The 144,179-nt window shown below is 43.0% G+C and overlaps 2 protein-coding genes across 6 annotated transcripts; one reads left to right on the top strand and one right to left on the bottom strand.

The window, feature by feature from the left end:
• Window positions 1-32,208: 32,208 nt before the first annotated feature.
• LOC147449903 (AT-hook motif nuclear-localized protein 1-like) lies at window positions 32,209-37,977 on the top strand. 3 transcript variants are annotated; one of them, XR_015189486.1, is made up of 7 exons: window positions 32,209-32,693; window positions 33,426-33,928; window positions 34,714-34,781; window positions 35,403-35,534; window positions 36,735-36,896; window positions 37,018-37,104; window positions 37,298-37,436. XR_015189486.1 is itself a non-coding variant. In XM_086522251.1 (7 exons), the coding sequence occupies exons 2-7, from the start codon at window positions 33,442-33,444 to the stop codon at window positions 37,299-37,301; spliced, it is 885 nt and encodes a 294-aa protein (XP_086378377.1). In that variant the 5' UTR covers window positions 32,210-32,693; window positions 33,426-33,441; the 3' UTR covers window positions 37,302-37,436. The 3 variants fall into 3 exon arrangements, 2 of the variants coding, with proteins under 2 accessions (XP_086378377.1, XP_086378376.1); XM_086522251.1 differs by having other exon boundaries at window positions 32,210-32,693; window positions 37,018-37,049; XM_086522250.1 differs by lacking the exon at window positions 37,018-37,104 and having other exon boundaries at window positions 32,223-32,693; window positions 37,298-37,977.
• Window positions 37,978-38,456: 479 nt separating this feature from the next.
• LOC147449902 (uncharacterized) lies at window positions 38,457-122,631 on the bottom strand. 3 transcript variants are annotated; one of them, XM_086522248.1, is made up of 4 exons: window positions 120,848-122,628; window positions 76,162-76,479; window positions 75,651-76,049; window positions 38,457-38,969 (listed from the first exon to the last, which is right to left on the bottom strand). In XM_086522248.1, exons 1-4 carry the CDS (start codon window positions 122,267-122,269, stop codon window positions 38,880-38,882), a joined length of 2,229 nt encoding a protein of 742 aa, XP_086378374.1. In that variant the 5' UTR covers window positions 122,270-122,628; the 3' UTR covers window positions 38,457-38,879. The 3 variants fall into 3 exon arrangements, with proteins under 3 accessions (XP_086378374.1, XP_086378373.1, XP_086378375.1); XM_086522247.1 differs by lacking the exon at window positions 38,457-38,969 and adding an exon at window positions 39,088-40,741 and having other exon boundaries at window positions 120,848-122,631; XM_086522249.1 differs by lacking the exon at window positions 38,457-38,969 and having other exon boundaries at window positions 75,606-76,049; window positions 120,848-122,629.
• Window positions 122,632-144,179: the final 21,548 nt, after the last annotated feature.

Raw genomic sequence — 144,179 nt, 5'->3', positions numbered from 1 at the left:
CTATTGTGTTTGGAGTCCACCCAAACATGTGTCTCATGTCTTCCTCTCTCTTCTTTATTGATACACACACACACACACACGCGCGCGCACTTCAAGTGTTATCAGAGCTCTGGGATTGGGAGCACCATTGGAGCTCAGCGGGGAAGCAAACGAAGAAGCAACAAAAACTGCAACACGTATTTTCATATCTATTTTGGCCTATTAAAACGTTTTTAGTCAAGCAGATTCCCTCAATTCTTGACCATTTTTTTGTCCTCTTCAACTATGTAGAAGAAAGTTTTCTCAAAATCTTCACCAATTTTGAGAAACATCACTTAAACGCCCGTAGGTCATGAAGTACAAGCTAAAGATTTTTATAAATTTGTTTTGACTTGTAAAAACAACTTATTTCATGTCCACTCCCATGATTTCCAATTGTTTTTGCATGGTCTACAACTTTGCAGAAGGAAGTTTTAGCAGACTTTGCACGGTTTGAGAGATATTTAGTTCAAACAGCAGGGTAGTCTACCTTCGTCGGTTTTCTGCGTACAGGTTTTCGTTGTAGACTCTTTCTACAATCTCTGTCACATGCATATTTGATGTAAGATCTTGAGGGTCTATTAAATCAGACAAACCGCCAGAACGGTTACAAAAAAGGGTTTCTGTGGTTGATGTAAGATCTTATGCGGTTTATGTATTGTGATGGAAATATGCAAAGCCTATTGTTGAGGGTTGTGGTAAGGTTCTATTGAGCAGGGGGATTCTCAAATGTGGAGATCCTTTTGGTGATACAGGTTTTTGAGTGAGACCCTGACATCCTCATAGTTTGGCATCGACATAGGATGTATGTTTATGCAGCTAGTGTAGTATTGGTGTGCATCTGTTGACCCACCATTGTTTGCATTGTTGTCATCTTTATGCGTATGTGTTTTAATAGCGTTCAGTTGGTTACAGACACTCTTCTAGAGTTGGAGACGCTGACAGTGACAGTACTTTGAGATTCTATCTTGCCAGTTTAGCCATTTTGATTAGTGTTTCAGTCATTGTACACATTTGTTTTGGGTTCAGAAGTCAGTTTTGCAAGGGAGAATCTGCCGAAATTTTTTAGGTTTTCTATCATCTTCTTTAGTGCAGCAAATCTATCACTTTTGTTCCTTATCGAGTGATGGCTTCATCATCGAAGAACTCTTTGTTCAACATTGAGAAGTTAGATGGCACTAACTTCCCATTTTGGAAGGAACAAATTTATAATGTCTTAGTACAGAAGAAGCAGATCTGGCCGATAAAGATGAAGGGGATAAAGCCTAAGGATATGGATGAATATAATTGGCAGCAGTTGGATGAGCTTGCCAGGTCCACCATCATGCTGACTTTGTCAAAGAATGTATACTTCATTGTGAACATGGAAAAGACTAGCTATGAGCTGTAAAGAAGTTATATGACCTGTATGAGAATCAAAGTGCAGCATCACAGGTTTATTGGCTAAAAAAGTTAGTTGATTTGAAGATGGATGAGGGAACACCCATGTGAAACCATCTCAAAGAGTTCAACACAATTTTCAGTCAGCTTTCTACACAAGGAGTCAATTTCAACGATTCGGTCAAAGCAATGTTCTTGCTAGTTACATTGCCAGAAAGTTGGGATACTTTTCGCACAGCCATAAGTAACTCAACACCTCCTAATGGTTTAACATGTGCTAATGTTGAGGCCAGTTTGCTTACTGAAGAGGTTAGCAGGAAGAATCTTGATGCTTCTCGTGGTACTAGCAATGCTCTCCTTCTTCATGGTCGATCACAGGAAAAGGGCAAGCAGGATCAGAGAGGAAAATCTTGTAGCAAATCTTGTGGCCAAAAAGACATTGAGTGCGATCATTGTCACAAAAAGGGTCATATGAAGAAAGATTGTCAAAAGTGGAAACAAGAGAAAGGTAAAGACAAGAAGCAGGAAGAAGGCAAGACGAAGGAAAGCAGTATAAAGATTGAAGAGATCAACAATATTTTGGTTGAAGATTTTGATGGAGACATTTATCTCACATATGCCATGGATTCAGCATTTTTGGTTGCCACTGATGACTATGCTTTACAGGAGTGGGTTCTTGACTCGGGTGCATCATTTCATGTGACTCCTCACAGAGAGTGGTTCAATACATATGATGCAGCCCGTAAAGGTCATGTTCGTCTTGGCAATGATTTTGCTTGTGACATAGTTGGTGTCAGTGATTTGCAGCTGAAATTTCAGAATGGTTCTTCATTCATGCTCAAGAATGTGATACATGTGCCAAAGCTTACCAAAAGCTTGATTAGTACAGGACAATTGGATGACGCAGGATAATACTACACATTTGGTGATAGTTCATAGAAGATCACCAAAGGTTCTTTAGTGGTAGCACATGGTTCAAAGTCTGGGACATTGTACATGCTACATGTATCCAATGTTAAAAACCATGTAATTTGTGTAACCAAGCATCCAAGTGTTTCTTTGTGGCATCGCCGGTTAGGACGTATGTCTCAAAAAGGAATGAAAATATTGTCTCGTTTTGGTTATGTTCCTGACTTCAATTTCTCAGACTTTTAGTTTGTGAGCATTGTCTTTATGGTAAACAAACACAGTCACCACACAAAAGGGGAAGCACTTAGAAAAGTGAGCTATTAGAGTTAGCGCATAGTGATGTGTGTGAATTATGCCTAACATATCTATAGGAGGTTTATTATACTTTGTTACAGTCATCGATGACTTCTCACAAAAAGTGTGGGTATATCCTCTCAGGAAGAAGGATGAAGTTCTTTCAAAATTTCAGAATTTGTAGCATTAGTGGAGAATCAGTTTGGCAAGAAATTCAAGTGCTTAAGGTCAGACAATGGTGGTGAGTATGTCACTAAAGCCATTCAAAAATTTTGTGGTTTCAAAGGCATCAAAAGAGAGTTGACTGCTCCATATAACCCTCCACAAAATGGTGTTGCTGAGAGAATGAACCGTACCATACAAGAGAAGTTACATAGCATGTTGTCTAATGCAAAGTTGCCGAAATGGATTTTGGGTGGAAGCATTAGCAACTGTTGTCCATCTTATTAATAGATCTCCTAACAAGCCTTTAGATGAGAAGGTACCTGAAGAGATTTGGTCTGGGAAGTCACCTTCTTACAAGCATCTTAGAGTCTTTGGCTATGAAGCATATTTCCATTTTCTAAAGGAGTTTTGAAGCAAGTTGGCTCCTAAGTCAAATAAATACATATTTCTTGTCTATGGCAATCCTGGCGAGATGGGATTTTTGTCATAGGATTTTAAAGCTAAAAAGATAGTTCGCAGCAATGACGTATACTTCAATGAAGAAAAGATGCATACGAAGCCTGTGCATACAGTGGAGGTCAGGAGAGTTATCTAAGATGGTGTTGTTCACAATAGGGCTGAAGTACCTAATGTCAGACAACAAGGACAACGTTCTCCTCTAGTACAAGATGTTGTTGAGGGACAACCGGCTCAAGCATGAACTAGAAGGTCTACAAGAGTTTCAAGGCATTCTAATAGATTTACTCCCTCATTGGACTACATTATGTTGACAAATTGCAGAGAGCCTTCTTGCTATAAGGAAGCCATGTCAATGGATGACAAGGTAAAGTGGGAGAAACCTATGCAATCAGAAATGGACTCGTTGCATAAGAATCAAACTTGGAAGTTGGTTCAATTGCCTAAAGGTAAAAAGGCATTACCATGCAAATGGGTGTATAAGCAGAAAATTACACGTCATGATAATAAACCCAAGTACAAGGCACGACTTGTTGCTAAAGGAGTTAAGCAGCAGTAGGTTATTGACTTTGATGAGATCTTTTCTTCGGTTGTCAAGATGACGACTCTACGGTGTGTACTGTGTTGGTTGCGAAAGAAGACATGGAACCTGACCAAATGGATGTCAAGACGGTGTTCTTGCATGGTGATCTTCAAGGAGAAGTTTATATGCAGCAGCCAGAAGGCTCTGTTGAGAAGGGCAATGAAGACTTGGTGTGTCAGTTAGAAAAGACTCTTTATGGTCTAAAATAGTCATCAAGGGAGTGTTATCATAAATTCTACTCGTTCATGCTTTCTAAAGGCTACAAACGTAGCGACATGGACCATTGCCTCTACACTAATTGAGCTAAAGATGGTAGTTTGCTGATTTTGATCCTTTATGTGGATGATAAGTTAACTGCCGGGAAATGCAGGGATGAGATTTCAGTCTTGAAGTCATAGTTACATGCAAACTTTGAAATAAAATACATGGGTGAAGCAAGCCATATCCTTATCATGCGCATTAGGCGAGACAGATGCAAGAAATTGGTTTATTTGTCTCAATTTGAGTACATTGCTAAAGTTCTCAAGCGTTTCAATATGGAGAGGGGGAACACATTGAGTACTCCATTGCCTCCATATGTGAAACTTTCTAAAAATGATTGCCCTAAGTCTAAAGAGGAAAAGGCTAAAATGGCACAAGTGCCATATCATCTGCAGTTGGGAGTTTGATGTATGCTATGATTGCTACATTTCATGATATTGCTTTTGCAGTGGGAGTTGTTAGCAAATATATGTCAAATCCAGGCAAAAAATTTTGGGAGGCAATGAAAGGGGTTATGCGATATTTGAATGGTACAAAAGACATGTGCATTTGATTTTGAAGAAAGGAAGCATGTGTAATGGGTTACACGGATGTAGATTATGCAGGAGACTTGGACAAGAGAAGCTCCACTTCAGGCTATGTATTTGAATTCATTGGAGGTGCAGTTTCATGGCGTTCTTGTTTGCAAGATTGTGTTACCTTGTCTACTACAGAGGCTGAATATGTTGCAGCTTCAGAAGCTTGCAAGGAAGCTATATGGCTTGGTTGTCTAGTGGGAGACTTGGGAATCAATGTTGAGATGTCTGTGCTACATTGTGATAGCCAAAGTGCTATACAATTGGCAAAGAATCCAGTGTTTCATGCAAAGACAAAGCATGTGGATGTGAAGTATCACTTCATTCGTGAGGTGCTTGAGGACAAGCGATTGTAGCTTGCCAAGATTCACACCACGGGCACACGACTGAGAATCTTGTTGATCTTCTAACAAAGGGCTTACCTTCAGAGCGGTTTGGACATTGTCGAGCACTCATGGGCATTGGGTAGATGGTCATGGTCACTGTCTACCTGTATTGTATGTATATGTACATTATCGCCCCATCTTAAAGGCACATTGTCCTTTTAAGTGGGATAAGGACTCATAACCCTAACACTATTGTGTTTGGAGTCCACCCAAACCTGTGTCTCCTCTCTTCTTCTCTCTTCTCCATTGCTGCGCACACACACAAGCTCTTGCACATGCACTTCATTCAGCATACGTATCGACCAAAGCATTGCCAAGCACAACAATTTCTTGCAACAAGCCTTGACTAACAAAATTAAAGTGAATTTTTAAGCCCATATCAACATCTTGCGTAGAGCCACATGCCTTCAAGATGCCTCCGTAGGTGATTGCATCTATGGCTACAAAGGTGATTGCATCTGTTGACCTGCATGTCTTCAAGATACCTGCATAGGTGATTGCATCTACTAACCCACATGCATTATAGATACCTGCGTAGGCATAGTTCATTTCATCTAGGGAGAGACCTTGCTTGCAATTGCATCTACTAACCCACATGCCTTTGAGATGCCTGTGTAGGCATAAGTGATTGCATCTAGAGAGACCCTGACCTCCATTGAGACTTGAATCTCCTCAGGTACGTTCAGTGCTTTTTGATGTGCACCACATTTAGCATACATATCAAGTATGGCATTGCCAAGCACGAGAATTTTTTGCAACAGGCCTTGACTAACAATATCAGAGCGAATTTTTAAGTAGTCAAGAGCTTTCTGGCCTTGCTCTTGTTGTGCATATCTTGCTATCAATGCACTCCAAGGGACAACATTCAGGATAGGAAGCTCCTTAGGCAGGTTTTGTGCTTTTTGAAGTAAACCACAATTAGCATATGCATCAACCAAGGCATTGCCAAGCACGACATTTTCTTGCAACAACCCTTGACATACAATATCAGAGTGGCTATTTAAGCTCATATCAACGTCTTGCGTAGAGCTACATGCCTTCAAGATGCCTACGTCACTGATTGCATCTATGGTTGTGTAGGTGATTGCATCTGCTAACCCGCATGCCTTCAAGATGGCTACGTAGGTGATTGCATCTGGAGAGAGGCCCTGCCAACTGCATCTGCTGACCCACATGCCTTCGAGATGCCTCAGTTGGTGTAAGCGATTGTATCTAGAGAGACCTTGCCTACCATCAAGACAGGAAGCTCTTCAGGAATGTTTTGTGCTTTTTGAAGTGCACCACATTGAGCATACGTATGGACCAAAGCGTTGCCAAGCACAATATTTTTTGGCACAACAACCCTTGACTAGCAATATCATAGCAAATTCTAAGCCCATATCAACATCTTGCATAGAGCCACATGCCTTCAAGATGCACACGTAGGTGATTGCATCTGGACAAAGGCTCTCACTTTGCATTCGTGGAAAACAGTCGAGAGCTTTGTGTCACTACTCCTGTTGTGTGTATCATGCAATCAATGTACTCTAAGAGATGACATTCAAGACAAGAAGCTCCTCAGGCACGTTTTGTGCTCTTTGAAGTGCACCTCATATAGCATACATTTTAACCAAGGCATTACCAAGCACGAAAATTTCTTGCAATAGCCCTTGACTAACAATATGAGAGTGAATTTTTAAGCCCATATCAACAACCCATAGCTCCCGAGGTGGCCCTTTGTCGGACATATCCTGCAATCATAGCATTCTAAGAGACAACATCCCACACCACTTCTGGCATTACATATTGAGCCAAACACGACAATTTTTTTCAATAGCCCCTATTAAAGTGAATTTTCAAGCCCATATGGCATCTTCTGTAAAGCCACATGCCTTCAAGATGCATGCATATGTGATTGCATCTAGAGAGAGGCCCTTGCTTTACATCTGTTGAAAATAGCCAAGATCTTTTTGGCCCTCCTCTTATTGCACATATCCCGCAATCAGTTGACGCTGTTCCGAATAGTAAGCTCCTCAAGTATTTGCAAAAAATAGCACACAGCTCCCGGCATGGCCCTTGTCGGGAATATCCTGCAACCATATCGTTCCAAAAGACAACATCCAACACCACATTTGGCATACATATCCACCAAGGAATTTCCAAGAACGGCTATTTTTTGCAACATCTCCTATTCAAGAGAATTTTCAATCCCATATCGGTATCTTGCGTACAGCCACATGCCTTCAAGATGCACGCATAGGTGATTGCATCTGGAGAGAGACCCCCGTTTTACATGCGTTGAAAATAGCCGAGAGCTTTTTGGCCCTACTTCGCAAAATTCTAAAGACTAAAGATCCACATGGAGTTGATATGGGGCTAGGATTTGCCGCTACTCAAGTGCACAAACACTCTCACCAGTAGGAATGCTACCCGGATCAGTCTCGCGGTCGAGGCTCTAGCCCTCTTTGGAGTGATCCTCTCCTCCATCTAGTAGCTCATACGCATCCTATCCCTTTCTAAAAAAATATTGAGCCTTTAGATAAAGTCTGAAAACTTGTAGAATTTGCAATGAGATTTCTCACAATTAATTTTTTCTAGTTCATATGATCCATTTTTTCAAGAATCTATATCTTTTATTTTAGTATATTGAACCTCTCTGGGCCCCTTTGGGGTCCAGATTTCTCCTAATGCAATATGGGTTCATCTGAAATTTTTGGGAGCTCCATAGGCTCTTGCTGAGCGTTGACTCTAAAGTCACTTGGACTCGAGTCTGTAGTTTGGCCCTGTGCCTGCTCTACTTCTTTCCTTAGGTTTGCTAGCTCCTGATGCACCTTTTTGTCTCTTCTTGTTGCATCTTTTGCATTGTTGACTAGCAGGTCCTACAACATCTCCAATTGTTGTTTTAGCTCGCCGTTCTCTTTTTGGAGCTCTTGTTGTTGTTCTTTTACCCTTTCTTCAGCTGTCAATGATCCTTTTGCAATACGGATTCTCTACCTTTGTTCCAACTTTAATTCCCTTTGCAGAGCTCTGACTTGGGCTTCCAAGGTTTGTACAGCCTGATTGTCTGCTCCTGCACTTGCACTAATAGCACTTGGGGTTCCTCTCAATATTTGTATTGTTAGCTCTTGGAGCTCTAACTTATCCTTCAGCTCCATGATTTTTTCTCGAGATGATTTCGGCTCATCTTCAATCTTTTCTATTCCCTTTTTTAGATTTACAATCTCTTTTCACACTTCCGCTATCTAGAGTGTCAGGGTATCCCTCTCAGCTTCAGCTTCTTGTAGGATTTTTCTTTGTGCTTCTTGCTCTCTCTCAATACTTTTTACTCTCTAAATATACCTTTGCAGCTCTCTTTTGAGGTTGTCATGCTCTTTCATTATGTTCTCCTCTCTTGTTCTAAGCATAATGTTCTCTTCTACCATAGTGAGGGATCTGGTCTTGAATTTGTTGGGTAGCCCTCACATCCTCTTCATTGGCTACTACACTTCTCAAGAGCTTTTTGGCCTCTCTCTTGTTGTGTGTATCTTGCTATCAATGCACTCCAAGAGACAACATTTGGGACAGGAAGCTCCTCAAGCAGGTTTTGTGCTTTTTGAAGTAAACCACATTTAGCATACGCACCAACCAAAGCATTGCCAAGCACGACATTTTCTTGCAACAACCCTTGACATACAATATCAGAGTGATTGTTTAAGCTCATATCAACGTCTTGCATAGAGTTGCATGCCTTCAAGATTCCTACGTTGGTGATTGCATCTATGGCTGTGTAGGTGATTGCATCTAGAGAGAGACCCTGCTTGCAATTGCATTTGCTGACTCGCATGCCTTCGAGATGCCTCAGTTGGTGTAAGTGATTGTATCTGGAGAGACCTTGCCTCCTATCGAGATAGGAAGCTCCTCAAGCACGTTTTGTGCTTTTTGAAGTGCACCACATTGAGCATACGTATGGACCAAAGCGTTGCCAAGCACAATAATTTTTGGCAACATCCCTTGACTAGCAATATCATAGCAAATTTTAAGCCCATATCAACATCTTGCGTAGAGCCACATGCCTTCAACATGCACACGTAGGTGATTGCATCTAGACAAAGGCCCTCACTTTGCATCCGTGGAAAATTGCCAAGATCTTTGTGTCACTACTCTTGTTGTGTGTATCATGCAATCAATGTATTCTAAGAGACGACATTCAAGACAGGAAGCTCCTCAGGCACGTTTTGTGCTCTTTGAACTGCACCACATACAGCATACATATTGACCAAGGTATTGCCAAGCATGAAAAATTCTTGCAATAGCCCTTGACTAACAATATGAGAGTGAATTTTTAAGCCCATATCAACAACCCATAGCTCCCGACGCGGCCCTTCGTCGGACATATCCTGCAATCATAGCGTTCTAAGAGACAACATCCCACACCACCTATGGCATTAGATATCGAGCCATATCCTGCAATCATAGCGTTCTAAGAGACAACATCCCATACCACCTATGGCATTAGATATCGAGCCAAACACAATAATTTTTCTCAATAGCCCCTATTAAAGTGAATTTTCAAGCCCTTATTTCATCTTGCATAAAGCCACACACCTTCAAGATGCACGCATATGTGATTGCATCGAGAGAGAGGCCCCCACTTTACATCCGTTGAAAATAGCCAAGAGCTTTTTGGCCCTCCTCTTATTGCACGTATGTCGCAATCAGTTGACACCGTTACGAATAGTAAGCTCCTTAAGCACTCGCAAAAAATAGCACACAACTCCTGGCACGGCCCTTGTCGGGCATATCCTGCAACCATATCGTTCCAAAATACAATAGCCCCCACCACATTTGGCATACATATCCACCAAGGAATTGCCAAGAATAGCAATTTTTTGCAACATCTCCTATTCAAGAGAATTTTCAATCCCATATTGGCATCTTACGTACAGCCACATGCCTTCAAGATGCACGCGTAGGTGATTGCATTTGGAGAGAGGCCCCCGTTTTACATGCATTGAAAATAGCCGAGAGCTTTTTGGCCCTGCTTCGCAAAATTCTAAAGACTAAAGATCCACATGGAGTTGATCTAGGGCTAGGATTTGCCGCTACTCTCACCAATAGGAATGCTACCCAGACCAGCCTCACGGTCAAGGCTCTAGCCCTCTTTGGAGTGATCCTCTCCTCCATCTAGTAGCTCACATGCATCCTTTTTGGGCCATATCTTTTATCCCTTTCTAAAAAATATTGAACCTTTAGATAAAGTATAAAAACTTTTAGAATTTGCAATAAGGTTTCTCACAATAAAAATTTTTCTAGTTCATATGATCCATTTTTTCCAAGAATCTATGCCTTTTATTTTATTATATTGAACCATTAGATGAAGTATGAAAACTTATAGAATTTGCGATGAGATTTCTCACAATTTATTTTTTCTAGCTCATATGATCCATTTTTTTCAAGAATCTATGCCTTTTATTGGATTATAGTTCTATATAAAAATATCATCCCCATGTGATAAATATTTGCTAAAGAAAAATTTTCCCCATGTATGGTTAAAGAGATTGCTTTCTACTCTCTCTATGACATATTAGTCCGCTAATCTAGAGAACAAAACTTCAAATATAAGTATGATCTCTAGTCATGTATGGTTAAAGAGAGTGCTTTGTATTCTCTCTATGCCATATTAGTCTAGTAATCTAGAGGACTTGAAATAAAGAAACTTGAAATAATATCGTAATTAGTGGTTAGTAACGGTGTTAGTTAACAAGAGAAAATTAGTAATCTATCCTTCTAAAAAGAAGAGGAAAGTTTGCTTATGTATACGTGAGAGCTTAAGCATGAATTAATGTAGAATGAAGAGTAACCCAATGTTTAAGGTGTGCACTAGCATGAAGATGACACAAAAACATTATCTTGGTATGTGTATGGTAAGAGTCTTCTCCTTGCTCTAGGTGATTGAAGAAGCTTGTTGATGTAGTCGACTCTCTCCCTCTTCAAGACCACCAATTGCGCTACTTGGAAGGAGAGAATGGAAAGAGGCAAGAGAGACTCAAGCTCTGGAAATCTTAGGGGTTATGAGAGAGTGTAATGGGAAGAAGAAGATCAAGTTATAGGAAACATGGTTATGGTTTTTTGCCATGGCTTGTCTTGGAGAGGAGGTGTGTGTAGGAGATGGGTGTGTAGGAGGGTGTGTGTGTGTGTGTGTGTGTATTGCAAGAGGCTTGGTTATGGCTTCCTCAAGATTCTCTACAACTTACTCTCTAATTGCATCCTACAAATGGAGGAGAGAAGTGAAAAATGAGAAGAGAAGCCCTCTTTTCTTTCTTTGATAACTTATCTTGATAATTTATCTTACTTATCAAAACTTTATCAACAAGTTACTTACTCACCTTATCCTTATCTTCTCTTTTCCTTGTTTATCTTTTTCTTTTTCCTTTTCCCTTATCTTATCTTTTCTTTTATGCTAATTTTCCTCAAAATGAAAAGCTAATTTTCTATGCATTGGCTATGTCCATGTTCCCATGGCATAAGCCGAAAGTGTCCCATGGGTATACTTTGGTGCTTAAATTGAGCCCGATTTTTTCTCGAACATTTTTCTTTCTTTCTATTATTTTCTTTTTCTTTTTCATCTTTTAATTCGGTGGCTTAGATGTGTTGGCCTTGCGTAAGGGCTAGGAGAAGGTCCTTACAAACTCCCCAACAAAAAGAACGAGTTGTCCTCAACTCGAAACGATAAAGGAAGATGGTAAATCTTCAATCGCAAGTTACACCTTTAACTTCTAGGTAGCACTACTTTGTTCTTCTCTAGTGGGTTTGTCCATATAAGGCACAATCTATCCTCATCTCTTACAATATTCTTACCTTCCTCTTTCTCTTTCTTCCCATCTCCTTGTCAAGAACTTCTTAGGATTGTCTCTTATAACCCTTTCCGTTGTCTCTTTGCAGTATAATTAGCATAGCTGCTGACAATAACCAAGAGAGTAGAATGAACATTGATAACTTTGATTTTGCACATGCAGGTGCTAATGATGATGTCCCCATGTTTATCAATTATCTTGCTACTAGGTTGCAACAAGCTATGGGCAACCCTGCTTTGTAAGACGAAGTTACTCAACAACTTCGTGCTTATGGGATTTCCCTTTCTCTCCAAGAGGAGAGAGAGTTAAGGAGGTCTCTTGATGAGACTCCCAAAAGAAGACGCTCTCCCGTACGAGAGGAGGAATCCAAAGAACAAGAAAGTAATGAATCCCTAAGTTCCTCTGAAGATGTGGCTCCACAAAGACGGCGGTCTAGATGATCGCCAACTCCTCCAAGAGGAAACGGTCAACACACAATCCTTATCCTCGTCACTCCAAAAGGGAAGAGAGGAAACAAAGGAAGAAAAAGTCAAGAAAGAGGTCACCCTCTTCTCCTTCTTCTTCACCTTCCTCCTCTTCCGATGAAAGCTATGGCTCTTCTCCTAGAGAATACAAGAGGGGAGGACATCACAAATCATACCCTGCATGGTGAAGGTCACAAAAGCTCAAGAAGTTCAAAGAGGGAGGAAAGAGTATCTCTTTTCTCACCTAATGGCACCTTTTGTACCACTGACAAAGTATTGGCCTTCATCCAGCAATTTGATGCGGCCTTTGGAGACAAGGGTTTCATGGAATCCTCCAAGCTACGCCATGTAGCTATGCGCTTCCAAAAATCGGCTCGTCAATGGTGGGCTAGCCTTTGTGACAACGGCAAAGCCCCAATGACATGAAAAACTCTATAAGTTTCCATCATGAAGTAATTCCTTGCAAGTGATGCAAAGCACAAAGTACTTATAGAATGGCGTAGTTTAAAGCTTATCTCCCATGAGTTTATTCACAAATATGTGGAAAAGTTTTGGGATTTACATCTTAAGGCTATTGTCTTCCAAAAGATAGACTTCACCGAGCAAATCCATCAATTTTGTGTGGGATTACATGAAGAAATGGCCGAGTATGTCAACTCCCAATGGCCTGGTTCTATCACCAAAGTAATCCACCACACCATGGTTGCTTCCGGCATCAATTTCCAACAAGGGGATAGAGAGAATTTCAAGACCATGGAAAACAAAGACAAAAGTGATGCAAAGGGGAAAACCAATGCCCAAAATTCTTCCCAAGGAAATTCCAATAACAACAACAACAATCGGTCCAAGGAGAAGGGAGCTTACAAAGGTTTAAAAAAATCTCTCCTGAAGAGCTTGAAGCTTTTTGCAAGGACCATAAGTGTTTTAAGTGTGGGAGCAAGGACATGGCTATCGTTCTTGCCCCAAGAAAAATGCCCATAGTGAGACTCCTAGAGCTTCCACCATCGAAGCTTCAAAAGAGGATGCTCATTGCAAAGGATCACCTCTCTCCTATGGTTGGGGAAAGGTAAGGGAACATGATTTCTTCATCTTGTTTGACCCTGGCTCTACTCACAACTTCATATCAACAGAGTTGGCCACCAAGTTGGGCATTCAAGCTTTTCAGATGGGAGATACTATAACTATTAACACAGCTTTCAAGGGACATCATGCCTCCATTACTCCCTTAATTGGAAAGTTGAGACTTCATGTCCAAAGCTATGTCGACAAAGAAGAATTTTTCATCTCTCCTCTCCAACATGAGGATGCTATCCTAGGGGCACCATGGTTCAACCGCATGGCTGCCAACATGAAGTTCCCTAAAAGGAGAATCTACTTCACCTACAGTGGAAAGAGCATGTATATAGATGCTAATGAGTCCGGTCATACTATACCACTTGTAAATTCATCGGCTTTTGATAAGTCAATGAAAAGCTCGGTTTTTGCATACATGATTTTTGTCAAAGAATCCACTAATGTTGCTAATGATTTATCAAATGAAAATGGTAGGAATCAAGAAGAGTTAGACTTTTCTACTTTTCTAAATGGATTCCAAGATGTTTTTATCGATGATATCCCTATATCTTAGCTCCAAAATGAGGGGATGATGACCATCAAATTGAGCTCCTATCAGGAATCTCACCACCTAACAAGCCTTCTTATCGAGTTTCCCAAGCTCAACAAGAGGAGATCATGAGGCAAGTACATGAATTTATCTATAGATTTCTCGTGCCTCAGGTAGAAGATCTGTTTGATAAGCTACAAGGCTCTACCTACTTCAGTAGGATTGACCTTAAAAGTGGGTATCATCAAATAAGGATAGTGGATGAGCATATCCTAAAGACCGTGTTTCGTACAACCTTTGGTCTTTACGAATATCTAGTCATACCTTTTGGCTTGACCAATGCACCAGCCACATTCAAGTCATTTGATGGAGAAATTATTTAGACCCTATCGCAAGTTCACTAGAGTTTTCTTTGATGATATCATTATCTACTCCAGGTCCTTGGAGGAACATAAGCAACATCTCCAAGTGATTTTTCAAGCGTTGAGGGAGAACAAGCTTTTTCTCAACCAAAAGAAAAGAGAATTTTATCTTCAAGAGATTCAATTAGGTCATATTATCTCTCAAGATGGTATACGTATGGATCCATCAAAGTCAAAGGTAATAAAAGCATGGACTAATCCAAGGAATTTACATGAGCTAAGAAGATTTTTTGGTATGTGTGCATACTATAGACGCTTCAGAGCAAAATTCTCTCAAATAGCAGGACCATTACATGACTTAACAAAGAAAAAAGTTAAGTATTCATGGACTTCTAAGGAGAAAAATGCTTTTGACAAGCTCAAAGAGAAGCTTACCTCTCAACCAATCCTCATGCTTTCGGATCTCTCAAGCCATTTGAGGTCCAATGTGATGCTTGTGGTGATTGCCTTGGAGCAGTCTTGCTTCAAGAAGAACATTTCATAGCATATGAGAGAGAAGGCTCAATACGCATGAATGGGTCTTGGGCATTTATTAGAAAGAGCTTTTAGCTATTCTACATGCCCTAGACACATGGAAGCACTATTTATTAGGGACTCTATTCATTTTACAAACAGACCACCAAAGTCTCAAGTACTTCATGGCACAAACCAAGCTTTCCAACAAACAAATGGGGTGGAAAATTTTTCTTTCGCAATTTTATTTTCATATTGCTCACAATGTTGGTAAGCACAATCAAGTGGCCGATGCACTTTCACGAAAGACCAAAAGTTAATTCGGTGTCTATAGAAACTCACAATGATCTATCTTCTATGGTAGATGAGTATGCTATTGACCCTGACTTTAAAGATATAATGTCAGCCCTTGCTTTGGGGAAGAAAGAGGAACCATTCACCTTGCAAGATGGTTATCTTTTCCATGGCTATAGGCTATTATGTGTTACCCACTCTCTTCGTGAGGAAGTCAGTATGAATCCCATGCTCCTCCCTATGTGGGACATAGAGGCATTCAACCTTCTCTTCAAGGAATAGAGACGTACTTCTATTGGCCTACCATGAAAGTGGACATACAAGAGTATGTTTCAAAATGTGTGGTATGCCAAAAGACTAAGTATGATAGAGGGAAGAAACCTGGATTACTCCATCCATTGCCAATCCCTAATTCACCATTGGAGAGTATATCCATGGATTTTATCTTTGGATTATCCAAGTCTATCCATGGGAATAGGGGAATATGGACAATAGTCGACAGGTTTAGCAAGCAAGCATGCTTTATTCATGTCGAAAAGACTATTAAGGCACACCAAATGGCAACCCTCTTCATATCTCAGATTTTCAAACACCATGGATTACCAATATTCATAGTGTCATATAGATATCATAGAATGACCATTAATGTTTGGAAAGGTCTCTTTAAAAATCTAGGTATAAGATTGAATTTCTCTTCAACCTATCACCCACAAACGGATGGCCAAAGTGAGATAGCCAATCTTACGATACTCGATCTACTAAAGACTTATGTTATAGAAGTAGAATAATGCTCACAATGGGATAAGTACTTACCCCTTGTAGAGTATGCGTACAATAATAATGTCCATACTACTACGGGAAAAGCACCTTTTGAGATTATAGAAGGAAGACTTAAAAGTCCCTTGCTACTTAAAGTACAAGGGAAGATCTTCGCTGCTGATGAGTATAGTTGTGACCTACAAGAATCTTTTCAAAAGGTTAAGGAGGCTATATCCATCTATCAACAAAGTCAAAAAGCTAATGCTGACAAGCACATAAGGGCCTTAACGTTCAAAGAAAATGATTGGGTCTTACTTAAGTTTCCCAAGGCTCGATTGAGGCAAACGATGGGCAAAAATCCTACGGGCCATCAAAAGTATTATGCTAAACTAGCAAAAAGATACTATGGTCCTTTTCAAATCTTGAAGCCAATCTATGACATGGCTTATCAATTCAAGTCTCCCAACCATTGGGTCATACACAATGCTTTTCATGTGAGCCTATTTATGCCCTACAAAGGAGAGCTACCAAGAGAACCAATTATTGAAGATCCTCCAAAAATCGAAGACCAAGAAGTGGTGCTACAACCCGAAGCTATCCTTCGGCATGAAGACAAGGTACTACGACATGGTAAGATTATCCGCCGATATCTTATTAAGTTCAAGAATTATCTTTTTGAAGATGCTAGATAGATGCAAGGAATATAGCTTAAGGATAGTATGAACCTTGTCAATGCTTACAATGCTACTAGAGTAAGCAAATGTAGATGTTTTCTAAATGAACAATGTTTTTGTCTTATAAGACTAATCCTCTTTTGTACACAAATTTAAATAGTATGCATGCTTAGAACCATGTTTGTGATGACGATGTCACTCAAACACCAAGTAGAATTTGTCACTCTACTTTGGGGGTATAATATGCACTAAAGAGCATATATGCTTGTGGTAGCTATGTCTCCCAAGCACCAAATGGACTAGTCACCATTATGGAATGATGTCGTAGGGTGAAAAGGATCCTCTACCCACTAAGAAACGTAGACTAATGACTAAGACCTTATCTCTTCTTTCCTCATAGTCGAGGACGACTATGATTTCAAGAGAGAGGTATGTCATAATATATAATATCTAACCAACCCAAATGATTTTATCATACTAAAATGATCATTTAATATGGGAGAATAAATGGGAAAAAGGGTTAGAATATAGACATGTTCTTATGGGTCTGTCTGAACATAGCTTCAATAAAAACCTCCAAAAGTTAGTGTTAAAAAGTCCTTTGATCTTAGGCAAGCTAGGGCTAACCTTGAGGTGGGAATCCTACCCAAGCATGAGGTGCTTGTCGTGCTTGCTAATTAACGTGCTCAAAGTGTTTGTGGGAGCCTTGACCAAGCTTGAAGTGCTTCTCATCCTTAAATGACTTAGGTTCTTGAAGTGTTCAATTCAAACATGATCTCTCAAGAGGCATAACAATTTTCATGCTTAAGGTGCTTGAAGTGTTCAATTCAAACATGATATCTTAAGAAGCATAAAAGACACATGTCAAGATCCTCCCCATTTGGCCCTCATGATGTGCTTGAATCCTATTGGATAGGCTTTAAAGGGTCCAATGAGAATTTAGATGCATAAAAATAAATAATTAATTTCTTTCTCTCAAAGAGGAAAAAGAGGACACATGTCCAAATGATATAAACAAATAATACGAGAGAGAGAGAGAGAGAGAGAGAGAGAGAGGTGCACCAAGCATGAGAGAGGGAATACTCTCCCCCCCCCCCCCCCCCTCTCTCTCTCTCTCTCTCTCTCTCATTGTGTGAAGTGCAAAGTGCAAGAGCTCCATCTCCTTCTCCAAGCTTGTTGAGAAGTTGAGAGCCTACACCAACACTCTTGGCTATGGAATGCAAATCCAACCAAGAGCCATGCTTCAATGCTTAAGCTTGCCATCTTCTTCATCTTCATTTCTATGCTATTATGATATGCTAAGCAAGAAGAGTGATAATAAGTGAGGAACTATTTCTTTCTCCAATGAATGATTCTTCTTCCTCTTCCCTACCCTCATTCCCCGCTAGCTCTCTCCACCTTTGAAGGTGTTTGAGTTCTTGGGACTGAGGCTTGGGATAGTTAATGCTTTTTGCAAAGTTTATGTTATGCTCGTGATGCATGAAGCTTTCCATATTCATTGCATCACCTAAATCACAAGGAACACAAATCTTGTATTGTACCAAGTCTCTCTTGATGGGAGAATCTATAATACAAATGCCTTTTGGAGGGAGGTCCGGCTCCAAGTAAGTCCAATCCTCAACTATTGTCATATTCTCTAATACTCTCTCTTGCAAAAGTATTGTTCATGCCAAGTTAATTAAGTACTATGTTTGTGTTGCTACCATCAATTAAGTTCACCCTCTATGCTCTCAAAGTAATCTCACAAAAATGATCACTCTAATTCTCTTAATTCCGCTATTCTCAAAGTTCATAGCCCATTTCAAATACAATTCACACTTGAAAGTAAATTAAGCATAGTAAATTTAGTGATTTAAGCTTGCCATTTGTAGAAAATATTCACACTCGGAAGTGATTTAAGCTAACTTGAATTGGTAGTTACTTGCTTTCTATAGAGCCATGCTCACACTTAGAAGTAACTCAAGTAAATTTATTTAGTGGTTCTTTAAACTCAAGAACGTAGGTTTAAAAATTACAAAATGATAAAAATTTTAATGGTTATGTTTGTAGACACCATAAATTGTTGTTGATTTTCAAATAGGATAGCAATGAGTGGTATAGATTGAAACTAATTGGGCTATAAGGTTGATAGATATTTTTGTTGGTGCTAGAAAATTCCTTTACAATATGGTGAAAGGATACGAGTGGACCTATGTAGATAAATTGCTGGCAAGAAAGACTTCATCAAAGTTGAGGTGCAGATTGTATGGCCATAACTTTAGTGGGAATGCAAACAGGATAAACAACGTGTTCAATTTTTTTTTGGAAATGTGCTAACTTGCAAAAACCCCTCCTAAAGGTATGCAGGAAAATTTTTATGAATATGTGCTCAAGGCAAAGAGAATACTTTTTGAGGGGAAAAGAAAAGCCGCCGGTCCCAAAGTGATGAATTAATCGATTGGGAGGGATGTTGAGATGGCTCTCAAGGACGAGGTAAGCTAGCGGGCATGTGTGCACATGGGGTGAGCAATCCCCCCGAATACTATTGCATACAATCATGAGTGTGGTAGCTCAAACCCCACACCTTCCACTTCTAATATAAAAAGATGGGGTCTAGCATCGTTTGGTGGTCAACATGCACATACTGGTTCTATTTTGCACCAAGAATTTGACAAGCAATGGTTGCTTGAGCTATGTCTCAAGAGGACCCAAGATTTTATCGCATGTGGAATTTCCTTTAATGTCATATGTAATCCTATCATCAAGGATGTTTTGATGAGCACATCAAAGAAAGGATTTGTGGCACTTGATTACAACAAGATGCATATAGAGTATCTAGATAAAATAAAAGCTTCATCAGATTGTATTTTGAAGCATATAGCTCTTGAGTACATGCCACAATATGGATGTACAATTTTACAAATTGCCAAAAAAAACCCTTGATAAATGTGATGTTGATTTGTCCAAGAGGATCCATTTTTGTTGAAGCAATTGATTTATCTTTGAAATAAAAGACAAGTGGTATTTTAGCAAAGCATATATGAGCATGAAATTGGAAAATTTGGTGGCTCAAAATGTCACAGCTACTGTCATAGATAATGCCTCTAACTACAAAGGTTTTGGGCGTGCAATCAAAGGCAAGTATTCTGAGAATACATGGGTTCCATGGCTACCCACACTTTGAATATGATGCTTAAGGACTTTGAAAAGCTTCTTCAGTGAGCAGACTCTCATTGAGGCTAATCATGTCATCAAGTTCATAAGAGATCATGCTTTTACTTATGCTCTATTTAGAACTAAATCAGCTTGCAAGAATTTGCAGATTTTTTGTGTGACATACTTTGTGACTGCATACTATGTTCTCTCTACATTACAGCAGGTTAAACCAGCACTTTGTGAAATAGTTACAGATAGAATATGGGATATTTGGCTTGACAAGTATCATCGCTATAAGATTGTAGCCACCAAGTGCTATCGACTTGTAAACTCTACAATGTTTTGTAAAAATGTAGATAAAATTTTCACTATTACAGAGCGTTTTGTGCATCTAGTACTCTTGGTTGACAAATGTTGGGTAAAGGCCATGTGGTCGACCGCCCGAACACTTTTCCTACACTCACTAACCCTTTTACCTTCTCATATATACAAAATAATAAAGAGACTTATTAGACCTCTTCACAGTGCTATGTGTTCCTCCAAAGTTCCTACTCTCCTCTTCTCCTTCCCCCTTCCTTGCACACACGTGCACGCGATCTCAGCCTCACAATTGGTATCAGAGCCAAGCCCAACTTCTCCTTGAGCCGCTCGTGTGAAGCTCTCCTTGTGCTCAAGCTTGGAGATTCCATGGAAGCTTGAGAAGATCCTGCAGAGTGGAGTGCATAACATCTAGCAAGGCTTGAGAGCGAGCTCGACCAAAGCAGGTGAAATTGGACTTTTTGGACAAGCAAGGAGTCGAAAGCAGTAACTCCTCACTAAGAGCAAGACATTGATTTTTTTTTTTGGCAATTATGGGCTGCATCAAATTATTGTGAGCGGATCGGGAGAGTAGAGAATGGAGGACTAGAGACATTGTGTGTCTGTGGGAATTGACCAAAGAGTCAAAGTAGTTAATGCAAACTTTGGGGGCAACAGTGCATTGACCCAAGCGTTGGGCATACAACAAATCTTGGAATCGAGAAGCCTTGTTGTGGAAATCCAGGAAAATTGTCAACCCAAAATCGGGCAACACTGAGTAAAAATTAGCACTTTGTTGATGATGAGCAACAAACCTCTCGCACTGGGTAGGAGCTAGTGAGCCTAGCCAAAAATAGCCTGCTCATAATCAAGGAGCTCGAGGGGCTCGAGCTTGAATAGGGCATGAACACACCCACACCCACACACACACACACACTCATATTTGAGCATCCGAGGCCAGGTAGCAACAACGGGATCTAGTTAACGAGCATGGCACCATAAGCCTTAGTTCACAAATTGACAAAGAGCTCTATTCGACAAAAAAATAAAAAAATAAAAAATGCAACTTTTGACAGAGTTCAATTTTATAAAAGGTGTGTGTGAGGGTGTGTTCCACGTGCACACACCAATCATTAACACACACACACAAAAGAGGCATCTCATCATCAACACAAGAGTAGTGAGAGAGCACACTATAGGCTCTTCTCCTATGACCGTGGCACAACACCGATGGCTACGACTTTGGCAACACCTTCTTCTTGGTGATTTGGCATCGGCTCGGCATCAACAACTATGACATTGGAGAGCACTTCTGTTCGGTGGGGCAGAAGGCGTCATCGGCCATTTATTCTCAGCTTTGTATTGGTGCCTCAACATTGGCTTGACTGATTTGGTAGCCATTTGGCTAGCGTATTATTGAAAATTGGCATCAACTTTCTAGTCTACACCAACACGCAAGTTTTCAGGGGGGTCTTTGAGCCCACATATACCTAGCTCCTCCAGGTTTTTAGACACGTACAGGTACAATTATTTTCAAGCATTCTTGGTAGTCATTTTGGTGGTAGTTTCTTTACGTATGGCTATGCGTTGATAGATGCATACTTTCTTGAGGACACACAATGCTATTGAAATCTTTTGAGAGCAAATATCCTCGTAAAGATTGTTTACTGCATGTGATAGTTTCTTGGTGCATGTTCGTGCACGATCACTCATGTACATTGAGTTGCAGATATTGCCCACTATATACCATGTGGAGCCATTTTTTGGCGTTTTTGGTAGTTTCTCAACAGTTTCTGAGACTCGCACTAAAAGAGCCCTTTCTGAGACTATGGCTAGTTCTTTGTGTCTGCTTTTAGCCTCTGGAGGGTTGTGCGTGAGGTTTTCTTGAGTTGTGGTATTCTCAAATGTTGAGATACATTGAGTGATACTGGTTGTTGGAGTTCCCTATTACGGTACCCTCGCCGTAGGTTATGTATGGTCAGATATTTTTCTTGATAACAAGTGTGGCGATCATTTGGCGGTGAGATTCGACAATCTATGCCTAGATTCATTATTTTGAGCTGGTTTTTATGCATTTTATGTGTAACGTGGGTTGAGTTTTCACTCCCCGGACAAAGGAGACTCTACCAAAACAAATTTGCGAGCTTGTTTATGCATTTCTTGCGTCTTTGAGCACTCTTTTGGCTTGAGATTTTTACCTCGATTCTATCAAAATCTCACCAAGCTTTCTCGCCATAAATTATGGCCTCATTTACATAGTGCTCGGGTCTTGCAAACGTGGTGTCTTTTACTGAGAAAGAAATCTATAATATGAAAAAATTCAATGGCATGAATTTCTCTATATGGAATAGCAAATCCAAGATGTACTGACTCAAAAAGATCAATTAGAGCGTGCAATGTGGAGTGCTACCATTGCAATAAAAAGAGACATGTAAAGAAATATGACATGTAAAAATCATGTAAAAAGAGTCGCATATGGCAAAAAGAAAAGAAAAAACTTTCAAGAAAATAAAAAGTATAACAATGATAGCAAGGGCAAAGCTAAGATTGAGAAGCTCAATGTGCTAGAGTCTCCCAAAATTGCAGATGTGTTTGAGGTCCATAGTTCCTCAGATGTTCTCATATTTATAGTAGATCTTAGTCCATATGCTCTTTTTGCATGAGATGCTAGCTTTGATTGATATTGGGTTATAGATTCTAGAGCCAGTTTCCATGTAACACCTCATAGAGAATGATTTTTTATGTATGCACATACTAGTGGCAAAGTCAAGTTTGATGATGCCTATGAGCTTGAGATACATGGTGTTGGAGACATCAAGCTAGTCATGCAAAATGGCACAGAATTCATAGTCAAGAATGTCAGACATTTCCCCAAGTTAGCAAAGATTTAATATATGTTGGTCAACTTGATTACTTGAGTTACACGACCGCATTTGGGAATGGTTCATGGTCAATCAAGAAGGAAAATCTTGTGATTCTTAGGGGTCAAAAACATGGAATGCTTTACTCTATGTTTGTTCATGGGTAAAAGAGGATTGTATATCCATAGTCAGTCTACCATCTACTGAGTTGTGGCATAGTCGGCTAGGCCATATAAGTAGAAGAGAATAAAAACACTAGTTTGTTTTGGATACTTGCTTGTGTTGAGTTATTTTGATTTTTGTATGTGTAAACATTGCATCTATGGTAAGCAAACTAGGGCGACCTCATTGCCACTTAATAGGAAGCATTTGTAGCCACTAGAGCTTGCCCATAGCAATGGTTGCGGTCCTATGCCGACCAAGTCTCTAGGGGGAGCTAGCTAGCTAGCTATTTGGTGACTTTTATAGACGAATCCACTAGAAAGGTGTGGTCAATCAAGAAGGAAAATCTTGTGGTTCTTAGGGGTCAAATACATAGAATGCTTTACTCTATGTTTGTTTCATGTGTAAAAGAGGATTGTATATCCATAGTCGATCTACCATCTACTGAGTTGTGACATAGTCGGCTAGGCCATATAAGTAGAAGGGAATAAAAACACTAGTTTGTTTTGGATACTTGCTTGTGTTGAGTTATTTTGATTTTTGTATGTGTAAACATTGCATCTATGGTAAGCAAACTAGGGTGACCTCATTGCCACTTAATAGGAAGCATTTGTAGCCACTAGAGCTTGCCCATAGCAATGTTTGCGGTCCTATGCCGACCAAGTCTCTAGGGGGAGCTAGCTATTTTGTGACTTTTATAGACGAATCCACTAGAAAGGTGTGGGCTTATTCTTTACGATATAAGGATCATGTCTTCTATACTTTCCAAAAATTCTTCGCATTGGTAGAGAATTAGTCTGGCAAGAAGATAAAATGCTTGAGGATTGACGATGGTGAAGAATAGTCTCTAAGGAGTTTGAGAATTTTTGTAATAAGATAGGTATTAAGAGGCAGCTTACTGCACACCAAATCAAAATGGAATTGTAAACAGGATGAATTGAACGATTCAGGAGCGAGTTCATAGCCATGCTTTCTGTGGTGAATCTGACTCAAGGTTTTTGGGCAGAAGCAGTACACATTATCAATAGGTCATTTATCACACCATTGGATTACAAGATTCCAGAGGAGCTATGGTCTAGTAAGAAGCCACATTATGATCACTTGCATGTATTTGGATGTGAGGCATATGCACATGTGCCCAAAGAGCTTCAAAAAAAGCTAGACCCAAAGTCACATAAGTGCATTTTCCTTGGTTACGGTGCAGATGGAGAGATGGGCTATCATCTTTGGCACCTGAAATCACACAAAGTAATTCGCAGTTCACATGTGAAGTTTGATGAATCAAAGATGCATAAGAAACCTATTGAAGAGGTTGAACACAAAAGGGTCACATTTGAGGACATTGCCTCAAAATCTGTGACAACTCAGAAGCCTAGTGATGTACCTCCACCAGAAGTACTCTAATTGATAAGCCAAAGAGTAGTAGTCAGGCTTTGAGATGATCTACTAGATCCTCACATCCACCTGAGTGGTTTCACGTAGGGTTGGACTTTGTCATATTGACTAACTGTGATGAGACATCTTGTTATCAAGAAGCCATGCAAATGGGTGACAAGGTCAAGTGGGAGCAGGCCATGCAAGCTGAGTACAACTCGATTGTGAATAATGAGACCTGGGACTTGGTTGAATTTCCAGAAGGCAAGGAGGCCTTACATTGCAAATGGGTCTACAAAAAGAAGTTCATCTGATGACCCTAAGCCTAAGTACAAGGCTAGATTGGTTGATAAGGGATCCAAGCAACAAAAGAGAGTTGATTTTGATGAAGTCTTCTTGCCAGTGGTCAAGATGACTACATTGCATATAATGCTTGGCCTAGTAGCCATAGAGGACATGGCGCTTGTCCAAATGGATGTGAAGATAGCCTTTCTTCATGGGGGATCTAGAAGAAGATGTTTACATGAAGCAACTTGAAGGTTTTGAACAACCTAGCAGGGAGGAGCTTGTATGCAAACTCAAGAAGGAACTTTATGGCTTTAAGCAGGGTTCAAGGCAATGGTATCAAAAGTTTGACACTTTTATGTGGTCCTAAGGTTTTAGAAGGAGTCAAGAGGATCATTGCTTGTATACAAAGAAACCCAATGATGGTTCTTTGGTCATTCTTATTTTATATATAGATGACATGCTCATTGCAAGAAAGCCCACTGAGGAGATTGCCAAATTGAAGCAAATGTTAAGCAAAAGCTCTGCTATGAAAGATTTGGGCGAAGAAAATCATTTTCTTGGTATGCGTATCAAGAGAGACCAAAAAAGAGGCATTCTTGAGTTATCTCAAGAATCCTATATCCCCAAAGTCTTGCATCGTTTCAATATGTCAGGGAGAAAGGTAGTGAGTACTCCACTACCGTCAATTCTCTCATGTCAGATGTTGAGAGAGAAAAAATGGCAAGTTTGTCATAATCTTTGGTTGTAGGCAGTCTTATGTATGCTATGGTAGCTACAAGGCTAGACATTGCATTTGCAGTGGGAGTGGTTAGTCGTCGATATATGGCTAATCCTGGCAAGCAACATTGGATAGCGGTGAAACACGTCCTCATATATTTCAAGGGTATAGCAAAGAGGTGTTTACACTTCGGTAACATCGATGCATCTATTGTTGTTTACACAGATGCAAATTATGCAGGTTATAGAAATAGTAGGAGATCTACGTCCGGCTACATTTTCATATTTGCAGGCGGAGCCATTTCTTGGAGATCATCTCTCCAAGATTGTACGCCGTCTTCCATCACAGAGGCTGAGTATGTTGCAACATCAGATGCTAGCAAGGAAGCTATATGGTTGGCACGTTTAGAGGGAGACCTAGACATTCAGTAGGTTCTAGTTATTCATTGTGATAGTCAGGGTGACATTGCTTTGGCAAGGGATCCCATGTTTCACTCCAGGTCAAAACACATTGAGGTGAGATATCATCTCATTCGAGATGCATTGATGGACAAGCATTTGGAGCTTGTCAAGGTCCCACACTGATGACAACCCACCAGATGCTCTTACGAAGAGCTTAGCTACGAAGCGGCTTGCACATTGCATTGATTTAATGGGTGTAGGTTGAACACACTTTTACAAAGGTGAAGTTGTGATGCTTCACGATTGTACATACTAGCTTTAGTCACCACTAATAACAACATTGACCTTTATGTGGGAGATTTTTTAGTAAAGGCCATGTGGCCGGCCGCTTGGGCACTTTCCCTACACTCACTAACTCAATAACCCTTTTACATTTTCATATATAAAAAATAATAAAGAGACTCACTAGCCCTCTTGACAATGCTATGTGTTTCCCCCAAAGTACCTACTCTTCTCTTCTCCTTCCCCCTTCCTTACATGCATGCGCACGACGATCTCAGTCTCACAACAAAGATGCATCCATATTTGGGTAGGTCTATTGGAGCATGCATGAGGCTATTTGCAAGCTAGAGAGTACATCCTTTGTAGCATAAGAGAAAACCATGATGGTGTCCTTTGTTGAGAAATGATGGGATCAATTACACACCCCTTTTCATGGGTCAGGCTTTGTGCTATGGATCCAAAGTTTCAAATGCATAATCAATCTACTAATAATGATGTCATCAATAATTTTTTTAAAGTGTGTGCATAACTATCATGTGATGCGGATGGCAAAGTAGCTTATACATAGAAGATGGACTATACCAATAGAGAAGGAATGTTTGGGAATCCATGGCACATAGATGCGACTGTATGCACCTATTTAATGGAAGGAATATGGGGAGGAGGAAAGTGGATCAGCATGGCTATCAGGGTGTTGTGAGTGGCTGCCTCTACTGGAAGTTGTGAGAAAAATTGGTCATCTTTTGCTTTTGTGCACACAAATAAAAGAAATCAATTGAGTCCAAAATGAGCTACAGACTTAGTGTATGTCTTTTGCAACATGTGACTAACACACAAGCCTGCAAGGATAGCCATATAAGTTATAGAGCAAAGATTTAAGTGTTTCCAGATCCACAAAGCAATGCTTTGCAATACATTGTCTTCCAAGGGACCAAACTTCACCTTGTATCTTGCTAGTTTGTGCTTCAATCTAGTAGTCTCAACTTCCAGTGCCTCGCAATGAGTGTGCAATGGATTGTGCGGTCTCTCAATTCTACACCTTGAGTTTTCGATTGCTTAAGTATTTTCGTCTCCCCTCGGGGAGACAAGTAAAGCCCTTTTGCATGGAGGCTCTCCTTGACTTGCCGCTTGAGCGTAAACTCGTTCTATTGGGCATCCCTTGCCCACCCATCTCGTGCTAAGAGAAGCATACCAATCTACTTTTTGCGCCTCAAAATGTAATAATAGTAGCATTTCTGCACAAATTAAATGGCTATTTGGCTATTTTTTGGGTTTTGCATGTAAACCTATAAGAATTTGGCATGCATATGCTTTGCCAAAATCATGTGTTGCAAATCAAATATTTTCAAAGGAGGGAGGGGACCCCCTTGCGCTATCAGTGGCGTTGAAAAGTGTGCGGCACAAAAATTGTTTTGGGCACAATCCTTTGCATTGCTTGTAGCTCAACGACTCTCCATTGTGGTTTGACTCGTCCTCTTGGGACCTTGCCAAAGCTCTCAGATCGCCTCTAACAACCAAAATCTCCTTCTCTTTTTAGATTTGTTGCGCTAGTTCATGGTTGAGATACAAATCCAATGCGCATTTTGATCATATTGAGGTACATCTTTCATTTGCACATAGAAAGAAACGTGCTAGCGTCAATAATGTGTATGCACTTTAAACCTTCAAATACTGCAAAAATCCAACTGGAAACGTTCTTAAAACTAAACTTGAAATATTTTAAAGACACCACTTGAAAGCATTACACAGATGCAACAATGGCACAAGACTTATGATTCGTTGACCATTCAATCATTGGTTGTATGTACGCATAGTAGGTTACAATATTGTAACCAACATTATGGGATCCATTCATACAAAGTGATAAATCCCATGCCTTAGGCCTATTTAAGAGATTTCTTTTTCTTTCTTTGAAAATATGTTGCAGCACATTGCTCAAATGAGCTTGTTTCTCAAATTCAATTGTGGGATACACACACCCAAACGTTTAAGAATCCAATTGAGGTTATATACATCAAAGGCTTTAGTGAAGGGAGGGGGTTTTCTGCTTATGTTTTCAGGGCTGCCCATGGGTGATCTTTCTCTTGTTGTGCTCTCGCCTATAGGGATAGTTGTAACAAGTGGGGAAATGTCTCCTTGGTGTTTGAGGTAGTGCTTGATCCCCAATGAGCAATGCCAGTATATACACTATTTTTCTTCAAGTGTATCAAAATGTTGCAAGCATGCAAATAATTGTGCAGGAAATTGTGGCTATGTAAAAACTTTAGCGTCTATTGCAAGAGGGAATTTGTGATTAGCAAGATTTTCTTGATAAATTTCTCCAAGGTTCTAGAGGTGTATTGGAACTCTCTTATATATGGCTTACTTCCATCATGGTGCATGTACCCACTGCTCCAAGTGGCCACCATTCCACATCCTGGAAATAAACATTGGCTTCATGCTATGGCGTACAATGCCTTTGACCAAGATGAGAGAGAGAGAGAGAGAGAGAGAGAGAGAGAGAGAATATACGGACGTATAAATGCAACTCAGTTGCATATCCTCGAGTTAATGCCAAAAGACTTCCTCTCATTCTTTGTGGTTCTAGTTAAACAAAATCTTACCATTACCATGCCACTATGAAAATGAAATGTTTTTAAGCTTAACGCTAGGTACGAGATTTGTAAAGGAATCTTCAGGCACTAGCCTCTTTACTAGCAAGGCATTATCAAATTCTTTCATTATGCTTTACACCATCAGGTAAAAGAGGTAATCATTTTATGCTTGTGAGAGGGACCCATTTATACACCCATAGAATAGAGGGTCAGATCTTTGCATAATGAATTATAACCATTTAAATGGCCACATAACAAGGTAATCCATTTTCATTTAACATGTTGGAGGTCTCATATAACCCATTGGAAGTAACCTCAAATAAGCATGAGTCAAAGCCCAGTCAGGTAACCTCTAGGCCAAAAAATAATCAAGGTTTCTCTTACAAGTTTTTTGGAAGTCCTATAAGGAAAAGGTTCCTTGCACTCTCCTTTTGTACACAAGGAAGAGCAGCCCAACAATCAGAAAGAGGGCACCACCTCAAAACCCCATTCCCCAGACTCTTATATAAGGAAAACAAGAGTAGTACCATCCTAAAAACACATCGGTCCATAACTTTCCGTTTCTATATGTTAAGATCAATATGAACAATTCATGAGAAGGAAACACAGTCCAATTGAAACCCAACATCTTAAGTAGATCAAATTCCTTTCCTCACTCCAAGGTCGTATCATTGAAGCAATTCTCAATTGCAGCCCAGTTGAAACCCTTCCTTAAAAGCAAAGCAAATTCCTTTACTCACTCTAGTGTTTGTTCCTTTGATTATGAATCGAACATCCATTTAAGTGTAAGCAACCCATGCCAACACCACCTTAAAGATTCATAGAAAATCACTAGAAAATAGTAGTACACGTGTTTCAAGAGCAATATCCACTCAATGCTAATATATTAAGGTGTAGGGAACGGTCCCCTGTTGACCATTCCCTATTTTCAAGGCTACTGCATGGCGACCGACGGGGAGCCGAGAGACATGGCAGGAGCCCTAAAAACAGGGCATGGTTAGCAGGGAACCATTCCCGACCTTCAAGGTCAGGGGGACGAGGGCCAGTTAACACAACAGTGCTGCAGACAACACATACAATCCTCAATTTCGTGAGTTGATGTGGACAACAATGATTGGCTTGTAGCGCTAATATTCATGATGCTTAGCTGTCTGCAATTCACAACATTTTGCGTGCTGACTTGTAGCTGCATGATTGGCTTGCAGCTTACACAAATTACGCGTGCTGACGTGGAGGCCATCCATTTACTGCAAGCTGACATTCCTGCTGAGAAAGTACAACAAATGGAGGGTCAGGATGGACTGCCCTCCTACGCCTAACCTTGAAGGAGAAAGGAATCAAAGCTAGGATACTTTTAACCAAGTTTAATCATTTGTTTGAGCATGGAAATTTCCTTTGGGACAGAGTATTGAAGCATTTCCAAAGTACTTCCACAACTCAAAAAAAATGAATGAATTGTAAGGAAGAAGCACCCTCAACAAGTTCCATTTGAAGCAGGGGGACTTAAGCCACAAGTATCAACCAATAGAAGGCACCACGACCATACTCTTTTTCTTTCTAACTTACTCTCTCTAACTTGAAAAACACAGCAAGACAAGCCAAGGCTAAGTGAGGGATAAGGAATCACTCACCTTCTAAAGAAGTGGGGGGACCTTATAGAGTTGGCAGCCATCAACCAATATTGCTATTTCATAGCCAATCCAACCTAAATGTCAGTTCATACAAGACAAGAAATAATAATAATTTTTAACTTACACAAGCCTCAAATGCAGCCTTTTGGCAAGATTTTGAGGATTAATTTGAATCACTAGTAGGTCAGTCATACCTTCAGTTTTATGAGAGTGAGGGTAGGAGAGTGGGAGCTCAAGGCCCATCCAAAACCATCTGAGCATGTGAACAAACCAAAGGGGGGAAGAGGAAATTGGTGGCCAATAATTGGCTAGTTCCAATCCTTCAAAACAATGTGAATAGTAGAGGGGAGGTGCCAAGCAATAAAGCCTAGAATTGACATACCATACCTCGAAAGAGGAGACATCCTTATATGTGAGTTATCACATCAAAAATTCAACCTTTTAGTAAAAACAATTTCCTCATTTTCAAAAAGAAGAGAACACATGAATGGTGTTCGTTTGAGGGAGGCAAGTGCCTTGACAGGTAGTGCGATAGGAGCTCCTGTTGAGACGCTTGACTGATTATTAGTTTTCTCAATTCACAACCAAAGCTCATCATCATTCTTGACTTAGCTAAAAAAAATTACCGCCTCCACATAGTCCTTCCTTTGGCAGGCCAAAAAGATTTGAATGTTGAAAACCATGTCAGCAAAGCACTTGAGTCCACTCAATATGCAACTCCAAGAGGATTATCAACGTTGTAAAGACTAATCATCATTACACTTTTGTCATAAGTCAGAAGTGTAAAAGACAAAACCTACAAGAATATCATCAAGTAATAATAACCGGGATGAGTAATTCGAAACTATTATCCTCAGACATAGTCTCTTCATTGGATATGGTGGAACAGGTCATAACAAATATTGTTGTTAATGATTTAGAGTTTACAGTCACAACATATAAAAATGTGATATCCATTAAGCGTTGAAGCCAAAAAAACCTAAAGAGAGCATGGTTCTCAAATCTCATGTCAACAAAGAATGAGTATTGTCTCTCACTATATCCCGAAGCTAAGGAAAAGCAAGTATCATTAGACTAAATAAGGCCTTTTTTTTAGAGTAGCGAGCAGTGCCTCAAAATTTCAACTACGTGAAAGAGCCACATTTCCCGGCTAGATCTATGAGGTCTATTGAAATTATTTCTAGGGGAAATTACCAAAATACCCCTCTAATTTGAGGAAATTCCCAAAATACCCCTCAAATTTCAAAAATTCCCAAAATGCCCCCGAAATTTTGTCATAAATTCCCAAAATGCCCTTCAAATTTTCCAAAATTCCCAAAATAGCCCTGGTTGTGAGACTAAATTTCTCGAAAAATAATTTTTTTTGTAGGTCTTCACAAGAAGAGTGATTGTCTATCGTACAAGATGCTAAAACTACAATTTGAGTTGGTTACGTAGGCTTTGGAGATGAATTGGTTCATTATTTTTAGACATAATTGCCTTTTTTGCGATGGTAACTGGTGACAAATTACATGTTGAGCACTCAAAAACGGATCTCAATTGTCAAAAACGAATGAAGATTAGAAAATATTGAACATTCCAACCAAAATAGATACAAGGGTATTTTGGGAATTTCCTCAAATTAGAGGGGTATTTTGGTAATTTTCCCTTATTTCTACTACGTCAATACTTGTCTTCTTCCTCTTCTCTCTCTCTCTCTCTCTCTCTCTCTCTCTCTCTCTCTCACACACACACACACACACACACACATTCTCTCTCATACACACACACACACGCGCACGTGCCCACACCCCTATGACATAGGCAAGCGCGCTTAGTAGGAACCATGCAAGTAGCTTTTCTTTCTTCTCAATATCAACCAAAGGATGCACATAAATACACCACAATGAAGTGAGCATTATTGGAAGAAAATCCCATATCTACTTAAGTAAAATAGCATGTCTTAAATCCTTGTATTTTGGGTATAATTTTGCAATCTATACTTATATCAAGGCAGTTTGAAACCTTTCTTTGTTAGGGTCATCCATGTCCACAAAGTGAAAGAAGAACCTTCGAAATATCTATTGCACCAATTTTTTTTATCAATGAAGTGAATTAGATCAATCTTTATGTATATCTAAAATTAAAAAGAGTATTGTTGCACCTTTAATAATTGCCAGATATATCGTTTTTGAAAGTAGGAAAATAACTTTACTCTTCTTTTTTTGCTGAATCAAATTTATTAATTGTTTGAAAATTTGTGCCAGAAATGTATTTTCTATTTTCAGTTTTTTGGAGGAAGGCAGATTAGGGTTTCTGGACAACCTGTGGTCTGCAGGAAATTAGGGTTTCGGATGATCTGAATTTGGAGAGATGTGAAGAGTAACAAGTGGGCTATGGCGATCTCAAGGGTTGCTGCAAGTAGGTCTGTTGTGAAGATCGACAACTAACCAGCTCATTAAGGTATGGTCGGCTGTTACACTTGTATTTTTCCCACCCGTGGCAGCTTACAATCATCAGTGCTGCTCATCAAGAACGGGGGATTTATTTTTCTACTAAATTTTCTTTTGTAGCAAGATAGTAGCTTGATCTACTGTAGCAATGTCTTCTTCTCCTCTAAGAGCATTTGATTTACTGAATTTTGGCTGAATCTAGTGTTTTCTTACTGCGCTCTCACTCTTATTCCCATATTCAAGCAGAATTGCGTTGAAATGAGTCGCAAGCTGCAATTTTGTATGTGTCAGTATTATTTCCTTTGTTTCCGCCAAGTGTGATCCGTTTTGTCAGGGCCCTCTTTGGCTGTATGTTCTTCTCTATTTCTTCCGAGCAGGTGGCAAGTTAACCCTGTGTAGCTTGTTAAACTCTCTGAATGGCCTCTAAGGGCAGTGTGATTTTTTTTGCTCTGATTATGTTCGGTATATCTTTTCTGGAGAACGTTTTTTTTTTTTTTTTGGGAGTTTCTCTCATCAGGATGTTGTCTTCCGTGTTTGCCAGTTGGTTCGACGGCTCTTCTGACTTATTTCTGAATTTTGTCTGCTCATACTGTTACTATGTCTTGCACCTTTCTTTCTCAAGGTTTGGATGAGCTTGATGAATGCTGTAGTAGAATTATTTGGGCATGCGTTAAGTTTAAGTTGGCTGACTTCTCTTTTCCCTGTTTTAATGGGAGAGTGCTACTTGGGTTTATGATGACAGTTGTAAAGATTTGTGCATGGAAATAAAGGGATCTATGGGCTTACCACCTTCAGCACCAGGAGGACTGGCAGCGTCATTCAATGGAATGCATGCAAAGGGGGGTGAAATGCCAGCTCATGAGCCACATACACATGCACACGCACAACAGCACGCATCTTCACCCTTCAGGGTAGATGCTTCAAGAGTGACAAGTACACCCATGATGGTGAGCCCACCTATAGCAGTGACCCCCTTAGCTGCATCCCCCCTTCCTTACATGCCTGACATGTCGACGGCTATCATGTCACACACGACCACCCTTGCAAACCTGGGACCAGGTTTCACAGGCTCTGATTCTGTCAAGAAAAAGCGAGGGCGCCCTCGGAAATACGGGCCTGATGGCACCGTCTCAATTGTAATAAAGCCTTTCTCTTCTCCATCCCCCACCCCTATGTCAACTCTTCAAAAAAGAGGCCGTGGGCGACCTCCTGGATCTGGCAAGAACCAACAGCTAGCAGCTTTAGGTAACAGTTTCTTAAAATTACCGTTTTTTTGTTCTTCCTGTCAGTTTGTGGGATTTATAATTACATTGGTAGTATTTGGCCAATACTTTGGTTGATGGAGCTAATTGTCGTATTTGTCTAGAGAATGACTGCCATCAGTCTATAACTTGCAGTTTTTAGGAATTCGGGCTTTTTTTAAATTAATCTAGGTATGTATATGAGTCTTATAGGTACTGATGCTGTGTATGTCAGTTGCTCTTCTGCTGGGTTATAAATATATCTCTTCATATAAATCAGTTAGGGTTCTATTTCCATCACGAGTGGTAGTTTTGCTGGTAAGTGACTTAAATCTGCAACAAATCCATGGTTCATCCGATAGTTTTTGCAGGTATGTAGGGGTGTGCATTTCAATGCATGATTTTTTTAAATTCTGCAGTCTTCGTAGGATGTTTGGGTTTGTGGGCAGTAGATTGTATTCTTATAGTAGAGTTTATGAGGTTTGCCAGGGGCACATGGTTTTAAAGAATGAAATTTATCAAATAGCATGTATCTAAGCAGGTGACCTTGAGTGTATCTGAATCCATAAGCACAAAGAGGCACTCTGTCCAGATTATCATGATGTTATGTAGCCTTTGTATGCCAAGGCTAGCTTTCTCTTTTCAGTCTTTCAATTTCACTCTTTGTTATGGCAGTTGAAGAATGTGAAAAACCAGAAGGAAAAATAATTACTTCTTGCAATTCGGTTTCTCAATATGTGACTATGGTAGTATGAGATGGCATTTACTTTATGTGCTTTTATATGACAGGAGAATTGATATGTGGGACAGCAGGTGCGGGCTTCACTCCTCATGCCATTACAGTCGCTACTGGAGAGGTAATTATTTGACACTATGCAGCCCTTTGGATGAATCTCAGTCAAAGGAAATGGCCATTTTTGGGCTCTCCCTTCCCATTTCCTGTTCCAATCCTTGTTCCATATGACGGTTGTGAGTTGTCTTAGGGAATGGCAATTCATGGCAATTCCCATACCCCGTTCCCTGTTTTGATTTGGCGTTCCGTGTGAATATGGGATGAATGTTTGTGTGTGTTCCGCGTGCGTGCGTGTGCCATAGTGGCCCTTGTGCGCTGTGGGAGGGCATTTGTATGAAGGACTTGTACTATGTGATCGTACAGATGACTGGCAGTTTTATCTATATTTTTAAAGATAATCATCTTGCTGTATCGTACATTTCCTAGTGCCAACGTATGGTAACATTGTGCTTTATCATATTGTCTGTGGATTGTATAGCTATTGTGGAGTTCTGTATGTGGCGCTAAGTTGTTATTCTGATTTGAGTTGATACTAGGTGTGATGGACCTTGAGGTTGTTGTCTCTTGTGGATGACTTCTATTAGTTGGTATCATCAAGAGTTTAATGCATATGTAGGTGTGATTCATTCATTGGTTGCTATAAAAGACACAGCATGATTGCTCAATATGTTCGTACTCATGACAGGATGTTGCAGCCAGAATCATGTCATTTTCCCAGCAAGGACCGCGTGGAATCTGTATTCTTTCAGCTAATGGCGCTATCTCCAATGTCACACTTCGCCAACCTTCAACTTCAGGAGGCACTGTAACCTATGAGGTTCTCTTCTTTTCATTAGTCTACCAGCCTTGGTGATAGGTGTTTATGAAACTTTCAGCCAAAGGTAGAGTGGGAGCATGGAGCTGAAACATGGGTGTGTTTTGCTTGCCTACACACATGCATATGTATGTAATAAATTCTCATATATTTCTTACTTGCACACACGCCAACAGTCGTTTGTTTGTTAATTAACCTGGTTTGGTTTTCTCCTTTTCTTCAAGCATCCTGGTTCGGTTGTGTTCTTTTCTTCGAGCCTGTGTGACTGCTGTCTATATTTTTGTGCAATGTTCCTTGGTATCTACCATCGAGGAAATACAGTGTTGCTTGCCTGTATGATGTGTATGCATGCACATATTTACGAGTATGTATGCTATGTTTTCTGCGTGAGGGGTATCATTTATTATAGAAGGTACACACTAATTAGGAACTAACCCTATACAAACGTGCACCCATGCTTGGGTTCTGATGACTGCAGTAGGGAATGCCATAGCATTGTCCAAGAATAACGGTCTCTCACTTTCTGTTTGGACAAGGAGTGAAGTTAAGGTTGCATGTTATCTTTCGAGATTGTGTTTAGTTTGATTTTGTATTGCTTTGTTGCAGGTATGTACATTGTAGAATTTTGTTGTAGTCAACAGCTTTTATTAGTATATATAAGTTTTCTTTCATCTTATATCTGTTTTGTATGAGTTTGCACTGTCTTGTCCTTGATATGAACGAGTTTACAGTTGAATTTTTGTACAAAGTTTCATGCACGCTTTACTCGTTTATTTTACCCATCTCATTTTTAAGTAGCTTTTTTTCTTTTGCAAGTGAACTAAATCTTGCTTTCATTGTTTTTTCTCCTTTGTGGTTTTGTGTGTTTTTTTGTGCAAGTGTTTTAGCCCTTATGAATGTGATTCTATGCATGTTGACACTAAATCTTGTTTTCATTGTTTTTTCTCCTTTGTGGTTTTGTGTGTTTTTTTGTGCAAGTGTTTTAGCCCTTATGAATGTGATTCTATGCATGTTGACACTAAATCTTGTTTTCATTGTTTTTTCTCCTCTGTGGTTTTGTGTGTTTTTTTGTGCAAGTGTTTTAGCCCTTATGAATGTGATTCTATGCATGTTGACTCTTTTGAACATATGTGTATTTTTGATTGGGTGCAGAAGTTGGGCCTGGTTTTTACATATATGCATCTGTTCAATCTGTTCAAGCAGGGACGCTTTGAGATTCTTTCTCTATCTGGCTCTTTCCTGGTGATGGATTCCAATGGAACTAGAAGTCGGACTGGAGGGCTCAGTGTGTCACTTGCAGGGCCAGATGGAAGAGTGGTGGGAGGAGGGGTGGCTGGAATGTTAACGGCAGCCAGCCCAGTGCAGGTAAATTGCAAGACACTAGCATTCCGTAACATCGGCAATTTTTAGTTGTAGAATTGCTGGGGGTTGACAATATGTGCATTGAACGTGGAACCTTTCCTTATTTCTGTCTCATGATTTGCAGAAGAGGCAAGTTCCGGTTAATGCGTGTCCTAAGTAAACAAGCAAACCCCTTTACCAGATATGTTTGTTAATTTGTGCTCAACACTTAGTAAGTTGTAATCAGCTACGTGGTCAATCATCTGTGAATGCACCTTTATTCAATCAATCACTATTCAATCAATCATGCAAAGCCTTTAGGGTAAACTTTCACATAAAATTATGATCTATTTTGTGGTCTTTGATAATTGTGGTGATCTTTCTATATTTTTGAGGTGACTGAATTATTACTCATGCTTTTGTAGGTAGTTGTCGGTAGTTTCATCTGTGGCAACAACTCAAAGAAGGTTCATAGCAAACAGCCAAAAGTTGATAGTGCAAATAAATTATCAGCCTCAAGCACCCCGAAAGATAGCGGTGTAGCTCCAGAGATGTCGCTGAATAAGATGGCGGATATGAAGCCTGAGAGTCCTCTCAATCAAAGCTCTGGAAATGGAGGTAGCAGTGATGCAGAATCACCTCAGGGACAGATGATTGCTGTACACTCTGGTTGGCCAGCATCTCACGGTATCTCAGAAGGAAGGCATAACATTGAGATCGCCATGTCATCACCAGGGCAATAACCTTCCTCTTCCCCCTTTTTCAGTTTCTACTTACTGAGCTTTTCGGTGCAGAGCTGTGTCACATACACATGCTCTCCAATGGAAAGTTTTACAACATCTTGCAAGGTAGCTTACGGTTGCTTTTGCAGCCATTTTGTATTAGGTTTTACTGCCCATCAACCTCCGGAGCATGTATTTGTTCCAAGGGGAGGTCTGTTGATTATAAGGATAGTTGGAAATGCACATGCCCTAACTTCTTGGAATTAGTGTATAACTTTCGAAAAAACAGGCAAAGCATAAAGAACACAAAGATTGTCTCTCCTAGCACGCTATGTAATCATTGATTTTTTTATAGCATGTTTCGGTTTCAGATTTTCTAGACATGCATTCATGTTTCACCCTCAATAAAATGATGAAAGTTTTGTGTTTTGTGTGAACTCTGTCCATTTAACTAAAAATGCTCAGAAAACTGCATACTTTTCTGTGCATCACATAGCAAATATAGTTTGTGTGCCCATGGAACTTTACTTTTTCCTTAAAATGGCAGTTTACCCTTTTCACATGTGTTTTTATAATCTTAAGGCAAACCATAAGGAGGTAAAGTTATCTTTCTGGTTTCTACTGCTTTGCAACAAGAGTCTAATCTATAATCTATACGTAACACTTGTTTTCTTACTGCACACACATACTAAAAGAAAGCTCTAATACTATCATTTACAAGTGCGACTTGTGTCTTCGATAAATTTTTCTTGAATCAATTGAGCAAGCCCATGCATCAGAACATATCTATGAGCAACCATCACCTGCTTGCGGTTTAAACCAGGCACCTCCAATTTATCAATTAGGAACACTACAAGAGATAGGGGAAAACAAAATGCTCTTTCTGCTTTATTAACCTTTAGTTCTGTACAAAGACTTAAACAAAGTTCTTCCTGATCCCTCCTTGAGTAATCGGTGGTCCTCTTCTCCTTCCTAATCACACACAAGGCCCAATAAATGTAGTTTGTGATTTATCATCCAAAATCCATTTCTTGAAAATGTTGAGGCCCTTTCCACAAACGATTGAGCTGATGGTTACATTGTATTGTGGGAGACTATCATGGGTCTATACCTTGCACTTTCCTTTAAGGGTGAATCTCAGCTTATGCTGGATTCATCTAGGTAATATATATGGATAAAGGCCACACATGCAGTTGACAATACACAAGAATTTTCTCGTTACCACAGTTTCAGAAATGAACTCCTTCCAGATCTAGACATCAAGCCAACGACACACTGAGTTCTTTTACAAGTCAGACTTGTATGCATGGATCCATTTTCCACAAGGAGTTGGTTTTTTGAATAGTCTTCTGAAATAACCAGGGTAAACATGTCCCTGCATCAAGTACACTTGTTCAATTCATAGCTCATCAGAAATTAGGATCAACACCACAAGTGCATTTTGAACTAAGGAAATAGATTGATTTGAGGAAGTGCCATCTCATGCAACAATTTACCCAAAAAGTTCAAGCAAGGTGACCAATCAGCTTGAAAACACTCAAATGGAAAACAGGCAGCAGCAATAGAGAAGCATGGGTGCCTTGTATTGCTAAAGCACTAACCACACTCATAATTTCTTCAACAGCCCTTATTGGACAATTCAATGAAGGCAAAGAGCTTCACACTCGAGACGAGACGCGGAGTGGCAGAGTTTCACTCTCATATGCATTGGCCCCTAACTAGGCGCCCCTTGCAGTATTAAAGATCTCAAAATACAACTGCCAGCGAGAGTCCACCCATCCAACACGCTGCCATTGCACCAGTGCTAAGTGACTCTCCAAAGCTCATATTTAAAGGCCCTTGGCCTCTGCTTTGTACACAAAAGAGCCTAAAGGCTCCAAGAGATTAAATGTCAACTACTTGTGCCCCAAAAAACTCACCTAAGTCAACTGCTTTCAAAATATGGCACCCAAAGCACCTGCCACTTCAGCTGCCCGTATGGCCCGCGTTTTGAGCTGAAAATTGTCCTGCCTCTTGCAGCTAGATCCGCGCAGAACTGGGTCCCTTGATCTGCTAAGCAATCGGCCCGACACTTCCTCTCTCTTACAGTCCAGTATTTGCATGCCCCGTCACCAAGTAGTCACATCTTAGTCCTGGAGGAGACTCTCAATTGCTACCCAAATAACATCACAAAATGGGAGGAGGGAAAAGCCACATAGGTGGTTGATAATAAGCCTTGGCCGCCATGGCCCACAGCTCTATGAATGGCTGGTGTTATCTCTCCACAGTCGAGCTACCCTTTTTCATATTGGCCTTAGAGCGTGTGTATGAGCTCCAACCAGAATGCACGTACCGTCTCTGCTCGACGCTCAGGTCTTCCCGAACACTATGAAGTGGCAGGCCCGCCATACAAACCACGGGCCAGATCAGGTCCCATTTACAGTCTCTCCTGTGTCCAAGCTGCTGTCAAGAAATCTGGCATCAGGCACTGCCGAGGTTGACCTGCCAAAAGCGAAACCCCGAAGTTGCATGCTCTATCTCATATCTAAGGGCTGATGCCGTCACTTAGTATCCTGAGCCACATCTGCTGGGCCTTAAGGCTGGAGGCAATCCCAAAGCTAGTGCCGCTGAGTCTCTGGAGGATGTCCACACCTAGGGCAAACCAAGGGGTGTCCTCCATGTGCAAGCGAGACCCCACTGTACTCGCTCATGTTGGACCAACCACTGAAAACTGTAACGTCGAGCTTGGAGTCCAGCCCAAATCGGAGTCCAAAAATCCGATTATGCCTCACTAGAGAACCGGATCCCTTCTTCGTGCTAGATGCCTTTGCCTTCACCTTCACCTTGGTTTTTGACTTCAGGTCAACCGATCCCTTTCATTACCTGTAAATCACATTCTTAGACAATGCCTTCGTATGCCTGGCATAGGGACAATCCTGAGAATACTCAAGTACTTAAGTGCTCCATAAGAAACTGCACTTCCTGTTGCCGCTTCAAGCCCTGAGCACCAGCTACACAAAAAAGTGGTTCGAGCTCCCCTATACACACATCATCTGCTGCTTCTGTTTGGGCCGATTTCTCTTCCTCGACTTCCTCCTCCCTCACTTTCACCTTCCTCTTCGACATACTCGTACTCTTCCTCAGAATCATTAGGTGCATCCATGGTGGCTGTAGAAAGTAGGGTCAGATTCTCATAGAAGAAGAATCGACTGGTGCTCTGATACCAATGCCACCAACAAGTCATTGACAAGGCAACGAAATAGACAAATGCACCACGAACTGATTTGGAAGACTAGAGATAAGACGAAGGAGTCCCCACTCAAATATGGTGGCCCCTAAGGTAGGGGTCCCTTGGGGTAGTTCTTTTCAAGGTGAGATAGTGTGCGGAGTTCTCCACTCAAATGCAATGGCCACGCACTCTTCATGGACGCCGGAACAGCACCTACAGTAAACATCCCTTACGGCACTTCTTTATTAATTGGTCTTGAGCAGATACAACTGGTGCCCCGTGTTGGGTCTAAAGGCCCTCCTTGGCCTCCTTGTATACATTATTTTACTCACTTATAGTTGGGGTGGGAACCACCCCTTGGGCCCAACTTTATAATGTACCCTAACATATAATAACAATGATTTGAAGATAGCGTGCGGGCTGGGTTTTTGCCGTACGCATAGACCTGTCTCTCTCTCTCTCTCTCTCTCTCTCTCTCTCTCTCTCTCTCACAGCAAGAAGCCTCATCCGTGCCTTTAAACTGGTATCAAAGCAAGGCTACGTGCCCTGGGCGATTCCCTCTCGCGTAGGTAGCATTTTCTCTCTCCTGTGCAAATTTTCTCTCTCTAGAAACAGCAGCGCAGGAGCTTTCTCTCTCTTCTCCAAGTACGTTACGGTGTCTATCATTGCTCACGCACAAAAAAACAGAGAATTACAGGTCCAAAACAGGCGTTTTTGGCTAAAAACAGATCATTTTCTGCATATTCAGGTGTATAAACAGCAAAAACAGGTTTGCAGGTTAACACCGGGCACTTTGGGGAACTCAATTTCAAGTTTGGAATTGGGGCTTTTTGCTTCTTTGCTGAAAATTGTCAAATTTCAGCAATTTTTCGCGACAAAACTTGGGGCTTTTGCTAACTCCAGCAAAAACTATCAAGTTCACTCCTTACAGGTGCAGGTGACGAAGTTACAGTGGAGAATTGAGCAGTGAGAAATTGGGGCTTTTTATGTTTTTTTGAAAATTCAGTAAAATTTCACTTATGTACTTACATTTGTGGTCAATTTGAGCAGAGAGATTGAAGCTTGTGGAGCCTACAAGTGTTTATTCAATCATTTGAGCAACTTTCATCTCTTATGTGTATTGCCAAATGTACTTTATGCAGTGAAACTGTGGCATGTACAACATTGGGGTCATTGCAAATGCATTTGGTGATGTATACTTGATGCGAGGTTGCTCTATGCGTTAAGTTTGACATGCTCAATATGTCTTCTTGCTGAAAATTTCACTTTTAAAGTAAATTACAGCATTATAGTTGTTCTTGCAGACACTTTTACAGTGTTTACTTGAATTTGCTCTTGCCGTACAGTGCTTGTACTTCTTGGCTGAAAATTATAAGTTTTTGTTTTGTCTCATCATGGCTGACACTTCATCATCCTCGGACTCTAAGAGCCTCTTTGAGATCCGCAGGTTTAATGGTACAGGTTTTGAATTGTGGAAGGATCGCATACAGGGCATTCTTTTCTTGAAAGAGTGCGATGATGCATTGGCTAAAAATAAGCCAGAGGGTATGTCAGATGCAGATTGGACTAAGCTTAACAGGAAAGCCATTACGTACATTAAGATGACTGTGACTGATAATATTCTTGTTGATTTCAAGGGGCTTGACACAGTTGTGGCTGTGTGGGATAAGCTTAAAGCTACTTATGAGAATACGACTCCTGTAAATCAGGTTCATCTCATGAGAAAGCTTGTAAGCTTAGTGCTTGATGAGTCCAAACCTGTCTCTGATCATTTGAATGCCTTTGCTTGAATTTTGAGTCAGTTGAGTGACTCAGGTTTGCAGGCTTTTGAGGATGATAAGCTCAAGGCTATCTTGGGAAGCATTGGTTGTTTCTTTGAGTAACAACTCCAACTTGACCTATGATGGTGTGCGTGGTTCTATTCTCAATGAGGAGATGAGACGCAAGTCAAGTGGGAGTGGCACTGGATCAGCCTATAATGTCCGTAGACGCAATGATAAAAGGCAAAATGTTGCAAATAAGCAAAGAAATCGCAGCAAAAGCAAGGAAAAACAGCAAGACATCACTTGCTATCAATGCGGAAGAAAGGGGCATAAAAAGCCCAATTGCAGGTTTTTTTAAGAAAGAGCAGGAGCGCAAGAAGCAAATGAATGCAAAAGGCAAGAAAAATGATAAAGAGGACAGCTCTACCCCTAAAGAAAGTGAGCCTGAAAAGGCAAATGTGATCTCTAGTGTTGTCATTAAAGAGATTAATGAAAATGAAGACACTAGTGATTTTTGGGTTGCATCTTCAGATCCACATGTCATGACTGTTGAGGATATGCATATCACTAAGCATGATGTGATAGATGCTTTGCTTTCTACTCATGATGGCCTATCACAATCTTGGATTGTTGACAGTGGTGCCTCTTTTCATGTGACCCCCTCTTTGGAGTGTTTTGCCTCATGCACAGCAAGAAACCTTGGAAAAGTGTATTTGGGCAATAACTATGCTTGTGACATTGAGGGAGTTGGCACCATACACCTGGCACTTGATAATGGCCAGGAACTCACTCTTCATGATGTTAAGTATGTGCCTGGTATCAAGAAGAGTTTGCTTTCAGTTGGGCAATTGGATAGCAGAGGCTTCTTCACTACATTTGGTGGTGGCATGTGGAAGATCCAAAAGGGATCTATGCTTATTACTAGAGGCAGTAAGAAGGATACTTTATACTATCTGCATTGCAAGGCATTACCTGGCCGTTTTGTCGCAATTGCAGAAGTGCAGTCACACATGGAGCTTTGGCATAAGCGTCTTGGACATATGAGTCATAAGGGATTGCAGACTCTTTCCTCCCTTGGTAGGATTGATGTAAAAGGCTCTAAACTTGATTTTTGTGATGATTGTGTACTTGGGAAGCATGTAAAAGCTTCTTACTCTCATGGAGCCTCTAAAAAGGCTAGTATTTTGGATCTCGTACATTCTGATGTTTGCACAATGCCAATAAAAACTCATGGTGGTTCTCGTTACTTTGTGTCTTTCATTGATGATTGTTCACGTAAACTATGGGTTTATTTGCTTGAGGATAAGAGTGAGGTTTTAAATGCATTTAAAAAGTTCTATGCCTTTGTTTGTACTCAAAAGGGTTTGAAACTTAAATGCATACGTACAGATAATGGGGGGGAGTATGTTTCTAAAGACTTTAATGTTTTTTGTGGTGAGAATGGGATTAAAAGGGAGCTCACTGCCCCTTATAATCCATCTTCAAATGGTGTGGCTGAGCGTATGAATCGCACGCTATGTGAGAAGATTTGGTGCATGCTGTCTACAACTAATCTCTCGCAATTGTTTTGGGGAGAGGCACTTAAAACCGCGGTGCATATATGCAACCAATCTCCACATCATGCACTTGATGGTGGCATCCCTGAAGAGGTTTGGTCTGGCAAACCGGCTTCATATGACCACTTGAAAGTCTTTGGTTGTGAATGCTATGTACATGTGCCTGTTGACTTCAGAACCAAACTCGATATGAAATCCTTGAAAGGCATCTTCTTGGGTGATGGAGATGAAGGTGAAATGGGATATAGAGTTTGGATTCCGGGGTCACATAAGGTAATTCGCGGCCGGGATGTGGTATTTAATGAACCTAAGCTGCTGAAAAATGCCACATCCAGTGACTTGGATAAGAAAAAGGTGAAATTTCAACATGATCAGTCACTTCCACAACCATTTTCTACTGACAAATTTAGCTCCTTTTGATGCTGGTCATGAAGGCCAGCGTGTTATCATTGAGCCAGATGATAATGGACAGTAGGGGGATGCTGAAATTCAGCCTGAGGGTCAAAATCAGCATGCTGAAAATCAGTTACAGCAGCCTGAAAATCAATTACAGCAGAGTATAAATGCTGAAAATCAATCTCTAATTGATGGGGTTAATGTTCCACATAATTAGACCCATTACCGGTAGACATAGATCATTGGGTGAGGAGGTCTACGCGTCAGAGACGTCAACCAGAGAGGTTTCAGCCATCTTTGGATTGTATTTTGTTGACTGATGAGGGAGAGCCTCTTACATACAAAGAGGCCCAGTCCTGTGAAGATAAGAGTAAGTGGGAGCTTGCTATGAAATCTGAGATGCAATCACTGTATACAAATAATACATGGGAGCTTGTGCCTTTGCCCAAAGGAAGGAAGGCTATTCCTAACAAGTGGGTTTATAAGGTCAAATGTGTTGATGACAAACCCAAGTACAAAGCACGTCTAGTTGCTAAGGGTTATGCACAGAAGGAAGGCATTGATTTCCAGGAGATTTTTTCACCTGTGGTTAAGATGTCTACTCTCCGTGTGCTGTTTGCTTTATGTGCTTATCTTGGATTTGGAGCTGGATCAAATGGATGTGATCACTGCTTTCTTACATGGTGACTTGGATGAGGAGCTGTATATGCAGCAGCCTGAGGGCTTTGTCATTCCAGGGAAAGAGCATTTGGTATGCAAATTGAAACGCAGCTTGTATGGGCTGAAACAATCCCCTAGACAGTGGTACAAGAAGTTTGATACTTTTATGCTCAACCATGGGTTCAAACGCAGCCATGCAGATCACTGCCTTTACACTAAAAAGGCTCCAGATGGTAGTTTTATTGTGCTAGTCCTATATGTGGATGACATGTTGATTGCTGGCAAGCATAAGGAGACTTTGAATGCTTTGAAAAGAGAGCTGAATTCAGCTTTCTCAATGAAAGATTTGGGTGCAACTAAACATATTTTGGGTATGCGTATTACGAGGGATAGAAAGAAGCGTCTTCTATCCCTTTCTCAAGACAAGTACATCAAGGAAAAGTGCTTGAGAGATTTAATATGTCTAATGCTAAGCCTCTTGGTGTGCCTTTACCTCCGCACACAAAGCTTAGCAAGCTTGATTGCCCAAAAGATGATGTAGCTGCCCATGCTATGAAAGGCATTCCTTATGCTTCAGCTTGTGGTTCATTGATGTATGCCATGGTTGCTACACGACCAGACATTGCTTATGCAGTGGGAGTTGTTAGCAGGTTTATGTCTAATCTTAGCAAACCACATTGGGAGGCAGTGTGAGGCATTTTCAAGTACCTAAAAGGTACACAGGACACATGTATATATTATGGAAAGGGTACACTATCACTGCGGGGTTTCTGTGATTCGGACATGGCAGGTGATCTTGACACTAGAAAGTCTACTAGTGGATATGTATTCACACTTGCTGGAGGTGCTATCTCATGGTGTTCAAGGTTACAAAAGATTGTGGCATTGAGCACTACAGAGGCTGAATATTTCAGCCACAGAGGCTTCTAAAGAAGCTATTTGGCTTGGCAGGTTGGTTAGAGATTTTGGTCTTCCTGCATATGCTCCAGTACTTGGTTGTGATAGTCAGAGTGCTTTATGCCTGGCTAAAAATGCCATGTTTCATGCTCGTACCAAACTCATTGATGTGCGGTACCATTTTATACGACAGGTCTTGGATGATGGCCTTGTCACACTGACAAAGGTCAAGACACAGGATAACCCTGCAGATGTTCTCACTAAGTGTCTTGCTAAGACACAACATCAGCATTGCTTACACTTGGTGGGAGTTCCTTAAAGGTACCACATCGGGCCTTTAAGTGGGAGGTTGTTGGGTCTAAAGGCCCTCCTTTGCCTCCTTGTATACATTATTTTACTCACTTATAGTGGGGGTGGGAACCACCCCCTTGGGCCATTTAAATGGCCCAACTTTATAATGTACCCTAACATATAATAACAATGATTTGAAGATAGCGTGCGGGCTGGGTTTTTGCTGTACGCATAGACCTCTCTCTCTCTCTCTCTCTCTCTCTCTCTCTCTCAGCAAGAAGCCTCATCCTTGCCTTCACCCCTGGGAGGGGGGGGGGGGGGGGGGGGGGGGTCCCACTCATATATGGTGGCCCCTAAGGTAGGGTCCCTTAGGGTACTTTATTGATTGAAAAAGAACTCACCAACTCAAGGTGAGACACTTGGGTGGAGTTCCCCACTCAAATGCGGTGGCCCCTAAGGTAACGCCCCTTACGTTACTTCTTTATTAATTGAGATACAACTGGGAGGGAGTCGCTGTAACCGGCCTGTTCAATCCAAAAAGGGCGGTAGACTTTACTTTAAACCTTGATTTAGCTTTCACCCATTATTAGTCGTCTATTTTACCTGTACTTTCAAGACACATCAAAGGGGAGAGGGATACAGGCTGCTAGATTGCACCTGTATGAGTAGACAGACACCAGATTGGCCCCTAACTTAGGCGCCCCTTTCGGTATTTCTTTATTGTTCAAAAGAGGGAATAAACGCTGTGGTTCCTACAAGCTGCCCCGCACAAACTCGGCTGAATTTCCACTGTTCCAGCCCGATTTCGGCAGCATAACTGTACTAGAACCTTTCACGGTCAGTATTCCCACGCATTGACCGACTTTCCCGACGCATACGGGCACTTTGCAAAACCTGGCGAGAATCTGCAGCACGCTGAATTCTCTGTTTTCAGCCCTGAAAATGCTCCAGATCGCCTGTACAGCGGTCCCCTTGCGTCCCCGAACCTCCTGGGGGTATTTGGGTCCGTTTAGGGCCAAAACCCTAAACCTGCAAAAATACACAGCAGGCTGTAATTCACTGTTTCGGGCTCCGTTTCGCGTGCCGGTCGCATCCCTAGCAAGTCCTCGAGCTCCCGCACCTGTAGGGCTACTTGCCCTTTGAATCGGACGAGATTTCTGGCGTGAAACCTCTCCGAATTCACCTGTACCTGCGGGGGGATTAGCCGCTAGCTAATCCAGTACCTGTGCAAGAGGCTCTTGCCTCGGCAATCGCGCATGAACCCACACAACTGTACATTGGTCAAATGAAAAGCCCACTAGAGGGGCATAACATACTGCCAAAGGGGAGAGAGAGGGCAGTGCGTAGCGTGCAGGGCATCACTCCTGGCACCGCACTGTGCATAAGAGGGAAAGCAAGCACTCCATAGCTCTTAACCTGTGACAGAGACTTGCAAAATGAGCCTCCCAGCTATAAATCACGTTTTTGCCTTCTCTATAAGTAGTAAACTGGCCTCAGAGTGCCAAGTGTCACTCACTTGTGCATTTTCCCGCTTTAGACCCTCGGGTCTAAAAATATCTCACCTGCAGCCTCTGTTGACTTGGCCACAGAGTAACAAAATGATCCCCATGTCAAACTGCACGTAATGACGCGAAGACATTTTCAGGTCCCAAAATAGCAGTTCCCTAAATTTTAGGAGATGCTGCCATTGTATCTTTCTAGGTCATCCGACCCTCTTTGTACACTGCGGCCACATCCAAAACTGAAATGTAGCCTCTGTAGCAAAGGATTCCACTTTGGCTAGTCAATGACCCCACTTGGCTAACCATAGTCCTTGTCCAACCTTAGTGCTCTCTTGCCCTCAGGCCTGGACTCCCTCTGGACAGTTCCACACTAGCTATGCAATGTAGGGCAGTTAGATTTCCCGAGGGGTGTTTCCAAAAAGTGAAAGTAAATAGATAATAAGAAAGAAATCAACAAAAAGGATAGATAGTAGTCACACGCTGGTGACATACCCCCCTCTTGAAATCTCAAACGTCCTCGTTTGCATCTATGTCGTCCATGCTTACTGTCAACACTGATGTATTCAACACTTGTCGACACATATACGACACATACATGCTCATTGTCAACCCTGGTGTATTCAACACCTCGTCGACTCATGTATTGCCTGCGTGTGAACTCTGTCCCAATGACATAGTGGTAGCTTCGCACTCTGCCATTGTTTTGAGTCACTAACTTTCCAATGACAAAATGGTAGCTGCACATTTTGCCACTGTCTTATAGTACACGTTGGATCCCGTAACACTTTCGAGCATACCCAAACCGACAGTTTAAGAATGCAGTTACACATGTACTCTTTAATAGAAGCAATCACTGTATCCTTGACAGACTGACAAGAAATACTCACTTCTATAGCACTAACCAAACTTTTGGACATTCCATAAGAGCAATTGCCAAACTGACAATCTGTACAGCTCTAACATTCATGTAACAGGTATTTCATTTGAGCTCACTTTAAATACCATGTACATCATTTGTTTCAGAAGCCATTGTCACACTGACAATCCATTTAGCTTTGAAACTCAAGGGGTCAAGGTAGGTTGCAAATCGAAGGCTTCCAGGTAAAGTGATAACACAGTTGGTGACTCTGCAAGTTCACCTTCTTCCATCCACTTAGCATCCATTGGTGGATAGTTTCTGAACTTTACCAAGTAACGCCTAGCAACCTTGCCTTTCACTTTCCTTTCTTTGTGTGCCAAAATCTGTTCAGGGACCAAGATTTCGTCAAGTTCCTCGACTTCCGGCTGATCTTCAGCTGGTATATCTTCTGGCACATCACCCACATAGGGTCTGAGAAGACTCACATGAAACGCATTGTGAATCTTCCAACTGTCAGGCAATTTCAGCCTATATGCAACATCACTGATTATGTCGCACACTTGAAAAGGCCCATAGTAACGCATGCTGAGCTTTGGAAACACTCTTTCCTTGCCCTTCATCTTCTTTAACCTTGCCTTTTCAAAGCGTAAAAGCACCCAATCACCAAGTGAATATACCACTTCACGACGGTGACGATCAGCTGCTTTCTTTTGCTTTGCCTGAGTCCTTTCTAAGGCCACTTTGACCTTCTTGTACATTTCATCCATGTCTTGAACATACTTATCTGCTTCAAATATCTTGTCCTTTGTATGCAGTATGGGAGGAACTTTCTTGCCACCTTCAACTATCTCAAAGGGTGCCTTGCCAGTTGATGAATGCACTGTATTATTGTATGCATACTCCACCAATGGCAAATACTGCTCCCACCTTCCTTTATGCTCTGACACATAGCACTTCAGCAGATCTAGGACAGTAGAATTTGCCTCTTCTGACTGCCCATCTGTTTGAGGATGAAATGACGAAGAGAATTTGAGCGTGGTGCCCATATTCTCAAACAAGCCTCTCCAGAACAAACTTGTCATGCGTGGATCACGGTCGCTAACAATCGACTGTGGCATGCCATGATACTTGAAAATATTGCTCATAAACAAGCGTGCCATCTGATCTGGCTTTATCTTCTTCCTGACAGGAATAAAATGAGCCTGTTTGCTGAATCTGCAAATAATGGTCCAAATACCATCATTTCCTGTCTGCGTTCTTGGAAGATCAAAGATAAAATCCATAGCAATACTTTCCCATGGTTTATCTGGAATAGGTAGTGGTTGCAATAACCCTGGTGCCTTTTGCCTGTCAAACTTGACCTTTTGGCATATTAGGCATTCTCGCACAAAGGCATCCACATCCCTTCTCAATGTAGGCCAATAGAAGAATGTCTCTACCGCTTTAACTGTAGCATCGATACCACGATGCCCTGCATACGGTGGGACATGACTCTCTTCCATAACTTTGCGTCGCAATGGCTTTGTGACACACAATCTGCCATGCATCATCATGAACCCGTCTTTAAGAAGATAGTGTTCATGACGTTGTCCATCCATTAGTTGCTCGAAGACCCTTGCAAAATCTTCATCATTTGCATACTGTTCTCTCATATCATCAAGTTCATGATGATAAGGAATTGACACAGCTGAAATTTGTGGCTTCCTTGACAAGGCATCAGCCACAACATTCTTCTTGCCTTCGACATGCACAATCTGAAAATGGAACATGGACAAGATATTTGCCCATCGCATATGCTTCTCAGATAACTTTGTCTGTGTCAAGAAGTATCGCAAGGTCTGATGATCCGTTTGGACAACGAAATCTGCACCTAGCAGGTAGTGTTTCCAACTTAAGAGCGCATGAATCACAGCCAGTAACTCTTTCTCATAGACCTGCATGGTCATCTCTGGCCCTTGCAAAATTCTGCTCTCATAGGCTACTACCCTGCCATCTTGCATTAGCACAGCAGCAATGCTACTACCGCAGGCATCACACTGGACCACAAATGACTTCCTAAGATCTGGCAACACAATGACTGGATCCGAAGTCATCTTTTCCTTTAAGAGATTAAAAGCTGAAATCTCTTTTTGTGTCCATCTAAAGGTGACTGCCTTCTTTTGAAGAGCATGTAAAGGTGAAGCAATCTCAGCGAAATTTCGAATAAACCTTCTGTAATAGGAGCATAGTCCCAAAAAGCTTCGGACATCATGCACCGTCTTCAAATTTGGCCATGACTTGATCGCTTCAACTTTTGCAGGATCCATTCTGACACCATCCTTTGAGACAATGTGTCCCAGAAAGTGAATCTCTTCCAGAAAAAACTCACTTTTCTTTGCATTGATGAGCAACCTATGACTGCGTAGCTCTTTGAACACAATGGCCAAGTGATGCCTATGCTCCTCTTCATTCTTTGAGTAGACTATCATGTCATCAAAGAACGTACCAACAAACTGCTGGTGTGGACGGAAAATTCTGTCCATCATCCTATTGAACGTAGCAGGAGCATTTGTGAGACCAAAGGGCATCACTAAAAATTCGTAAAGGCCAAACGTTGTTCTAAAAGCAGTCTTGTGCACATCCTCTGATCTAATGCGGATCTGATGGTACCCACTCTTTAGATCTATCCTGCTAAACATAGCTGCTCCTTCTAATTTGTCCATAATATCATCAATTCTAGGTATAGGGAACCTATTCTTGATGGTATTCTTGTTCAGTGCACGGTAGTCGATGCACATACGCCATGAGCCATCCTTTTTTTGCACTAACAATACTGGAGAACAAAATGGAGATGAACTGGGCTGAATCAGCCCCTTTTCTAACAGCTCCTGTACTTGGCCATTATCTCTTTCTGCTGAGCCGCACTAACCCTGTACGGAGGCTTATTTGGTGGGCTACAGCCTGGCACCAAATCTATCGCATGGTCCTCGGGTCTCTTTGGCGGTAATTGAGACGGTAATGAATCGGAAAAACAGTCACTATACTGTTGTAAAAACATTGACCTTTCTTTATCTAGCATAGATAAATTTGATTCATCACAATCTGATACTTCACGTGCAAAAACCAAGTACGCAGAAAGATGCTTTTTCATTACAGAAGTAATAGCAGAAGCTGATACAGTAGGAATAGACTCCCCTTTAAGCTTTACATCCAGAATGTGAGTCTTTCCCCTGCTCTGTACAGTGATCTTTTTGTTGTAGGCATCCATGATTCCCTGTACACGAAACAACCAAGGAATACCTAACAACACATCACATCCGTCCAGTGGCATGATGTAAAATTCTTCAGCATCTACATAGGACTGGATATGTAGACGCAACTTTCCAATGATGGGTGTCACAGCCTCTGTATGGCCAGGACATGCCAAACCTGCCTCTGCTGTATATCCCATCTCTTCAGGTCTGATTCCCAACTTTGAAGCCAATTCTGGGGAAATAAAGTTGGCTTTGGCACCTGGATCAAAGAAGATAAGCACTGTTTGATCCCTGACCTTTCCCCATGCTCTGCAAAGCTCACTTGCATCTGAATTTGGCTTGTCGCCCACCATATCTGGCACTAGACCAGCCATGGGCTTCTTTCCTTTCTTGTCTTCCTTGTCTTCAGAATCAGCTGGCCTTTTCTTTGTAGGACAGTTGTAAGCAATGTGGCCAGGCTGCTCACATATAAAGCATTTGTTCTCTGTCCTCAGGACCTTCTTTTGCTCTTCTGACTTGCGAGGAAAACGTCTTTTCCATTTCTTTGCTGGTCCTTTTTCTGATTCAGCCGTAGCTTTGTCTTTCCCTGCGTTGGCTGACTCCTGAGTCCCTTTAGGAGCCTCATTGGGAACGTGCTTCTTGGCTGAATTTTTCTTGCCTGATCCTGCCTTGACGCCAGTGTTAAATTCACAATCTTCTCCCTTGAGCAAACCATTGCCAGTGTTTGCTACCTCGATGAGCTGCGTCAAAGTAGTGACTTTTGTCTTCGTACAGTACTTTCTCAATCCTTTAGGTAGGCCACAACAGTATTTTTCAATCTGTTCTGTCAATGGCACAAACCTATAGGAAGTTACTGGAAGTAGAGCTTTCCAAAACTTCCGATTGTAATCATCCAGATTTCTGCAAGTGGCAGCATTAAGCTGGTGCCATTCTGTCATGACATCTGCTTCGAAATCATCAGATAACCATGCTGCTGCAAAAATCTGCTTGAAGTAAATCCATGTGGACGGAGCTTGCCCTTGAAGCAATAAAGTTGTCCACCATTGTCCCGCATTCCCTGTGAAGAAAGTGGCTGCCTTGCGGACCTTTGAAGCCTCTGTAAAGTTTCCCCCTGCATAGGCCTTATCAAACTGCTGGAGGAATGAAAGAGCCTTCTTCCTGTCATCAAACCCTGTAAAGGTCGTGAATGTCACACCTTTGCCACCTTCTTTGTACGGAGTTGGCCTCTCCAGCGGCGTTAAATTGTCATATGGAAGTGACTGAAACATGGGAACACTATTAGGGTTCATCTGTGTTCCTTGGCCGCTATTAACTTGACCTGGAAATGCCATATTTGGCTGCTGATTTGTAATTCCAGCCATACCAAAATTTGCTTGTGGCATCCCAAATTGTCCCTGAGTGCTTTGAAACCCTGGTTGCATACCCATGACACTGTACATGGGGTTAGGCATCATCGTTTGAGCACCCGCAAACACTGTTCCTGGCGTATAAAACTGATTTCCAGGTGCATGACCAGCCATGCTCTGAAATACCGATCCACCTCCAAAATAGCCAGGGTGTACTGAAGGTGGTGGGAAGACCTGTTGCATAGCCTGTAAGTTGCTTCCCTGCCCATTAGAACCAGCTATAGGCTGTTGAAAGGTGGCGGGCTGAATTGGTACAGCTTGAAAAACTGGCATCTCAGCCACCTGTTCTTGCACCTTAGGCATACGTTGTGGAGACTGCATGTTCTCCGTCAAGTGTACAGGTGTTTCCATTGACTGTGCGGTATGAATCACCTGTGTTCGAGCCTTAACAGGCTTTTGAATATGATCCAGTGACCCAACTTGCTGAGACGGAACCGGAGGTTGCAGAAAGGCTAAAAACCTCGGATTCTGCATTACTTGTGTAAACATAGCCACAGCAGTAACCAACTGGGTCCTGAATATATCATCATCAGTCTGTGGTGGTCTTGAGGACTCACCCACTTCATGTGTCTGTTGACCCTGTGAAGAGGAAACCTCTTCAGTCACATCATCTGGTCTGTCAGCCATAATTGCAATTCCCTGTGTCTGGTCTATGATCCCCTGTGTCTTCAAGCCCAAAACTGACCAAGGCTCACTTCTATGGGAAAAAGTGATTTAATCCCGTCGATGGAACCATGTAACCGGCCTGTTCAATCCAAAAAGGGCGGTAGACTTTACTTTAAACCTTGATTTAGCTTTCACCCATTATTAGTCGTCTATTTTACCTGTACTTTCAAGACACATCAAAGGGGAGAGGGATACAGGCTGCTAGATTGCACCTGTATGAGTAGACAGACACCAGATTGGCCCCTAACTTAGGCGCCCCTTTCGGTATTTCTTTATTGTTCAAAAGAGGGAATAAACGCTGTGGTTCCTACAAGCTGCCCCGCACAAACTCGGCTGAATTTCCACTGTTCCAGCCCGATTTCGGCAGCATAACTGTACTAGAACCTTTCACGGTCAGTATTCCCACGCATTGACCGACTTTCCCGACGCATACGGGCACTTTGCAAAACCTGGCGAGAATCTGCAGCACGCTGAATTCTCTGTTTTCAGCCCTGAAAATGCTCCAGATCGCCTGTACAGCGGTCCCCTTGCGTCCCCGAACCTCCTGGGGGTATTTGGGTCCGTTTAGGGTCAAAACCCTAAACCTGCAAAAATACACAGCAGGCTGTAATTCACTGTTTCGGGCTCCGTTTCGCGTGCCGGTCGCATCCCTAGCAAGTCCTCGAGCTCCCGCACCTGTAGGGCTACTTGCCCTTTGAATCGGACGAGATTTCTGGCGTGAAACCTCTCCGAATTCACCTGTACCTGCGGGGGGATTAGCCGCTAGCTAATCCAGTACCTGTGCAAGAGGCTCTTGCCTCGGCAATCGCGCATGAACCCACACAACTGTACATTGGTCAAATGAAAAGCCCACTAGAGGGGCATAACATACTGCCAAAGGGGAGAGAGAGGGCAGTGCGTAGCGTGCAGGGCATCACTCCTGGCACCGCACTGTGCATAAGAGGGAAAGCAAGCACTCCATAGCTCTTAACCTGTGACAGAGACTTGCAAAATGAGCCTCCCAGCTATAAATCACGTTTTTGCCTTCTCTATAAGTAGTAAACTGGCCTCAGAGTGCCAAGTGTCACTCACTTGTGCATTTTCCCGCTTTAGACCCTCGGGTCTAAAAATATCTCACCTGCAGCCTCTGTTGACTTGGCCACAGAGTAACAAAATGATCCCCATGTCAAACTGCACGTAATGACGCGAAGACATTTTCAGGTCCCAAAATAGCAGTTCCCTAAATTTTAGGAGATGCTGCCATTGTATCTTTCTAGGTCATCCGACCCTCTTTGTACACTGCGGCCACATCCAAAACTGAAATGTAGCCTCTGTAGCAAAGGATTCCACTTTGGCTAGTCAATGACCCCACTTGGCTAACCATAGTCCTTGTCCAACCTTAGTGCTCTCTTGCCCTCAGGCCTGGACTCCCTCTGGACAGTTCCACACTAGCTATGCAATGCAGGGCAGTTAGATTTCCCGAGGGGTGTTTCCAAAAAGTGAAAGTAAATAGATAATAAGAAAGAAATCAACAAAAAGGATAGATAGTAGTCACACGCTGGTGACAGTCGCTCTACAATATGCAACCATGTGCTCCTATTGCTAAATGGACTATTTTCTTTTTTTTTGAGTAATTTCTATTTATACAAATTAAGATATTTAAATGTGTACACTTGAACTGTAAAAGTTAGGAATTGTAGATCTATTTGAACTGATAAAAGCCATCAGGAATGGACAACTCCGATGTGTCATATGATGGGTGACATTAAGCATTGTGAAGGAGTTGTTCCGTAAATTCGGTGGGAGAGAATGGGAAATGGGTATTCCCGACGCGTCACCTGATGGGTCACGGGAGTATCAGATAGGGAATATTCCATTAGTCTCGGAGGAAATCTGAGTTGGATTAAGGATTACGTGTAAAGATGCAGGCACAAGAATAAAGATGGGTTCTGAGAAGATTTTTCTGAAAAGAAGGATATTGTTAAGTTGCTTTCTTGCGAGGAAATCTATATCTGCATTGCATTTGTGCACGAGGTTAGAAGCATTGTGTAGCATCATCAGTTCTCAGCTCACAGAGTTTTTGTTTACGTTTTTAAACACGTTCACATTTTTTTATTAAGTAACCAACCGTCCACTTAATAAGTGGGCAACCACTTAATAAAAACAAGGCTAATAAAAAAATAGCAACGCTGTCTCCTTACAGCTGAAAAAACACAGAGCGCTTTCTCTCTCCTCTCTCCAGAAACTGTCGCCAACCTCTCTTTCTCTCTCCTCCCTATTTCAGCACACTCTTGCTTTGCTATTGTTGCCGGGAATTTGTCAGCTATTTTTGTCGGCTCTAGAAGCTAAAAAAGCCTAGCGCTCCTCTCTCTAGACAGAATTGCCAACGCTACATCAAGAATACTCTGCCGCTGGGAGGTCGCAAGTGATCGCGATAAGTCGTATGGAGGCCGCTTTTCCGTACTTGGAGCGACAGGTGAAGCTTGTCAATACACTCTACGAGTTGTTGCTTTTGGTGTTTGTGCTTCTTGCCGGTACTCCATCGTGGAGAAGGAGCAAGGAGGCTTTGGCCTACGCTCGGGGATTCTGGAACGGGTTTGTGGAGCTTTTTGCTCTGAGCACGGACAAGAAAAGAATTGAGAGTTCGCCTCTCGGATTTCCCTACAGGTAAGGAAACGACCATCGAGTCTAAGATTTAGGACGGAGGGGTTTCTCTAGCTCTTGTGATTGAAAAAAGATTCTCTCTGAATAAAGATTCTCTTTGGGGGGGAGGACCAACCTATCTTCTGGTCCCCAATATTGTGTCGATCTTCTTGTCAGAAGACGAGGACCACGTGCCAATAGAAACGAGCAGACTGTATAGACTTTTAGCACTTCAACAACAACTAAAACTGAAAGAGAGAGAGAGCACACGCGACACGAAGTGGCAAAATTCCACCCCAGAGAGTATTGGCCCCAAACCTTGGCGCCCCTTTTGGTATTTCTTTATATTACCTTAACTCAATACAATGCCAATACTCGCGCTCTACACCTTCACCCAGGGCCCTTTGCACTTATGTAAAGACCCTTGGCCTTGAAAAGTAATTTACATGAAAAGCTTGAAACTCAAAGCAACTGGCCCAAAGGCTGACGCTTAAAATTGCCGAGCGTAAATCACGGAGATCCGTACAGGCTGTCACATCGGCAGGCCAGCATATAATCAGGGAATTCCGTATAGGCTGCCACGTGGCACTATCAGCGCAAATCGTGAGCGCCCGTACAACTGCCACGTCATCATCTTTTACGCACCTCTATCTGTGCGTAGACGGGCCCTGCTTTATTTTAATCTCTTTAGGTTCCTGGGCCCCATCAAGCGGGGTCCCATAGGGAACTCTTCTTTAAAAATAGACCCACTCGGCGAGGATCTGTAAGTTGGTGAGAACTACAACTCCTTCTGCTGCTTCTAGGGTTTAGGTCCCTCGACCGGTATCTGAAGGTTGGCTCCATTCTTTAGTGACTTGACACGTCAGCAGTTTGTGACACTTCTCCCTCGTCTCTTTTGGTCAATATTCTATTTATTTTCAGCTTATTGATTACTCGAGTGCGCTCCCGTTTGTAACACTCCCGAAGCATCATATTTAAAGGCACATGGCTTGAAAAGCAATTGTTATCAAAGCTAGCATCCAAAAAACACTGACAATCAATGCTTTCAAAAGTGAGCTAAAGAAGCAGCTCATGTCTAACTGCCACGTTACCTATCCTTACGGCTTGCCACGTCAACCGCGCCACGGATCACGCCGCGTTTCTCACGTACGTAGACTCAAATTCAGCTCCTTTCATCTAATTGAATTCCAACTCGGCTTTAGCTCCTCTCTTCTCCTCGTGTCGGGGACAGCATGCCACATCATCACTTTGTGACATTTTGTATGCCATTTTCGTGCATACTGCAAATCATTTTGGAAAATTGAAGCACCATTCAAAACCATGGGTACAATGTTAATAATGTGTATGTACATTTTTGAAGCTTAAACAGACAATACTTTGAGCTCGAAATTTAAAACGAAGGCTTTTGTCCTAAATGAGGATTTGGATATGTGGGAAGTCAAAGCAACAACCTTTTGAGAGCTCACAAGGCCAAGTTTGAAAATCTAAATAGTGGATACCATCCTATAAGGATCACTCCCGGAAATTTACACAAGGACCGTATTCAAGAAGTCTTTTGGATTGTATGAGTTTTGGCGATGCTAGTTGGGCTTACCAAGAGGTGTATTTTTCCTGTTGCCTTCTCTGAATATGTATTACATATTTTTATTTATTTTATTTTTGCTTATTTCCCTCGGAACCCTTGAAAAGGTGCAAGTGGACATTGCATGGCTAGGGTGAAACGGCTACAGCCAAACGGGTTTCTCACATCGAGAATCTAGGTCGATTAATCGGTGACTCTTCGAGCCAGTCAACACTAAATACTAATGAGTATGGAAGCATGTGTGCACCTAAATGGAATTTGGGCCACGGTGCAAGTCATTGACAACTTTATAATTTGGGAGGGATTAGAAAACTGAACCATAAAGGACATAGTATAGTGGACACATGTTCGTAGGAGAGCCACCTGCTTGACTTCTCACATTCACATGTCAGGAGGAGAACCACCTGCTTGACTTCTCTCACTCCAGAAGGTCATTCCCAGCTTTGGAGGCGCCCAAAAGAGAGAAGGGGCTGCAATTACCAGTTTTGTGAGTGGATTTTCAGGTTCACAGCTTTAATGGAAAGGTTGCCTTCTCCCATGTCTCATGTAGCGCGATGATTTGGCTCTCCTACATATCTTTCCCCTTACACATATAATAATGCCCCACTAGTTGGGCTCCTCGAATGACTATGTACAATCTAGTGCGTTTTATGCACGTTTGCCAAGGTAAGAGCCTTCTGAACATGAACCGGATTAGCAATTAGCTAATTGCTAATCCCCACAAGTATGCACAGTTCCATCGCGACAAATTGTGAAATAAAAAAGTTCTCTCGTATGAAAACTTGTCCAAATCAAAGGGGAAGTGTCCCATTGTCTGCGGGAGCTCCTGAGACATTCATAAACGTGTTTGCTCCACTCAAAACGATCCCAAACAGAGAATTTCAGTTTTTTTGCGTTTATTTGCAAGTTTAGGTTTTGCACCTAAACTGCAAAGTAACACCTTTGAAGCTTCGGGGAAGCCTTGGGGTGGTTATATAGAAGTCTGGACGCCTGTTAGTGACCAAAACAGGAAATACAAAGTGTTGAAATTTACGTACAGTTCACTGGAAAGCTTCTAAAATGGGCAGACAGGCCTACAGGGCCTTGTCAAAACATAGAAGCAGTAGCGAATTGTTCAACACGAACGTTGCGTGCTGCATGAAGGATAGAGCGGCAAGGGGGATCTATGGCGAACAACAGGGAGATGAGTAGACACGCGAAGAAGTAGCAGGGTCTCTCTCTCTCTCTCTCTCTCTCTCTCTCTCTCTCTCTCTCTCTCTCTCTCTCTCTCTCTCTCACACACACACACACACACACACACACAACATTGCCGTCAGCTTTTTGTTGATCATGCGGTATACTTTGTTGGTGCCCAAAGGTCACTCCGAATCTTCTCCGGACCATTTCCAGCGCGTAACTCTGCTCGAGAGCTTCGCAGATATCTTTTCAGTATATTTTTAGCCCACCATTTTGGGCATGTTCAAGCATTATACTTCATTTATTGGCCTTTCGGCGACTTGGACTGCTTTTAAAGGTTTCACATTGTCCAAGTGGCCAACTAGTACATTTTAATAAAAGAGTCCCAAAAACCTCATCCAAAACGTCCTCTTGCAGCAAGCGCTACATCTTTCTGCCCCTCTGCACTCCACCTGCACGAGCACATTCCACTGCTCAAACTCACGCAACCTAGGTTCGCGAACCTCCCCTTTCAACTGGTATCGGAGCCTCGTGCAAATTCCTCGAGAGGAGTTCGTCGTGATCAACTTAGTATTTCAGTCCTACACCCTCGAGAAGCTCTCTCTCCCAATTTAGGAAGTTTTCATCGCGGGAAATCTCTTCGGCAAGGAAATATGTGAGCAGCAGGTGTTTTTGTCTATTTTTTAACAAATTTCAACATTTACACATCAATTTCAATAGCGAAAATTGGGTGTTTTGATACACATAGTTGCCTCATGTATCAATTTGTTGTTTACACCTTGAAATTGTGAAGATTCCCAAATTTTTGGGTGAGAAATTCAAAAATTCAGCGTGTTGTGATTTTCTGCAAAAAATTTCAGAAATTTAGTTTTACAAAAGTTTACAAAATTCGAAGGAGAGCTTCTAGAAGTGTTGTCTTTATCTTTGTGGCACTTGTTTTTGCAAACATTTTGCAAAAATCAGTGAAATTTAAGCAAATTACTTCTTTTTTTTTTTGAAAAATTCAATTTCTTGTTTTTTGTGCTTAAAAAATGATAGTATGGCCTCCTGCTCTTCGGACATGAAGAATCTCTTCGAAATCAAGAGATTAGAAAACACTAAATTCAATTTGTGGAAAGAGAGAATGCAAGGCATACTTTTCTAAAAGATTGCGATGGTGTAGTGCAAGATGCAAAGCTTGCAGCTATGACAAATGAGACGCGTGGCTTAATTTAAACAAAAAGGCTATTGCGTATATAAAAATGGCTACTCCGGATGAAATTTTGGTAAACCTTAAGGGTCTTAACACTGTCTATGCTGTGTGGAAAAAGCTCAAGGCTACTTATGAAAACAAGACGCCGGTAAACGAGGTGCACTTGATGCGTAGATTGATGCATATATAATTGGATACTACAAAGTCTGCAACTGAGTACATTGGTGCTTTTACAAGTGTTCTTTCCCAGTTGCAGGACTCTGGTTTGCCCGCTTTTGATGATAAGTAAAGGCCATTTTTTTGCTTATGACCTTGTCTGATTCTTGATGACCTTGGTGGTCTCACTGTCTAATAACCCAAATCTTACCTTTGATGGGGTAAGGGGTTCTATTCTCAATGAGGAAATTAGACAAAAGGCAAGTGGTGAGGCTGATGCTTCTGCTCACATGTTAGAGGTAGGACAAATGAAAGGAATGCCAATGCTTGTCAAAGAAACATGAGCAAGAGCAAAGAAAAGCAATCTGATGCTTGTTATCCATGTAGTCGGAAAGGCCATAAGAAGAAAAATTGCAAGTACTTTAAGAAAGAGCAAGAAAGGAAGAAGAATGTGGGTGACAAGAAGAAAAAGGATGACAAGGCCGATGTATCTAATAGTTCCAAAAACAAGGAGAAGGTCAATGTAACTTCCAATGTGGTGATTGAGGAACTATTTGACATAGATTATATTCTCTATGCCACTATGTGTTTATCATGCACAGGACATGTAGATCACCAAGGGTGATGTCATTGACGCTTTGCTATCTATGAGTGATGGCTTGTCCCAGTCCTAAATAGTGGACTCACGTGCCTCTTCTCATGTGACTCCATCTTGGGAGTGTTTTGCCACTTTTGATGCAGGCGGTTATCGTAAGGTTCATCTTGGAAATAATCATGCTTTCACAATTGATGGAATAGGCACTATTCATTTGGCCCTTGATAATGGGCAAGAACTTGTTTTGCATCATGCCAGATATATTCCTGGCATCAAGAAGAGTCTGTGGACAGCTTGATATGCATGGATACAACACCATTTTCAATGGCAGTACTCGGAAGCTTACAAAAGATGTTATGCAAATTGTGAAGGGCACAAAGAAGGGGACACTTTATTTCTTGCACTGCAAAGCCTTTCCAGGCAAGTTTATTGCTATAGTAGAGATTGCCTCTCACTTGGAGCTTTGGCACAAAAAATGAGGCCATACGAGCTAGAAAGGATTCAATGTTCTTTCCTCTCGTGTTGATACCAAGGGGGCTTAAAGATTGATTTTTGTAATGAATGGCAATATGGAAAGCAAAGTGAGAAATTCTTATTACTCTGGCGTCTCTCGCAAATCTAATCGTCTTGATCTTGTACATTCTGATGTGTGTAGCATGTTTGTAAAAAGTAAAGGTGGTGCTGCGTATTTTGTTTCCTTTATTGATAATTTCTCTAGGAAAATATGGGTTTATTTGCTCAAGAATAAAAGTGACAAATTTGCTTCTTTGAAAGATTTTCATGCATTTGTGACTACCCAAACACATAGAAAGCTGAAATGCTTGCGTATAGATAAGGGTGAGTTCACATCTGCTGAATTTGTTAAGTTTTGCCAAGAAAATGGTATCAAGAGGGAGCTAACTGCCCCTTTTAGTCCCTTGTCTAATGGTGTGGCTAAGAGATATAACAAGACGTTGTGTCGATGATGTACACCGCTGATTTCCCTCAAGGTTTTTAGGGAGAGGCATTTAAAACTGCAATTCATATTTGCAATCGTTCACCGCACACTGCATTGAAAGGTGGCATCCCTGAAGAGGTTTGGTCTGGCAAACCCGCTTCATATGATCACTAATGCATTTTCGGTTGTGAGGCATTTGTGCATGTAAGGCATAAGTTGAGGAGCAAGCTTGATGGTAAGTCCATGAAAGGAATCTTTATGGGATATGGAGATGAAGAAGAAATGGGCTATAGAGTATGGCTACCTCAACTTCAAAGGGTAATACGCAGTCGAGATGTGTATTTAATGAGGCAAAGCTGCTTAAAAACAATATTGTCTCTGATGTTGACTCTAAAAAGGTAAAATTTCAGCACGTACAGCCACCTATTAGTTCTGAAATTGAGCCTCAGGATGCACCACAAAGGCCCGAAACTCTCAATGAGCCAGTGGTTATTGAGCTAGAACATGTTGGACAGCCATTGCATGCACGTGAGAGCAATTTGCAGCCAAGAGAACGTGCTTAAAATAGGGTTGAAGATGATGTACAACAATCCATAAATGATGATGATGTCGTCTCTCCTGATCTAGAACCTATGCCAGATAATGTAGATCATTGGGTGAGGAGATCTAGTAGGGTGAGGAGACCAATTCAAAGATTTGACCCCTCTTTGCAATACATTATGTATTGACGGATGAGGGAGAGCCTCTTACATATAAAGAGGCCATGTCATGTGATTCTAAGAGCAAGTGCGAGTTGGCTATGCAAGAAGTAATCAAGGCACTGCATGCCAATGATATTTGGGATTTGATTGAGTTACCCAAAGGTAGGAAAGCCATTCATAACAAGTGGGTGTACAGCAGAAGGCAGGCATTGATTTTCATGAGGTGTTTTCTCCTATTGTAAAAATGACTACCCTTCACGTTCTTTTTGCTCTCGTTGCTATCTTAGATTTGGAGATGGATCAGATGGATGTAAAGACAACATTCTTGCATGGTGATCTTGAAGAAGAGCTGTACATGATGCAGCTAGAAGGTTTTGTCATACTTGGCATGGAAGACCTTGTATGCATGCTGAAAAGAAGTTTGCATGGGCTGAAACAAGCTTCTAGGCAATGGTACAAAAACTTTCGTGGCATCCCCAACAAAATCTCCCGATGCTGCAAAATTTCCAGCAGTTTCTAAATTATATGTTACCTAAAACCGGCCCGTAGGACAGTAGACTTTAACTTTCACTCAATTCTTTACTTGAAAAAATTTACTTCAACTTTACGACACAGAGGAACTTCACGAATAGACCGGTGATTGAATTAACACTTCAAACAAACCACGGCCTAGCAGGTAGAGTGCTACCAAGCAGACAACGACACCCTGTAGGCCCCGAAGACTAGCGCCCCTTACGATATTACTTTAATCTTATAAAGCTTGGGAGAAAACCTGTAAGTTCCTACTAGCTGTCCCGCTTTTACCGGGCTGAAAATGGCATACTCTAGCCCGATTTCGGAAGAATAACCGCAATAAGAGGCTTCACAGACAAAATCCCCATGCCAAAGGTGACTTTCCCTGCCCATACGGACACTTTCCCAAACCTGGCGAGAATCTGCAGCACGCTGAATTCTCTGTTTTCTGCCTTGAAAATGCACTAGATCACCTATACACTGATCCTATCACTTCGTCGAAACTCCTGGGGTTATTAGGGATCAATTAGGGTCAAAATCCTTAACCTGCAAAAATACACAGCAAGGTGTATTTTACTTTTTTGGGCTCCGTTTTGCATGTCGGTCGCATCCGTAGCAAGCCCTCGTATTCCCGCACATGAGGGCTACTTGCCCTTTGAATCGGATGAGATTTCTCACATGAAATTTCTCCGAATTCACCTGTGATCACCTGCACCTACTGCTCACACACACATTGTAGTCACTTATGGAGTAAAAATCAGCCTCCTCTCTCATTTTGGGCGCCCCGGGGCCTCTTCATGCTGGAGTAGGAAAATGCATCTGAAGCCGCCATGTGTCCAGTTTGCCTCTTTTGCAAAGTAAGACATGCAGAATTTGATCGCGAAAACAAAGCAAGACAAGAGAAGGGCGGCCAACACATGAAAGAGTTGTGGCGACTTTTTTCTATTGTGCAGGCACAGTTTGCACTTAATCAAGGAAAGGAGACTCTCTTAGTCTCTTCTTCTCCAAAGCATGATACACAAGATTTGCATGATGATAAGCATGATGATTTGAATGATAATGATAAGCATGATGATAAGCATGACAATGACAAGCATGATGATTTGCATGATCAAGATGTGATTTCTCACAAGCATGATGATTTGCATGAAGATGATGTGATTGTTCACAAGGATGATGGTTTAGTTGATACTTTCTCTAGTGAAGCTAACCTCATTGCAGATTCAATCAATCACGAAGAACCGATCTTGGCTCTCGAGTCGAGGTTCATAGAACCCCCACAGGAAGATTCGATCAAACAAGAAGAACCGATCTTGGCTCTCGAGCCTAGGTCCAAAGAACCCTCACAGGAAGTACTATGTGTTCGTATGATTAGTCGGCACGCATTGATTGAGTGTCTCATTTGTGATCGTTTCCTGTATTTTAGTCAGCGTCTTTATGTGACCCCTTTTCCTGGGCATGACATATTGTACGTTGAGCACGTTTCACTCATGAATGAGCACGGATGTATGCGGATTTCTCATGAAAAGCTGAAAAGTATGCATTCAAGGAAGTCATGTCTCTTCCTTGGCATGACACAGTCGTACAAAGAGCACAAGAATGTATGAGCACCAAGCATCAACATGTCCATTGTGATTTGCCATAGTTGATTCATTTAGATCAAAAAGAAAAGATTCGATCTCATTGTTTGTATGCGTTGGATGAATGGGTTGGCACTCCGTCTATTTGTTCATCTACATTGCATGCACAGTTTTTAGAGAAGACTAGATTTTTTCCAATCACTTTACATGGAATAGGTATGTTCATGTTTTTGTGTTGGAAGTGGTTTCACGAATTTTCAGCCATGGAAATTCTTGAAGAAGGAAGAAGCATGACTCTAGACGAAGTTGAAGCATTGAAGAAGCTACAGATGACTTTGTGTCACTTTCGGTGCGGCCCAAAGAAGCAAGTGTTGCAAACTGTAAGGTGCAGCGGAATGAATGTTGTATTTTCTCAAGATTAGTGATCTATATTTGCTCAAGGTTCCTTTTATTTCTTGGGGAAGGAGAGAGCCTTCCGTCTTTATGGAGAGTGCTATGATCACGAACAAAGTGAGTGGATATTGTGCGTGCAAGTGTATGAGACAGAGAGGGAGAGAAGAGAGATACGACACCCGAGAGTTTGTAAAACCCTCCTCCGAAGGCCCCACTCTCGTCGGCGAGAGTGGTCTACTTTGATTGCACAAAGTGGTACAATGCGTATGCAATGGACTGATGCAACTTGGACTATGCCGATGGCGACGACGGTGATGACGACAACGACTTTAGGGCTGAAATATGAGATCTTCTAACTGCTGAATTTCGGGACTGTTTCGATGGCTGAAAATGACTGTTTTGGCTGCGTTTTTATGGCTGAAAATGAGGGAGCTTCTGCAACCAATCGGGGATGTATCTGCCACCTTACTAAAGGCTGAAAATGCTGTGTATCTGCGGCAGGTTGGGGCTGAAAGTCAAAACGCTGCAGCAAGGCAAAAACGCTAGCTTGGCTGGGGGTTTCCGGCGATGGCCACTGCAAAACGCTAGGGCATATGGTACTGCTGCTAGCGATTCTGCAAATGCCAGGCTTGGAAAACTTCTGGCGAGGATACCAACTGAAAACGCTCGGCTGAGGTGTGGCGAGTGTGGGGGGATCCAAAAACGCTAGGGGTCTGAGGGGGTACTGCTGAGAAGTTGCCTGTTGAGCAGGAAGCTCCTGCTGCCTCTTCTGCCAGAAAGTGCTAACTTGGGTTTGCTTATATATTAACTTGGCAAAATTGCCCTACCTACTTTCGTTGGAAAGTCACTTAAAAATAATTAGTGAAAACCAAAAATAGGGAAAATAGGCTAAATGCACTGGAAAATTCCCCTGATTGAATCTGTTGGATTCTGAAGGGAATACTGATGATCATGTTGTGTGCAACCGGAGGATATGCATCTATGCTAAGTGACTGGGCATGCACGGTCTATGAATAGACTCACAAAAGTGCCAGATCACTGCTAATCTAAACTGACTGGACTGCCTGAACCCTGCTGTGGTGTAGCTTGTCCACGGACACATAGAGTTGGGATGTGTCACGTGACAGATCTTTATGAAGTTCAAGTATCGCACGACCCACACATCAGAGTGGGCCGGCGAAGAGTCCTTTCGAGGATTCCGGATGTTATTGGCGATCTCTGTCAACGCCATACAATTCGGTACCAGTACCTCACTTTGAAAAGGAGGGGATGTCACGTAACACATCCAACCCTATGTGTCCGTGGACAAGCTACAGCACGACAAGGGTTCAGTTCAGTCAAGTCGGTCTAGAATAGGAAGTGATCTGGCAGTGTTGTGAGTCTGTTCGCAGACCGTGCATGACCAATCACTTAGATTAGATCCATATCCTCCGGTTGCACACACCATGACCATCAGATTCCAATCAGAACCCATCAGTAGCATTTTTATAGTGCATAGACCTATTTTCCCTATTTTTGACATTTTTCACTTGTTATTTTTAAGTGACTTTTGTTGGAAAGTAGGTAGGGCAATTTTGCTAAGTTTGTATATAAGCAAACATAGCGCTAACACTTTCTGGCAGAAGATGAAACCGGCCTGTTTAATCCAAAAAGGGCGGTAGACCTTAGACTTGAACCTTATTTGCTTTCACCCATTTAATTTGTCGCCCACTTTACCTGTACTTTCAAGACACAACAAAGGGGAAAGGGATACAGGTTGCTAGACTGCACCTGTATGAGAAGAGCGACACCAGACTGGCCCCTAAATTAGGCGCCCCTTTCGGTATTTCTTTATTCTTTAAAAGAGGGAATAAAAGCTGTGGTTCCCTACAAGCTGCCCCGCACAACCTTGGCTGAATTTCAACTGTTCTGGCCTGATTTCGACAACATAACTGTACTAGCACCCTTCACACTCAGTATTTTCACGCATTGGATGACTTTCCCGACGCATACGGACACTTTGCAAAACCTGGCGAGAATCTGCAGCACGCTGAATTCTCTGTTTTCTGCCCCGAAAATGCGCCAGATCACTTGTACAACGGTCCCCTCGCATCCCCGAACCTCCTGGGGGTATTAGGGTCCGTTTAGGGCCAAAACCCTAAACCTGCAAAAATACACAGCAGGCTGTAATTCACTGTTTCGAGCTCCGTTTTGCGTGCCGGTCGCATCCGTAGCAAGCCCTCGAGCTCCCGCACCTGTAGGGCTACTTGCCCTTTGAATCGGACGTGATTTCTGACGTGAAACCTCTCCGAATTCACCTGTACCTGCGGGGGATTAGCCGCTCGCTAATCCAGTACCTGTGCAAGAGGCTCTTGCCTCGGCAATCGCGCATGAACCCACATAACTGTACATTGGTCAAATGAAAAGCCCACTAGTGGGGCATAACATACTACCATAGAGGAGAGAGAGAGCAGTGCGTAGCGTGCAGGGCATCACTCCTGGCACCGCACTGCACATAAGAGGGAAAGGAAGCACTCCGTAGCTCTCAACCTGTGTGACAGGAACTTGCAAAATGAGCCTCCCAGCTATAAATTCAGTGCCACTTCATCTTGCATGAGGAAAGTGCACAGAAATGTGCCACTTGGCACATTTACAAGCTATTTCCCGTTTCGGGGTTGCCGCCTAAAAATCTCCCGAACGGTTGCCCGGTTGACTTCACGACAGAGTAATAAAATGTTCCCCTTGTCATTCCAAAGGTAATGACGCGGACACATTTTCAGGTCCCAAAATAGCAGTTCCCTAAATTTTAGGAGACGCTGCCATTGTATCTTTCTAGGTCATCTGACCCCCTTTGTACACTGCAGCCACACCCAAAATTGAAATGTAGCCTCTGTAGCAAAGGATTCCACTTTGGTTAGTCAATGACCCCACTTTGGCTAACCATAGTCCTTGTCCAACCTTAGTGCTCTCTTGCCCTAAGGCCTGGACTCCCTCTGGACAGTTCCACACTAGCTATGCAATGCAGGGCAATTAGATTTCCCGACGGGTGTTTCCAAAAAGTGAAAGTAAATAAATAATAAGAAAGAAATCAACAAAAAGGATAGATAGTAGTCACACGCTGGTGACAGAAGAGGCAGCAGGAGCACCTTGCTCAACAAGCAACTTCTGATCAAGACCAACCCCCGCGACAACTCTGGCGTTTTCTTTCACCAAAAGGCCTAGCGATTTTGCACCAGATCAGCCAGCGTTTTTGCACTTGCAGATTCCCGGCGACAGTAGACAGCAGATCAACCCTAACGTTAGCAGATTCACCGCAACAGGACCATTTTTCAGCCTAGCGTTTTTGCCTCAACCTGAAGCCATCAACGTTTTTGCAAACCTTCGCGACAAGACCAACAAGAAGACCAGCGTTTTCAGTTTTCCCCCTTATAATCCGTCTTCTAATGGTGTGGCTGAAAGGTATAATCGTACTTTATGTGAGAGAGAGCGTTGCATGTTGTCCACCGTTAATCGTTCCCAAGAGTTTTGGGGGGAGGCATTGAAAACTGCAGTTCATAATTGCAATCGCTCTCCCAATAGTACACTGAAAATGACATTCCAGAGGAGGTTTGATCTGGCAAACCTGCCTCTTATGATTATTTGAGAGTATTTGGCTACGAAGCTTTTGATCATGTACGCAATGACTTGAGAACAAAGCTTGATATGAAGTCCATTAAGGGAGTCTTCTTAGGTTATGGGGAAGAAGGTGAAATGGGCTATAGAGTGTGGTTACCACAATTTAGAAAGGTAGTTCGCAGCCGAGATGTAGTGTTCAATGAGGCAAAATTGCTTAAGAATGCTATAAAATGTGATGCTGACAAGAAAACGGTCAGATTTCAGCCTTCCCTGTCACGTGACAAATCCAACCCTATGTGTCCGTGGACAAGCTACAGAACGACAAGGGTTCGGTTCAGTCAAGTCAGTCTAGAATAGGAAGTGATCTGGCACTTTCGTGAGTCTGTTCGCAGACCGTGCATGACCAGTCACTTAGATTAGATGCATATCCCTCTGGTTGCACACAATATGACCATCAGATTCCAATCAAAACCCATCAGTAGCATTTTTATAGTGCATAGACCTATTTTCCCTATTTTTGATATTTTTCACTTATTATTTTTAAGTGACTTTTGTTGGAAAGTAGGTAGGGCAATTTTGCTAAGTTTGTATATAAGCAAACCTAGCGCTAGCACTTTCTGGTAGAAGAGGCAGCAGGAGCACCTTGCTCAACAGGTAACTTCTCAGCAAGACCAACCCCCGCAACAACTCTGGCATTTTCTCTCACCAGAAGGCCTAGCGTTTTTGCACCAGATCAGCCAGCGTTTTTGCACTTGCAGATTCCCGACGACAGTAGACAGCAGATCAACCTTAGCGTTAGCACATTCACCGCAACAGGACCATTTTTCAGCCTAGCATTTTTGCCTCAACCTGAAGCCATCAACGTTTTTGCAAACCTTCGCGACAAGACCAACAAGAAGACCAGCGTTTTCAGCTTCCAGCAGTCAAGCACAGCAATAGAACCCCCGAACCTCGGAGATCTCACCTTCCCACAGCAGATCCTCGCCACACGGTGAGATTCATCAAGGTTTACAGTTTCAGCCCAGAAAACGCAGATTTCAACATCTGCGTTTTCGTCGCGTCGTCGTCATCGACGTCGTCACCGATATAGAGTCAGAATTCAGCAAATAAAGATTTGCAGATTTCAGCCCTTAGCGATTTCAGTTTTCAACCCGTCTCATCGTCGTCGATATCGTCGGCAAGTCCAAGCATTGTAGAGATTTGTGCAATCATAAGTAGACCGCTCTCGCCATAGAGAGTGGGGCCTTCGGAGGAGGGTTTGACAACATTCTGGTGTCGTATTCTTCTCTCTCTATCTCTCAGACTCATGCACCTTCATTCACAGTGTTCACCACTTTGTTTGTGTCCATTGCACTCTCTCACTAAAGGAACGGAAGGCTCTCCCTTCCGTAAGTAAAAGGAATCCTTGAGCACAGTTCGGTGCACTCATCTTGAGCAAAGTTCAACATTCATTTCCGCTGCACCTTACATTCCGTGCAACCCATTGATGTTGAAAAAGAGCCTCATGATGCATTATCGCAAGCTGGCTTGATAATCAACGGATTAACCTTGAGCCAGAAGAGGTATGACATGATATTGATGCTCCTAATGAGGATGGACAGCCACCTGAATTGGCTGAAAATGATTTTCAGCAGCATGATAGAGCTGAAAATGAGTGCCTTATGATGTAGAACCGTTGCCTGAGAATGTAGATCATTGGGTACTCAGTCAACTCGTTTGAGAAGACCACAGAGATTTAACCCCTCTTTGGATCATATAATGTTGACACATGAGGGTGAACCTCTTACATATAAAGAGGCCAAATCATGTAAGTCAAGCAGTAAGTGGGAGCTTGCAATGCAAGAGGAAATGAAATCCTTGTATGCAAATGATACTTGGGATCTTGTGCCATTGCCTAAAGAGAGAAAGGTTCTTCCTAAGAAATGGGTGTACAAGATTAAGATTGTGGATGAAGAACCCAAGTACAAGGCAAGATTGGTTGCAAAAGGATATGCACAGAAAAGAGAAATTGATTTTCAAGAAATCTTTTCCCTTGTTGTAAAGCTTACAACTTTACGTGTCCTTTTTGCTCTCGTTGCGCTGCTTGATTTGGAATTGAATCAAATGGATGTAAAGACAGCGTTTTTGCATGGTGACATTGAAGAGGACATATACATGAAACAACCTGAAGGTTTTGTGGTTCCTACACGCAAGGAACTTGTATGCAAACTGAAAAGGGCTCTGTATGGTTTGAGACAATCATCACGACAGTGGTATAAGAAGTTTGACACTTTTATGCTGGCTCAAGGCTTTAAACGCAGTCATGCAAATCATTGTTTGTATACGAAAAGGGATGAAGATGGTAGTCCCATCATACTTGTTCTCTATGTTGATGACATGCTGCTTGCCAGGAAACATAAGACTAGTCTTGATGCTCTGAAACCTAAGCTAAATTCAGTATTTGCTATGAAGGATTTGGGTGATGCAGAGCATATTTTGGGCATGCGTATTAAAAGAGAGAAAGCTGAAATTGTTGTTTTTATCTCAAGAAAGGTACATTGCAAAAGTACTTGACAGATTTAATATGGTTGATGCTAAGCCTCTTGCAGTACCTTTACCTCCATACACTAAGCTTAGCAAAGCAGATTGCCCAAAGGATGAGGTGGCATTGAAAGCAATGAAGGGAATCCCTTATGCATCAGCTTGTGGTTCTCTTATGTATGCTATGGTTGCCACTCGTCCCAACAGTGCTTATGCGGTAGGAGTTGTTAGTCGATACATGTCGAATCCTGGCAAAGCGCATTGGAAGCTGTCAAATGCATTCTGAGATATTTGAAGGTACACAATCAAAGTGTATTTGTTATGGCAAAAGTGACTTAAAGTTGCAAGGATATTGTGATGCAGACATGACAGGTGACATGGATACCAGGAAATCTACCAGTGGATATGTATTTGCCATTGCTGGTGGTGCAGTCTCTTGGTGTTCTAGGTTGCAGAAAATTGTGGCATTGAGTACTACTGAGGCTGAATATATTTCAGCCACAGAGGCTTCAAAGGAAGCCATTTGGTTGGGCAGACTTGCAAAAGAACTTGGCATGCCTGCTCATACACCCGTGTTGGGTTGTGATAGCCAGAGTGTTGTCTACTTAGCCAAAAATGCTATGTTTCATGCGCGTACCAAACACATAGATGTGCAGTACCACTTCATACGACAGGTATTGGAGGATGGTCTAGTCACCTTGACTAAGATCCATACACAGGATAACCTTGCAGATCTAAGGCTCAACATGAGCATTGCATACAGCTCGTGGGAGTTGGTTAACTTAAAGGCGTCATTTATGCCTTTAAGTGGGAGGTTGTTGGGTTAAAGGCCCTAAATGACCTCTTATTGTACATTTTTATACTTTGTACAAGTTTACATTGAACCTGGACACAAGTGGGAAAGCCCAAAAACTCATTATTGAGTTTTTCCCAAAATCGTACGAGCTCTCTCTCTCTCTGCTTTCGATTGCTGGCGCTTCTTCTCTGCTGCATTGTGCCTCTTGCTTCTTGCCCCAATCTCGCACTACATCATGACGCGCACCTATCGGTACCCTCTGCTTAACGCTTTCATAGAGCTCCCCGAGCCTAACCCTAGCCGAATTGCAGATCTCGGCCGAGGGGCCTAAACCCTAAGAGAAGAAACAGTAGAAGAAGTCTTGACCAACATACAGTTCCTCGTCAAGAGGCCCAATTTTAAGGCAATTCCCACCAACTTATGGGACCCTGTTCGATGGGGCCCAAGTTCTTAAGGCTTAAAAATAAAGCGCACACACACTATTGCCTTGCGAATTCAAATTGATGACATGGCTGCTATACAGTTTATCCATAAAAACGCACCGATAGGTTGGTGATGTGGCAATTGTACGAACGCCCGCGTTTTGCGCTGCTGGCTGCTGACATTGCAGCTGTATGGATTGACGCTCACAGCTTTTAGACCACGCGCCTTTGGACCAGATGCTTTTGAGTTTGAAGCTTTTCATGTAAATTGTTTTTTCATGGCCAAGGGCTTTAAATATGTGATGAGGGCTCACATTCTCGCATGCTCCCGCGTGGAAGTGCAGAGCAAAGAGTATCAATGTTGTAGTAAGTTAAAGCAATATAAAGAAATATCGAAAGGGGAGCCACGGTTTCGGGTTAGTGCTCTCTTGGGATGGAGCTCCGTCACTCCGTGTCTCATGTGTCCTGCATCTCTTTCAATTCAGTTGTTATTTGAAGGGCTTAAAGTTTGTTCAGTCTGTTCTTTTCCGTTGGCATGTGGTGCCCTCCTGTTACAAGAACTTCGCCACTCCACGTCTCTCTCTCTCTCTCTCTCTCTCTCTCTCTCTCTCTCTCTCTCTCTCTCTCTCTCTCTCTCTCTCTCTCTCTCAGTTCAATTGTCTTGACGCGTTTAAAATTTGTTCACCTTGTTCTTTTCCATTGGCACGTGATGCCCTTCCATTACAGTGGTATCAGAGCTCTAGTCGTGTGCTTCTCTGAAAGCATACTGGTCCTACCAAGAACAGACAGAGCACAATGGCATTTCGGATTGTACAGAGTACTTGTAGTTTCTTCTCGACGAGCTTGGCGACATACTTTCGCCACATCTTCAGTAGAATCTCCCGACGCTGCAAACAATTTCTGAACCACATGTTGCCCCCTCACATGCTCCACATGGTACCCACCCCTCCGCCACCAGAAAGTACAAGAGCCTCTAACCGGCAACCTTCTCAATCGGAGTCTTTAGGAACACGGTGCATCCGTCTGACCCTGATCCAATGTGGCAGCCGCCTCTGCCACCGCCGTTGCCACCACCACCGCCACCTAGGTACAATGGTTGGAGCCCATATGGATATCCCTACTATCCACATCCCGAGGTTTGCGCCAACCAGCCTAAGGATTTCAAGGATGGTGGCACGACAATCAAATTTTTCACCTTTCTGGAGTGTAAGATCGAAAGAAAGCCTTGCAATTTCTCGAACAATTCGACAACATCTATGCTTTGGAGAACTATACATAAGAATCAAAGATTTCTCGAGCTGCAGGATTTCTCAAGGATAATGCTATGCAGTGGTGGAGTTCAATCGCGACCCAATCCCATGCTCCAAAACCTTGGCAAGCCTTCAAGACTATTTTTGCACGAAGTTATATGACCTCCTTGTTTGAAGTCCAGATCTTGTCAAAATGGGGCAACTTAAAAAATTTTGCCACTAAGACCATGGAGACTACAACCAAAGGTTCCTCAACATCTACCTTCCGGTGTCTTTCTTCAAGTTCATTCCCTTGGAGGACCAATGCGAGCGATATACCATTGGATTGTCAGGAATCTATCTGTCTAAACAAGTATCGACAATGAAAGAGCTTGTGGACCATGCCGCGGTCGGCTACAAGCTTATGAAAGGGAAGTTGGAGTTTACGAGAAACCCTCTTACAAGAAGGCCGATGCTTTGAATGTTTTCAAGCAAGATTCTTATCCCCAAAGAACCAAGACATCCTCAGAGCAACCTCCACCTCCGAGAGAAAATAGACCCGCAGGACCACCTCTGGCTAAGAGAGCTAGACCTACCATTGGACTTGTACCTGATATTTATGGCATTAATCTTGAAAGTTCCAATAAATTGTGCAGAGCTTATGGAAAAATCAACCACTTCAAAGCTCTTATCTTCTTTGACCCAGGAGCTACTGAGAATTTCATCCATCCCGACTTCCTCAAGCAGATGGATTTTGACTGTGATTCAAAGAGTGGCGAACTTGAGGCCAAGCTAGCCACTGCTCTCCCGGTGACCATCCAAGGATACCAGGGAAAAGAAAATTTCCACATCATGAAGTTGGGCAATTGTGACGCTCTCTTGGGCATGGTGCACGTCGTAAAATGTACAGCCGAACCAATAACGGACCGTGTTGTCACCGTTGTACACTCTCTCTCTCTCTCTCTCTCTCTCTCTCTCTCTCTCTCTCTCTCTCTCTCTCTCTCTCTCTCTCTCTCTCTCTCTCTCTCTCTCTCTCTCTCTCTCTCTCTCTCTCTCTCTCTCTCACACACACACACACATTCAATGCACTCCTCGCTAACAGGATGCACAGTAGCAAAGGGCAAGGACCTTTAAGCTTTGGAAAACCTGAAGAACATTCAAAGTGACCCCTAAGGCTCCTTTTGAACACTTTTGTCTAAGCTGATCAAAGGTAAGCCTTCTATTGGTTATGAGCTTTAACTCATATAAGTTACATCAATGGAATATCCTACAAAAATGTCCTCATTGAGGACCTTGCGAAATTCCACTTCCTTATTTTGTCACCACAACACACTCATTACTTATTCTTTTGCATATAACTGTGGTCAGTTTGTCCAAAAGAGGGTGGAAAGCTAGAAATATCCTGATAAACATAAGCATCATGGATAGCTTGTCACTAATAACTTTCTAGTGTTAAGTTGGTCATGATTATAAATATAATATATTATGGACAACTCTGTAAACTTCTCACTCTTTATTTTTCATTGTAAAGTTGGTCATGTTTATACTGACAACAAACATTTTAACATCTATCCACTGCATTCACTTCCAAAGAATAAGAGTAAAGTATACCTGTTGCTCATGCAATTTAGGTATCATATCTAAAAAGTCCCAGTTGTCATGTACTGGGCATTCAGCAGCAAGAACTTCACGTCTATGATCCACTGACAATGTTTCTTTCTGACTGGGCTCTGGCTGGCCCTCCACAGGTGAGGGTGATCGTTCTTGCTGGATAGCCTTGGACTGGCCCACATGAGGTGGAGTTAAGACCTTTCTTTCCCTTGGTTTCTGCTGCTGTTGTGCTGCATCACATGCTAATGCTTGTGGCAAAGGACTGTAAGGTTCAACATACCGCTTGTAAAAATCAATGTCAGTGCAAGCTAGCATCGATGGCAGACTTTTAGACAATCCCCGTTCAGCCAGCAATTTGTGCCTGGGCTTTATCCTGCCCTCCAAGCTGTAGCCAAAATACTGCGTGCAAGGAGACCAAGGAGAAGTTTTTTATTTTTAGTTTTCAAATCAACAAAGCAGATAGGTAGAAGTGAAAACAAAAATTTGCAGCCAAAGCGAGGGCCTTTCATACTTGAGGAAACTCCACAAGCTCTTTATTCGTGCGCTTCATTTCTCCAATTAGAAACTCATATTTTGGTGCCAGAGAAAGCTCTGCATTATGTCCCAACATTGAAGGGAAACCAGCAATCATTTTTGATAAGCTCTCCTTCTCCAGCCCAATATTTGACAGAAACTCGAACGTGGGTAGCAAATTATTTTCGATACTGCAGCAAAAGAGTTGTGCACATCTTGTGAAAACAATCTCCATGTGTCTTTCTTTATCGAGGCCCACGGACTGAAAGAATTCCACTCCCCGTTGTAATTTGTTTTCTGTATTTAAGGTAAAAACCTGAAAGAGAAATCAATGCATCAAGTCCATAGGGAAAGCCAAAATAAACAAGAAACCTGCAGGGAAAGAATAAAGCTCTTCCCCACCCCCCCCCCCTCTCTCTCTCTCTCTCTCTCTCTCTCTTAAAAGGAGGCTGTTTTCTAATAATTGAAAATCCACCTGAATGCCCAAATGTTAACAATCCAGGAAGGGCAAGTACAGCTCTGATACATAGGACCGTAGGCAAAAACTGTAAAACCTGATATAACTAGCAACTGAAGAATTGAAATAGGCTAGGGGAAAACCACCTCTCCTAACAAGAGTTAAGAGTGCCCTCGCCACCTACAATGGAGAGAGGACTCGCTGCAACCTCTCAAAGATGGGCACCTCAAACAGCATCTAAATATTCAATGATCTCCAAGGGAAGCAATGACAACGCGAGGCCAGCAGTTGCTCAAGATTGTAATAGCTGTCCCCAAGAAACAACTGGGTAAAAGCCTCAAACCAGCATCTGCTACCATCTACAGCCAAAGGCCAACCAAAAAGATCAAAGATCTGATGACGAGGATGAGCAAGAAGAGCTGTAGGGAGACACCAAGAACCTTCAGCCAATCTCCCAAAGTGAATTCAAGCTGGCAGAACTCAGGAGGTATTCTTAGTTGTTGAAGATACAAGTCCACTTAATGAAGATGGCTGCTGGAAGCTGGAGATCGAGCGCAGGGCATAAGAGGAAACTGAAGACAACTCTAGTGAAGATAAAGTCACAAGGTAACTGTGCAGACAAGAGAGAGAGGCCCCCACACACGCAACACACAGACACCCAACAAACACACTCAGCCAGTTCACACTCACCCAACATACAAATGCATACAAACAGACAACAAAGAAGGCAACACACAGACACCCAACACACAGAGAGAGAGGGCATATGGGCAGCAGGACAGGCAGGGTTCAGGAGCGGTTTCTCCACTCTTGACCAAATTTTGACACTCAAAGCCATTATTGAGAAGGGTAGACACCATGGCAGGAGGATTTATTGTAGCTTTATGGATTTCCGCAAAGCCTTTGATACAGTGCCACGAGCCAGACTCATACGCAGATTGCAGGACATGGGGGTGCCCACATAGCTGATTTGGGGGATCTTAGCTTGATACAGGGCAGTGGTAGGGCGGGTGTGCACTACTCAGGGCATGTCCCCTATCTCCGACTCTCTTTGGGATATATGTAGATGAGTTTTCAGATTATGTACAGACAGAGGATGATAGAGGTGCTCAGTTTGCAGGGATGTGGATTCCGTTGCTATTATATGCTGATGATATTGTGCTGATCTCAGATTCTCCAGAGGGGATGCAACGTAATTTGGATGCATTGCATGTATTTGCACAGGACAGTGGATTGTCTGTGAACCTTGGTAAGACCAAGGTTATGGTGTTTTAACACTACTGCGCAGCGGGTAAGGAGGTCCGCCCCCACCTTTACATATGGTCGAGAAACTGTGGAGTATGCAGATGCATATACTTATCTTGAGGCGGCTTTCAGAGGTCCAGTATTTTCCCTGAGGCATGCAGCAGATACGAGATTGACCAGAGCCTATGCAGCATTGGGAGACTTGAGAGGATACGTTTGCACGTTCAGTTCCAGGAACCTCACACAAAGCTTCGGCTCTTTGATACTTTGGTCACTTCGGCCATGCTGTACGGAGTGGAGATATATCATATGGGGCCCCTCAATTGATCATCATAGCAGAGCTGGCAGTACTGATGGATGGAGATGTATAGAGAGGCCCTTGGTGTCTATGATTTCTCGGATAATTAGGGCCAAGGCCTCAATACCACATGACATTGCTAGGGCGGAGCTCGCTGCTCCTCCATTGGTAGTGGAGGCATTCACTCGGTCAGTTTCATTTATGCATAGCACCTGGGCTCTCCCTAGAGACAGATATGCTTGATTAGCACTAGAGTCTTCGCGATAGCTGGCATTGCAAGGAGATAGATCATGTTGGTATGCAGAGATGGCAAATTGGTTTCAATTACATGGCTTTAGTATGGATCGGGTACCCCCATTTCAATACTCTCTGGATACACCCTCCATCTCCCTCACTAGGGCAGAGATTACCAGGCTCATCAGACACGACTTGATTCAGTTAGATACGAAGAGGACATGGATACAGCCTACACATGAGTCGGGTACAAAGATGGCTTTCTATAGAGAGCATCTTCTCCAGCTTACGGAGGATGGTTTTGTGATCAGACTAGGATACATGGATACTCATCTATCCCACGGGATACGATGTGCTATTGGTTTGATATGCACATCAAGGAGATAGATCATGTTGGTATGCAGAGATGGCAAATTGGTTTCAATTACATGGCTTTAGTATGGATCGGGTACCCCCATTTCAATACTCTCTGGATACACCCTCCATCTCCCTCACTAGGGCAGAAATTACCAGGCTCATCAAACGGGACTTGATTCAGTTAGATACGAAGACATGGATACAGCCTACACATGAGTTGGGTACGAAGATGGCTTTCTATAGAGAGCATCTTCTCCAGCTTACGGAGGATGGCTTTGTGATCAGACTAGGATACATGGATACTCATCTATCCCACGGGATACGATGTGCTATTGGTCTAATACGCACATCCTCACATCAGCTGGAGATCGAGACAGGCAGATTTAGAGGAGTACCCATTGAGTCCAGGATCTTTCATGTGTGCCAGATAGAGCTCGAGACAGAGCTACATTACATATGTCATTGCCAATTATACTATGAGATACGAGGCCGCTTTCACTGTCTATTCAGAGAGGACTTTGGACCACTTTCTAGAGTCGTGAGATACCAGGATCAAAGATGCCTCAGATTAGACTTATTGGAGATTCGCAAACACAGAGAGGACCTCTTGAAGAGGGGCACAATGAGAGAGATCCAGCGATAGCCGCAGATTACAAATTTCTATCTTGGAGGACATTGAACCTCTACAGCCTTTTGGATATTGATATATATGTACATGATGCCTCTATTGTTAGAGAGCTCCTTTGTATCAGCTTATCCTTTGTATCCCCTTTGTATCAGCTTTCATCCCACCCCTACCCACTATTTTCTTTTCAATTCTTTGTACTTTTTGTACCCAGACCTGGTATTAGATTCACCAGATGTAACCTTATGGTCTCATAGGTCATTTTGGCCTTTTGAAGACGTTAATAATTCGTTTCATCTCTCTCTCTCTCTCTCTCTCTCTCTCTCTCTCTCTCTCTCTCTCTCTCTCTCTCTCTCTCTCTCTCTCTCTCTCTCTCTCTCTCTCTCTCGTTTTTTTTCCTTTTTCCTTTGCAAAGAGAGGGGTTGATTTCCCGAAACTCCCAAATGGTGCCCATTATGAGGGCATGTACATCACTGTTGCATAGCAAGCCCAAAGGCATCAAGCTGAAAACCGTAAAATTAGATGTCAGGTGCAGCGTAAGTGTTTATGGATTTAGCTCGGATCTAGTACTCCACACAAACACAAGGTTACTTAACTTCACTGAAATGAAGAGAGAGAGAGAGAGAGAGAGAGAGAGAGAGAGAGAGAGACGACACCGCATGTCGGGTCCCAACCACCCTCAAGGGTCCCCTTGCTCTGTTGCCAGAGCAAGTACTTGCTTTATTTCTCAAATGCTGATACAAAGATGCTAAATGATGAGATGTTGAAATGCTAATGGGTACTGATGCTACTAATACTAGGTTCTGCTGAGAAGCTGAGGGATACTACAGTGGATGCTGAGGGGTACTACGGGTTCTTGGTACTTGGTACTGCAAGGTACTTTGGGTACTGAAAGTACTTGGGTGCTAAGGACACGGAGGTCCTCATGATCCCTACGCTAGGCTAGGCAGGAGCCAAGCCAAAATGCAAGAGGTGTTAGATGCTGGGGTACTGCGACGACGACAACGACAAGGGGTACTTGTCTGAGGTACTAATGGGTATTGCTGGTACTGCGACAACGATGATGACGACGAGGATGTTGGCTGATCTGCTATCACCGGGGATGGCGATGGGCTGAAAACTGAAAACGCTGAGGGTACTATGACGAGGACTGCAATCATGACGATGCCATGGGCTAAAACCAGAAAACGTTGGTTGGCTGAAAGACGCTGGTGACTGACTGCTGAAAATGGACTGTTGGGATGAATTCGTCGCGATGGATGTTGGGGGAACTGCAGGTGCTTGATGCGGGTGCTGTAGACGGGTACTGAGCCACCAACCGGGAGCGGAAGGGGGCTGATCTGAGGACTGTCTAGGGCTGATCTGCTGCTGAATGAGAAGGGCTGAAAACGCCAGTACTGATCTGCAGCTTTACTTGGTACCTCTGCTCCTCTGCCTCTTTTGCTTCCTAGCGCCCCTCTGGGCTTCTATTAAAGGTCCTTTAGTCCATTTCCCTACCTCTTTTGAATAAATGTCATGTCAAAGTCACTTATTAATAAATGACTTCAGTTTTGACTGTTCATATGCCTATATGCTTAAGTGTCTTAATTGTGCAAGTGCAATTATGACCTGCCTGGTCATGCACGTCCTTCTAGAGCCTCACAAAGTGCCAAGCTAGGTCCTAAGCTAGACTACAACTAACGCTAGACTATAGCAGAAGCTTGTCGACATGGCGCAAGTGAAGTGCGCACGTGACATTAGATACAATAAAAACTCAAGGCCAGGGTAAAAACCTCTCCTAAAGAGAATAAAAAGTGCCCTGGCAAGCTGACTAGCGAGAAGATAACAACAGCCTCTGAAAGATAGGCACTTCCACCGAAAGCTCCACCCGCAACGGTAGATCAAAAACTTGAACCACCAAAAGCCGCCAATGGTGAAGAGGACAATGAACAACTGCTAGAGCTCAACGTGGGGCATATGCCCGCCAACTCCTAAAATCCGACAGCAAGAGACAATGGATATACAGCAGGGAGAGAGTAGTTGATGAAGAAGATGAGGGAGAAGAGGCAACTGCCATCACCAAGAGATTGCAAGAGGGTGCCACGAGATCGGCAGCAAAACACTACACTGGAGCTGACAAGAAGCTATCATCCAATCAACTTGCTAGAAGAAGGCTCTTAAGGACAATAGCTGGAGAGGAAAATCCAAGAAGGCAATGAAGGAGGCTCTAATAGACAACCGCCTATGGAAACTGCATGTAGTAGAGCCAGTAGAGAACAAAGCAGCAAGCCACCAACAGCAAACAAAAACAACCCGATACAGAGAAACTAGGGATTCAAGAAAGACAAAAAAACACGAAAAAGAAATCACAAAGCGCGGAAACTGAACGAAAAACATGCTCTAAACCAACCATCACCCACACCCACACACACAACCACCCAAAAGACAGTTTACATAGCTAACTATTAGTAGCGACGCACTAGACATGACACATCTAGCACTTGTACAATACGACAGTCTCATCACCAGACATCACTTGACATCACAGGACAAATCACATACAAATTCATTCCAAATCTCAGACCATGATCAATCGGCAACGTATTTAATAATTACATCTAGATCCATTCCGAACCTCACGGATGCCCGATTAACTTATTGCAATCATGTCTATAGAGATTTATGAGACCGAAATGCTGCAGTCATTTCGTCTTTCAGTTCTTGCACTCAAACAAGTCAAGTACAAATCAATCATTTCATTTTCGGGAATTCCTGTTTATAAAGTCATACAGCAGAATACTGTCAGCCCATTAGTATCCTTGAAACCCATAGGGGGGCATCAGTGACTCTATTCAAAATCGGGGTAATTCCTTGAAAAAGGAGCGGAGTGACTCCCCTCTTGTGCAAACCCGCTGCACTAGATTCACTGAAACCGGCCTGTTAAATCCAAAAAGGGCGGTAGACTTTACTTCAAACCTTGATTTAGCTTTCACCCATTATTAGTCGTCTATTATACCTGCGCTATAGTGACACAAGAGAGGGGAATGGGATACAGATGCTAGAATGCACCGGTATGAGAAGACCGACACCAGATTGGCCCCTAACTTAGGCGCCCCTTTCGGTATTTCTTTATTGTTCAAAAGAGGGAATAAACGCTGTGGTTCCCTACAAGCTGCCCCGCACAAACTCGGCTGAATTTCCACTGTTCCAGCCCGATTTCGGCAGCATAACTGTACTAGAACCCTTCACAGTCAGTATTCCCACGCATTGGCCGACTTTCCCGACGCATACGGGCACTTTGCAAAACCTGGCGAGAATCTGCAGCACGCTGAATTCTCTGTTTTCAGCCCTGAAAATGCGCCAGATCACCTGTACAGCGGTCCCCTTGCGTCCCCGAACCTCTTGGGGGTATTAGGGTCCGTTTAGGGCCAAAACCCTAAACCTGCAAAAATACGCAGCAGGCTGTAATTTACTGTCTCAGGCTCCGTTTCGCGTGCCGGTCGCATCCGTAGCAAGTCCTCGAGCTCCCGCACCTGTAGGGCTACTTGCCCTTTGAATCGGACAAGATTTCTGGCATGAAACCTCTCCGAATTCACCTGTACCTGCGGAGGGATTAGCCGCTAGCTAATCTAGTACCTGTGCAAGAGGCTCTTGCCTCGGCGATCGCGCATGAACCCACACAACTGTACATTGGTCAAATGAAGAGCCCACTAGAGGGGCATAACATACTGCCAAAGGGGAGAGAGAGGGCAGTGCATAGCGTGCAGGGCATCACTCCTGGCACCGCACTGTGCATTAGAGGGAAAGCAAGCACTCCATAGCTCTTAACCTGTGACAAAAGCTGCAAATGAGCCTCTCCCAGCTTAAAATTCAGCGCCAACTCTCTCTTGCATTAGAAACTGCACCAGAATGTGCCACTTGGCACATTTACAAGCATTTTCCCGTTTCGGGGTTGCCGCCTGAAAATCTCCCAACCGGTTGCCCAGTTGACTTCACGGCAGAGTAAGAAAATGTTCCCCTTGTCATTCCGGAGGTAATGACGCCAACACATTTTCATGTCCCAAAATAGCAGTTCCCTAAATTTTAGGAGATGCTGCCATTGTATCTTTCTAGGTCATCCGACCCTCTTTGTACACTGCGGCCACACCCAAAATTGAAATGTAGCCTCTGTAGCAAAGGATTCCACTTTGGCTAGTCAATGACCCCACTTGGCTAACCATAGTCCTTGTCCAACCTTAGTGCTCTCTTGCCCTCAGGCCTGGACTCCCTCTGGATAGTTCCACACTAGCTATGCAATGCAGGGCAGTTAGATTTCCCGAGGGGTGTTTCCAAAAAGTGAAAGTAAATAGATAATAAGAAAGAAATCAACAAAAAGGATAGATAGTAGTCACATGCTGGTGACATACCCCCCTCTTGAAATCTCAAACGTCCTCGTTTGCATCTATGTCGTACATGCTTACTGTCAACACTGATGTATTCAACACCTGTCGACACATATACGACACATACATGCTCATTGTCAACCCTGGTGTATTCAACACCTCGTCGACTCATGTATTGCTTGCGTGTGAACCCTGTCCCAATGACATAGTGGTAGCTTTGCACTCTGCCATTGCTTCGAGTCACTAAGTTTCCAATGACAAAATGGTAGCTGCACATTTTGCCACTGTCTTATAGTACACGTTGGATCCCGTAACACTTTCGAGCATACCCAAACCGACAGTTTAAGAATGCAATTACACATGTACTCTTCAATAGAAGCAATCACTGTATCCTTGACAAACTGACAAGAAATACTCACTTCTATAGCACTAACCAAACTTTTGGACATTCCATAAGAGCAATTGCCAAACTGACAATCTGTAGAGCTCTAACATTCATGTAACAGGTATTTCATTTGAGCTCACTTTAAATACCATGTACATCATTTGTTTCAGAATCCATTGTCACACTGACAATCCATTTAGCTCTGAAACTCATGGGGTCAAGGTAGGTTGCAAACCGAAGGCTTCAAGGTAAAGTGATAACACAGTTGGCGACTCTGCAAGTTCACCTTCTTCCATCCACTTAGCATCCATTGGTGGATAGTTTCTGAACTTTACCAAGTAACGCCTAGCAACCTTGCCTTTCACTTTCCTTTCTTTGTGTGCCAAAATCTGTTCCGGGACCAAGATCTCGTCAAGTTCCTCGACTTCCGGCTGATCTTCAGCTGGCATATCTTCTGGCACATCACCCACATAGGGTCTGAGAAGACTCACATGAAACGCATTGTGAATCTTCCAACTGTCAGGCAATTTCAACCTATATGCAACATCACTGATTATGTCGCATACTTGAAAAGGCCCATAGTAACGCATGCTGAGCTTTGGAAACACTCTTTCCTTGCCCTTCATCTTCTTTAACCTTGCCTTTTCAAAGCGTAAAAGCATCCAATCACCAAGTGAATATACCACTTCACGACGGTGACGATCAGCTGCTTTCTTTTGCTTTGCCTGAGTCCTCTCTAAGGCCACTTTGACCTTCTTGTACATTTCATCCATGTCCTGAACATACTTATCTGCTTCAAATATCTTGTCCTTTGTATGCAGTATGGGAGGAACTTTCTTGCCACCTTCAACTATCTCAAAGGGTGCCTTGCCAGTTGATGAATGCACTGTATTATTGTATGCATACTCCACCAATGGCAAATACTGCTCCCACTTTCCTTTATGCTCTGACACATAGCACTTCAGCAGATCTAGGACAGTAGAATTTGCCTCTTTTGACTGCCCATCTGTTTGAGGATGAAATGACGAAGAGAATTTGAGCGTTGTGCCCATATTCTCAAACAAGCCTCTCCAGAACAAACTTGTCATGCGTGGATCACGGTCGCTAACAATCGACTGTGGCATGCCATGATACTTGAAAATATTGCTTATAAACAAGCGTGCCATCTGATCTAGCTTTATCTTCTTCCTGACAGGGATAAAATGAGCCTGTTTGTTGAATCTGCAAATAATGGTCCAAATACCATCATTTCCTGTCTGCGTTCTCGGAAGATCAAAGATAAAATCCATAGCAATACTTTCCCATGGTTTATCTGGAATAGGTAGTGGTTGCAATAATCCTGGTGCCTTTTGCCTGTCAAACTTGACCTTCTGGCAAATTAGGCATTCTCGCACAAAGGCATCCACATCCCTTCTCAATGTAGGCCAATAGAAAAATGTCTCAACCGCTTTAACTGTAGCATCAATACCACGATGCCCTGCATACGGTGGGACATGACTCTCTTCCATAACTTTGCGTCGCAATGGCTTTGTGACACACAATCTGCCATGCATCATCATGAACCCGTCTTTAACACTAGGTTGGTAACCTAACAGGACATAAAAGTGTCCTTTCAGGGTTTTGAAAAAAACCTCCAAAACCATAGTAGATCCACTCATTTTGTAAAATCCTTTCATGAGGTTATAGTTCAAGGCCTACTACACATGCAAAAAATAAGAGACTTGTAAAATTTCTCATCTTTTGGTCACACCAAGCCTCCAAAGTTGATGGACCAATACATTTTCATCAAAACAGTCATTTCTTACGTTTTTTTGTATAAAAATAAGATTAGGGATTTTTGTAGGACTTGAGATAAATTCCCTTGTTAACTTCAATGGGTTGGTGATCAGAACATATGATTGCTTCTCACTCACTATTTTTTGTTTTGCCAAAATAAATAGGTACAAAAAAGTTGAATTTTTACCATTCTGCAAACCTATCATCAAAGTTTCTATAGCCACGCTGAATACAAATACTATATGCATGTTTTCTTAGTTCCCTATTGTCCTTTAGGTTCATAAGGAGCCATGGAGCATGTCAAAAGAATAATACATGTCTTACCAAGGGGAATCTTGAGGACAAAGATGAAGTGCAAAATACAGCAAACATGAAAAAACTGGGTTCAACATTATGAGTTGTAGAATCCCATAGAAACTATTGAATATCTAGCCAAATTTGATCCTTATGACTAGATATGGTTACTACCTACAAAATGCATATAGTTGTCATAAGAAACTAGCAATATTGAAATATCTATACTTGATATACTAGAATGTTTTGTTTTCTTCTATAATAGAAAAAACCAACCATCGTTGTGTACTATGCAAAATAGGGTATTAGGTGCCCAAAAACTCAAGGAATATTAGCTTTATGTTACAATATGAGACATAGAAAATCAAAACTACATTTGGATATCATGAAAGCCCCCAAAAAAATCATAGAAGAGCTAATATTGGCTAAAAAACAGGATTTGACAATTTTTTTAATTTGGTCATAACTTACAACTTTAACATTTATTTCTCCCTAGAAGCATCAGGACATGTTGAGGACTACTAAAGATAGTTCTTTAGCATTATAGACATCACAAACATGAATTCTAGAGTGGTATAGTTGCAAAAAGTTGAAAAACGCCAAAAACAGGACCCGTTTTTTCACATAGTTTAGGTTGTGAAATGTTGTGCAAGGACAAGGTTAAAGATGGAATTGATATTCCAAAAAAATGTCAAGTTTTTTTCAGCTCATGAGACAACTTTCTAGATAGATAGCAACTCAAAATCCATTTTGAAACTCTTGACATAATTCAAGGAAAATGGTCACTTCACAGGACATAAAAGTGTCCCATTACCAACCTAGTGTTAAGAAGATAGTGTTCATGACGTTCTCCATCCATTAGTTGCTCGAAGACCCTTGCAAAATCTTCATCATTTGCATACTATTCTCTCATATCATCAAGTTCATGATGATAAGGAATCGACACAGCTGAAATTTGTGGCTTCCTTGACAAGGCATCAGCCACAACGTTCTTCTTGCCTTCCACATGCACAATCTGAAAATGGAACATGGACAAAATATTTGCCCATCGCATATGCTTCTCAGATAACTTTGTTTGTGTCAAGAAGTATCGCAAGGTCTGATGATCCGTTTGGACAACGAAATCTGCACCTAGCAGGTAGTGTTTCCAACTTAAGAGCGCATGAATCACAGCCAGTAACTCTTTCTCATAGACCTGCATGGTCATCTCTGGCCCTTGCAAAATTCTGCTCTCATAGGCTACTACCCTGCCATCTTGCATTAGCACTGCACCAATGCTACTACCGCAGGCGTCACACGGGACCACAAATGACTTCCTAAGATCTGGCAACACGATGACTGGATCTGAAGTCATCTTTTCCTTTAAGAGATTAAAAGCTGAAATCTCTTTTTGTGTCCATCTAAAGGTGACTGCCTTCTTTTGAAGAGCATGTAAAGGTAAACAATCTCAACGAAATTTCGGATAAACCTTCTGTAATAGGAGCATAGTCCCTAAAAGCTTCGGACATCATGCACCGTCTTCAAATTTGGCCATGACTTGATCGCTTCAACTTTTGCACGATCCATTCTGACACCATCCTTTGAGACAATGTGTCCCAGAAAGTGAATCTCTTCCAGAAAAAACTCACTTTTCTTTGCATTGATGAGCAACCTATGACTGCGTAGCTCTTTGAACACAACGGCCAAGTGATGCCTATGCTCCTCTTCATTCTTTGAGTAGACTATCATGTCATCAAAGAATGTACCAACAAACTGCTGGTGTGGACGGAAAATTCTGTCCATCATCCTATTGAACGTAGCAGGAGCATTTGTGAGACCAAAGGGCATCACTAAAAATTCGTAAAGGCCAAACATCGTTCTAAAAGCAGTCTTGTGCACATCCTCTGATCTACTGCGGATCTAATGGTACCCACTCTTTAGATCTATCCTGCTAAACATAGCTGCTCCTTCTAATTTGTCCATAATATCATCAATTCTAGGTATAGGGAACCTATTCTTGATGGTATTCTTATTCAGTGCACGGTAGTCAATGCACATACGCCATGAGCCATCCTTTTTCTGCACCAACAACACTGGAGAACAGAATGGAGATGAACTGGGCTGAATCAGCCCCTTTTCTAACAACTCCTGTACTTGGCCCATTATCTCTTTCTGCTGAGCCGCACTAACCCTGTACGGAGGCTTATTTGGTGGGCTACTGCCTGGCACCAAATCTATCGCATGGTCCTCAGGTCTCTCTGGCGGTAATTGAGACGGTAATGAATCGGAAAAACAGTCACTGTACTGTTGTAAAAACATTGACCTTTCTTTATCTAGCATAGATAAATTTGATTCATCACAATCTGACACTTCACGTGCAAAAACCAAGTACGCAGAAAGATGCTTTTTCATTACAGAAGTAATAGCAGAAGCTGATACAGTAGGAATAGACTCCCCTTTAAGCTTTACATCCAGAATATGAGTCTTTCCCCTGCTTTGTACAGTGATCTTTTTGTTGTAGGCATCCATGATTCCCTGTACACGAAACAACCAAGGAATACCTAACAACACATCACATCCGTCCAGTGGCATGATGTAAAATTCTTCAGCATCTACATAGGACTGGATATGTAGACGCAACTTTCCAATGATGGATGTCACAGCCTCTGTATGGCCAGGACATGCCAAACCTGCCTCTGCTGTATACCCCATCTCTTCAGGTCTGATTCCCAACTTTAAAGCCAATTCTGGGGAAATGAAGTTGGCTTTGGCACCTGGATCAAAGAAGATAAGCACTGTTTGATCCCTGACCTTTCCCCATGCTCTGCAAAGCTCACTTGCATCTGAATTTGGCTTGTCGCCCACCATATCTGGCACTAGACCAGCCATGGGCTTCTTTCCTTTCTTGTCTTCCTTGTCATCAGGATCAGCTGGCCTTTTCTTTGTAGGACAATTGTAAGCAATGCGGCCAGGCTGCTCACATATAAAGCATTTGTTCTCTGTCCTCAGGACCTTCTTTTGCTCTTCTCACTTGTGAGGAAAACGTCTTTTCCATTTCTTTGCTGGTCCCTTTTCTGATTCAGCCGTAGCTTTATCTTTCCCTGCGTTGGCTGACTCCTGAGTCCCTTTAGGAGCCTCATTGGGAACGTGCTTCTTGGCTGAATTTTTCTTGCCTGATCCTGCCTTGACGCCAGTGTTAAATTCACAATCTTCTCCCTTGAGCAAACCATTGCCAGTGTTTGCTACCTCGATGAGCTGCGTCAAAGTAGTGACTTTTGTCTTCGTACAGTACTTTCTCAATCCTTTAGGTAGGCCACAACAATATTTTTCAATCTGTTCTGTCAATGGCACAAACCTATAGGAAGTTACTGGAAGTAGAGCTTTCCAAAACTTCCGATTGTAATCATCCAGATTTCTGCAAGTGGCAGCATTTAGCTGGTGCCATTCTGTCATGACATCTGCTTCAAAGTCATCAGATAACCATGCTGCTGCAAAAATCTGCTTGAAGTAAATCCATGTGGACGGAGCTTGCCCTTGCAGCAATAAAGTTGTCCACCATTGTCCCGCATTCCCTGTCAAGAAAGTGGCTGCCTTGCGGACCTTTGAAGCCTCTGTAAAATTTCCCCCTGCATAGGCCTTGTCAAACTGCTGGAGGAATGAGAGAGCCTTCTTCCTGTCATCACACCCTGTAAAGGTCGTGAATGACACACCTTTGCCACCTTCTTTGTACGGAGTTGGCCTCTCCAACGGCGTTAAATTGTCATATGGAAGTGACTGAAACATGGGAACACTATTAGGGTTCATCTGTGTTCCTTGGCCGCTATTAACTTAACCTGGAAATGCCATATTTGGCTGCTGATTTGTAATTCCAGCCATACCAAAATTTGCTTGTGGCATCCCAAATTGGCCCTGAGTGCTCTGAAACCCTGGTTGCATACCCATGACACTGTACATGGGGTTAGGCATCATCGTTTGAGCACCCCCGAACACTGTTCCTGGCGTATAAAACTGATTTCCAGGTGCATGACCAGCCATGCTCTGGAATACCGATCCACCTCCAAAATAGCCAGGGTGTACTGAAGGTGGTGGGAAGACCTGTTGCATAGCCTGTAGGTTGCTTCCCTGCCCATTAGAACCAGCTATAGGCTGCTGAAAGGTGGCGGGCTGAACTGGTACAGCTTGAAAAATTGGCATCTCAGCCACCTGTTCTTGCACCTTAGGCATAGGTTGTGGAGACTGCATGTTCTCCGTCAAGTGTACAGGTGTTTCCATTGACTGTGCGATATGAATCACCTGCGCTCGAGCCTTAACAGGCTTTTGAATATGATCCAGTGACCCAACTTGCTGAGACGGAACAGGAGGTTGCAGAAAGGCTAAAAACCTCGAGTTCTGCATTACTTGTGTGAACATAGCCACAGCAGTAGCCAACTAGGTCCTGAATATATCGTCATCTGTCTGTGGTGGTCTTCAAGACTCACCCACTTCATGAGTCTGTTGACCCTGTGAAGAAGAAACCTCTTCAGTCACATCATCTGGTCTGTCAGCCATAATTGCAATTCCCTGTGTCTGGTCTATCATCCCCTGTGTCTTCAAGCCCAAAACTGACCAAGGCTCACTTCTATGGGAAAAAGTGATTTAATCCCGTCGATGGAACCATGAAACCGGCCGGTTAAATCCAAAAAGGGCGGTAGACTTTACTTCAAACCTTGATTTAGCTTTCACCCATTATTAGTCGTCTATTATACCTGCGCTATAGTGACACAAGAGAGGCGAATGGGATACAGATGCTAGAATGCACCGGTATGAGAAGACCGACACCAGATTGGCCCCTAACTTAGGCGCCCCTTTCGGTATTTCTTTATTGTTCAAAAGAGGGAATAAACGCTGTGGTTCCCTACAAGCTGCCCCGCACAAACTCGGCTGAATTTCCACTGTTCCAGCCCGATTTCGGCAACATAACTGTACTAGAACCCTTCACAGTCAGTATTCCCACGCATTGGCCGACTTTCCCGACGCATACGGGCACTTTGCAAAACCTGGCGAGAATCTGCAGCACGCTGAATTCTCTGTTTTCAGCCCTGAAAATGCGCTAGATCACCTGTACAGCGGTCCCCTTGCGTCCCCGAACCTCCTGGGGGTATTAGGGTCCGTTTAAGGCCAAAACCCTAAACCTGCAAAAATACACAGCAGGCTGTAATTTACTGTCTCGGGCTCCGTTTCGCGTGCCGGTCGCATCCGTAGCAAGTCCTCGAGCTCCCGCACCTGTAGGGCTACTTGCCCTTTGAATCGGACAAGATTTCTGGAGTGAAACCTCTCCGAATTCACCTGTACCTGCGGAGGGATTAGCCGCTAGCTAATCCAGTACCTGTGCAAGAGGCTCTTGCCTCGGCAATCGCGCATGAACCCACACAACTGTACATTGGTCAAATGAAGAGCCCACTAGAGAGGCATAACATACTGCCAAAGGGGAGAGAGAGGGCAGTGCGTAGCGTGCAGGGCATCACTCCTGGCACCGCACTATGCATAAGAGGGAAAGCAAGCACTCCATAGCTCTTAACCTGTGACAAAAGCTGCAAATGAGCCTCTCCCAGCTTAAAATTCAGCGCCAACTCTCTCTTGCATTAGAAACTACACCAGAATGTGCCACTTGGCACATTTACAAGCATTTTCCCGTTTCGGGGTTGCTGCCTAAAAATCTCCCAACCGGTTGCCCAGTTGACTTCACGGCAGAGTAAGAAAATGTTCCCCTTGTCATTCCGGAGGTAATGACGCTAACACATTTTCAGGTCCCAAAATAGCAGTTCCCTAAATTTTAGGAGATGCTGCCATTGTATCTTTCTAGGTCATCCGACCCTCTTTGTACACTGCGGCCACACCCAAAATTGAAATGTAGCCTCTGTAGCAAAGGATTCCACTTTGGCTAGTCAATGACCCCACTTGGCTAACCATAGTCTGTCACCAGCGTGTGACTACTATCTATCCTTTTTGTTGATTTCTTTCTTATTATCTATTTACTTTCACTTTTTGGAAACACCCCTCGGGAAATCTAACTGCCCTGCATTGCATAGCTAGTGTGGAACTGTACAGAGGGAGTCCAGGCCTGAGGGCAAGAGAGCACTAAGGTTGGACAAGGACTATGGTTAGCCAAGTGGGTCATTGACTAGCCACAGTGGAATCCTTTGCTACAGAGGCTACATTTCAGTTTTGGATGTGGCCGCAGTGTACAAAGAGGGTCGGATGACCTAGAAAGATACAATGGCAGCATCTCCTAAAATTTAGGGAACTGCTATTTTGGGACCTGAAAATGTGTTGGCGTCATTACCTCCGGAATGACAAAGGGAACATTTTCTTACTCTGCCGTGAAGTCAACTGGGCAACCGGTTGGGATATTTTTAGGCGGCAACCCCGAAACGGGAAAATGCTTGTAAAAGTGCCAAGTGGCACCTTCTGGTGCACTTGCCTTATGCAACAAGAAGTGGCGCTGAATTTGAAGAGGGGAGAGCCTCATTTTCAGATTTTGTCACAGGTTAAGAGCTATGGAGTGCTTGCTTTCCCTCTTATGCACAGTGCGGTGCCAGGAGTGATGCCCTGCACGCTACGCACTGCCCTCTCTCTCCCCTTTGGCAGTATGTTATGCCCCTCTAGTGGGCTCTTCATTTGACCAATGTACAGTTGTGTGGGTTCATGCGCGATTGCCGAGGCAAGAGCCTCTTGCACAGGTACTGGATTAGCTAGCGGCTAATCCCCCCGCAGGTACAGGTGAATTCGGAGAGGTTTCACGCCAGAAATCTCGTCCGATTCAAAGGGCAAGTAGCCCTACAGGTGCGGGAGCTCGAGGACTTGCTAGGGATGCGACCGGCACGCGAAACGGAGCCCGAAACAGTGAATTACAGCCTGCTGTGTATTTTTGCAGGTTTAGGGTTTTGGCCCTAAACGGACCCTAATACCCCCAGGAGGTTCGGGGACGCAAGGGGACCGCTGTACAGGCGATCTGGCGCATTTTCAGGGCTGAAAACAGAGAATTCAGCGTGCTGCAGATTCTCGCCAGGTTTTGCAAAGTGCCCGTATGCGTCGGGAAAGTCAGTCAATGCGTGGGAATACTGACCGTGAAGGGTTCTAGTACAGTTATGCTGCCGAAATCGGGCTGGAACAGTGGAAATTCAGCCGAGTTTGTGCGGGGCAGCTTGTAGGAACCACAGCGTTTATTCCCTCTTTTGAATAATAAAGAAATACCGAAAGGGGCGCCTAAGTTAGGGGCCAATCTGGTGTCCGTCTACTCATACAGGTGCAATCTAGCAGCCTGTATCCCTCTCCCCTTTGATGTGTCTTGAAAGTACAGGTAAAATAGACGACTAATAATGGGTGAAAGCTAAATCAAGGTTTAAAGTAAAGTCTACCGCCCTTTTTGGATTGAACAGGCCGGTTTCATGGTTCCATCGACGGGATTAAATCACTTTTTCCCATAGAAGTGAGCCTTGGGCAGTTTTCGGCTTGAAGACACAGGGGATCATAGACCAGACACAAGGAATTGCAATTATGGCTGACAGACCAGATGATGTGACTGAAGAGGTTTCCTCTTCACAGGGTCAACAGACACATGAAGTGGGTGAGTCCTCAAGACCACCACAGACTGATGATGATATATTCAGGACCCAGTTGGTTACTGCTGTGGCTATGTTTACACAAGTAATGCAGAATCCGAGGTTTTTAGCCTTTCTGCAACCTCCTGTTCCGTCTCAGCAAGTTGGGTCACTGGATCATATTCAAAAGCCTGTTAAGGCTCGAGCACAGGTGATTCATACCGCACAGTCGATGGAAACACCTGTACACTTGACGGAGAACATGCAGTCTCCACAACGTATGCCTAAGGTGCAAGAACAGGTGGCTGAGATGCCAGTTTTTCAAGCTGTACCAATTCAGCCCGCCACCTTTCAGCAGCCTATAGCTGGTTCTAATGGGCAGGGAAGCAACCTACAGGCTATGCAACAGGTCTTCCCACCACCTTCAGTACACCCTGGCTATTTTGGAGGTGGATCGGTATTTCAGAGCATGGCTGGTCATGCACCTGGAAATCAGTTTTATACGCCAGGAACAGTGTTTGGGGGTGCTCAAACGATGATGCCTAACCCCATGTACAGTGTCATGGGTATGCAACCAGGGTTTCAAAGCACTCAGGGCCAATTTGGGATGCCACAAGCAAATTTTGGTATGGCTGGAATTACAAATCAGCAGCCAAATATGGCATTTCCAGGTTAAGTTAATAGCGGCCAAGGAACACAGATGAACCCTATTAGTGTTCCCATGTTTCAGTCACTTCCATATGACAATTTAACGCCGCTGGAGAGGCCAACTCCGTACAAAGAAGGTGGCAAAGGAGTGTCATTCACGACCTTTACAGGGTTTGATGACAGGAAGAAGGCTCTTTCATTCCTCCAGCAGTTTGACAAGGCCTATGCAGGGGGAAACTTTACAGAGGCTTCAAAGGTCCGCAAGGCAGCCACTTTCTTGACAGGGAATGCGGGACAATGGTGGACAACTTTATTGCTTCAAGGGCAAGCTCCGTCCACATGGATTTACTTCAAGCAGATTTTTGCAGCAGCATGGTTATCTGATGATTTCGAAGCAGATGTCATGACAGAATGGCACCAGCTAAATGCTGCCACTTGCAGAAATCTGGATGATTACAATCGGAAGTTTTGGAAAGCTCTACTTCCAGTAACTTCCTATAGGTTTGTGCCATTGACAGAACAGATTGAAAAATACTGTTGTGGCCTACCTAAAGGATTGAGAAAGTACTGTACGAAGACAAAAGTCACTACTTTGACGCAGCTCATCGAGGTAGCAAACACTGGCAATGGTTTGCTCAAGGGAGAAGATTGTGAATTTAACACTGGCGTCAAGGCAGGATCAGGCAAGAAAAATTCAGCCAAGAAGCACGTTCCCAATGAGGCTCCTAAAGGGACTCAGGAGTCGGCCAACGCAGGGAAAGACAAAGCTACGGCTGAATCAGAAAAAGGACCAGCAAAGAAATGGAAAAGACGTTTTCCTCGCAAGTCAGAAGAGCAAAAGAAGGTCCTGAGGACAGAGAACAAATGCTTTATATGTGAGCAGCCTAGCCACATTGCTTACAACTGTCCTACAAAGAAAAGGCCAGCTGATTCTGAAGACAAGGAGGACAGGAAGGGAAAGAAGCCCATGGCTGGTCTAGTGCCAGATATGGTGGGCGACATGCCAAATTCAGATGCAAGTGAGCTTTGCAGAGCATGGGGAAAGGTTAGGGATCAAACAGTGCTTATCTTCTTTGATCCAGGTGCCAAAGCCAACTTTATTTCCCCAGAATTGGCTTCAAAGTTGGGAATCAGACCTGAAGAGATGGGGTATACAGCAGAGGCAGGTTTGGCATGTCCTGGCCATACAGAGGCTGTGACACCCATCATTGGAAAGTTGCGTCTACATATCGAGTCCTATGTAGATGCTGAAGAATTTTACATCATGCCAATGGACGGATGTGATGTGTTGTTAGGTATTCCTTGGTTGTTTCGTGTACAGGGAATCATGGATGCCTACAACAAAAAGATCACTGTACAGAGCAGGGGAAAGACTCACATTCTGGATGTAAAGCTTAAAGGGGAGTCTATTCCTACTGTATCAGCTTCTGCTATTACTTCTGTAATGAAAAAGCATCTTTCTGCGTACTTGGTTTTTGCACGTGAAGTGTCAGATTGTGATGAATCAAATTTATCTGTGCTAGATAAAGAAAGGTCAATGTTTTTACAACAGTATAGTGACTGTTTTTCCGATTCATTACCGTCTCAATTACCGCCAGAGAGACCCGAGGACCATGCGATAGATTTGGTGCCAGGCTGTAGCCCACCAAATAAGCCTCCGTAAAGGGTTAGTGCGGCTCAGCAGAAAGAGATTTCAGCTTTTAATCTCTTAAAGGAAAAGATGACTTCAGATCCAGTCATTGTGTTGCCAGATCTTAGGAAGTCATTTGTGGTCCAGTGCGACGCCTGCGGTAGTAGCATTGGTGCTGTGCTAATGCAAGATGGCAGGGTAGTAGCCTATGAGAGTAGAATTTTGCAAGGGCCAGAGATGACCATGCAGGTCTATGAGAAAGAGTTACTGGCTGTGATTCATGCGCTCTTAAGTTGGAAACACTACCTGCTAGGTGCAGATTTCGTTGTCCAAACGGACCATCAGACCTTGCGATACTTCTTCACACAGACAAAGTTATCTGAAAAGCATATGCGATGGGCAAATATCTTGTCCATGTTTCATTTTCAGATTGTGCATGTGGAAGGCAAGAAGAACGTTGTGGCTGATGCCTTGTCTAGGAAGCCACAAATTTCAGCTGTGTCAATTCCTTATCATCATGAACTTGATGATATGAGAGAACAGTATGCAAATGATGAAGATTTTGCAAGGGTCTTCGAGCAACTAATGGATGGACAACGTCATGAACACTATCTTCTTAAAGACGGGTTCATGATGATGCATGGCAGATTGTGTGTCACAAAGCCATTGCGACGCAAAGTTATGGAAGAGAGTCATGTCCCACCGTATGCAGGGCATCGTGGTATCGATGCTACAGTTAAAGCGGTTGAGACATTCTTCTATTGGCCTACATTGAGAAGGGATGTGGATGCCTTTGTGCGAGAATGCCTAATATGCCAAAAGGTCAAGTTTGACAGGCAAAAGGCACCAGGGTTATTGCAACCACTACCTATTCCAGATAAACCATGGGAAAGTATTGCTATGGATTTTATCTTTGATCTTCCAAGAACGCAGACAGGAAATGATGGTATTTGGACCATTATTTGCAGATTCAGCAAACAGGCTCATTTTATTCCTGTCAGGAAGAAGATAAAGCCAGATCAGATGGCACGCTTGTTTATGAGCAATATTTTCAAGTATCATGGCATGCCACAGTCGATTATTAGCGACCGTGATCCACGCATGACTAGTTTGTTCTGGAGAGGCTTGTTTGAGAATATGGGCACCACGCTCAAATTCTCTTCGTCATTTCATCCTCAAACAGATGGGCAGTCAGAAGAGGCAAATTCTACTGTCCTAGATCTGCTGAAGTGCTATGTGTCAGAGCATAAAGGAAGGTGGGAGCAGTATTTGCCATTGGTGGAGTATGCATACAATAATACAGTGCATTCATCAACTGGCAAGGCACCCTTTGAGATAGTTGAAGGTGGCAAGAAAGTTCCTCCCATACTGCATACAAAGGACAAGATATTTGAAGCAGATAAGTATGTTCAAGACATGGATGAAATGTACAAGAAGGTCAAAGTGGCCTTAGAAAGGACTCAGGCAAAGCAAAAGAAAGCAGCTGATCGTCACCGTCGTGAAGTGGTATATTCACTTGGTGATTGGGTGCTTTTACGCTTTGAAAAGGCAAGGTTAAAGAAGATGAAGGGCAAGGAAAGAGTGTTTCCAAAGCTCAGCATGCGTTACTATGGGCCTTTTCAAGTGTGCGACATAATCAGTGATGTTGCATATAGGCTGAAATTGCCTGACAGTTGGAAGATTCACAATGCGTTTCATGTGAGTCTTCTCAGACCCTATGTGGGTGATGTGCCAGAAGATATGCCAGCTGAAGATCAGCCGGAAGTCGAGGAACTTGACGAGATCTTGGTCCCTGAACAGATTTTGGCACACAAAGAAAGGAAAGTGAAAGGCAAGGTTGCTAGGCGTTACTTGGTAAAGTTCAGAAACTATCCACCAATGGATGCTAAGTGGATGGAAGAAGGTGAACTTGCAGAGTCACCAACTGTGTTATCACTTTACCTGGAAGCCTTCGCTTTGCAACCTACCTTGACCCCTTGAGTTTCAAAGCTACATGGATTGTCAGTGTGACAATGGCTTTTGAAACAAATGATGTACATGGTATTTAAAGTGAGCTCAAATCAAATACCTGTTACATGAATGTTAGAGCTGTACAGATTGTCAGTTTGGCAATTGCTCTTATGGAATGTCCAAAAGTTTGGTTAGTGCTATAGAAGTGAGTATTTCTTGTCAGTCTGTCAAGGATACAGTGATTGCTTCTATTAAAGAGTACATGTGTAACTGCATTCTTAAACTGTCGGTTTGGGTATGCTCGAAAGTGTTACGGGATCCAACGTGTACTATAAGACAGTGGCAAAATGTGCAGCTACCATTTTGTCATTGGAAAGTTAGTGACTCAAAACAATGGCAGAGTGCGAAGCTACCACTATGTCATTGGGACAGGGTTCACACGCAAGCAATACATGAGTCGACGAGGTGTTGAATACACGAGGGTTGACAATGAGCATGTATGTGTCGTATATGTGTTGACAGGTGTTGAATACATCAGTGTTGACAGTAAGCATGTACGAGATAGATGCAAACGAGGACGTTTGAGATTTCAAGAGGGGGGTATGTCACCAGCGTGTGACTACTATCTATCCTTTTTGTTGATTTCTTTCTTATTATCTATTTACTTTCACTTTTTGGAAACACCCCTCGGGAAATCTAACTGCCCTGCATTGCATAGCTAGTGTGGAACTGTACAGAGGGAGTCCAGGCCTGAGGGCAAGAGAGCACTAAGGTTGGACAAGGACTATGGTTAGCCAAGTGGGTCATTGACTAGCCACAGTGGAATCCTTTGCTACAGAGGCTACATTTCAGTTTTGGATGTGGCCGCAGTGTACAAAGAGGGTCGGATGACCTAGAAAGATACAATGGCAGCATCTCCTAAAATTTAGGGAACTGCTATTTTGGGACCTGAAAATGTGTTGGCGTCATTACCTCCGGAATGACAAAGGGAACATTTTCTTACTCTGCCGTGAAGTCAACTGGGCAACCGGTTGGGATATTTTTAGGCGGCAACCCCGAAACGGGAAAATGCTTGTAAAAGTGCCAAGTGGCACCTTCTGGTGCACTTGCCTTATGCAACAAGAAGTGGCGCTGAATTTGAAGAGGGGAGAGCCTCATTTTCAGATTTTGTCACAGGTTAAGAGCTATGGAGTGCTTGCTTTCCCTCTTATGCACAGTGCGGTGCCAGGAGTGATGCCCTGCACGCTACGCACTGCCCTCTCTCTCCCCTTTGGCAGTATGTTATGCCCCTCTAGTGGGCTCTTCATTTGACCAATGTACAGTTGTGTGGGTTCATGCGCGATTGCCGAGGCAAGAGCCTCTTGCACAGGTACTGGATTAGCTAGCGGCTAATCCCCCCGCAGGTACAGGTGAATTCGGAGAGGTTTCACGCCAGAAATCTCGTCCGATTCAAAGGGCAAGTAGCCCTACAGGTGCGGGAGCTCGAGGACTTGCTAGGGATGCGACCGGCACGCGAAACGGAGCCCGAAACAGTGAATTACAGCCTGCTGTGTATTTTTGCAGGTTTAGGGTTTTGGCCCTAAACGGACCCTAATACCCCCAGGAGGTTCGGGGACGCAAGGGGACCGCTGTACAGGCGATCTGGCGCATTTTCAGGGCTGAAAACAGAGAATTCAGCGTGCTGCAGATTCTCGCCAGGTTTTGCAAAGTGGCCGTATGCGTCGGGAAAGTCAGTCAATGCGTGGGAATACTGACCGTGAAGGGTTCTAGTACAGTTATGCTGCCGAAATCGGGCTGGAACAGTGGAAATTCAGCCGAGTTTGTGCGGGGCAGCTTGTAGGAACCACAGCGTTTATTCCCTCTTTTGAATAATAAAGAAATACCGAAAGGGGCGCCTAAGTTAGGGGCCAATCTGGTGTCCGTCTACTCATACAGGTGCAATCTAGCAGCCTGTATCCCTCTCCCCTTTGATGTGTCTTGAAAGTACAGGTAAAATAGACGACTAATAATGGGTGAAAGCTAAATCAAGGTTTAAAGTAAAGTCTACCGCCCTTTTTGGATTGAACAGGCCGGTTTCATAGTCCTTGTCCAACCTTAGTGCTCTCTTGCCCTCAGGCCTGGACTCCCTCTGGACAGTTCCACACTAGCTATGCAATGCAGGGCAGTTAGATTTCCCGAGGGGTGTTTCCAAAAAGTGAAAGTAAATAGATAATAAGAAAGAAATCAACAAAAAGGATAGATAGTAGTCACATGCTGGTGACATTCACCCAAGCTAAAATCGGGGTTCTATCGGAGTAGAATATGCTAAACCGAATGCTTCAAGGGAAAGTTCCAAAATCTGAGGAGTATCTACTAGGTCCTCCTCCTCCATCCACTTCGCATCCAATGCAGGATAGTTCTTGAACTTAACCAAGAACCGCCTAATCACTTTACCTTTAATCTTTCTGTCCTTATGTGCCAATATTTGTTCTGAAACGAGTATCTCCTCGCTTTCCTCCACTATGGATTGCTCATCTGGCTCCCCATCATCGGGCACATCGCCTTTAAAAGGATTCAATAGACTCACATGAAAAGCATTGTGAATCTTCCAAGTATCGGAGCTTCAGTCTAAAGGAGACATCATTTATATTTTCTTTTAGCTGGAAAGGCCACAGTATCTCATGCTAAGCTTTGGAAAACGCAGCTCCTTTCCCTTTTTCTTTCTTAGGCGTGTCTTCTCAAAACGTAAGAGCACCCAATCGTCTTCCTTTAATTTCAAATCGCGACGGTGTCGATCTCCTGCCTTCTTGTGTCATTCCTAAGATCTCGCTAAAGCCTCCCGGACCTTGGCAAATGTAGTGTCCAAGTCCCTCGTGTATTGTTCCGCTTCAAAAATCTTATCTTTCGTGCTAAGGAAGGGTGGGACCTTTGGAGCACCTTCAATGATCTCAAATGGCGCCTTCCCCGTCAAAGAGTGGATAGTGTTATTGTAGGCAAATTCCACCAAGGGCAAATTTTTTTCCCATTGAGTCTTCTGATAAAAAATGTAGGACTTCAATAAATCAATACGATCGAATTTGCAATCTCAGAATGCCCATCTGTCGGCGGTGGAATGATGACGAGAACTGCAATCATGTGCCAATGTTCTCCCAAATAGCCCTCCAATACAAACTCGTGAATCGGGATCTTTGTCAGAGACTATTATCTCAGGCATGCCATGTAGTTTGAAAATCTGTGCAATGAACAGTCTTTCTAAATGATCCGGTTTGACTATTTTCTTCACCGGAATGAAGTGAGCTTGCTTGCTAAATCTGTCGATGACGGTCCAAATGCCATCATGCCCACTCTGTGTCTTTGGGAGATCAAAAATGAAATCCATTGTAATACTTTCCTAGGGGCGGGTGGGAATGGGTAAAGGCTATAACAAACCTTGTGCCTTATGCCTGTCAATCTTAACCTTCTAGCATACTAAACAACTGTGTACAAAATCGTCCACATCCTTCTTGAGTCTCGGCCAAAAGAAGTAACGCTCCACACCTTTCAAGGTGGTGTCGATGCCGCGGTGACTCGTAAAAGGTGGACAATGGCAATCAATCAAAACCTTTTCCCTCAACGGCTGTGTAACGCACAACATCGTTTTCTTCATCAAGTAGCCATCTCGTATGGAATATCCCGCTACTACGTCCTCATTTTGTATTCGAGTGAATACATCGAAAAAATCCGGATCTGTGGCGTACTGATCCTGTCCTCGAAGCTTCTATGATAAATCGCGGAAATAGCCAAGACTAATGGCTTCCGAAACAAAGCATCTGCCACCAAGTTCTTATGTCCTTGAACATGGATAATTTGGAAGTGAAGTTGTGACAAGATGTTAGCCCACCGCAACTGCTTTTTTGAAAGTTGCTTCTGTGACAAGGAGTAACGTAAACTCTGATGATCAATGAAGACCGTGAAGTCGGCTCCAAGTAGGTAATGTCGCCACTGAGTAAGAGCATGGATCATCGCCAAAAGCTCTTTCTCATAAATCTGTGTTGTCAATTCTGGCCTTGAAAACAATCGGCTTTCATTGGGAATCACATGGCCTTCTTGCATTAAGACCAGAAAATTGTACGGACTCATGTCAACCTATAAGCGTGATTTCTGGCGGGTTTCCGATGCAGCCTGTCGGCACATTTCTTTGCGTGTCCGGGGGCTTGCCACATCACCAGTTTGTGACACTTGCTCAGTTGACTTAGCCGCAAAGTAATCAAGCGTTCCTCTTGTCATTCCGGAGCTAATGACGCGAACAGATTTCATGGCCCGAAATAGTAGTTCCCTAAATTTTAGGAGATGCTTCCATTGGACTCTCACTGGTCATCTGACCATCTATCACCACTGGGACCACGTCCAAAAATGCAATGTAGCCCAGTTCTCGGATTACTTTCTCTTGGTGACCCCACCTTGGCACTGTGGCTCTATTGAGTTAGTTTCCTAGTATCCACCAACTTATTAAGTGCGGCGAGGAGACCTAAATGACATTGAGCTGAGCCTAGACACCCTTTTACTACTCGAAATCCAGTGACGACCAACTTCCCGTCTGTGGGTGAAACTATCGTTTCACAGTGGTCATACAATGTCCGGCCATTTGCAACTTCAAAAAGAGGGTCTCAAAAATCAAACAAAAATCATCGGATAAAAACCCACAACTAAGGTTAGCAGTTGCTACATCCTCGTGACAGCCTAAGTAACACACAATATAGTTTTCCATATCAAATAGCCTTCCTTTAAAGAATAGCCTCCAATTGTCTCTCCAATCTGTAATTGGCCAAAAATGTCTGCAAAGTCTAGATTTGTGGTGTACTGACCTACCATATCCTCGAAATTTCAAGTCTATTCTGTTGAAACATGTAGAACCTTGTAGCTTGTCCAATATATCATTGACCATGGGTATCAGAAACCTGTTCTTGATTGTAATTTTGTTGAGAGTCTAAAGTCTATGCACATTCTCCAAGATCCATCTTTCTTCAATACCAACAACACTAGCGAACAGTAAGGTGATGTGTTGGGCTGAATTAGACCCTTCTCCAAAAGCTCTTTCACTTGGTTCATAATTTCCTTGTTTTTCAGTTAACTCAGTAAGGTGGCCCGTTCGATGGCGTGCTGCTGAGAATCAAATCAATGGTGTGATCTTCAAGACGCTCGGGAGGTAACTCTCCCGATAAGCCTTCAAAGAAACAATCAGCTCGAGCTTGCAAGAATCTTGTCGTTCCTTCTCAAGGTCATACAAATTTGATGTTTTATTGCCGTCTAAGTCATTTAAGTAGATCGAGTATATATCTCTATCCTTCTCATTCTTCAATGTCGCTTTTCTCGCCCTGTAGTTGACCACAGACTGTCCTTGTGGAACCAAGGGATTCCCAAAAAGGACGTCACAGCCTTCCAAAGGCATGATATAGAAGTCCTTGTGCCCTAGATACCCCTGACAATGCAACCGATGTTTGCCTATGACAGGTGTAATGGCAACATCCCGTCCTGGTGCCGCTAGAACCGCCTTGGCCGGTGGTCCCATTTCCTCTGGCGTAATTCCAAGTCGAGCCGCCAATTGAGTCGAGATGAAGTTTGCCTTGGCTCCTCCGTCAAAGAAGATGAGGGCTTCTTGATCTCATACTTTGCCCTACACTCTGCAGAGGGTCATGGTCCGTCCCCACAAAATCCGCTACCAGTCTTATTTTTGTCTTGCATTTCTTTGCTTACTCCTCTGCTGTTTTGAAACTCTCTAGCTTGTCCTCTGCCTGGACATTGGATGCTTTGTTGGGGCACTTGGCAAGAACATGCCCTTGTTCCCCGCATCGGTAGCATTTATCCTCTTTGTAGTACTCGGCGCGCTGCTCTACTGACAGTAGAGGGCCCAAAGGTTTCTTTTATGTTGCTTTCCCTTCCTCTATTATTGTTGTTCAATTCTTGCCTGGTCCAGATTGTTGTAGGGTGAGTAAGAGTGTCTGCATGCATTGCAAACCCTTGCTTGGCATGCCCCATTAACTGTTGCATGGACTCTGACTTCTTCTGCAAACAATAACTCTGTATCTCTTTGGGTAGTCCACAACAGAATCACTCATTTTGTTGCTTGAAGGTGATTTTTTTAAAAGAAGAGGCGGGTAGAAAAGTATCCCAAAATCTTTGACAGTAGACATCTAGTGTGTCTTCCTTGGTCATCCTCAGATGATTCCAAGGTGTGATTACATCTTGCTCAAATTCCTGAGTAAGCCATGAAAAAGTGAAAACATGCTTGAACTGTAGCCACTTTGTTGGTGCTTCCCTGCGTAGCAATAGGGTAGACCACCATGTTTGGGCATTCCCTTTGAGATAGGATGCCGCTCTTTGTACCTTGGAGTGCTCTGAGTAGCACCCTCTCGAATAAGCGATGTCAAACTGTTGGATAAAAGCGAGGGCTTTGTGTGTATCCTTAAAGACAAAAAAACTTATCAAACTTTCAAGCCTGCCCACCCTCCTTGAAATTCTTGGGCTTCTTGCCCTTGTCCTCCAGGTTGTCACATTGGTTGGCTTGGTATAGGTACTTCCTCTTTGTTGCATATATCGGCTCATTAGAATCTGAGCTCTCAAAGGACAAAGAAACCTCATCCAAACTGTCAAAGTGCTTCAGAGATCTTCGACAAGATTTGCTCTTCTTAGTCTTCTTCTTGCCTTTGTTATGTCTCTAGGTCTTTGTCACGAGGACGTGGCAATTGCTAACTTGACTTGTTGGTTTCTTTCTAATGATTTTTGTTTTATTTCTGGGACCCTCTTTTTGAAGTTGCAAATGGCCAAACATTGCATGGCTAGTGTGAAACGGCCAACGGCCGAGAGTTTCACCCGCAGTCGGGAAGGGCAAGTCGCCACGAGATGGTCGGGCCTGTCGGCACTGAAATCCGAGTAGTAAACAGGTGTCTAGGCTCAGTTCAAAGTCATTTAGGCCCCTCGCAACACTTATAAGTTGGTGGGTACTAGGGAATTAACTCAAAAGAAGCACAAGGGACACATGGCGGCTCCAGGCTGATTTGCCAGAAGCATCAACAAGAGGGGGCACCCATTTCAAGAGGAAGGGCTGATTTTCTTCATTAAGTGCTACAGTGTGTGAGTAGTGGGTGCAGGTGCTCACAGCTTTAATGGAAAGCTTGCCTTCTCCCTTGCTCTATGTAGTGCGACGATTTGCTCTCACACATCTCTCTCTCCCCTTTGCACATATGGTAATGCCCCACTAGTTGGGCTTCTCAGATGACCATGTACAGTTTTGGGGGTTTTATGCGCGTTTGCCAAGGCAAGAGCCTTCTATACAGGGACCGGATTAGCTAATTGCTTATCCCCTTCAAGTACGGACAGTTCCATCGCGAAGGAATGCGAAAATAGAGAGTATTCTAGCGTGAAAACTTGTCCGATTTACAGGGGAAATGTCCCATTGCGTGTGGGAGCATCTGGGACACGCGTAGGCGTGCTCGCTCCGCTCGAAACGGTTCAAAACAGAGAATTCCAGCCTGCTGTGTTTTTCTGCAGGTTTAGGGTTTCGCACCTAAACTGCAAGGAATTGCCAAGGGAGCCTCGAAAAGGCCTTGGGATGCATGTACAAGGCATTAAGCTTCCAACAATGGCAAAACAGAAAATTAAAGCATGCTGAAATTGACATGCAGCTCACCGGAAAGCTTCCATACCGCAAGGGAAAGTGTCCTTGACGTGTACTTTTGACCTACATGGATTTTTGTGCCGTTATGCTGGCGAAATTGGGTCAAAAACCTGCAATTACAGCCATGGACAGGTTTGGACAGCTTGGTGAGGGTTAGGTACAAGCGTTCGGATCATTTATTTGCCAGGGTAGCCTCGGGAAAGCATTGGGTGCTTGTACAGGACAATTTAGAAAGATTTCCCGTGAGGAATCTCGTCTAATTCAAGGGGCAAGTGACCCTACAGGTGCGAGAGTTCGAGGGCTACCCAGAAAAGTGATCAGCACGCGGATCAAAGAGCAAAATAGAGAATTCAGCGAGCTGCAATTTGTCGCCAGGCTTTGCAAAGAGCTCTAAAGTGCGTGGAAAGTCAATGTTTGCTTGGGATTTTGTCTGTGGAGACTTCTATTGTGGTTATGTTGCTGAAATCGGGTTGGAGTAGAGGAATTTCAGCCCGATAAAAGTGGGACAGCTTGTAGAAGTTTATAGGTTTTTCTCAAGTATTATAAAAATAAAGAAATACCGAAAGGGGCGCTAGTCTTTGGGGCCAACAAGGTGTCGTTGTTTGCTTGGTAGCGCTCTAGCTGCCAGGCCGTGGTATTCCAGTCACACGCTTATTCGTGAAGTTCCTTCGTGTCCTAAAGTCTAAAGTAAAGTTTCGGGTGAAAGCCAAAGTCTACTGCCCTACAGGCCGGTTACATGGTTCTGTTGCCAGGACAGAATCACTTTTTCTTCAAGAAGTGAGCCTCGGTTGATTTGGTGAAGACACAGAGTACAGGAACTTGGAATTACACTATGGCTAACAGGACGGAAGAAACCATGGAAGAGGGTTCTTCTTCACAGGACAGACAGGAAATTCCGCACATTCGCCTTGCCAAAAAGTGGTCAAATTAGGCTGATTTACTGCTGCGTTTTTAGGGTTTGCAAGTATGAAGCGAGATGAGATAGGAAGAGGTCACACGGTGGTAGATTGGCCACTAGATCTCCTACAGGAGTGATGTGGGTCTATCAGGTGACACGCTGCTTGCCGATTCTCTGAGACAATTGCTTGGATTCGATGACGCATTGGTAAATCATCTTGAAATTTGAGCTTACTTGATCATGGGTGGTACGTCACAGTGTTGTGGAATTATGCTCGTTTGCAAAGGCAAGAGCCTTTTGCACACGTAAAAGTTAAGGGACAGGTTGCAAGATGCTATGTGGTGAAGTTCAAGAACCATCCACCTATGGATGCAAAGTGGATGGAAGAGCATGAACTATCAGAGTCACCAATTGTATTGCAGCTTTACCTGAGGCCTTTGGGTTACAGCCTACGTATGCCCCAACCCAATGTCTGCAAACGAGGGGTAATGATAGAGCTAGCACATCAAATGTACTCATGGATTCAGTGCAAAAGCAGTGTACATTGTTTGACAAAAGTATGAAGGTCTCATTAAGTCATTTGTACACATGTTTTGACAGGCTTTCTTGCGGATACATGCGATGATAAAAGAGTGCTTACCATACTAAATCATCTATCACAGGTATATATGGCACGCAATCGAGGACGTTTGCGATTCTAAAAGGGTGATATGTCACGAGGACGTGGCAATTGCTAACTTGACTTGTTGGTTTCTTTCCGATGATATTTGTTTTTATTTTTGGGACCCTCTTTTTGAAGTTGCAAATGGCCGGATATTGCGTGGCCAGTGTGAAACGGCCAACGGCCGAGAGTTTCACCAGCAGTCGGGAAGGGCAGGTCGCCACCAGATGGTCGTGCATGTCGGCACTGAAATCCGAGCACTAAAAGGGTGTCTAGGCTCAGTTCAGAGTCATTTAGGCCCCTCGTGACACTTATAAGTTGGTGGGTACTAGGGAATTTACTCAAAGAGGCATAAGGGACACATCGCGGCTACAGGCTGATTTGCCAGAAGCATCAGCAAGAGGGGGCGCCCATTTCAAGAGGAAGGGCTGATTTTCTTCATTAAGTGCTACAGTGTGTGTGAGTAGTGGGTGTAGGTGCTCACAGCTTTAATGGACAGCTTGCCTTCTCCCTTGCTATGTAGCGCGACGATTTGCTCTCGCGCATCTCTCTCTCCCCTTTGCACATATGGTAATGCCCCACTAGTTGGGCTTCTCAGATGACCATGTACAGTTTTGGGGGTTTTATGCGTGTTTGCCAAGGCAAGAGCCTTATGTACAGGAACCGCATTAGCTAATTGCTTATTCCCTTCAAGTACGCACAGTTCCATCGCGAAGGAATGCGAAAACGAAGAGTTTTCTCGCGTGAAAACTTGTCTGATTTACAGGGGAACTGTCCCATTGCGTGCGGGAGCACCTGAGACATGCGTAGGCGCAAGTGCTCGCTCCACTCAAAAAGGTCCAAAACAGAGAATTGCAGCCTGCTGTGTTTTTCTGCAGGCTTAGGGTTTCGCACCTAAACTGCAGGGAATTGCCGAGGGAGCCTCGAAAAGGTCTTGGGATGCGTGTACAAGGTAGTAGGCTCCTAACAGTGGCTAAACAGAAAATTACAGCATGCTGATATTGACTTGCAGCTCGCTGTGAAGCTTCCATACCGCAAGAGAAAGTGTTCTTGACGTCTACTTTTGACCTACAGGGATTTTTGCGCCGTTATGCTGGCGAAATTGGGTCAAAAACCTGCAATTACAGCCATGGACAAGTTTGGACAGCTTGGTGAGGGTTAGGTGCAAGCATTCGGATCATTTATTTGCCAGCGTAGCCTCGAGAAAGCATTGGATGCTTGTACAAGACAATTTAGAGAGATTTCCCGTGAGGAATCTCGTCTAATTCAAGGGGCAAGTGACCCTATAGGTGCGAGAGCTCGAGGGCTACCCAGAAAAGTGATCGGCACGCGGATCGAAGCGCAAAACAGAGAATTCAGCGAGCTGCAATTTCTCGTCAAGTTTTGCAAAGAGCTCTAAAGTGCGTGGAAAGTCAATGTTTGCTTGGGATTTTGTCCGTGGAGACTTCTACTGTGGTTATGTTGTCGAAATCGGGTTGGAGTAGAGGAATTTCAGCCCGATAAAAGTGGGACAGCTTGTAGAAGTTTACAGGTTTTTCTCAAGTATTATAAGAATAAAGACATACCAAAAGGGACGCCAGTCTTTGGGGCCAACAGGGTGTCGTTGTCTGCTTGGTAGCGCTCTAGCTGCCAAGCCGTGGTTTGTCTTGAAGTATTGAATTCCAGTCACACAGGCTTATTCGTGAAGTTCCTTTGTGTCCTAAAGTCTAAAGTAAAGTTTTGGGTGAAAGCAAAAGTCTTCCGCCCTACGGACCGGTTACAGTCTTTCTCCTCTTCATGTTCTTTTTATCCTCATCGTTGGAGTTAGAGAAAACGAACTCTCCGAAATGTCAGAAGAGGACGAGGATGCACTCCAAACCCTCAAATCGAACACGTTTCCTTGGCCTCAAAAGTAGATCTTGACCAAAGTAGCCGCAATAGTATGTTGCCCCCGACTCTTTTTCAACGGCTACGTCTTGGTCTTCATGACTCTGCTGACTCATTGCTCTAGAGCTTCATCATCTTCTGAGTATACCCTTTGTCACCAAGAGGTGTATTTTTCCTGTTGCCTTCTCTAAATATGTACTACATATTTTTATTTTTATGCCTTCCCCGGAACCCTTGAAGAGGTGCAAGTGGACATTGCATGGTTAGTACGGATGTGGCCGATCGGGTTTCTCACATCGCGAATCTAGGTCGGTCAGTCTGGGACTGGTCGGGCCAGTTAGCATTGAATTCTCATGAGCATGGAAGCCTACGTGCGCCATAAGAGAATTTGGGCCACTCGGCAAGTCACTTACAACTTTATAAGTTGGTGGGAACTAGGAAATTTAAACCAAAGGGACAAATTGGACATTTGGCAGTAGCAAAGCTACTTGCAGGACACCTCAGAAAGAGGGGGGAAGAAAATTGAGAGGGCTGATTTTAGTCTTCAATGTGACCTACAGAGTGTGTGTGAGTGTGTGTGTGAGTAGTGGGTGCAGGTTCACGGCTTTAATGGAAAGCTTGCCTTCTCCTTTGTCTCATGTAGCGCGATGATTTGCTCTCCTGCATCTCTCTCTCCCCTTTGCATATATGGTAATGCCCTTGTAACAAACTTGAACACCCCAAGTCTAGAATCTGTCGCAACACCAGAGAGAATTACTTAAAATACTTCACAACTTTAGAATCACAGTTCAATTCAAGACGACACCACCCGGCGTAGTTCCATGCCCAGATGTATTGGTCCCAAAGACTGGCGCCCCTTTCGGTATTTCTTTTATATTAATGCTTGATCAAAGTGATAGCTCCCGCAGGGTCCTCCGCTCTCAGACTCTGCGTCGAGATGCTCTGAAGAATGAGGCCCTTAGGGCTCTTTGATTCTTACAAGGGGTGCCCAAAAGCAGTTAAAGTCAAAAGCAAATTGTTCCAAAAGCAACTGGTCAAAAACTGCCATAAAAAAGGCAGCAGCGCAAAAAGCGGAATACCGTACAGCTGCCACGTCATCAACTAGTCAGTGCAAATTGCAGAAGGCCATACAGGCTGCCAAGTCAGCATGTCAACGCACTTTTCAGGATTCTGCCACGTCATCACTGTCCGTACAATTTTTGCGCGTGTGTGTTTGGGCAAAATTGCCACGTCATCGATTTGTGACAGGCAGGCTGTACATACTTCCGCGATTTATGGCGCAAATCGCGCGGACATGCTTTTAGACTACTGCTTTTCATGTATTGCTTTTTTGTAACAGGCTTGGACATTCCAAGCGAGAAATCGACAGCAACACACAAACAAAAACTTCAAAATTATTGAACTTTAATACATATATATATATATATATATATATATATATAGAGAGAGAGAGAGAGAGAGAGTCGACGATCCGGCGTAGTTCCGTACCCAGAGGTATTGGCCCCAAGTTTGGCGCCCCTCTTTATTATTAATCATTGCAAAGTAGCGCTCCCGAGGGACCTCTGCTCTCACTCTGTCTCTAGATGCTCTACAAAGTGAGGCCCCAAGGGCTCTTATAATAGTACATGGGATGCCCAAAAGTAGAGCCCCAAAAGCAATCAGCTCAAAAGCTTCAAGTTCCAAAAGCATTTGGTCCAATAACTGGCGCCAAATGCTGCCACCGCAAATCACGGAATTCCGTACACTACCATAGCACTGTCAGCACGAATTACGGCTGTTCGTACAACCTGCCAGCGCGATTCGCGGTGATCAATACAACCTGTCGTCAATTCATATAAAATCCTAGTGTCCCTAGGGCCCCATCGGACGGGACCCTATAAGTTAGAACAACTTATTAGTTTGGGTCTATTCCATTTGGTACGCCACGTCATCAGTTTGTGACATACCCCTTTCTTGAAAGAATTGCAATTGCCCTTGATTACACCTGCAAAAACAGACAAAGGCCAAAAACCAGTTCAGTAGACACTGACTCTGAGTACGGACACACTGACTCTGAGTACGGACGCATTAGACAACACAAATCTAGCACTTGCACAAAGACGACTCAATCAGTGCACATTCAAATCATATCCAAATCAAATCACATAAAAATTCCAAGATCTAAGACCATGATTCCTAGCAACGTATTTAGCAATCGCATCTAGTTCCACACCGGACCTCAGTGATGTCGAATTGCGATCATGTCTATAGAATCTCAAGACCGGAATGCTGCAGTCATTTCGTCTTTCAAACCTGCACTCAAAACACAATCACATGAGTGAGCACAAAAATTAGATTCATTTTCGGGAATTCCTATGTCGAAGTACTTCTTTCATAAAGTCATCTAGCAGAATACTGTCAGCCCATCAGTATCCCTGAAATCCAAAGGAAAACGTGACTTTATTCCATCTGGGTAACCTGTGACAAAGGAGCGGAGTGACTCCCCACTTGTGCAGTCTTGTCTGCACTAGATTCCACCGTGCTGATTCATGGGATCTCTCGGAATAGTCGAAGCTAGACAGAAAATCTCAAGGTAAAGTTCCAAATCTGCTAGGTCCTCCTCCTCCATCCACTTCGCATCCAATGCCGGATAGTTTTTGACTAAGAACCGCCGTTCACTTTACCTTTCACTTTCCTTTCCTTCTGAGCATGTTCTGTTCCCAAACGAGTATCTCCTCGCTCTCTTCCACTTCAGGTTGCTCCTCCGGCTCCTTGTCGACTGACACCTCACCCTTGAAAGGTTTCAAGAGACTCACATGAAAAGCATTGTGAATCTTCCAAGTTTCTGGCAACTTTAGTCTGAAGGATACCGTATGGAATAGCCTAGAACTAGCTCCCCATTCTGTATCCGGTGAAAGACGTTGCAAAGTCAAGATCTGTGGCGTACTAATCAGCCATATCCTCGAAGCTTCGATAATGTATCGCGGAAATAGCCAGAATCAAGGACTTCCGAGGCAATGCATATGGCACAAAGTTTTTATGTCCCTAAACATGGACTATCTGAAAGTGAAAACTGTGACAAGATGTTTTCCCACCGCATCTGCTTTTCCGAAAGCTGCTTCTGCGACAAGAAGTAGCGTAAATTGTGGTGATCTGTAAGATTGTAAAGTCGGCTCCAAGAAGATAGTGTTGATATCATAAGACGGGCACCACGTGCCGATAGAAAAGAACAGATTGAACAGACTTTTAGCACTTCATTAACAACTGAACTAAGAGAGAGAGAGAGAGAGAGAGAGAGAGACGACACGCGACACGGAGTGGCGGAATTCCACCCCAGAGAGTATTGGCCCCAAACCTTGGCGCCCCTTTCGGTATTTCTTCATATTGCATCAACACAGTACAAGCCGGTACTCGAGACTCTGCACCTTCGCCAGGAAGCATGCCAGAGAATGAGCCCCAACCTCATATTTAAAGGCCCTTGGCCTAAAAAGCAATTACAGTGAAAAGCCTTCAAAGCTCAAAGCTTCTGGTCCCAATAGCAATGCCAAAAGCCGCCGACGTAAAGCCTGCCACGTCATCAGCCAACGCAAAACACGAAAATCCGTACAACATGCCACGTCATCAGCCAGTGTGATTTTCGGAAATCTACCACGTCATCAACCAGCTTCGTGATTTCTTGTGTGTGTGTGTGTGTGTGTGTGTGTGTGTGTGTGTGTGTGTGAGTCTTGCTTTATTTTAATTCTTTATGTTACTTGGGGCCCCATCGGACGGGGTCCCCATAAGTTGGTAGGACTTCTTCTTCTTCTACTACTTGTTATTTTTAGGGTTTAGGCCCCTCGGCCGGCATCTGTAAGTTGGCTCCATTATTTAGGCTTTGACACGCATTTTGTGACATCTCCCCTTCTTGAAAGAGAGTAATCGTCCGCGATTACAGCATATCTGCAAAACAACTCAAGTTAGCTCAAAAAAAAAAATCCGAGGGACATTCAGTTTGCTCTTTTTGTTAAGGAGTTAGCTTCTTCTTTCAGCTCTTTTGATCAAGGAGTTAGCTTCTCCTCTCGGCTCTTTTGATAAAGGATTTTAGCTTCTCCTTTCGTCCAGATCAGAACTCTTGATAGTCCGGCGTAGTAAAATTAGCCATCACACCCAGACCGTACTCATCTTCCACGGGTGTCTTGATGCACTAAAATCACATACCCAGGCAATCTCATCCAATTAGGGATATTCAGGTTAGGCACATCACAATGCAACACAAATGCTTACATATGCATGTTACAAGACACAACAAACAGCGCCGTTGAGCACTCCCCCGAGATAAACAGTGTACGGTATGAAGCTACTCAACGACTACCTCGTCACTCCCCCCGCAAATAACCTAAAAATGTCCGAGCCATGAGCTCAGAGGACTGTACAACCAAATGCTCCCCAGACCGCAGTCTGCGTCGCTTGGAGGTTTAAGCATTCAACCAAACGCTTCCCAGGCATCGACCTGCGTCGTTCGGAGGTTTTCTAGCATACAACAGAACGCTCCCCAGGCATCGGCCTGCATCGTTCCGAGGTTCAAACAATACCAAAAGAGTATTTCTCACTTCTTCACCGGGAGTAAAAATCACCAATTATTGAAACGAGTATTAAGATTAGAGTCAAACAATTTAAATCCGCACCAAGACATGTTTAAAACAGATAGCATCCATTTCAAACAATACTTTCTCAAACAATGTTCAAAAGTATCTAACTAGAAAACACGTAGAGAGGTCATTCAGGGTTTTGTCCCGACAACCGAACTTTGAGGACAACGGGCTTGCCCTTCTGCATCACGGTGATGGTTCGGTTCCGGACGTGGAGAGTTGCATCATTCTTGTCGTGCCAGGGCATGCCCAAGAGAACGTCGCAATTGCCCAGCTTCATAATGTGGAAATTGGCTTTTCCATGATAACCTTGTATACTCACTGAAAGTGCACCAATGAGCGGTACCACTTTTTGAGTTTGCCCCGTGGCTAGCTCAGCTTCAATTTCTCCACCCTCTGCATCATAATCAAAGTGCATCTGCTTTAAGAATTCTGGATGGATGAAGTTCTCCATAGCCCCGAGGTCAAAGAAAATAAGGGCTTTCAAGCCGTTGACTTTTCCATAAGCTCTGCATAATTCATTAAAACTCTCGAGGTGTATACCATCAATATCGAGTACTAGTCCAATAGCAGGTCTAGCCTTCTTGACCGGAGGTGGTCCCTGGGATCTGTCTGTCGTGGGAGCAGAAGGTTTCACTGAGGACGTCGAGGCTTGCTCAGGACATGTATTGAACGTATCCCCTGTTTGGAAACATTCGAAGCATCGGCCTTCTTGTAAAAAGGCGTCTCGTTGACGTTGTGTCAGACGAGGCCCTTGAGGTTGGTTTTCATGGGATTCCCAAGAATTTGTTCGTTGTTGCCGGGAGTTCTTGTTAGTGGTCGGAGGTTCTTCAGTAGTAAACTCCAACTTTCCTTTCATGAGCTTGTAGCCAACCGCGGCATGGTCCATAAGCTCCTGCATGGTAGAGATTTGCTTGGAGAGACAATATTCCTGCAATGGTGATGGTAGTCCAATGGTGTAGCGCTCACATTGGTCATCCAAGGGAATGAACTTAAAGAAGGACACCGGAAGGTACACGTCGAGAAACCTTTGGTTGTAGTCGTCCATGGTTTCGGTGGCAAGCATTTTCAAGTTGCCCCACTCTGCCAAAATCCGAACTTCAAACATTGACGTTATGTAACTATGTGCAAAAACTATCTTGAAAGCTTGCCAGGTCCTTGGAGCATGCGGTTGTGTCGCGATTGAACTCCACCATTGCATAGCATTATCTTTAAGAAATCCCGCTGCTCGAGAAATCTTGGATTCTTCAGTATAGTTCCCCAAAGCATAGATGTTGTCGAATTGCTGTAGGAACTGCAATGCTTTCTTGCGATCTTTCAGCCCGGAAAATTTGATTGTCGTACCACCATCTTTGAAATCTTTGGGTTGGTTAGGCGCATATCCCGGGTATGGATAATAAGGGTATCCATATGGGCTCCAAGCATTGTAGCCTGGTGGCGGTGGTGGTGGAGGTGGAGGCAATGGCGGTGGCAAAGGCGGTTGCACTGGATCAAGGTCAGATGGCTGTACTATATTCCTGAAGACTCCCCCGATCGGAACAGACGGATGAGAAGGTTGCCGGTTGGAAGCTCTCCTACTTTCTGGTGCCGGAGGAGGAGATACCACCTGGGGCATCAAAGGGGGTAACATGTAGCTCAAAAATTGTTGAAAACTTTGCAACATTCGATGATTCTATTGAGGATGCCACGAAAGAATGTCGTGAAGCTCGTTGAGCAGAAACTGCAAATATTCTGCTGAATCCATGAATTCCAAGTCTTGGGTTCTTTATGGTTTATACCCTGTAAGACACAGCGATGAAGACAGAAGCACGCGCGATGCGCAATGAACAAGGGTGGGAGTGGCTAATAAGTCCGGTTTGGAGAGTGAAGATACCTCAAATAAATCTCCAGAAGCTCTGTCTGCTCTTTTGTAGGACCAGTATGCTTTCAAAAAAGCATACGCCTGATGCTCTGATACCACTGTCACAAGACCGGCACCACGTGCCAATAGAAAGGAACAGACTGAACAGACTTTTAGCACTTCATTAACAATTGAACTGAGAGAGAGAGAGAGAGACGACACACGACACGGAGTGGCGGAATTCGACACCCCAGAGAGTATTGGCCCCAAACCTTGGCGCCCCTTTCGGTATTTCTTTATATTGCATCAACACAATACAAGCCGGTACTCGAGACTTTGCACCTTCGCTAGGAAGCATGCCAGAGAATGAGCCCTAACCTCATATTTAAAGGCCTTTGGCCTAAAAAGCAATTACAGTGAAAAGCCTTCAAAACTCAAAAGCTTCTGGTCCCAAAAGCAATGCCAAAAGCTGCCAGCGTAATTTACGAAAATCCATATAGCCTGCCACGTCATCAGCCAACGCAAAACACACAAATCCGTATAGCATGCCACGTCATCAACCAACGTGATTTTTGAAAATCTGCCACGTCATCAGCCAGCTTCGCGATTTCTTGTGCATGTGTGTGTGAGTCCTGCTTTATTTTAATTCTTTATGCAACTTGGGGCCCCATTGGACGGGGTCCCCATAAGTTGGTAGGACTTCTTCTGTTGCTACTTGTTATTCTTAGGGTTTAGGCCCCTCGGCCGGCATCTGTAAGTTGGCTCCATTCTTTAGGCTTTGACACGTCAACATTTTGTGACAATTGCCATTGCGTAAGAGCATGGATAACTGTCAAAAGCTCTTTCTTATAAATCTGTGCAACCATTTAAGGACTAAAAACATCCTGCTCTCATATGCAATTACAAAGCCTTCTTGCATTAAGACTGCTCCCAAACTGCGACCACAAGCATCACAGTAAACTTCAAATGGGTTTTGCAAGTCTGGTAAGGGCAACATGGGTCCAATAGTCAACTTTTCTTTGAGAGTCTCAAAGGCTGCAATCTCTGTCGGTCCCAAGTAAAAGGAACTCCTTTCTGAGTCAGAATATGCATAGCAGAGCTAGGATCCGGACACGTAGATCAAAGTTTCACATAGCTGTCCAAACCCGGCGAGGGCTGAAATTGCAGGGCTCACACCCAATTTCGGCAACATAACGACGCCAAAACCCTTGTCGGTCAAAAGCACATGTCTAGGACAGATTCCCTCGCAATTTAGGAGCATGCTGTAATTCCCTGTTTTGCCACTGTCGGGTGCCCAAAACCCTGTACATGCATCCCAAGGCTCCCTTGGTGCTAATTTGCAATTTAGATGCAAAACCCTAAACCTGCAGAAAAACACAGCAGGCTGTAATTCTCTCTTTTGAATCGGTTTTAGCGGAGCGAACATGTCTACGCGTGTCCCAAGGGCTCCCGCACGCAATGGGACAATCCCCCTGTGATTTGGACCAGTTTTCACGCGAAAAACTCTCCAAATTTGCAATCTTTCGCGATGGAACTGTGCGTATCTGTGGATGATTTAGCAATTAGCTAATCCGGTTCCTGATGGATTTAGCCACTTGGCAAGATTCCATAAGTTGGGCAACTTCTTCTGCTACTTCCTTCACTGGGGTTGGCCCTTTTGTGACCAGCCTCTGCCCTTTAGGCCATGCCACATCATCACTTTGTGACATAGGGTTCTAATACTAACCCCTTCTTGGCCACTCGGCTGAATTCTGTAAGTTGGTCGAAAGAGGTTTAGGCCCCTTCTGTCTGGGCTCCGTTCTTTAGGCCATGCCACGTCATCAATACATCTAGACATTTGTTAGATCAGCGAGATTAGGATGTGATGGCTAAGTGAATGTGAAGTGAATGTGATTCTAATACATCACGATTTCTATCTGGAAGAGATGACTGCATACTGTTCTGAGTGCATCAAGAATTCCGGAAGGATGAGATGACTCCACAGGGTTCTAGGTGCATCACGAATTCTGGACTAGATGAGATGGCTAGATTTGAATGATCGAAACCTCGATGTTCAGTGTGAACTAACTGTTTAATTTGTGAACTACATGCTCTGTGAATGTACAATCTTGTGGAGATGGATGGACATGGTTTGCTTAAAATGTGAAAAAGGATACGAACCTGATAGTGGCAAGACATCCAAGTAACGATCAGCACGGTCAAGATGTGATTGCTAAATAGGCTACAATAATCATGATTAAATTATCTGAGACCCTCGACGGAAATGTCATTGATCAGTGACTAATGTCTTTGTGCAAGTGCTGGATGTGTGCAGTTTGGTGCATGGACAATGTACTGAAGAAAGTTTTTGGCTTTGCAAGCGTAATCGAGGGCGATTACCATTCTTTTAAGAGGGGGGTATGTCACAAGTTGCTGACATGGCCAACTTGAGGGGCGGGCCAAGAGAACAAGGATTTAGAAGAATTAATGGAACCCAAAAGATGTGGCCGAGGTACCTTAGGGGGGGTTAGGGTTTTACAAACCTAACCTTTACAAACTTATGGACACCGGCCGAGAAGCCTAAGCCCTAAAAGACCAAAAAGCATAAGGATTGGCTGAAATTCCGTGATTTGCGATGGCTGCTAGCACTTGGCACTGTGTACGGATTCCCACAATTTGTGTTGGCTGATTTGCGCCATGCTTTTTTGGGAATCAGATGCTTTTGATTGGAAGTGCTTTTGGATGAGAGCTTTTGGGGCTCTGTTTTGGCAACCCTTGTACTGTTTAAAAGTGTCCTAAGGGCCACTCTTCAGTAAGCATCTGGACGCAGAGTCTCAGAGAGTTGGACCCTTGGGGAGTTGTACTTTTGCAGGTCTTGAGTTCAACTCCTCGTCGGCTAGATCTTTAATGTCTCTTGGGATAGTTTCCTACGACGTTAAAACTCTCTTCTTCTCACGTGTGTGGGTGGGTGTGTGGGTGCGTGCTAATAAAAAGAGGAAAATGATATAACCTTTCTATCACCCAAGTGTGGTAGATTGGTTATGCCATTTCCCTCTTAAATAACAGGTCTTTAAGTTCAACTCCTCGTCGGCTAGATCTTTAAGATCTCTTGGGATAGTTTCCTACGACGTTAAAACTCTCTTCTTCTTGGGTGTGTGGGTGGGGGTGTGTGTGTGCGCGCTAATAAAAAGAGGAAAATGGTATAACCTTTCTATCACCCAAGTGTGATTGGTTATGCCATTTCCCTCTTGAATAACAGGTCTTGAGTTCAATTCATCTTCGGCTAGATCTTTAAGGTCTCTTGGGATAGTTTCCTACGACGTTGAAACTCTATTCTTGGGTGTGTGGGTGGGTGTGTGTGCGCGCGCTAGTAAAAAGAGGAACATGGTATAAGCTCTCTATCACCAAATGTGGTAGATTGGTTATGCCATTTCCCTCTTGAAAAGCAGGTCTTGAGTTCAACTCCTCGCCGGCTAGATCTTTAAGGTTTCTTGGGATAGTTTCCTACGACGTTAAAACTCTCTTCTTCTTCTTCTTCTTCTTCTTCTTCTTCTTCTCTCTCTCTCTCTCTCTCTCTCTCTCTCTCTCTCTCTCTCTCTCTCTCTCTCTCTCTCTCTCTCTCTCTCTCTCTCTATATATATATATATATATATATATATATATATATATATTCAAGTTCAATTCAATCATTTGTAGTTTCTGTTTGTGTGTTGCTATTGATTTCTCGCTTGGAATGTCCAAGCCTTAACAAGTGGGAGGGGCGGGGAGGGGGGGTATGCAGAGGGGTTGGTCCCTAAAAGGTACCTCACATACTTGCCTGACCCACCCAAAATGCCCCACGACCCCATAAAATGGGGGTGCCGTGGTAAAAATGCCACACCACCGTAAAAATGATCCACGAGGAACAAATATGCCACATCATCTAGGTGCAACATAGGTGAACTGCAGTTTACAAAGACTCTTAACCATGAAATCCTAAGAACAAGGGTCTTGCCTCATGCCACCCTACGGGTGAACGCATACATGGCTCGTACATCCAGAAAAGGTACATCTACGTCAACATCTACCTCAAATACGGCCAGGCACTGCCACAAAAAAGCCCTCACTCCTTAAATCCGTCACTCCCTAATATGCTCCTCGGAGATTTTGGAGCCACCACCGGACAGAGGATGAGACTTTGAATAAAAGTATCATGCACTTCCTGTTTTGTGACAGTGGCAGCAGCTCCCATGCAACCTTCATAATAAACACCAAATGCAAGATCCATAAAGAAAGACAATTGACCACAGTATCCTCTTAACCCCATCATTAAAGTGGGGGGATCAGTCAAAACAATTCAAAGTCCAATGAGGCTATGTTTACATCCATGCCTAATGGAAAAAGGCATCAAAGCCCATTGTAGACTCCCAAGGTGATCATGTACAGTCTAAAACATAAAGCGCCATGGGTGTAGTGCTAAACCCCTAGAAAGCAAGACCTTGATTCTGGTATAATGCAAAAAGTACATGTCTACCTACAAGGGGCCCCCTATAAGCTGCTGATCTGGCAATCTCCATGGGCAAAGAGCAAAGAAGTGGGCCAGCAACGTGAATAAGGTAATCTCAAGAGGGCAGCGGGAAATCTAGGCAGTGGCAAAAGGTACTCCCTCACATCCTTGTGTACACCATACAATGTACCCTTGCTATGAGTGGGAGTACTCAATGCAAAGCCTAGGCTGCAGTGCATCCGAGGCATGAGCCTCAGAAACCTCCACACAAGGTCGACACGTCTGTTTAGTACTGTCCTCCATCCAGGTTAGACCGGACTAAAACATAGTGATTGTATGTTTAGTGTTCGACCCGGTAGAAAATATTTTTTGCTTAAACCACTACTTTTGAAATTCAAAGATACACATCTATAAGCATTGACTCTTCACGTTGATCGTGTAGAATAAGCTGCCTGCCTACCTTCCTCTATCCTTGTAACCCTTCGATGCATAGATCAGCTTTGTTCTAGTACACAACCAAAAAAAAAAATCAAAGCCAATTATATCAAAAGTTCTACTTTTGAGCATTTTATCTACTCACATCCTGAAAACTATCACAGCATTGTTGTAAGTGCACAACCAAAAAATTAAATCAAAGCCAATTATATCAAAAGTCTTACTTTTGAGCATTTTATCTACTCACATCCTGAAAACTATCACAGCTTACACAAACATTGAGAAATACAATCCTGTCCATTCTTGCTTTTTTAATAGTTCAAGTGCCACCAAAAGGCCCTGATATTTTGAGCGAGGTGATAAGGAAATTAGATCTTCTGTTGCTGATTTAAAATGACAAAAGCATTACATGAATACATAACCTGATACTTTGAGCAGGTAAATGATAGAATTTAATTACCTGAGGGGATGCAACTAGTACTTTTCCAACCATGTAATCCTTCAAGCCAAGACCTATCAGAAACTCAGCAACCTTTTTTAACCTTTCAGCTGTACATGACATAATTTGTGGCCTCCGATGGATGACTTTTGCAACTTCCTTCTCATTAAGTCCCAGCTCCAAGAAATAATCAATTAAAGGCTTCAACTTTGTTTCTGGATCATAGGACAAAATCTCTGCAAACCTGAAGATTAACTTGGTGAGATCACCGGGTTTAATCCACAATTGCAAGTATCTATAGGTGTCAAGCATACTTTCAGTGCTGTAGTTTAAAAGGTTTGGTCTCCTCAGAATAGCTCTACATAAAGCCTTGCCCTCAATTCCAACTTTGGACCAAAAAAGTAGGCTTTTCTCCAAATTCTCCAATGACACCGTAAACACAGTGGGTGCTTTTTTTATCAATCTACTGATATCTGGTTTATCTAAGCCTGCCTTCATAAGAGCGAGCACTATTCTCTCAACTACTTCCACATCATGCTGAATAACATGGGGCCTGCACGCAATCATGGCAATCAGGTCTTCTTTTGAAGTGCCTATTGAAACAAAGAAGTCTATAACCTGACGCGCTCGCTTCAATTCACAAGCAACAACAGCTGGCCTCTTAAGTAAGAGAGATATAACATCATTTTTCTGAAATCCAGCACCATAAAAACATTGAAACCATTGTGCTACTTGAGATCCATGGACCTTGACAAGGGATGGATACTTTGAAAAGATGGCTTTGATATCTCTCCGGTGAAACCCATGAGAGCTTAAAGTCTTCAACAACCCTATTACCTCCTCTTCACTCACACTGGAAGCATGCTTTAAGCACTTCCTAAAATGCTTGTCTGTGAGTTCCAAACATTCCAGACACATGACAACTGCAGGAGGAGGACCATTGTCATATTCTAAAGTGCAATTGCCATTGCTAGCAGTCAAAAAGAGGTCTGCTCCCGACAAACTATTGCTACCCCCAATTGGGACTGAAGCGTCGTTAGCAGGGAAAACCATTCTTCTACTTGCCAGTGGTTTTAAGGTCGTGGGCTCCAGAAAAGACCCAACAGAAGGCTCAGCTGAAGGAGACATGTATGCATTTTCAGCAGCCAATTTGAAGGAAGACTCTTCTAAGCTTGTTGGCACTGTTATAAGAGTGTCCTCCTTCACACAGGATGCTGCAAAAGCCACAGAAGAGCCCCTTTTTTGTCTTGTCATTGAGCGAAGGCCATCAAAGGGCAGCACATAGTTCTTTCTGCACACAGAAATGTACGAGAGCCACAGTTTAGGGCATTGCAACAAAGGCTTCACATGTTGATTGCATGACAATGTATTCTGCGGGAGCTCCGATACATGCACAAATTGTGGAACCTGTTTCCCGCCCAATGTGGATACCATATTTGTCATCTCATATAGCTCCTCACGTCCAAGCAAGTGAACTTCCCCCCAGTCAACCGTACTTTCCACTCTACGTTCATGTTTCCAAGCTAGGCTCTACATAAATCAGGTGCATCACAAGGATGTTATGTTGATGTCTGGAAAAATAGCTGCTCAACCTCACTGCCCACCTGCAATTGTTACTGCGTAAATGGCCGCCTTTCTCCGTGCGTGAGTTCATGCATATGCCCGCCTCCGCGGTCTGTGCGAGTGCGCGTGCGCGCGCTCCTGTGTGAGTGAGTTCGTGAGAGTGAGAGAGGCTATCTAAGTTTATTCGCGTGGGTAGGTAGTGGTGGCTCAGCTCTCGGGGAAGAAGGGGAGTTAGAGAGGACCAAATGTTAGAACTAAATTCTGACTTCTGAGCACTCCTTTTCCATCCGAATTAAAAGCCTAGCCCAACCGTACAGTAACATCTTCACCACAAATCATAACATTTGGTCCTCTCTAACTCCCCTTCTTCCCCGATAAAAAAATCGAGCTGAGCCACCACTACCTACCTACACGAATAAACTTAGATAGCCTCAGCACTTTTGTTGTTGCTTCAAACGCATCGCAAGCCCAATCTCTAGTGCCCAAGGGATGCTTCGTTGGTAGCTATCAAGTTGCAGATTCTGGTCTTGCTCATGGTACACCAACGGCTACATCAATTCCTACTCTATTGTCAAGTTCCAGTAACAACTCAAGGAGGGGTAGTGATAGCGTTGAGGAGTTAGACACAAAGCAAGATGGCAATTCAAGTGCATCTACGTCAGGATCGGTGGGTCACAATAAGGCAAATGATGATGCCAATAGCAACAAAACCATTGGCTTTTGCTATGAAGGCTGAGAAAGACGTGTGCACTTGTTAGAGGTGAGAATACAAAAAGGGTAACCAATAACCACGGGCAGTTAGAATCAACAAGCAAATTTTTGTTTGTGTTGCCTAAATTGTGAATCTACACTAGTGCTACCTAAATTGACAAATCTACACTTAAATGAGAGGCACTACCTAAATCGATGAATCTATGTCTCTAGGTGTGTGGTATTGCAAGTATCAAGTGATGGTAGTACGGACATAGTGATGCTTTAGAGATCCATTGACATCTTCCAAGAAATGATTTTAAGATTTTACCAAATATCTTTTGTAATGTTTTCCTGTGCAAGTAGTGGTGAGGTCATGGTCTAAAATTATTTCAAGAGTCAGAATTTCTTCGTCATCCTCATTAAGGGGGGTCCGTTGTGGAAGGGGTATCGGGAATAGGTCCCTTATGTGGTCTTAGTAAACTGACATGAAAGGAGTTGTGTATTTTCTAGTGTGAGGGAATGCCCAAGTGAAACGCGTTGTCATTGATCTTTTCAAGGATTTTGAATGGGCCATAGAATCCAAGAGCCAATTTTACTTTGGGATGTTTTTCTGCACTTTTCAAGCAACATTTTTCTATTTTAAGCTAGACGAGGTCAAGAAGCACAACAAGTTTTGCGAGTGAGGATAAAAGGAAGTAGATGCTTGATCACTAAGGGGGTTCTTTTTGGGGTTGTGTGAGTGATTGGTTGCCTTGAGCACCATTATAATGTGTAATTGAATGCATAACCATGGTCTGGTCTAAGTCTATATCTTGTACATAGTTATTCCTAGTGAATATAAATGAGTACGTGATGTGTTTGTCTCCACTTGTACATGTTTTGTCATATGTGTGTCTAGTGCTAGCATAGTCATGGGCTATAGCCAGAGTTGACTAACCATGTCACTTAGCAGTAATTAGGGGTGTTGTATGCCTAAGGATCAACATTGGCAATCATGATGGGGAAACTCTAAGAAAGGAGTTTCAACTATGGAGGGCAACACATATGAGAGGGCGAGCCCAAGAATGTATAACAAAACAGGAAAAGAAAGCGGGTAGACCAAGGAAAAAGCAAAAACTGGAGAATTAAATAGGGTAATGTTTGATCAAGAAGGTCACTCTACACCTAAAGCAAGGGAGGAAACACTGGACCACAATCAGAGAGGAAACCAAATGAACAGTAACTAGAGAGGCAACCAAACGGACCCGCAAGTCAACCAAAGGCTTCATCAGAAGATATGGCTCGACAAGCGGTCAAAGACCTCAAGCTGAAAATGCCTAAATTCAAAAGGAAGAAAGAAAGAGATCCACAAGTACACATCCAAGCTTTTAAAGCTCAAAAAATCTCAGAGAACTACCCAGATCAAACCGAAGAGTATGCTTCCCACAAATGTTGAGAGGAGCAGCTTAAATTACCAACATACAAGTCCATGTCCAAGGCCTTTGTTCAACGATTCAAAGACGAGATATTTGACAAAGGGTTACTCATCCAGCTAGGAAAGATCAAACAAAAGAAGATCGGTGTTAGGGAATTTGTGGAAGAGATAAAGGACCTGGTCAACAGACAACTATCTTCACCAGGGCACAAAATTCTCAGGGCATGATTACTCGATGGAAATTCATTAAAAGGGGTGGCAAACATTACCCCAAAGCCTCACGCTCCGTGGTATTATATGCTTGTTCTATCTGGGAGAATCTTCTGTTTGCAAAGTATATTGGAAAGTCTGTGTCCCCTTCAGGTTGAGTTAGTATGGCTCCTAAGTCTAGTCCTGATGCATCCACATGCACATGGAAAATAAGATCCCACTTGGTTTGCCTCAGGATTGGTTTCTGAGAAAGCATTTTCTTGATGGCTTGAAACTACTCCTTAAAAAATTGTTGATCCCAGCAGAATATGGCCTCCTTTTTTGTTAACTCATATAGTGGGACTGCCAACTTCTCCACAAAACTTTTGTAAAAGTTGACGTAACCCAAGAAGCTTGATACCTCATTTGCATTGGCGGGTCATATTACTTACTGAATGTTGATCTTGTCATCCGACATTGCAATGCCTCTGCTTGACACTACATGGCCTAGTAGTGTCCCTCTGTATGCTCCAAACACACACTTGTATGGATTTAGGCAAACCCTCATATTTCGCTAACTGATCTAACATGATATTTGTAAACAGTAGGGGGAATGGATCTTTTATGGTCTACTCATTTAGTTTCTGGAAATCCACAGAAATCCTCAACTTTCGTTCTTCTTTGGGACCACCACAATGGGAGATATCTAGTCATTGTTCACCTCGATGATGAATCCAGCCTTCAACAACGCGTTAATCTCTTCTTTCACTTTGCAACATAGTTAGGATTCATTCTATACCTTTGCATCCTCACTAGTCTGGCATCCATTTTGAGTGGAATCTTGTGCTAGCAAACCCTTGGATCAATGCCCTTTAGTTCGGTGTTATCCCATGCAAACACATCCTTCAACTCTAAGAGCAGTGTTGAGAGTGCTCTTTTAAAATAATATGGAAGTTTTTTGTTCATTCACATTGTCCTCTTTTCATCCCCCCCACCTTTATTTCCTTCACCTCGTGGATGACCTCATTCAGCACATGTCTGGTCCCCTCTTCGTCATGCCTAAAGTGTGCTCAGAACATCCCTTGCGGAGCTGCTAGCTTCAAATCAGTAGTTACTAGTTTAAATCTAGGGTAGCCACTAGCTTCCAGCTTTTCTTGATGCATGACGTTGACACGGTAACATTCTTGGTGCCCATTCTCATTGTTAACTCGTATGTGCCCCAATAGTGTCTTCCTAAAAATACATCATATAAGTCCCCCATTAAAAATACAGATGGATGCTTGTGCTACAAGAATTTGAGTTCAAGGTCATCCATAAGCCAGTCAAAAGTCATTTTGGGGTAGATTTCTTATCCATGGCAAGGCTAGATCATAACAGTACATGGCAAGGCTAGATCATAACAGTACTAGCTTGAATGACAAGCTCCCTAATGCAACCTTGTTTAGAATCGACAACTATACAAAAGAATTAGAAATTCAAACTTACGTACAAACAAGAGAACTACTCACTAGTTGGCCTATGAAAAATAAGCGGGCACTAATAATCCAAGCTAGGAACTTTATATGGGCAGTCAAAGCACTGTACAAACTAGGGAATGATGGAATAATGAGATAGTTGTGTACCAACCAAGGAACGAATTGAGCTACTAGAGGAAACTCATGAAGGGGAGCAGGAAGACACGTGTTGGGGGAAGTGATGGCTAGAAAACTATTACAAGCAGGATACTAATGAAATTCACTCTTCAAGGACTCCTAGGAGTTGTCCAAAGGGTGCAACATGTGTCAGAGAATGGGAAGGCCCTTACCCAACAACATGGGCCGGGGGCCATTACAACCTATTCAACCCATGGCTTTGTTCATGAAATGGGGGATTGATGTCATGGGACCCTTCAAGAATATGGGGAAATATAAGTATATAGTGGTGGCAACTAACTAGGTCACCAAGTGGGTAACGGGCTAAACACTCACAGATAACACAACCAAGAAAATAGTCAGTTACTTTTATGAGCACACAATCACCATGTATGACTGCCCAGTGGAGTTAGTTAGTGACTAGTGTTGGGATGCAGGCTTTTGTTGCGTCTCTTCTGTGAACAACCTCTTCCACCTAGAAAAGTGATGTGTCAATAAGCCACGTGAAGAACCCCTTACAATCCATGTGTAAAGCATAGCCACTCGTGTTTGTGCATAAGCAACCACATTTATGCTTCATGTGTCAAAAGGCTGCTTCTTTGTATATGCATGTATATAGGCACATTATGCTAAATAAAAAATAAAGTCTATCATTTTGCAGCTATACTCTATTGTACTGTGTGCCCAATATCAAGACCTAAGCTAACTCTATTCTAATCATGCTTATGCCATTAATGGCACACTAACCAGTAAACCATAACCTATCAAGTGGTATCATAGCATGGCTTAGATTAGCATTTCCTAATCTATTTTAGATCCTAAGCATCCTCATTGTGCTAGATTGCATTGGCATCCTCTTTTTTTGCCATCGTAATTGTCAATCAAAGCTTCTTTGCATTGCATTGCATACACTAATCGTCTTTCTTTTGAACTCTATTAATGATGGGATATGTACTATTGAAGTGTCACTACCCACATTGATAGAATTAGAAAGAATGGAAGTGATTAGGCTCCTTTGCGTTATTAATCATGTCAATTTATGCGACATTTTCACTCTCTTTTTTTTGCTTTGCATTAGCAATTTACCATTTCTTAGTTTTTCATTTCCTTTTGCGATCTATGTTTGTAAATAACCCTCTTCACAAGCTTTGTTTTGAATCCCTAAACTCTAAAGTCCGATGCGATTAAGCCTCACTCTCAATAACTAGAAGTGTATGAAATTTGCCTTGAAAGGTTCTGGAATCCCTGCATCAATTTAAAGTTGTGTGTGCGCGCGCGTGCGCCCTTTTCTTTTTTGTTTGGTAGTAGCCATTCAGTAAAACGAGCCAACTTCCACGGGAGAAAGGCATGTGGAGGCTTTGACACTCAACCAAGCACGTGGAACTATCCTTTTTTGGTCTCATCATATGAGAACCCACCACTTCCGAATTCTCTGCACTGTCGATTGTAATCGAGAAAACGCCAACAATTTTTAGAAGCATGGCCCTTCACTCAACCTCTAGCCGCTTGCACACAAACGTGCAGCCTTTGAAGTGCCCCTCCACGTTGTTGTTGCCATTTCACTTTTCGTAGCCTAAGTTGTTTAGGGTTGTCCTGCCCCCTTGGTCAACACTCAAATCCAGCTTGGAGCGAGCTTGCATCAACACTACCTTGAAGCCCTATCTGCATCAACTTGTGCAAGTCCATAGCTCTTCTCTCGCTCGTGTTCAGTAGGTCGGCCACCTCACTTCCGCTACTTGCAGCCAAATCAGAACTCACAGCCAAATCAGAACTCCCACATACCCAATAGCTACAGTCGACTAGCCACATCATTTGCTCATCATCACAACCACTCTCCCCACTCCATCGACTGCTACTGGCTCGTGCTACTATTGTTGTGCAACATCAACTTGGCCATGCCACCTCCAAAACTCCCCTTCTCGCATGTCCTTAGCCTCATAGATGGACGCAAACCCTTTTTTGGTGTATGCCTTTGGATCCCTTTTGTGTCCACTCACTTGGCTTCAAGCTCAAGACCATGCCTCCAAAGACTAAAGCCCTAGAGGCCATTCGCACGGCTATTCACAAAACATATGTTATTTTGCTAAGGGCCTACTCCCACAACACCCACCTAGGGTTAAAGCTATCTAAGACTCCTTGGCTTAGCAGAGATTCCCACAAGCCTTGTCCTTTAAGTCTCACATTATCCTTTATGGTTGCCCTACACAAAAGTCTTAAAAATTTGTAACCCCCATATCAACAACTCTTGAATCTTGAAGTATATTAAGAGTTTTGTGATGAGGTGCTCCATGAAATTGGAGAGTGACTTCACAAATAATTATCGGCACTTAAGGGTCAAGCGTAACATCATGCAATCACGATGACAAATGCGACGGTTTATTTTTCCCGGCAAGTACGTTTTGCATGCTATCCATGAGCACATGAAGTATCCACCCGATTTTGATCCCAAAGAAGGAGTAGCACAAAATGATCTTACCAAAGCTTTGCTTGCATATGAGGTATTCAAGATCAACTAGATTCCTCTCGAAGAAATGCTCAAAGGAAACTATAACGAAGGGATAGCATTTGGGGGACATTCTCCAACATATTTAAAATCATTTAAAAGTCCTTTTGCATAGCATAAATAATTTGAGGGATTTTTCCCGCGTGTTTTTTCCCTCCATTGTACATATATGTGCATTGTGTCTTCCTTTGCATTTTCACATTTTGCATTGGATCAAAAATTGACAACAACAACATCAAGTTATGGCAAGGACAACGACAACAAATTACAACAAGTTTTGCAGTATATGGGGGAGAAAATCCTCAACAAACAACAAAAGAAATGTGATGTGAGCATTCTCTCAATTGTACCTTGTCCTTTATGTGTGCCAGGGGAGGCTTGTGTCTGTGCCTACACCCTGATATTTTGTGTGCCTACACCCTTTGTGTGTAGGGGACGCAGATTTATGTTCAAGGGGAGGCTTGTGTTTTGTGTGCCTCACCCTAGTGTGTTTTGAGGGGAGGATAATCTTGTGTGAGTGATATGCAACCAAAACCCACATAGGGGAGTATTGTTGGGATGCGGGCTTTTGTTGCATCTCTTGTGTGAACAACCTCTTCCACCTAGAAAATGTTACCATATACATGTGAGTGGTGTGTGTGAACACACTAGGACCGCCGGGGCATTTTTTCCCTCTTTAGGAGGTTTTTCCCCCCGTGCATTGTATATACGCCCATCACTCTAGGGCTATTATCTTTCCATTGCACACTAAGTAACACACTCTCTATTGTGTGCCTTGAGCTTCCTTCATCTTCTACAAGCTGTGTGTGTTTTCCTGCAACCCTAATTCCAACAATTGGTATCAGAGCAGGTTGCATCCTCCTGGGCTTAGTCGCCAGCTGCTTCAGCACACACCTGCTCACTTTCTCCAATTTCAATGAGATTTGGCGAGTGTTTGCAGGTCGGCAAAAATTCTCGAGCTCTCATAGAGCTTGGTCTGCTCAGATTTTTGATCCGGGCTCATTTCGGCTTCCGTGTCCACTACAGGCAGTACTGCACAGGCTATTTTGTCATTTTGTGCAAATTTTTTGTTAGTGTCGTTTTCTGCATAACAGGTCCCTTACAGTCTTGTACGGTTTGTGCTATATAGCACATATTGTTCCCGCTTTGTTCATCCTCTTTTGGGGCAATTTTCACATAAGGTGCAACATTTACCATGGCTGACAACAACACAGATGTGTTCAAGATGTTTACTGTCGAGGACAGATTGGATGGGGACAATTACCCTATTTGGGCTTACATGATGCAACATGTTCTTGTGTTAAAGGGCATCTGGAATATTGTGCAGGGCGTTGATGTATGTCTTGGTTCTGAGGATGTAGGTGAGTTTGAGGATGTTGCAAGTCTTGCCGCAAGGATTGCTACTGTTAGAGTTGTTTTGCCTATGGCAAAACAAGCTCGTTGGCATGTAAAGGATGCACAGGCTCACGCGTTGATTGCGTTGTCTGTGAAGCGCACCATTACTCCTCACATTCATTCAACGAAATCTGCAAAACAAGCTTGGGATATTCTAGCAGATCTTTATGCAAGCCACAATGAGGCTAAAATTACTTTGTTGTGTAAAGAGTTGGAATCGAAGACTACGCATGAGGAAGGTGATATGGACACTTTCCTTGCTAGTGTCAAGGATATCAATGAGCAACTTATTTTTGCAGGTGAAGTCATTTCAGACAGTTCCCTTGTGCAGATTGTCCTTGATGCCTTGCCAGACTCTTACCAGACTTTGGCTAGTACTTGGAGACTTATGACCCAAGGAAATCCTGAAGTTGTCAAGTTTGATGCATTGTGCACATTGCTGTTGCAAGAGTCACTTTCTAGAGAAACAGGACTAGACAACGTGTAATTGAATAGGATTTTATCTTCTCAAAGAAAGGGTGGTAACAACAATGCATACACTTCTTATGGTTCTTCTGTGAGTGGAAAATCACATGTTCCTAATGCTTCTGCTAGTAGCAATTTGTCTGCAAATTCTGGTGATAAGGGCAAAAAGAAGATGCATTGCCATTATTGTAAAGCTAATGACCACTTGATCAAACAGTGTCCTAAGTTGAAGGCCAAAGAGGCAAAGAAGAAAGAGGGTGGTTCCACTGCAAATGCTGGTTCCACTACAAATGCAGCTATTGTTGGGTCTTCTGTGAAAGGAGACTATGATGCTGATGTTAAAATGGTCTTTTAGTGTAGAGTGCACTTACAATCCTGCTGTCCATGATGCATGCATGTCAGTTGCTGCAGATTCACATGTGTGTTATTTTGATAGTGGTGCTACAAAGCACATTACCTCACATCGTGAATTATTCACCTCTCTTGAGTCTGTCCCTCATGGGAATTCAGTCACTTGTGCCTCTTATCCGGTTCAAGGAGTTGAAAGATTGTGCTTACTGCTGCAAATGGCAGTTCCTTCACACTTGTTGATGCATTTTATGTACTTGGGATCAAGAAGAATCTTTTGTGTGTATTTGCACTTGCTAGACTTGGACTTGTAGTCAAAATTGTGGATGACAGATGTACAGTTCATGATCTCAGTTTTGGTGATGAAATTGTTGCATCTGGCCTTTTGTGCCGTGGGCTGTATAAGCTCACTTTGTATGACAAGTGTGGACAAAATTTTGCAAATGCAGTTGCAGATTCAAAGGCTATTTCAGATGCAAAACTTTGGTGTGCACGTTTTGGTCATCTGAATTTTGCCAGTTTGCTACGTTTGCAGAAATCTGATATGGTTTCTTCTTTGCCGCCTCTTGAAGCACATGTCAAACATGTTTGTGAAGGCTGTATTCTGGGTAAAACGCAGCGTTCTAAGTTTCCAAAGGATGGTTCAGTCAGGTCCACATGCAGGTTGCAGCTTGTGCATAGTGATGTTTGTGGGCCCATGCAAACTCCGTCCTTGGGCAATTACCTGTACTTCGTGACTTTCATTGATGATTACTCCAGTCTGCTCAGATTTCTGATTCGGGCTCATATCGGTCTCTGTTTCCACTACAGGTAGGTATGCACAGGCAATTTCGTCATTTTGTGCAAAATTTTTGTCAGTGCCAATCTCTGCATAACAGGTGCCTTATAGTCTTCTACGGTTTGTGTTATATAGTACGTGTTGTTCCCGCTCCATTTTTCCTATTTTCAGACAGTTTTCACATCAGGTGTAGCATTTACCATGGCTGACAATAACACAGATGTCTTCAAGATGTTTGTTGTTGAGGACAGGTTGGATGGGGACAATTACCCTATGTGGGCTTATATGATGCAACACGTTCTTGTGTCAAAGGGCATCTGGAATATTGTGCAGGGCATTGATGTACGTCCTGGTTCTAAGGATGTAGGCGATGTTGAGGATGTTGTAGGTCTTGCTGCAAGGATTGTTGCTATTAGAGTTGTTTTGCCTACGGTAGACCAAGCTCGTTGGGATGTAAAGGATGCGCAAGCTCATGCATTGATTGCGTTGTCTGTGAAGCGCACCATTGTTCCTCACATCCGTTCAGCAAAATCTGCAAAACAGGCTTGGGATATTTTGGCTGGTCTTTATGCAAGTCGCAATGAGGCTAAAATTGCTTTGCTGCGTAAAGAGCTGGAGTCGAAGATTATGCATGAGGAAGATGACATGGAAACTTTCCTTGCTAGTGTCAAGGATATCAATGAGAAACTTATTTCTACAGGTGAAGTCATTTCAGACAGTTCCCTTGTGCAGACTGTTCTTGATGCCTTACCAGATTCTTACCAGAATTTTGCTAGTACTTGGATACTTATGACCCAAGGAAATCTAGAAGTTGTCAAGTTTGATGCATTATGCACATTGCTGTTGCAAGAGTCACTTTCCAGAAAAAACAGGACTAGACAGCGTGCAGTTGAACAGGCCTTTATTGCTTCTCAAAGAAAGGGTGGTAACAGCAATGCAGCCACTTCTTATGGTTCTGCTGCGAGTGGAAAAACTTCTGTTCCCAATGCTTCTATTGGCAGCACTTTGTCTGGCAATTCTGGTGATAAGGGAAAAAAGAAGATGCGTTGTCGTTATTGTAAAGCGAATGATCACTTGATCAAGTAGTGTCCTAAGTTGAAGGCAAAAGAGGCTAAGAAGAAAGAGGGTGGTTCCACTGCAAATGCTGGTCCCACTACAAAATGCAGCCATTGTTGAGTCTGCTGCCTGTAAAAGGACACTGTAATGCTGATGTTGATGCAGAATGGGCTTTTAGCGCAGAGTGCACTTACAATCCTGCTATCCATGATGCATGCTTGTCAGTTGCTGCAAATTCACATGTGTGGTATTTCGACAGTGGTGCTACAAAGCACATTACCTCGCATCGTGAATTGTTCACCTCTCTCGAGTCTATCCCTCATGGGAATTCAGTCACTTGTGCCAACAATGCCTCTTATCCAGTTCAAGGAGTTGGAAAGATTGTGCTTACTGCTGCAAATGGCAGTTCCTTCACACTTGTTGATGCACTTTATGTACTTGGGATCAAGAAGAATCTTTTTTGTGTATTTGCACTTGCTAGACTTGGACTTATAGTCAAATTTGTGGATGACAGATGTATAGTTCATGATCTTAGTTTTGGTGATGAAATTGTTGCACCTGGCCTTTTGTGCCGTGGGCTGTATAAGCTCACTTTGTATGACAACTGTGGACAAAATTTTGCAAATGCAGTTGCAGATTCAAGGGCTATTTCAGATGCAAAACGTTGGTGTGCACGTTTTGGTCATCTGAATTTTGCCAGTTTGCTGCGAAATCTGATATGGTTGCTTCTTTGCCACCTCATGAAGCACCTGTCAAACATGTTTGTGAAGGCTATATTCTTTGTGAAATGCAGCGTTCTAAGTTTCCAAAGGATGGTTCAGTCAGGGCCACATGCAGGTTGCAGCTTGTGCATAGTGATGTTTGTGGGCCCATGCAAACTCCGTCCTTGGGCAATTACATGTACTTCATGACTTTCATTCATGATTACTCCAGGCATTGATGGGTATTTCCGCTTAAAGCGAAGTTCAAAGTTTTTATGTGCTTCAAACAATTTCTTGCTATGGCTGAAAATGTCTCGAAATGTACTATGGGCACCCTCCGTTCTGATCGAGGGGAGGAGTATATGTCTCATGAATTCAATGCATTTCTGGCTAGTCGTGGGATAAAACACCAATGTACAGTGCCTTATACACCTCAGCAAAATAGTGTTCCTGAGAGGAAAAACAGGTCACTTACAGAAATGCACGATGTATGATCAAAAGTCAAGCTTTGCTGCATTCTTTTTGGCTTGAGGCCATCATGTGTGCCACTTATGTACTAAACATGTGTCCTATGAAAGCTTTGCAGTCTATTACTCCATATGAAGCATGGAATGATAGAAAGCTTTGTATTGAGCACATGCGTGTTTTTGGTTGTTTGGCATATGCTTTGGTGCCACAAATACAGCACATAAAATTGGATGATAAGGCTGGCAAATGTATTTTTGTTGGTTATAGTGCTGAAAGCAAAGGTTACAGGTTGTATCATCCGCAAACAAAACGAATTCTAGTTTCACGGGATGTAGTGTTTGTGGAAGATTCTGTTCATCCCTTGCTGTCATGTACTAGAGACAACAATGTAAGCTCACATGACATTTATGACACTTTGTTACCTCTTTTCAGTGGTGGAAATACGAATGTGAGTTCCAATGAGGCAAATGTACAGCCTATGGGGGTTTCTGAAAATGTTACAGATCAGCCTATTACTGATGCAGATGTACATGATGTACTTGATGAGGAAAGGGTTGAAAATGAGCAGGCTAGAGGTATGCCAAAATGGCTGGTTCACACTTTGCGTGACAGTAAACTAGATGCACCTTTGTCTAGTCATGCTCGTTCAGGCTCTCGCCATGCATCTTATGCATCAGATTGTCATGCGTTGGTTGTGTCTAGCTTACATGATTTTGAGGAGCCTCTATCTTTTGATGAAGCGCAGAATTCAGAAAATTGGATGTCTGCCATGCAATCAGAATATGATACACTTATAGAAAATGACACATGGACTTTATGTGATTTGCCTCCTGGCAAAAAGGCCATTGGTACAAAGTGGGTTTACAAGTTGAAACAAGCTGGATGGTGAGATCGATCGCCATAAGGCTCGACTTGTTGCAAAGGGTTATGCACAGCAAAAAGGCATAGATTATGAAGAGACCTTTGCTCCCACTTGTCGTATGACTACTGTGCATTTTCTATGTGCATTGGCATCTCATTTTGGTTGGGATGTACATCAATCAGACATTGTTACTGCTTTCTTGAATGGTGACATATTTGAGGAAGTTTATGTAACGCAGCCTCACAGTTTTTTCATAAAAGGACAAGAGGACAAAGTGTGCAGATGTAAGAAGGCTTTGTATTTGTTGAAGCAATCTCCTCGTGCTTGGTATGAGAAAGCTGACACTCATTTGGTCAAACAAGGCTTTCGTAACAGTCCAACAGAAAGCACATTGTATGTAAAGTGTGAGGGTGATGAACTTCTCATTGTGGTTCTTTATGTAGATGATTTGATGATCACTGGACCAAATGAGAGACATATTGCTGAATTTAAGGCTGATTTGAATGCCACTTTCAAGATGAAAGATTTGGGGTTGTTGCATCATTATTTGGGCGTAGAGTTTAAGCAGTGTGATGGTGGTATTGCCTTGTGTCAGAAAAGTTACATAGAGACATTGCTATGTAAGTTTGGGCTTGAGGATTGCAAACCTATTGCCACTCCCATGGAAACAGGTTTGAAGTTGAGTCTACACGATGCTGGTGATCTTGCTGATGTCACTGTTTACCAAACTGCTGTTGACTGCCTCATTTATGTAAGCAACATGAGGTCGGATATTCAGTTTGCAGTCTCATAGGCCAACAGATTTATGCATAGCCCAGGGTCTAAGCATTGGCAGGCTGTCAAGAGGATTTTCCCCTACCTTAGTGGCACTTTACATCTTGGCTTGTTTTATCCCAAGGGGGGATCATTGCCTCTAGACCTACATGCTTTTTCAGACTCAAATTGGGCTGGTTGTTTTGACACCTGAGTGTCCACAAGTGGTTTTTGTTTCATGCTTGGCAGTTCATGTATATCATAGTTGAGCAAGAAGCAACCTATTGTTGCCACTTCGAGTTGTGAGGCTGAGTACAGGGCGGTCTTCACAACTATGGTTGAGTGTGTATCGCTCAGACACCTTATGGCTGGTTTGGGTGTTGGACAGGACACTGGCAACACTATCTACACTGACAGTCAGAGCGCATTGGCAGTTGCAAGGAACCCAATTTTTTATGTTCGCACAAAGCACATTGAGGTGCATTACCACTATGTCAGGGAGAGGCTCTCAGCAGGAGAGATCAGCTTGGCTTATGTGCCAACACAAGACAACCTTGCAGATCTTTTCACAAAGGCACTGTCTCATGAGAAGCTCAAAGCTTTCCGCAAAGCTTTGGGCTTACTCCCCTTTGTGGACTGATCATGTCCTCAGGGCATGGCACTTCCCTTTACTCATGTGCTAGCTCTCGTTCACCGCATCACTCCATGGGGGATTTGTTACTAGATACATGTGGTAGTGATGTGTGTGAACACACTAGGACCACCAGGGCATTTTTTTCCTCTTTAGGAGGTTTTTTCCCTCGTGCATTGTATAAACACCCATCATTCTAGGGCTATCCTATCTTTCCATTTGCACACCAAGTAACACTCTCTATTGTGTGCCTTGAGCTTCCTTTGTGTTCTCCAAGCTGTTTGTGTTTCTTTGCAACCCTAATTCCAACAGTGTGCGACTTATGTACTAAACAGGTGCCCTACAAAAGCTTTGGAGTCTATTACTCCATATGAAGCATGGCATGATAGAAATCCTTCTATTGAGCACATGCGTGTTTTTGGCTGTTTGGCATATGCTTTGGTGCCCCAAACACAGTGCAAAAAATTGTATGATAAGGCTATGAAATATATTTTTGTTGGTTATAGTGTTGAAAGCAAAGGTTATAGGTTGTATCATCCATAAACAAAGCGTATTTTGGTTTCACGGGATGTTGTGTTTGTGGAAGATTCTGTTCAACCCTTGTTGTCATGTACTAGAGACAGTAATGTAAGCTCACATGACATTTATGACACTTTGTTGCCTCTTTTCAGTGGTGGAAATACGAATGTGAGTTCCAATGAGGCAAATGTACAGCCTATGGGGGTTTCTGAAAATGTTACAGATCAGTCTAATACTGATGTAGATGTACATGATGTACTTGAGGAGGAAAGGGTGGAACACGAGGAGGCTAGAGGTATGCCAAAATGGCTGGTGCATACATTGCGACAGTAATTTGGATGCACCTTTGTCTATTCATACTTGTTCAGGCTCTCACCATGGATCTTATGCATCGGATCGTTATGCTTTGGCTGTGTCTAGCTTACATGATGTTGAGGAACCTCTGTCTTTTGATGAAGCACAAAATTCAAAAAATTGGATGGCTATCATGCAATCAAAATATGATGCACTTATAGAAAACGACACATGGACTTTATGTGATTTGCCTTCTGGAAAAAAGGCCATTGGTACAAAATGGGTTTACAAGTTGAAACGCAAGCCGAAGTGGTGAGGTTGATCGCCATAAGGCTCGACTTGTTGCAAAGGGATATGCACAACAAAAAGGCATAGATTATGAAGAGACTTGTGCTCCCACTTGTTGTATGACTACTATGCGTTTTCTATGTGCATTGGCAGCTCATTTTGGTTGGGATGTACATCAATCATACATTATTACTGCTTTCTTGATGGTGACATATTTGAGGAAGTTTATGTAACGCAGTCTCACGGTTTTGTCAAGAAAGGACAAGAGGATAAAGTGTGCAAATGTAACAAAGCTTTGCATGGGTTGGAGCAATCTCCTCGTGCTTGGTATGAGAAAGCTGACACTCATTTGGTCAAATGAGGCTTTTGTAACAATCCAACAGAAGGCACATTGTATGTAAAGCATGAGGGTGATTTACTTCTCATTGTTCTTTATGTGGATGATTTGTTGATCACTGGTCTCAATGAGGTACATATTGCTAAATTTAAGGCTGATTTGAATTCTACTTTCAAGATGAAAGATTTGGGAATGTTGCATCATTACTTGGGCATACAGTTCAAGCAGTGTGATGGTGGTATTGCCTTGTGTCAAAAAAGTTGCATAGAGACATTGCTATGTAAGTTTGAACTTGAGGATTGAAAACCTATTGCCACTCCCATGGAAACAAGTTTGAAATTGAGTCTACATGATGCTGGTGATCCTGCTAATGTCACTCTTTACCAAACTGTTGCTGGCTGCCTCATTTATGTATGCAACACGAGGCCGGATATTCAGTTTGCAGTCTCACAGGTCAGCAGATTTATACATAGCCCAAGGTCTAAGCATTAACAGGCAGTCAAGAGAATTTTTTGCTACTTGAGTGGCACTTTACATCTTGGCTTGTTTTATCCCAAGGGGGATCATTGCCGCCAGCCTTACATGCTTTTTCAGACTCAAATTGGGATGGTTGTTTTGACATGCGAGTGTCCACAAGTGGTTTTTGTTTCATGCTTGGTAGTTCATGTATATCATGGTTGAGCAAGAAGCAATCTAATGTGGCCACTTCGAGTTGTGAGACTGAGTACAGGGCAGTCTTCACAGCTACAGTTGAGTGTGTATGGCTCAGACGCCTTATGGATGATTTGGGTGTTGGATAGAACTCTGCCAACACTATCTACATTGATAGTCAGAGTGCATTGGTAGTTGTGAGGAACACATTTTTTCATGCTCGCACAAAGCACATTGAGGTGCATTACCACAATGTCAGGGAGAGGCTCTCAACAGGAGAGATCAGCTTGGCTTATGTGCCAACACAGGACAACCTTGCAGACCTTTTCACAAAGGCATTGTCTCGTGAGAAGTTTGAAGCTTTCTGCAAAGCTTTGGGCTTACTCCCCTTTGTGGACTGATCATGTCCTCAGGGCATGGCACTTCCCTTTACTCATGTGCTAGCTCTCATTCACCGTGTCGCTCCAGGGGAGAATTTGTTACTGTATACATGTAGTAGTGATGTGTGTGAACACACTAGGATTGCTCGGGCATTTTTTCCCTCTCTAGGAGGTTTTTTACCCCGTGCATTGTATATATGCCCATGAGTTTAGGTCTATCTATCTTTCCATTGCACAGTAAGTAACATACTCTCTATTGTGTGCCTTGAGCTTCCTTCGTCTTCTCCAAGCTGTGTATGTTTTCCTGCAACCCTAATTCCAACAGAAAAGTGATGCATAAATAATCCATCTAAAGAACCCCTTGTAGTCCATGTGTAAAGCATAGCCACTAGTGTTTGTGCATAAGCAGCCACATATATGTTTCATGTGTCAAAAGGATGCTTCTTTGTATATGCCTATACAGAGGCACATTATGCTAAATAAAAATAAACTATCATTTTGCAGCTATACTCTATTGTACTGTGTGCCCAATATCAAGCCCTAAGCTAACTCTATTCTAATCATGCTTATGCCATGAATGGCACACTAACCCATCCACCATAATCTATCAACTAGGGCACACTTTTCTTGAATGAAACAATTGAGGCTCTCACAAAATTATTAAAAAGCAAGCACCAAAAATCAATGACCTATGACCTGATAGACAAATGGGGGTTAGAAGTAAACACCATAATCTCAGATATGTCAGAAAAAGAAGGACCACCAACTTTGGAATTTGAGGGATACAATCAAGTAGATTTAAAGCCTTTAAAACGGCTTAGTACGGATAATCTTAGGATCCGAGTCTATTGTTGGGAGGATAGAAACGTAAAAGATCTTTTGTGGACTTTGCATGCCAAATCAGAACAACTAATGACCATGAAGATCATCTATATCATCAAGATCAAAGATAAGGAATCAGCGGACCTACCAACCTACCTGTTTAGGGATGGTTATAAATTTTTTTTATGATGACTCCTGAGTTTGGTACACATGATGATGGGAATCAATATCGATGCTCAAGCAATAGAGCACACACTACTACAACACATCATCAAGCCAAAGGAGCTTGTGGAGCTATTGGATGGCCCATGTAATACTAGCATTGCCAAAGTTTTGTGCCACAAGTATTTCTTTTAGCTGAAGAACATTGTGTCGCCGCCTTAGGAAATGAGGGAGGTATGTGACACTACGAGAATAAGTTTCAAAGCATATGAAGCCTTGTATATATCCATCAAGCTAGGAAATGTGGCAAAGGGACTATTTAGATTGCTTCCAACACAACCTTACAATATGAGCCTTGCAACGAAATGTGACTATAAGGATGTTTCCAACTTATTATATGGATTTTAATGTGTGGATGATATCATGCTCATGGAAGATAGCAAATCCTTCCACTACAATGAGTTCAACAATGTGGATGTTGACATGTCGAATCTTCAAGGCTTAATTATCAGGTTTTGTGGGTGATACACAAAGAGTATGATGGTGAAGTCATCTTCATTATGAAGCTTGATGTGTGCCAGGCTGTGAAAGCTCAACATCTCAAAAGGGTAAGCATTATCTTGATGAAGAGGGCCTTGGCAGGCATTGATGTTAAGCTAAATGACAATGAGAAGGGAAACACATATTTTGGGGCTCAATCAAAGAAGTATATTTGGTGGCTAGTAAATTTAAATATCCTACATGAGACACATGAGTCCCTCAAGTGGTAGTTCAATCACACTCTGATTTTTCACGTCATTCCATAACAACGAGAAGAAAAAAGATTATAGGTTTTAGGTCTAGGGACATTCCAAGTTGAATGAGACTTGGCAGGAGACTTGAAAACTCTAACATGTATGTTAGGATGGACCAACGTGCTATGACCTTCTTTCCATGCATTTATTGCTACCCGGTAAAGTCTTGACAACCACTCAAGGCAAGGGTGCAAAGACCAACAAGTCAAAGGGTGGCAAAGGTGGAGCCAACTCTATGAAAGGTATTCCCAATGCAAATAGCGAGTAAAGCACTACAATAATGGTTTCAATGTATCCTTAGTTGTGACCAAAGTGTACCCCCTAATCGAGACACGAAAGACCCAAATTGGGCTCCTATTCTATACATTCTATTGGTAAATGTACATGTGTGCACCTTCATGCATGTTCAAGAATTTTTGATAGCTTCAAATTCTCCACATTAACTATGCTTGGAATATGGAGCGTGCAGAAAGAAGAGAAGAGTATATAAGTGAACTTGAGGACATTCTATGAAGCATCGATCTCCGTGGTAGTGTAGTTGAGCTAATAAGGGACAAAAAAGAATCAAGAAGCACACAAGATCATACCTTCAAAGTATGTGTAGGTGGTAGTAAAACGAGGCATCTGTTTTCAATTATTTTAACTTTCAAAGTCCTAATGAGTTTCATTTATAAAAAAATGTGTGTGACATAACCACCTACAAAGGTAATGAAGTAGTCCTTGGACTTAAGCATGCTCGTGTGTGGTAGTCTCTTTAAAAAGGAAAAACTAACCTCCTTTGATGAGCTCTCCACCTTGAAGTTTGCTATCAACACTTTCACAACTGAAATGGTTGATGCATGAGGAGAAACACATATAACACACTACATGGTGGAAAAAACACATAATCTCTATAGTCAAATTGCTCGTGGGCTTACTTCAAAAATATATGTCATGGAGGTGGGAGGGAAAGGAGAAATGCTTTGCAGGAGATGGTCAACTGGTTCTATACAACTTTAGTAGGAAGAGAGAGAAAGAAGACTAAAGTCAAAAGTAGTCCTAGATGTAGAATCACAACAGTGATTAACATCGGATGATCGCAACCATATCATGCTCAACATCTACCACCATCCAATAGGAAGAATCAATCAACCATGCAACATACTTTTAGTGATATTCCACTGTTAATGCATGCCATCCACAAACCTTTTCTAGATCCCTCTCTTTCTACTCTACAAATGGAAGAAGAGCTCCAAATCCAAAGAGAGTGAGAGGAAGAGAGAAAAGTTGTGGAGAGAAGAAGAGCAAAGGAGGAAGCAATGGACACATAACTAGAATATCGGGGCACTCTTCTTAATGTGGGCATACCACCAGCCATCCCATAGCCTGCAACTCAAGCTATTAACTAGGTTATGTTGCAAAAGTTTGGCCCACGCATAATACAAAAAGTTAAAAAGGTCATGCCAGGTGACCCTAAATCAGAAGTATGAGAGGCCAAGAAAACCAAGTGAGCTAAGAAGAAATGGAGGAAAGAGGAAGGAGAGAATGAAGCTATGCAGAAGAAAAGGAGGAGAGAAGACAAAGGGAGCATGTGGTGCGTTTAAAATTGTCAATTATTTATAATTGTACATTTCAAGTTTTCTAATTTAAGTGATGCATTGTGGTATAGGCTTTTTCCAATAACGCGTGTTGGGAATGTCTTTCATAAGAACTCTCAACCACACATTGGAGTGTAGGTGCTTGATGCGATTGTTGGGAAATTTGTTGAAATGGAGGCACAGAAGGGTCGCGCAGAGGGTATAGGCGCGCGATGGGGTTGCGTGGGCCAAAAATGGCCCCTATGCATCACAACATGTAGGAGGCCATTTTGATCCACCAAGTCCTATTGACCCCCATACCCTCCGCCAGTCCCCCATCATCCATGCATGTTGGAATTAGGGTTGCAGAGAAACACACACAGCTTGGAGAAGATGAAGGAAGCTCAAGGCACACCATAGAGAGTGTGTTACTTGGTGTGCAATGAAAAGATAGATATACCTAGAGTGATGCGCGTATATACAATGCTCGAGGGAAAAAACCTCCTAAAGAGGGAAAAAATGCCCCGGCGGTCCTAGTGTGTTCACATGTATATGGTAACGAATTAGGGTTGCAGAGAACATACACAACTAGGAGAAGACGAAGGAAGCTCAAGGCACACAATAGAGAGTGTGTTACTTGGTGTGCAATGGAAAGATAGATAGCCCTAGAGTGATGGGCGTATAAACAATGCTCGGGGGAAAAAACCTCCTAAAGAGGGAAAAAATGGCCCGGCGGCCCTAGTGTGTTCACACACATCACTACCACATGTATATGGTAACAAATCCCCCCTGGAGTGATGTGGTGAACGAGAGCTGGCACATGAGTAGAGGGAAGTGCCATGCCCTGAGGACATGATCAGTCCACAAAGGGGAGTAAGCCCAAAGCTTTGTGGAAAGCTTCAAGCTTCTCACGGGACAATGCCTTTGTGAAAAGATCTACAAGGTTGTCCTATTTTGGCACATAGCCAAACTGATCTCTCCTGTTGAAAGCCTCTCCCTGACATAGTGGTAATACACCTCAATGTGCTTTGTGTGAGCATGAAAAACTGGGTTCCTCGCAATTCCCAATGCGCTCTGACTGTCAATGTAGATAGTGTTGGCAGTGTCCCGTCAAACACCCAAATCAGTCATAAGGCGTTTGAGCCATACACACTCAACCGTAGCTGTGAAGACTGCCCTATACTCAGCCTCACATCTCAAAGTGGCCACACTAGGTTGCTTCTTGCTCAACCATGATATACATGAACTGCCAAGCATGAAACAAAAACCACTTTTGGACACTCGCGTGTCAAACCAACCAGCCCAATCTGAGTCCGAAAAAGCATGTAAGTCTGGTGGCAATGATCCCCCCTTGGGATAAAACAAGCCAAGATGTAAAGTGCCACTAAGGTAGCGAAAAATCCTCTTGACAGCCTACCAATGCTTAGACCGTGGGCTATGCATAAATCTGTTGACCTATGAGACTGCAATTTGAATATCTGGCCTCGTGTTGCATACATAAATGAGGCATCCAATAGCAGTTTGGTAAAGAGTGACATCAGCAGGATCACCAGCATTATGAAGACTCAATTTCAAACCTGTTTCCATGGCAATAGGTTTGCAATCCTCAAGTCCAAACTTACATAGCAATGTCTCTATGTAACTTTTCTGACACAAGGCAATACCACCATTACACTGCTTAAACTGTATACCCAAGTAATGATGCAACAGCCCCTAATCTTTCATCTTAAAAGTAGCATTTAAATCAGCCTTAAATTCAGCAATATGTCTCTCATTTGGTCCAGTGATCAACAAATCATCTACATAAAGAACCACAATGAGAAGTTCATCACCCTCACGCTTTACATACAATGTGCTTTCTGTTGGACTGTTTACGAAAGCCTTGTTTGACCAAATGAGTGTCAGCTTTCTCATACCAAGCACGAGGAGATTGCTTCAACCCATACAAAGCCTTCTTACATCTGCACACTTTGTCCTCTTGTCCTTTTATGACAAAATCGCGAGGCTGCGTTACATACACTTCCTAAAATATGTCACCATTCAAGAAAGCAGTAACAATGTCTGATTGATGTACATCCCAACCAAAATGAGCTGCCAATG

The sequence above is a fragment of the Adiantum capillus-veneris genome, chromosome 10 (genome assembly GCF_014529385.1).
Source record: "Adiantum capillus-veneris isolate H3 chromosome 10, ASM1452938v2, whole genome shotgun sequence".
In the NCBI taxonomy this organism is placed as follows: Eukaryota; Viridiplantae; Streptophyta; class Polypodiopsida; order Polypodiales; family Pteridaceae; genus Adiantum; species Adiantum capillus-veneris.
Note: the sequence above shows the minus strand (reverse complement) of the source record. Positions and strands in the feature narration are given on the sequence as shown.

Coding starts and splice junctions, on each gene's coding strand:
- LOC147449903 (XM_086522250.1), top strand. CDS start 33,442: ATGGAAATAAAGGGATCTATGGGCTTACCACCTTCAGCACCAGGAGGA. Junction 35,535..36,734: donor GAGGCACTGTAACCTATGAG/GTTCTCTTCTTT, acceptor CTGTTCAAGCAG/GGACGCTTTGAGATTCTTTC. Junction 36,897..37,297: donor CGGCAGCCAGCCCAGTGCAG/GTAAATTGCAAG, acceptor ATGCTTTTGTAG/GTAGTTGTCGGTAGTTTCAT.
- LOC147449902 (XM_086522247.1), bottom strand. CDS start 122,269: ATGACAAATATGGTATCCACATTGGGCGGGAAACAGGTTCCACAATTT. Junction 76,480..120,847: donor TACTAGTTGCATCCCCTCAG/GTAATTAAATTC, acceptor TTTCTCTTTCAG/GTTTTTACCTTAAATACAGA. Junction 76,050..76,161: donor AGCTTGTGGAGTTTCCTCAA/GTATGAAAGGCC, acceptor CCTTGCACGCAG/TATTTTGGCTACAGCTTGGA.